Below are 144,179 nucleotides of genomic sequence, written 5' to 3' on the forward strand. Positions count from 1 at the left end.
TTCTATCCAGCCATCGCTAGGAGGATGGGTTGTTATAGGATTAGGTAAAATAAACTGTAATGATATTTAGTGTGGATACTAGACGTGCATTTAGTTTAGTGCGGAATACTTTTTTAACAAATTTCGACAAATTCATTAGTTTGTAAATATCCAAATTAACAAAAACCGATTTGTCAAATTTTTCCGAATATTCTTAAATTCGAAAATTCATAAATTCGAAAATTCGTAAATTCGTAAATTCGAAATTCTAAAATCCAAAAACCCAAATATCTGAACTAATAACTAACTAATCATAACTTAACTATTACTAACTATTAAATTATAGGTATTGGAATTTCCTTTCGAATGTGGTTATTAGTGAACGCAACGAATACGAATTTATGCAAAGTTACGAGTTATCCAAAATAACAAATGTCGCATCTAAACAAATGAAACATAACAAATTTAAAATAATAAATAACAATATTAATAATAAAAACGTTTTATTATTACCGTATTTATCGGCGTATAACACGCACTTTTTTCCCCTTAAAATCAAGGGAAAATCGTGGGTGCGTGTTATACGCCGATCCCCGCTAATTGTGAGCTATCGGCAGCGATCGCCGCCGACATTCACATAGCGAGTAGTTTTAAATATGGCGCCGCGGAGTTCGGAGGGACTCGGCGGAGCTGAACGAGCGCCATATTTAAAACATGCAGCTATGTGTATGTCGGCGGCAATCAAGCATGGACACTGGGGGCAAGGCTGCACTGGGACAAAGCTGCACTGACAAGTCTGCACTGGAGCAAAGCTGCACTGGGGCAAAGCTGCACTGACAAGGCTGCACTGACACTGAAAAGGCTGCAATGACACTAACAAGGCTGCAGATGGACACTGATAATGCTGCATTGATGGGCATTTAAACGTAAGTTTTTTTTCCTTAAACTTCCCTCCTAAAAGTTTTTTTCCTTAAAATTCTCTCCTAAACTTGGGGTGCGTGTTATACGCCGGTGCGTGTTATACGCCGATAAATATGGTATTTATTAATAATTTGTTACATTCCACTTGTTTAGATGCGGCATTCATTATTTCGGATAATTCGTAACTTCAGATAAATTCATATGTTACGTTCACTAAGTAACAGCCAAATTTAAAAGGAAATTCCAATACCTATAATTTAATAGTTAGTTATTATTAGTTAGTTAGTTATATTTTCAAGTTTTCATATTTTCTTTCTTATTTTCGGATTTTCAAAATTTTGACTTTCCGAATTAACAAATTGACGAATTTAAGGATTTACGATTTTTCAAATTTACGCATTGCGATCATAACGAATGACCCGAAAAACTAAAAAAAAAATGAATGAAACAAAAGCGAACATTTTTAGCCAGTGCACATGGCTGGTGGATACCTCTTCACATATCAGTTATTAAAGCTTTAGTTTAATCTGCCTATATAATGCCTTCCCTGGTTCCTCCATTCCCCTCTAACATTCTAATAACATTTTTATATAAAACCTTTCCATTTTCATTACATATCGTCTTTTAGCACCACTAATGTCATCAACATGTCTCTATGATTCTCTATGCAATGCAAGTAGGTCATGGCTGGTGGGAGGGGCTGTCCATAGCTGAAAACATCACAGCCCCCTGTCTCAGTACTTCTCTTAAGAGCTCTCAGACCTGGTGCAAGCAGTGGGCGGGTTCTTGGGGGGAGTTATGCACATATCAAAATACCTCGATGGGTGGGTGACGGTCTTGGGGAGTGAGCATTTCTAGGCAGACTGTATTTTCATGTATATACAAGTTTTTGTTTTTTTTTGGTTACCGAATCTGAACACAGGTGCATTATTTCCAATGGAGCCATTCACACAGGTGTGTATTAAAAAAATGTGTTTGAGGCTGTGTGGACTTTAATGCCATAGATTTCAACACATTCAAAAACATTATTTTATTACATCAAGTGAAAAAAAATACACTATTTTGCCATCACACCGGCACTAAAAAGCTTTCTATTAATGGTATAAATACACACTAATACCAGAGACATCACAACAGATGTATCCATTTCTTTTCAACATGTTTCAAGGTTCAGTCCGCTTCTTCAGGAGTATTTTTTAGAGCACAGGCAACTATAGAAAAATGTTGATATTCATGACACATGTGTATAGTAACAAGACATACATATAATTAGTAATGTTAAACAAATAAATCCGAATGAAGAGAGCATGTAAAGGCTTACCCACAAATCAGGGAGGAAACCCACAGCTGATGGAGCACCAAATTCGGAAAATTTGAATTTCAGTAGACTGTTATATTCTTTCTATTTTATTTTATTCTATTCTTTTCTATTCTAATCTATTCTATTTGCATATATTGTATTCAAAATTTGAATTTTGGGAGAGGTTTTCTAGTCTATTTTTTCTACTTTATTCTATTCTATTCTAATTCAAATGTATTCTAATTGAAATTCAGATTTCAGTAGACTGTTATATTCTTTCTATTTTATTCTATTCTATTCTAGTCTTTTTTATTCTACTCTATTCTATTCTCTTATTTTTCTATTTTATTCTTTTCTGTTCTAAACTATTCTATTCAAATTCAAATTTATTCTATTTGAAATTTGAATTTCAGAAGATGGTTATATTCTTTCTATTTTTATTCTATTCCATTCTATTTTATTATATTCCATTCTATTGTTTTTCTATTCTGCTCTATTCTATTCTTTTATGTTTTATTTGCTTTATTTTATTTCAAAATATTTTATTCTATTATTTTACTTTCTATTCTATTATGTTCCTTTTTATTCTATTCTATTCTTTTCTATTATATGATTTTCTATTTTACTCTATTCTCTTATTTTCTATTCTATTCTATTCAAATTATTCTATTTAAAATTCAAATTTCAGAAGATGTTTTTTTCTATTCTGTTATGTTCTATTTATTTTATATTTTATTACTTTATTTTATATTATATTTTAATCTATTTGTTTACTTTCTATTCTATTTTGCTCTGTTTTATTCTACTCTTTATTTTCTTTCTATTCTATTATTTTCCGTTCTATTCTTTTCTAGTCTACTCTATTTATTTTCAATTTTTTTTGTCTTCTTTTCTTGTTTTCTAATTCGAAATTCTACTGAATTTTATTTTGTTATTTCGGATTCATTTAAATTCTCTACTATTGTAATTCAATAACAAAAAATATGAACAAAATGAACCACATTTGCCTAGACCAGAAGACAGGCTCTGTGAAATGTGTGACACAGCAGTGCCTACTCACAGGGCATAGTGACTACATGTCACAGAATTCAAGGAAGGAAATGTGTGAGGATCTTCACAAAGTTAGTTTACAAACTTTAACCACTTAAGGAGCGGAAGATTTTCCCCCTTAATGACCAGGCCATTTTTTGCGAAACGGCACTGCGTCGCTTTAATTGACATCTGCGCATTGGTGCAATGCTGTACCCAAACAAAATTGACGTCCCTCTTTCCCCACAAATAGAGCTGTCTTTGGTGGTATTTGATCACCTCTGCGGTTTTTATTTTTTGCGCTATAAACAAAAAAAGACCGACAATTTTGAAAAAAAAAAAAAGTTTACTTTTTGCTATAATAAATATCCACAAAAAAAATGTCTTCATCAGTTTGGGCCAATATGTATTCTACATATTTTTGGTAAACAAAATTGCAATAAGCGTATGTCGATTGGTTTGCGCAAAAGTTATAGCGTCTACAAAATAAGGGATAGATTAGTGGCGTTTGTATTATACATTTTTTTTTACTAGTAATGGTGGTGATAGCGGGACTGCGACATTGCGGCAGACAGATACTTTTGACACTTTTTTGGGACCAATGACAATTATACAGCGATCAGTGCTATAAAAAAGCACTGATTACTGTATAAATGACACTGGCAGGGAAGGGGTTAACACTAGTGGCGATCAAGGGGTTAAATGTGTTCCCTGGGAGGTGTTTCTAACTGTGGGGGGAGGGGACTGACTGGCTGGCGATCAAGCGGTTAAATGTGTTCCCTAGGAGGTGTTTCTAACTGTGGGGGGAGGGGACTGACTGGGAGTACAGAGAGAGATAGCTGTTCCTGATCACTAGGAACAGAAGATCTCTCTCTACTCCCCTGTCAGAATGGAGATCTGTTTGTTTACATTGACAGATCCCGTTCAGGCTCTCTGTGGAGTGATCAGGGGTGGCTGGTGGACATCGCGGCCGCTGGCCATCAGTTCCCCCGCCGTGCAGCGGGTGCGTGTGTGCGACTACTATAGCTGTAAAACCATAGCTCCCAACTGTCCCTGATTCGGAGGGACTGTCCTGATTTGGAACAATGTCCCTCTTTCCTCCTCATTTGTCCCTCATTTTGGTCTGATCTATATAGATGTATATAAAATGCACTTTTTATCTATCAAAAAGTGTTTTCCAGCACTAAACCTTTCATCTGATTTCTAAATTGCTGAAACTTGTAAATTCCAAAAGCCAATATAAAGGAATAGTAGTGGTAAAAAAAAAGCACATGTGGGTTTAACCAATCTTGTTTTTTTTATTACAATTCTCATTTAAGGGGGCGTGGTAAGGGGCGTGTCCTATGCCTGCCTACTTTTGCCGATAGGTGTCCCTCAAAAAGTTGGGAGGTATGGTAAAACTGACCGACGTACACCTACGGCGATTTGCGGGAAGGAGCCAACCTGCTGCAGTATAATGACAGCGGCTTGTCGGCAAGCGGTTAAGATCATTTAGATAGGAGTAATAGGAGTAGGCTAGAAATAATTGTGGAAATGAATATAGGATTTTCTATTTTCACCATAGATACACTATTATGCCCCGTACACACGGTCGAATATTCCGAAGGAAAATGTGTGATAGGACCTTGTTGTCGGAAATTCCGACCGTGTGTAGGCTCCATCACACATTTTCCATCGGATTTTCCGACACACAAAGTTTGAGAGCAGGATATAAAATTTTCCGACAACAAAATCCGTTGTCGGAAATTCCGATCGTGTGTACACAACTCCGACGGACAAAGTGCCACGCATGCTCAGAATAAATAAAGAGATGAAAGCTATTGGCCACTGCCCCGTTTATAGTCCCGATGTACGTGTTTTACGTCACCACGTTCAGAACGATCAGATTTTCCGACAACTTTGTGTGACCGTGTGTATGCAAGACAAGTTTGAGCCAACATCCGTCAGAAAAAATCCTAGGATTTTGTTGTCGGAATGTCCGAACAAAGTCCGACCGTGTGTACGGGGCATAAGGATGTGTTCATGAATACAGAGCTACATTCATTTGTGATTGCCTGGAATTCAATTTTAAGAGATGTTAATGAAACACTAACAATAAAACATGCCTTCCATCGGCCTTAATAAATTAATTTAGCATGTTTGTCTTCAATATTTCAGTTGCAAAGTTAAAATAAATAAATGTGAATTATATTTGCCATGTCACGTGGGTCCCTAATGAATAAAATATCCGACGTTCCCTTTCGCTATAATGAAACATTTTGCCCGATAGGTGTAACAAATAGTTTTGCCTGTGTCAATATTTACGCTTGCGGCCCAATGCTGAGATTCCGCATTACCGAATTGGCTGCAGTTTTTGTTTAAAATGAATTTCAGCTTTGGGATGACAGTTTAATATACTTCAAATTAGAACGATCGAGTCTTACGCTGATCCAACAAATGAAGCTGTCACGGACTTGCAGCTCGAATGTACAGTAGCAAAGTGCATCACAAAGTATATGTTACAGTTATTTACTGACAACTCATTATTAAGGGATAGAGGAACTGGAGTGCGAACACTGAGATTTGCTTTTTTTTTTTTTTACATTTTTTTTTTCTTTTTATTTGCGTGAGTTTTGTTCACTTAAATTTGCTTCAAGTATAACTGCAATACCGGCCAGGGAGCAGAGACAGGGAGTGTCTGAATCTGAGGCCTTATTGTCTATTGTAGAAAATGGTGATGTTCTGTTTCAACCATCCACAGGCAGCTTAAAGTGGAAGGCAAGTCAAAACCTTTTTTTTTTTTGTTTTGGATAGAGGGGAGATGGATTAGAACACCTGTCAGTTTTTATTGCTCTCTGTGTCCCCGTTAGGGAGATTCACCCTCTCGATTTGCCTTGTCTACCATTATCATTTAATCACTTGCCTACTGGGCACTTTCACCCCCTTCCTGCCCAGGCCAATTTTCAGCTTTCAGCGCTGTCACACTTTGAATGAGAAGTGCGCGGTCACACAACGCTGTACCCAAACAGAATTTTTTCGGATACAGATAGAGTTTCTTTTGGTGGTATTTCATCAACACTGGGTTTATTATTTTTTGCTAAAAAAAAAAAAAATGAAAAAAGTGAAAATTAAAAAAAAATAAATGAAGTTTTTCTTAGTTTCTGTTATAAAATTTTATAAATAAGTAATTTTTCTCCTTCACTGATGGGCACTGATAGCACTGATATGCAGCACCGATGAGCACTAATAGGCGGCACTGATGGGCACTGATAGGTGGCACTAATGAGGACTGATAGGCGGCACTGATAGGTGGCACTGATGGACACTGATAGGCAGCACTGATTGGCGGCACTGATGGGCGGCACAGATGGGCACTGAAAGGCAGCACTGACTGGCATCACGGATGGGCACTGATTGGCATCACTGCTGGGCACTGATTGGTATCCAGGGCTTTTTTTTCAGAGAATAGGTGCAGGAACTTAACCATGCCTGCCACACACACATACCTGCATGAAATAGTAGCTCTTCCCTCTGCATACAACCTCTCCCTCCACTGCCCTCATCTTCTCCCCCTCCTTGAAAGCTCCACCATCTGTCATATATCTTATCTTTGTTGCAATATTAAGCTAGAGCACCTATCCGGCTGTAGTACCTCCCAGCATACTATACTATACTACAATCACTTGCAAGGGAGTACATGCAGTAGAAGCATCAACAATTGGTCACCAGGGAAAAAATGAAGACCACAGAGGGTGCAGCCTACAGTACCACACACCCTCTGCTGCTCATGACTGCACTGAACCCTGGTCACCTGTTCTGTATCTCCCTTGTCCCTGTCCGGCACTCAATGAGATCTGCACAGGGGATCTGACCTGTGGGAGCTACTGGGAGATAAGATCACTTGTAATTGCAGAAGCTGGACTTCAGTGTTACCAAGTGATAGTGGTGAGCAGGGAGCAGAAGACCTGAGCCAGAGGTGGTGGAACTGAGTTCCCCCTAGTTCCTGCTGAAAAAAAGCCCTGTTGGTATCACTGCTGAGCACTGACTGGCATCACAGCTGGGCACTGACTGCCATCACTGCTGGGCAGTGCTGAGGCTGCACCGATGATCAGAGCCCTGATTATCTGTACAGGTCTCCCCTGTGAGTGAGGAAGTGCAGCTAATCGACTCTCCACTCCTCACACTCTGTCAGTGTGAAGAGAGGAATTCCGATAACTGTCATTTCCTTGTTTACATGGGATCAGATGTGATTGGACACAGCTGATCACATGGGTAAAGACCCTCGTCATTGCCTCTTTACCAAGATCGTTGGTGTGCCGTGTCCCAGGGACAGAGCACAACACCGCAATGCTCCGTGCCCCGTGGGCATGGCGAGAGTGGGACGACGTCATATGATACGTAGTCTCAGAACAAGAGAGCCGCCTTGCGCCAGTCATTTCACAATATGGCAGGCCGGAGGTAGTTAACCACTTGCCGACCGCCTAACGTAGATATACGTCGGCAGAATGGCACGGGCAGGCAGAATCACGTATATATACGTGATCTGCCTCCCGCGGGCGGGGGGTCCGATCGGACCCCCCCCCGGTGCCACCGGCGGTCGGCATCTGACTAGGAGCGTCGGGAGGCGAGGGGGAGACCATCCGATCGTGGCCCCCCCCTCGCGATCGCTCCCAGCCAATAGGAATCCTCCCCTGCCTGTGTGTAGTTTCACACAGGCAGAGGATGTGATGTCATCTCTCCTCGGCTCGGCAGTTTCCGTCCAGCGCCGAGGAGAGAAGACATGTAAGTGCACACAACACACACACACACACAGTAGAACATGCCAGGCATACCTTACACCCCCGATCCCCCCCCGATCGCCCCCCGATCCCCCCCCAATCACCCCCCCCCCCTGTCACAAACTGACATTAGCAGTATTTTTTTTTTTTTTTTCTGATTACTGCATAGTGTCAGTTTGTGACAGTTACAGTGTTAGGGCAGGTAGTATTACCCCCCTTTAGGTCTAGGATACCCCCCTAACCCCCCCTAATAAAGTTTTAACCCCTTGATCACCCCCTGTCACCAGTGTCACTAAGCGATCATTTTTCTGATCGCTGTATTAGTGTCGCTGGTGACGCTAGTTAGGAACGTAAATATTTAGGTTCGCCGTCAGCGTTTTATAGCGACAGGGACCCCCATATACTACCTAATAAATGTTTTAACCCCTTGATTGCCCCCTAGTTAACCCTTTCACCACTGATCACCGTATAACTGTTACGGTGACGCTGGTTAGTTTGTTTATTTTTTATAGTGTCAGGGCACCCGCCGTTTATTACCGAATAAAGGTTTAGCCCCCCGGTCGCCCGGCGGTGATATGCGTCGCCCCAGGCAGCGTCAGATTAGCGCCAGTACCGCTAACACCCACGCACGCAGCATACGCCTCCCTTAGTGGTATAGTATCTGTACGGATCAATATCTGATCCAATCAGATCTATACTAGCGTCCCCAGCAGTTTAGGGTTCCCGAAAACGCAGTGTTAGCGGGATCAGCCCAGATACCCGCTAGCACCTGCGTTTTGCCCCTCTGCCCGGCCCACCCAAGTGCAGTATCGATCGATCACTGTCACTTACAAAACACTAAACGCATAACTGCAGCGTTCGCATAGTCAGGCCTGATCCCTGCGATCGCTAACAGTTTTTTTGGTAGCGTTTTGGTGAACTGGCAAGCACCAGCCCCAGGCAGCGTCAGATTAGCGCCAGTACCGCTAACACCCACGCACGCAGCATACGCCTCCCTTAGTGGTATAGTATCTGATCGGATCAATATCTGATCTGATCAGATTTATACTAGCGTCCCCAGCAGTTTAGGGTTCCCACAAACGCAGTGTTAGCGGGATCAGCCCAGATACCTGCTAGCACCTGCGTTTTGCCCCTCCACCCGGCCCAGCCCAGCCCACCCAAGTGCAGTATCGATCGATCACTGACACTTACAAAACACTAAACGCATAACTGCAGCGTTCGCAGAGTCAGGCCTGATCCTTGCGATCGCTAACAGTTTTTTTGGTAGCGTTTTGGTGAACTGGCAAGCACCAGCGGCCTAGTACACCCCGGTTGTAGTCAAACCAGCACTGCAGTAACACTTGGTGACGTGGCGAGTCCCATAAGTGCAGTTCAAGCTGGTGAGGTGACAAGCACAAGTAGTGTCCCGCTGCCACCAAGAAGACAAACACAGGCCCGTCATGCCCATAGTGCCCTTCCTGCTGCATTCGCCAATCCTAATTGGGAACCCACCACTTCTGCAGCGCCCGTACTTCCCCCATTCACATCCCCAACCAAATGCAGTCGGCTGCATGAGAGGCATTTTCTTTATGTCCTCCCGAGTACCCCTACCCAACGAACCCCCCCAAAAAAGATGTCGTGTCTGCAGCAAGCGCAGATATAGGCGTGACACCCGCTATTATTGTCCCTCCTGTCCTGACAATCCTGGTCTTTGCATTGGTGAATGTTTTGAACACTACCATTCACTAGTTGAGTATTAGCGTAGGGTACAGCATTGCACAGACTAGGCACACTTTCACAGGGTCTCCCAAGATGCCATCGCATTTTGAGAGACCCGAACCTGGAACCGGTTACAGTTATAAAAGTTAGTTACAAAAAAAAGTGTAAAAAAAAAAAAAAAACACATACAAAAATATAAAATAAAAAAAAAAATAGTTGTCGTTTTATTGTTCTTTCTCTCTCTCTATTGTTCTGTTCTTTTTTACTGTATTCTATTCTGCAATGTTTTATTGTTGTTATGTTTTATCATGTTTGCTTTTCAGGTATGCAATTTTTTATACCTTACCGTTTACTGTGCTTTATTGTTAACCATTTTTTTGTCTTCAGGTACGCCATTCACGACTTTGAGTGGTTATACCAGAATGATGCCTGCAGGTTTAGGTATCATCTTGGTATCATTCTTTTCAGCCAGCGGTCGGCTTTCATGTAAAAGCAATCCTAGCGGCTAATTAGCCTCTAGACTGCTTTTACAAGCAGTGGGAGGGAATGCCCCTCCCCCCCCAACGTCTTCCGTGTTTTTCTCTGGCTCTCCTGTCTCAACAGGGAACCTGAAAATGCAGCCGGTGATTCAGCCAGCTGACCATAGAGCTGATCAGAGACCAGAGTGGCTCCAAACATCTCTATGGCCTAAGAAACCGGAAGCTACGAGCATTTTATGACTTAGATTTCGCCGGATGTAAACAGCGCCATTGGGAAATTGGGAAAGCATTTTATCACACCGATCTTGGTGTGGTCAGATGCTTTGAGGGCAGAGGAGAAATCTAGGGTCTAATAGACCCCAATTTTTGCAAAAAAGAGTACCTGTCACTACCTATTGCTATGATAGGGGATATTTACATTCCCTGAGATAACAATAAAAATGATTAAAAAAAAAAAAATGAAAGGAACAGTTTAAAAATAAGATAAAAAAATAATAATAATAAAGGAAAAAAAAAAAAAAAAAAAAAAAGCACCCCTGTCCCCCCTGCTCTCGCGCTAAGGCGAACGCAAGCGTCGGTCTGGCGTCAAATGTAAACAGCAATTGCACCATGCATGTGAGGTATCGCCGCGAAGGTCAGATCGAGGGCAGTATTTTTAGCAGTAGACCTCCTCTGTAAATCTAAAGTGGTAACCTGTAAAGGCTTTTAAAGGCTTTTAAAAATGTATTTAGTTTGTCGCCACTGCACGTTTGTGCGCAATTTTAAAGCATGTCATGTTTGGTATCCATGTACTCGGCCTAAGATCATCTTTTTTATTCCATCAAACATTTGGGCAATATAGTGTGTTTTAGTGCATTAAAATGTAAAAAAGTGTGTTTTTTCCCCAAAAAATGCGTTTGAAAAATCGCTGCGCAAATACTGTGTGAAAAAAAAAAATGAAACACCCACCATTTTAATCTGTAGGGCATTTGCTTTAAAAAAAATATATAATGTTTGGGGGTTCAAAGTAATTTTCTTGCAAAAAAAAATTATTTTTTTATGTAAACAATAAGTGTCAGAAAGGGCTTTGTCTTCAAGTGGTTAGAAGTGTGGGTGATGTGTGACATAAGCTTCTAGATGTTGTGCATAAAATGCCAGGACAGTTCAAAACCCCCCCAAATGACCCCATTTTGGAAAGTAGACACCCCAAGCTATTTGCTGAGAGTCATGTTGAGTCCATGGAATAATTTATATTGTGACACAAGTTGCGGGAAAGAGACAATTTTTTATTTTTTTAATTTTTTTTTGCGCAAAGTTGTCACTAAATGATATATTGCTCAAACATGCCATGGGAATATGTGAAATTACACCCCAAAATACATTCTGCTGCTTCTCCTGAGTACGGGGATACCACATGTGTGAGACTTTTTGGGAGCCTAGCCGCGTACGGGACCCCGAAAACCAAGCACCGCCTTCAGGCTTTCTAAGGCCGTAAATTTTTGATTTCACTCTTCACTGCCTATCACAGTTTCGGAGGCCATGGAATGCCCAGGTGGCAAAAAAAACCCCCAAATGACCCCATTTTGGAAAGTAGACACCCCAAGCTATTTGATGAGAGGTATAGTGAGTATTTTGCAGACCTCACTTTTTGTCACAAAGTTTTGAAAATTGAAAAAAGAAAAAAAAAAAATGTTTTTTCTCGTCTTTCTTTATTTTCAAAAACAAATGAGAGCTGCAAAATACTCACCATGCCTCTCAGCAAATAGCTTGGGGTGTCTACTTTCCAAAATGGGGTCATTTGGGGGGGGTTTGTGCCACCTGGGCATTCCATGGCCTCCGAAACTGTGATAGGCAGTGAGGAGTAAAATTAAAAATGTACGCCCTTAGAAATCCTGAAGGCAGTGATTGGTTTTCGGGGCCCCGTACGCGGCTAGGCTCCCAAAAAGTCCCACACATGTGGTATCCCCGTACTCAGGAGAAGCAGCTAAATGTATTTTGGGGTGCAATTCCACATATGCCCATGGCCTGTGTGAGCAATATATCATTTAGTGACAACTTTGTGCAAAAAAAAAAAAAAAAAAAAAAAATTTGTCACTTTCCCGCAACTTGTGTCAAAATATAAAATATTCCATGGACTCAACATGCCTCAAAGCAAATAGCTTGGGGTGTCTACTTTCCAAAATGGGGTCATTTGGGGGGGTTTTATGTCATCTGGGCATTTTATGGCCTTCAAAACTGTGATAGGTAGTGAGGAGTAAAATCAAAAATGTACGCCCTTAGAAATCCTGAAGGCAGTGATTGGTTTTCGGGGCCCCGTACGCGGCTAGGCTCCCAAAAAGTCCCACACATGTGGTATCCCCATACTCAGGAGAAGCAGCTAAATGTATTTTGGGGTGCAATTCCACATATGCCCATGGCCTGTGTGAGCAATATATCATTTAGTGACAACTTTTTGTAATTTTTTTTTTTTTTTTTTGTCATTGTTCAATCACTTGGGACAAAAAAAATGAATATTCAATGGGCTCAACATGCCTCTCAGCAAATTCCTTGGGGTGTCTACTTTCCAAAATGGGGTCATTTGTGGGGGTTTTGTACTGCCCTGCCATTTTAGCACCTCAAGAAACGACATAGGCAGTCATAAATTAAAGGCTGTGTAAATTCCAGAAAATGTACCCTAGTTTGTAGACGCTATAACTTTTGCGCAAACCAATAAATATACACTTATTGACATTTTTTTTACCAAAGACATGTGGCCGAATACATTTTGGCCTAAATGTATGACTAAAATTGAGTTTATTGGATTTTTTTTAGAACAAAAAGTAGAAAATATCATTTTTTTTCAAAATTTTCGGTCTTTTTCCGTGTATAGCGCAAAAAATAAAAACGGCAGAGGTGATCAAATACTATCAAAAGAAAGCTCTATTTGTGGGAAGAAAAGGACGCAAATTTAGTTTGGGTACAGCATTGCATGACCGCGCAATTAGCAGTTAAAGCGACGCAGTGCCGAATTGTAAAAAGTGCTCTGGTCAGGAAGGGGGTAAATCCTTCCGGGGCTGAAGTGGTTAAAAGTGAAAGTAAAAGAAAAACCCACATTTTTGGATGTCCTCAGAAAAGTAATAGAGGGGAAATCTCCCAGTGGGGACACCAACACTGGTGACCTGGGGATCCCCAAGAAATTCCCTTAGTTTGCAGGGCTTTTCTCTCACTTCATGGGACAGGAAGTATAGGTAAATCTCCCCAATGGGGCAAAGATGGCAAAAATAAACCTAGCAGGGGTTATACCCTCCCTTAATCTATCCAAAATGAAAAAAAAAAGTTTTGCCTATAGTTCTACCTTAAACCTTCTCCCATCACCATTCTAAGCCTATTCTATCTACCCTGTAAAAGAAAAGATGCCTATACCTACCTATACCTACCTATTCAGTGTAGAGGAGGGACAGATGACAACAAATGCCCTACAGTAAGCCTATGGGTGACACCATTGCACAGGCTCTGCAATATATATATATATATATATATATATATATATATATATATAAAAAGCGTGGAATGCTCAGACCATCAAATTACCAACATTCTTGATTCTGATACAAAAAGTACATACCATACTTCCTTTAGAAAAGGGAGTATGGTATGTACTTTATAATCAACAGCACAGGTCTATGTTACAAAAAAAATAAATGTAACTTATAGGTTAAATTGTGTTGTAGATACGGCATACCCTACTTAACCCTGAGGAAGGACTTCTCCAAAACGCGTTGGGTTGGTCCTGGTCTGGTAATGGCGCAGACAAGTTGGGCACTATGGAGAATGCATATTAATATCAGACCATGGACTATGGAGTATCCTGTACTGTGTAATGTTACATATGTAAATGTTCCAGCCAAAATACTATTTTATGACTGTTTTTATATGTGATGTAAATAGAGTTGGTACTATATTGTTATTGAAAAATATTTTCAGCGAAATAATTAACACTATTTTAGCCTACTATTATACGACTAAAACTAAAACATTTCAATTGACTAAAATACAACTATAACTAAAATGCCAGCCCTCCTCATTGGCTGAGACAACAACGCAGCACCATTGGCTCGCACTATTGTCAATCAAAGTCAGTGAACCAAAGAGGAAAGAAAGGGGGTAGAGCCGGGCCGCTGCTCCGTGTCTGAATGGACACTCAGCTCGGGTGCCCCCATAGCAAGCTGCTTGCTTTGGTGGCACTCAACAGGAGGGAGGGGCCAGGAGCACAGAAGAGGGACCCTAAGAAGAGGAGGATCTGGGCTGCTCTGTGCAAAACTGCTGCAGAGAACAGGTAAGTATAACATGTTTGTTATTTTTAAAGAAAAAAAAATTGACTTTAGTATCACTTTAAGGCTTTCCATTAGCTATGAGCCACGTCTACCTGGCTTTGCTTCAAGGCAGGTTCAGCAAACTGTACTTTGGGAGCCAAATCTGAACCCCATTAATGTCAATAGGAGTTGGATGTTAATAGTAATTTCAATTTTGTATTTTATAGGCTAATAGGCAAGAACTGTCAAACAAATGGCTAGGCACTACCCTGGGTGACATGTACCAAAGCAAAAAAAAAAAAATACATTAAACAAAATGGAATATGGCAGAGTGCAGCAATTTAATAATGCTTAAAATGAAGCATTAAAAATGCAAAATGTATTTAAATACCACGCTTGAGGGAGGCCCTTAACCTGCCCGTGAAGTGTCGCATCTGTACAATATACACAACCTAATCCAGCAAAATTGACATTTACAAACAAAAAATGGCATTTAATTTTCAGGTAAGTGACTGCTCCCTGCTGCTTATTTCTGTTGGCATACAAAGCACACAGGGATTTCCTTCATCTATACAAGATCCTTATCCTAGATGAAAGTCTAATACAGATGTTAATGGGGACCCCCACAAAAAAAAGATGTGGGTTACTCCGAGTCCCTAAAAATGCATAAACAAATACAAGAGCCTTATTCTTCATAAGGGTCATTTATGAATGTCAAGGGGGACACCCCAGAAAAAAAAAAGGCATGGAATTCCATACTACACCCTTATTTGAGCATGCAGCCTGGCAAGCCAAGAAAGAGGAGTTACGCATGAACTCCCATACCAGGCCTCATGCCCTCAATATAAGGGGGGGGTACCCTGCCACAACCCTGGCTTAATGGTTTTGGGGCACTTATTGGAATCTGGAATCCCCCTTTAATGAATAAGAGGTTCATAGCACCTCTACTGATTCACAAAAACATGAAAAGTGCAAATAAATATGCTTTTTTTAAAAGAAAAAAAAGTTCCACTATGTAAATGCATCATCAATCAATCAATCAAGTTGTGCAGCAATGCAGACCCCTGCCAATCATTAAGAATGATGCCTGCCAGACGCCCCAAAAAAGCATCAACTGATGGACACGTCCAAGCCTGTCACCACGATTTCAAGAATGACATTTGCCAGTCCTTGCCATTATATATGTGTGCTGAGTGATGGGTGAGGTCACATGGGCATATTTGGTCAATGACATCACCCATCACCCGGCAGACATATATAATGGCAGGGACTGGCAAATGTCATTCTTGAAATTGTGGTGTCAGCGCAATTCCTGCCCCTTTGATTACATGGCCAGAGATTCCCTGCCAGTAAATGAATAAGGCTGGTTGACATTGCTGGTTGCTAGGGATTCACTTCTTCCTTAACAACCATTGACAAGAAGCCTGCACCTGCTGTTTCCTTTACAACCATTGACAAGAAGCTGTCATTGTTTTTCTTTGTCCTTTAAAGGGTTTGTAAACCCCCCTAGTTTTTTGTTTTTTTAAATAACAAACATATCATACTTACCTCTAGACTTGTGCACAATGGAAAATGTTGTTTAGTTTTGGTTCGTTGTCATTTGTAAAATACATAATTTCGTTCTGTTATATTCGTTATGTTACGTTAATAAGTTTTCAGATAATTCGTTATTTCTGTAGAGTGTCGATATTCGTTATACTGAATATCAAATCATGTCAAATTCATTTGTTATATGCGCTATAATTTCGTTCGTATTCATTGAAATTCAATATTTATGTATGAATATATATTCGTGATAATGATTCGTAGTTTTGAAAGTCGTTTGTTTATTGAATCTATTAACACACACAATGACTATATCTCTTCTCCTCTGCTCAAATACAGTACAACACCCTTCTCACTCACTTCTCAGGAATGCACTTTGCCAGTAATCCAACCGTCAGCACAAAATTAATCAGCTGATTGGACTGTAAGATTTACTTTGAGTTGACCTTTTGTTTCATTATATCTTTAACGTATTACCGAATCATGTTGAATTAATTGATTATATCCACTATAATTTCTTGCGTATTAGTTGAAAATCGTTATTTTATTATTCGGACATTCAGATGCATCCGAATGTCCGAAAGATGCAAAATTCGGCCGAATTTCGATTAGTTACGAAACCTATTGCACTACTTGCCTACTTACCTCCACTGAGCAGTTCATTTTGCACAGTGTGGCCCCGATCCTCATCTTCTGGTGTCCCCCAACGTTGCTCGCAGCTCCTCCCCGCATCGGTAAACCCCCTAGGAGAAGTGATCTCCTAGGGGGTTACCTTGCGGGCGCGTTACCGAGTCCAGCATTTGCAGATATATACAAAACAATTCTGGACTGCCCTAAAAAGAGACAAGCAGCTAACACGACCAACAAAGTATAACAGAAGAAAAAACACAATAACTGTAGCGCTATTGAAATGAAAAAGCGTCCAATATGAAGAACATTAAACCAACAGTTCCAAATGTAAATGGTAGGGAAGAATCATCCATATATACATGGGTAGGGAGTCTTCAGAAACTAAACACTTCAAGCAGAGATATATGGCATCTGAGATGAAGACAGACACACCACCACCGAAAATGAAGAGGCTTACCAGATGGGGTGGACCCAAAGGGGCATACGCCGGGTTGGGTCGGATAAGGCTTAGGTGGTGAGTGGCTAAAGATGGCCCAAAAAGGCGATGATTGTGGATTGACCCACACGTTGCTGTATCCCTCAAAGCGATGCCAGAACCCAGAGGGGCGAAGTATATGGAACGAACCACGCGTTGTTATATCCCTCGGGACGATGTTTAGGAGCCTCCCCGCTCTGCTCTCTTTGTCCCATTTTGAGGGGACCAATGGCTGCACTGCTATCAATCTATCCAATCAAGAGCCGAGAACCCCCAGCAGAGAGGTACAGCACATCTCCGCCGAGGGAACGAACGGGCTCAGGTGAGTAAAACGGGGGGGGGGGGGGGGGCGAGGGGGCTGGTCAGTGTCAGAAGTTTTTTCACCTTAATGCAAAGGATGCATTAAGGTAAAAAAAACATGAGGGTTTACAACCCCTTTAAGGTTACTTTGCTGTTTATGCAAGAAAGCATAAAAACCTCTGTAGTGTATATGAATTTGCTTTACTAAACAAAGATGCTGCACATACAAACTGCTTATAATTTTAGGAAAAACTCTTCTTATTGGCCTCATTGGCTGAGACAGCAGTGGGGTGCCATTGGCTCCTGCTGCTGTCAATCAAAGTCAGTAAGCCAATGAGAAGAGAGAGGGGCAGTGCTGAGCTCCATATCTAAATGGACACATAGAGCAGTGACTGCTTGCGGTGGGGGCATTCGGCAGGAGGGAAGGGCCAGGTGCACCTGGAGAGGGACCCAAAAAAAGGAGGCTCACGGCTTCTCTGTGCAAAATCAAATGCACGGAGCAGGTAAGCAGGGCCGCTGATAGGGCAGTACAACCAACCTTGTTGTACTGGGCCCGGTCCGTAGGGGAGGCCCGAGCAGCTTTGTAGTTAATTTCTAGCTAAAAAAACGAATTAGCTAAATAACTTTAGTAACCTGCACCTACATGATTAGCAAGTTATACCTTCCTGGGCCCCATCAGGTTAACATAGGGGCCCAGTGTCAGGGCTGGGCTCAGCCCTTCCTTCTCTGAGCTGGCCGCTCAGCTGTCGGCTAATTGCCAGCTCCTTTCTCTCCACAGTGACTCACCTGTTGATGATATCCTGCTTGTCAGTCCCACCTACTTAAGCCGTCCAGCCCAGATGATTTCTGCCTTCGCCTTGGTCACATCTCTAGAGATGTTCATCTGTGTTCCTGTTAAAGACTTGCTTGGCTGACATTACTTCTGGCTCCAGATCCTGTTTGCTGTTCTACTACGCTCATCTCATCTGGCTCCCTGACGTTTTGGCTTGTCTGACTATCCGTTCCAGTTCATAAACTCTGACTATGTTTTGACTACGTTTACTCTGTTTACCTTTTTTTATTATTATTAAACAAGTGAGATTTAACTGTACTTCTGTCTCAGTCTGATTCATGGTTTCTGAAGGTGAGAGCAGAAGAGGGATTTTTTCTCCATTTTCGGGTGCAGGCAGACAATCCCTGCTCTGCACCAGTGTGCCTTGTAACAAACTAAAGTTCCGGCCGCTCACTGTATGCCTTCCCCGGTGGATTGATTCAATTGTAATGCGGCTCCCTTCCCTCAGTTAGTTGCTGCAGCCTGAGGGAGAAAGACTGATCACTGAGGAGGCTGAGACAGTGCTGAAAGAGTAATCCCGACGCCGATCCACAGGCAAGCACTCCCCCTGCACACACACTGACACATCACACAGGCTGAGGCTAAGGTGCAGTCCCCAGACTCCCCATTGTGTGCTCATGGTCGTCATCATTATGATGATCACAGCACAGCAGGTGCTGTATGGCTCTGTCAGTGTAACATGCTGTTGAGTGCTGACTTTGTTAATGTATGGCTGTACTATGTGTTACAGACTATAACACAGTACAGTTGTAACAAAGTCAGCACCCAACAGCATGTTACACTGACAGAGCCATACAGCACCTGCTGTGCTGTGATCATCATAATGATGATGACCATGAGCACACAATGATATGCTACTTTACACGTGTGTTGGGGGGACGGGATAGTAAAAACACACAACCAAGCTGAATTTTTACCACCCTAAAACCACTCCCCTTTGAGAATTTTTCAGGTCCACCTGTCAGTTTTTCATGCAGACCTGATTGAAAGCTCCATGTAGGTCTACAGGAGTCCATATATAAATCGACTTGTGTGCATTTAGATCCGTGTCCATTCAGGTCGGGGGGAAAAAAATGGAAAAGAACATCCTTTTCTATTTTTCCAGACCTAAATGTGACAGATCAGAGGTAGCCTGATGTAAACGGACACAAGTCCATCGTGTATGTGGACACAAACTGAACGGGCACGGATGTAAAAAAACTGACATCTCTCCCATTCAGATCCAGTTATGATTGGTGGGGTGCTGTAAAGCTTCCTGGTGGTATAGCTAAGGTGGGTTCAGACTACGGTCCGAACACGCCTGAGCTCATCCCAGCTAATTAGTTGTTGTCAAAGTTTTAAAATAAGACATCTCTACTGCTTTATAATAGTGTGAAAAGTTTAGAATAATAATGGTTATTAAAGGTTTACCTTTCGTAACATGTTTCAGCTCCTGCCACCAGTCCCCCAGATGACAGTGTGGGGTCAGGGGCGGAGCCAGGGGCGGGGTTGTGGGCGGGGCCAAATGGGGCCCCGTCAGGTAGGCTGTGTGGGGCCCCATGATTTCTAACAGCGGCCCTGCAGGTAAGTATTCAGAGTCAGGGTCAGATTCAGAATACTAGATAACAGAAAGTCAAACTACTAAAATGCGATTAATACACCACTTTTTCTAGCATTACCCCAACTAATGTTTAACAGAATACCAACATACTATAAAAACTACATAAAAATCCTGATCATAAATCATATTTTGATCTTTACCTCCAGCCCTCACAGAGAAGAATTATAAAATTTAATGGCCACAGGTAGACATGTGCAATTTGTTTAGTTCCAAATGAGTTTTTTAAATAAATTCTACAAATTTGTTAATTCGGAAATATTCAAATTAACAAAAACCTGTTTAATACATTTTTCCGAAATTCGAAAATCTGTAAATTTGTAAACTCGGAAATTAGAAAATTTGAAATTTCAAAAATCCGAAAGTCCAAAAATCCGAAATAAGTACGAAAATTCAAAAGAACGAAAATAAGAATGAAAATCTGAAAATTAGAAAACCCAAACATTTTAAAATCTGAAATAAAAACTAACTAACTAATAATAACTATTACTAACTATTAAATTATAGGTATTGGAACTTCCTTTCAAATTTGGTTGTTAGCGAACATAATAAATATGAATCCAACAAAAATAAGTATAACAGGTTTGTTATTTTTAAATTAAAAAAAAACAAGATTTTAGTATCACTTTAATGTGGTTCTTCCTGCTGATAGAGCCAGGATCTTCCAGACTGTTCTTTCTCTGAAGTTCTGCAGAACTACTAGTGCCTTTGTTCCTCTGCACATGGCTTGTCCAAGTCCTTTTCCCCTCCCCCTACTTCCTGTAGCCTTATTTGCTGTCCTGAGCTCCATGAACCAGTCAAACAGGTTTGTGAGCATATAGAGGAATCTTAGCTTCTAAACAATAAATGGTCTTAAAATATTATTCCATATTTATGCTATAAAAATCATTTAAATAGCCAAAGCAACACAGTCATATATAGTAGTCGATAGAAATACAGCTACTATACATGACGTTCAGCTCTTGCTGAATGAACAAAAAGTCTAGTCTTTAGACGAACACCCACACAGGCAAAGCTCAGCCCGAACCTGTGTTCAGACCAAACCTTGAGCTCATCGCTATTCTCCATCATAGTGGGGGACCAACAATGAGGCACAGAAATTGAAAAGAGGGATCAAGCATGATTTCAACTACGGCAGCCTGTATGTGCATATTAGGGCCTTGGGACTCCTGGAATTTTCTTGTATTATGCAACTGGGAGTTCAAGAAAAATCCTGTGATATATCAAATTTAAAATGGAAGCCAAGGCAAACAGATAATAATTATAAGGGTCCATGGAACATGTGGGGTATGTGACCAAAAATCTTATGGCTTTAAGTGTCACACCTTTATGCCTATTTCATTTTAATTTATAGCCTAGTTTTATTTCATTGACCTTGCAAACAGTTTGTCCTCACTTTGATACGTTTTCCTACTTTGGTCATTTGTTTATTGTTTTCATCCAGTTCTTTAGCAACAGCAGAAAAAAAGGGAATGGGAGGAGGGTCTCGATAGAGGGCCCTCTAATAGTGGACAACAATTATCCGGTACTTCATGTAGCACCCTACCCTAGCACCCTAGGTAGGTGCTAGAGGTGAGATTTTTTAAGTGAGCAGGTACATTTAGGCAGGCCTAGCTGCAAGCTAGGCCCATTTGTTTTGATCTCTGTGGGCTGGGAGTGGCTCAGAGTAGGCTGGTGTCTCACAGATATCATCACTTCTCGGTTACCTCCCTTTAGAGGATTCTAGAAGAGAGGAGAGGAAGAGAGGTGGAGCTGCCTGGGGTGTTCTTAGGAGCCCTGACCAATCCCCAGCTTGGATTGGCAGAGGGCAGGCCTCCTTAAATACCTAGAGTCATCCCAGCTGGGGGGGGGGGTTGTTGGGTGGAAGAACTGAGGATGGAGTACTAGGCTGTCAGGGGCCTTTGAGGGCACTCCCCATTTTGGGGGGTGACCTTGGGCCTGGGACTCAGGTGCAGGAAGGATCCCTTCAAGACCACATGAAGGATCTCGAGAGGAGGCGCAGAGAGGAGTCAGAGAGGACAGCAGAAGCTAGTGCTGCCGGGCAAGGCTTCAGGAGGGAACCACCAGGGTGTGTACGCAGCCAGGAGGGCTGGTTAGTGGCATGTGCTATCGGAAGTACTGGAGAGGCATGCTAGAGAGGACTGAGAGGCAACAGTCAGAGCTGGGTGTGGAGCCAGTGAGGATTGCAATGTAACGGGCAGCTGCAACCAGGAGGGCAAGACCTGAAGAGGGATTGCTGGGAGCTGTAGTCCCCCCCCCCATAGGACAGCTAGCACTAAAGACTTTCTCTTCTATTTTTGATACATAAAAAGGAGCCCCGCGGTCCCTGCCTACGAATGGCAATTTCTACGGTCTGACTGAGTCAGTGTTGGGCCTAACCATGTGTTAGCTGCATCTGAAGTTAAGTGTTGAGCAGGAGAGAGAGAGAGAGAGAGTGATAGTCTGCAAGCAAGTGTTGTGCAGGAGGAGTTTGAAGAAGTGTCATATAGGGGGGACATATAGTTCAAATGTTGACAGTTCTAAGATGTAAACTATAACTCCTTTTTGATGGCTATACTACTATGTGAGTAAAAGAAGTGCTGACTATGGTGCATATACAAATGTAATGTATGTTTTTTCTTATAAGCAATAAAACCTTTTATGATTTAAAAAAGAAGAAGTGTCATATACAAGAAGTGTACATAGTTCTGTCCCAAATTGACTGTTCTAAAATTCTACCGGGCCTCTCATAAATTCCCATCCCTATCCAAGTTTAAATCCCTCAATAAAAGCACAAAAACAAGCATGGGCTGTTCATTGACTCAAGGTGATTGGGAAGTGAATGCCGGGCTGGGCAGGGTGACAGGTGGACCACAACTTCCAGCAGCCCCTATGGGGGTATTGCTACACTCATCCTATGATATAATTGCACAAAAAAAAAAACCTAGCACACTAGAAAAGGACTTTAATGGTACCAAGTTGGGTAAAATATCAAAAAGATTTTATTATACAAAGTTTAAAATGTATACATATAACATAAACATATACAATAATACCACAGACATTGACATAAAAATTATACTATAATAATCTCTGTATTATCCTCATTAACCTCACTGCAGTCGGGGAATGAGTGGCTCCCTGCAACATCGACGCATATGCATTTCACAGGTGATAACCCGCTTCTTCAGGAAGATACATTACAGTCAAGCTCTAAAATAGAAGAGATGTAAACATCAATTTCAGCCAAATATTCATCAACGTGTATGTTAACCCACTAAGTGTTTGAACATACCTCAAAATACATAATCAAAAAACAGAATCACAAAAAAAACAAAGTGGTCATCCTATAATTAACTGTTGCCAACTCTTTGGCCAAAATAGGGTAGTCCACATGGATTTCTTTAGAGGTGTCAAGGTCCCTAAGGAGGTTTCAAGTAGGCAATTATCTACAAAAGATATCACATACAAATACTCATAAGAAGTGTGTAGCTTGCTTCACTAGCTTCATTAGCAACAGTTCTGTTACATTTTTATCTATTACTATCAGTTCTGTCTCTGGTGTATACAGTTTCTGCTCCAATCCCAAAGCATGCGCATTACAGTTGGAATGCCAACCAGCCAGAAAATGGACAGGTCATGGGAATGCACATCAACTATATATCTGTCACGCCAGCAGCCCATCTGCCCACATAGACTCTCGCCGCTGATTGCCCACATGCACTAGCATATGAGTCCCAACTCCCAATGTCTCTTCACTAACTTCTGCTTATCTTAGGAATGCCAATTACTCATGTTACCCTTTTAGGTATCAAGACTGCAGAAACTTTCACTTATCTTCTAGACTTGTTAAGCAAGATTACAAACTTTCTTTATATTTTCTCTACAAGGTTATATGGAGAACCAATTAGAGATTTCAACTATCTAGAGTAGTTAAATAATTTCTCTAACTCAGGAACTATTTTGTAGGAAGATTTTAATGATGTCTATGAAACTTTTTTTTAACCCTTGATAATAAAAAGCACTCACTTTTCGCAAAAGTCATGATGCAACCATTTTTCCTATACAATTTTACTATATGCAAAAGATACATCCGATATTATAAACACAAGCTGGCACTCTAGTAAAAATCCCTGGTATGCTTTATTACTTTAAATGGCCCAATAGGTACACTGACAAATGTAGATATTTGGTACTGTGCAAAGGTTTTAGGAAGGTGTGTAATAATGCTGTAAATAAGAATGCTTTAAAAAAAATTATATATATATATATATATATATATATATATATATATATATATATATATATATAAATTTTTTTTTTTTTTTCTTACAATTTCACTCATTGTCATTGTAATGAAATTACAGGCGTATGTAGAAAGACTGAAAAATAGCCTTCTTTTGCTGCTTTAATTTTCTCAAAATTTCTAGTTATTGTAGCACAGAAGGATTTGCTTCTTCCTCCTCCTAGGCTTTTCTTCATCTTGTGGCAGCAAAAATTATCACCTCCGTCCTGCTGCAATACAGTGATGTCAGCCAAGGACCCCCAGCTATTTTTCCCAGTCTATGCAAGGCAAACTCTCGTCTTCATCCTCCGATTCAGGTGAAGCCTCTTTAATTTGTCTAAGTGCCTCATGAATGCTGCGTGTCAGTGGGTATGCATCACTCAAAAGTGTGAAAGATTCTCTTAAAACATCTTTCTGAACCCTTTTCAGTTTCACCCACTTCCTGATTTGTGCCAATATATTATTGCTGTCGTCTTCATCAAGGAAAGGTGCCAGAGTCCTTTGCTCCACCTTTCTCAGATGAAAACTTCCATCCATTGGTGAGCTCACTCTTCCTTGCTGCAGGCCTTCAAGAGCTCCAGTTTTCTTCAACTTTTTTCTGGCACTGACAAGTTGACTGCTGTGAAATATTTGGGTTAAGGGGACGCCTGCAAGTGTTGGAGGTGCAGTGTCCTCCGACTCCTTCTTGACATGTATAACTCTGACATCTAAAGGTTCAGTCTCCTCTCTTAAAGAAGGTGGAGATGGAGGTGGTGGCGGTGGAGGAGGAGGTGGATCATAGAACACAGGCAGAGACTGGGGTTGTACAGTATCTAGTTCAAGTTTTTCACTGCTGAAAGTGGGAAGAGAAGCTGTTTCAGGAAGTTGAGAGCTAACTGTGTCAAGAGGTAAGGAATTCTCTTCAAGCTGTGATTGTATGAACATCCAATGGCTGTAACACTTCTAGCATTTCCAAATCAGGTATTCCTTAAGTCTGAATACTGACAGCGAGGGATTGTGGTTCATCAAGGCTTGGGGTAGTTCTTTCTGTGGGTTTCCTTCTGCCTGGAGTCGAAATCTTGTTGATTGTATTACTTGCCCGGGATGACGCTGTTTAAATGTGTGGAGTCTATCCAAGGTCTTTTGTCGCTCCTGACTAACCAAAGTGTTCTTTTGTTCTTCCTCATCTTGCTGTTTGTCACGCTTTAGCTGTGCAGCATGGTGTGCTTCATATTCCTCGTCACTATAAAATTGTTGCTGTATCTTCTCTGTATGCTTGGCATTACAGATCTTCTTTTTGTTTCTGAGGTAGGCTTTCTTGGCTGAAATTCGGCCACATTTTGCCCCAAACTGCTGAACTTTCTGCTGAAGTTTAAGCAGTTCTTCTCTTTGTAAATGGATAGAAGCTGTCATGTCTTCAGTTGCAACAACTTCATCTCTTTTCTCTGACCTCTGATGTTTGATGCTCTCTAGCTGAGCTGTAAGTAGTAGCTCCTCACATTTGAGAATCTCAAACTGGACTTCATGTAGCTGAAGCTAATGAGTATAAGAATATGCTTTTAACACGTCTAATACAGCTATCGCTTCTTCTCCGCCATGTAAACTCTGCATCCCTTCTTTCAGTGCATGTTTCTTTTGTTCTAGACACATTTCTTTTCTCGCATCAGTTGTAAAGTCTCCTTGGAAACCCCATACTGAAGCTTTTCCAGGCGCTCCACAGCAGCTGTCCAGGCTGTCTTCCCAAACTTCTTTTGGTCAGCTGTCATGCGATCATACACAGCCTTTTGGGCCTTTGCTGTGATTTCAAAATATTTAACAGTTAGGTCCTGAATAGAAAGTAAGGCCATGTGAGCCTTCTTTTGCCAATCCGCATCATCTTTCTTCAGGCTCTCAATTCTTCTAGGGCCCAAATAGTAATTCTCTAGGGAAATCTTTATGTGTTAAAATGTGGAAATAAGTGCAGCGCTGCACCAAATAGTATATAGACTTAAATAGTGTACAATAAGCAGCTAACACACCTCTAGACACAGGCAAAGACAACAAATAATATAAATATAGTGTAGCGCTATGTGCACATATAAATAATGTGTCAACTTTAACTTAACACACAAACAATAATATAACGATAAGTGGTACAAATACCATAAAAATTGCAGTGAATAAATAACGTGAATCAAAAAGTATATATATATATATGGATAAAGCTCAAAAGCAGGTTAATGTTTTTTAGAAAAACATAATGTGCGATAAATCAAATAAATTAGTTCATAAGAAATGGGCAACGATAATGATGATGAAATAGTGGGATAGAAAACCACCACCAAACAGTTTATAAGTATAAAAAGTACAAAAAATCCAAAAAAAAAAAAAAAAAAAAAGAATTTTTAACTCCTGGGGTTTCTGAATAAACGGAATAGTTCACTTCTGGTGGATGGATATGAAGAAAATCGCAAGTGGATAGAAGATCAAAGCAAGTGGCAGGACCATCACCGGAGCAACAAAAGAGGCTTACCAGAGTCTGATGACCTGAAAAGACTTACGTCTTACAAGTCTCAGAAGGCGTGGTGACCAACAGGTCTGGCGAGAAGAATCGTCATATAATCCTCAGCTTCCAAAAGAAGGGGGGGAGGGAGGCTCTCACCAAGATATTGATCGTCCCCAAGATGGTCCAAACAGGCCCAGTAGATGTTTTTATAGAACATGCGAGAAGAAAAACTCACATGGCATAATATCGTTTTAAAAAAAATTTATTAAAATAGTAAAAATAAGGCACTCACATGGTAGAAGATCAGACACAGCTTATATACAATCAGTTGCGGTAATCATAAGGGGTCCACCCAACATGTTTCGGCATACAAAGCCTTCATCTGGGGTGTGGAGCCCCCCCATGTCACCGCTATTTATACAAGAAATGACCCCCATTGGGGGTGTCACAATACAGGAAGTGATGCGAATGATGTCACTTCCTGATAAAATAGGGCAGTAATATTAAACTGTCTGTATGTGCAGAATAAACCAATCAATATTATATTTACTGATGACATTAGCATAGGGAAGTATGAGTAATAAGATAAAGGCAGGACGCTAAGTAAAAAGGTTCGGAAACGAACCGAGTGCATTCCAAGCCTCAATTTCAATGTAACCAGATCTTATTGGCCGAAGCGCCGTCCCGCGCCGACCAATAGATCCAGCGTATGCGCAATGACGTCATCCGCAACGTATGCGCAATGACGTCATCCGCTATGTGAAGGCGGCGCCGGTGCGCTCACCTCATGAAACCAAACCTCTGTTTCATGTCAACCAACACAGCGCTTCCTGGAATGTAAAGCCAGGGCGCTGATAGGTTGAAGAGACCTGGAAAGAAGTCATGAAGACAAAACAGTGTCAGCAGAGGGGAAAATAAATATCAGAATATTTAAACAGTAATAAACAACATAAGTAAAATGACTTAGCTGATTACAATAATAAAGAACAGCAAACCGTAATTAGAAAAAATGGATGGATAAAAATTAATGAATAAAAATTAATGAATAAAAATTAGGAGTGACACCACCAATGAGGGGCACCCCATACATAATTTATAAACCAAGGACCAAAACAAGAAATAATAAATAAATACACATTAGTATATAGAGTGTCAATCTAAAAAATACTTGTAGGTGAGTACAAAATATCAATAATAATGAAAAAGAAAAAGAATAAAAGTAAATGGTATTAAAAAAGAGAGATAACTACGCTCGATTAATAAAAGAATTAATGTCCCACTCCACGTTAATTCCTTGTGGGAAGTGGGACCCCAATTCGTATATCCAATAAGTTTCAAGGCGGGAGACCCCCCTAAGAGTAGAACCCCCACGCCAGGGGGCAACATATTTATCAATGATGAGAAATTGCGTACCCTCAGGATTTCTATCATGAAATTCCCTGTAGTGTCGGGGTACGGTGTGCTTAGTACTACCTGCTATGATGAGGTTAATATGTTCAGATACCCGTGTGGTAAAAGATCTAATAGTACGTCCCACATACCGTTTGCCACACGGGCAAGTCAAGAGATAAACAACCCCAGTGGTAGCACAGGTACAAAATCGCTTGATCTCATAGGAACGGCCAGTCACAGTAGAAGAAAAACTGTGACTCGCCCTCCTACCGCTAATGTTAAATTGACAAACCAAACATTTTTTGCAAGGAAAAAAACCGATCAGATTATGGAAAAAGGAAGGTTTACTTGGGGGGTTGATAACGTTAGGTGCAAGCTTATTTCTAAGAGATGGAACACCTCTAAAAACAACCTTGGGGGTTTCGGGCAACAATGGGCCCAAAACCTTGTCAGTTTTGAGGACATCCCAATGGTGTCTGAAAATTTTTTTGACGTGCTTATGTTGGAGAGAGAAAGACGTCAAAAAGGACCATTTAAAGTCCTCATTTATATATCGAGGTTTATCCTCAAGTAGTACCTGACGGTCCATCAAACTAGCATTATTAATCTCATTATCCAAATCGGAGGGGTTGTACCCCTTCTCTAGGAACCTATCCTTAAGAAACGCAGCTTGGATCATAAAGGTGTTAAGATCAGTACAATTCCTACGTAATCGCAGGAATTGACTTTTCGGAATTGATCTGATCCAAGGTGCGTGATGACAACTATCTGTAGGTAAATATCCATTCCGATCGGTGGATTTGAAGTAAGTGCTAAATACAAATTGGTTTTCTTTTCTTTCAATAACCAAGTCCAAAAAATGGACTGAGGTAGTACTTGACTCGAATGACAGAACAATGTTCCTGTTATTATTATTAAGGGTCGCAATGAAGTCAGTCAGATCATCCAGACTACCAGTCCATAGGAGGAGGATGTCGTCTATGTACCGAGCCCACATCAAGAGGTGTGGATTACTCATAGCATAGACGACATCCTCCTCCCACTTAGCCATAAATAAATTGGCAAGACTGGGAGCAAACTTGGCTCCCATCGCGACCCCCTTGTGTTGCCGGTAGAATCGACCATCGAACCAAAAGTAATTGTGTTGAGTTGCGAACTCAATCAGTTCGATGATATAATCCACCTGGGGTGAAGCGAGAGAGACATCCCTATCGAGAAAATATTTGACAGCGTCTATACCCTGACGGTGTGGGATACAGGTGTACAGGGATGTAACGTCTGCAGTTGCCATGATGAGGCCACCAGAGTACGAAACATCAGAAAGCATTCTGATGACATCTCTGGTATCTTTTAAGTAAGACGGCATCTTTGACACGGATGGCTGGAGGAAAAAATCAATGTATCTCCCGATTTTCGAAGTGACTGAGTCGATGCCACTAATTATTGGCCGACCTGGAGGGTGTAGGGGGTCCTTATGGACTTTAGGCAGATAATACATGACAGGTATGCATGGAGCGAGGGGGACTAAGAACGATCTCTCTTTTTTATTTAAAATACAAGAATTAAAACCCTTGGAAACTAGACATTGTAAATCTTTTTTATATTGCTGTGTGGGATTAGTGAATAATTCAATATATGTCTCTTGATCTCCTAAAATACGATACATCTCATTAATATAATCAGATTTAATTAATAAAACGATGCCACCGCCTTTGTCGATGGTCGATTCTACCGGCAACACAAGGGGGTCGCGATGGGAGCCAAGTTTGCTCCCAGTCTTGCCAATTTATTTATGGCAAAGTGGGAGGAGGATGTCGTCTATGCTATGAGTAATCCACACCTCTTGATGTGGGCTCGGTACATAGACGACATCCTCCTCCTATGGACTGGTAGTCTGGATGATCTGACTGACTTCATTGCGACCCTTAATAATAATAACAGGAACATTGTTCTGTCATTCGAGTCAAGTACTACCTCAGTCCATTTTTTGGACTTGGTTATTGAAAGAAAAGAAAACCAATTTGTATTTAGCACTTACTTCAAATCCACCGATCGGAATGGATATTTACCTACAGATAGTTGTCATCACGCACCTTGGATCAGATCAATTCCGAAAAGTCAATTCCTGCGATTACGTAGGAATTGTACTGATCTTAACACCTTTATGATCCAAGCTGCGTTTCTTAAGGATAGGTTCCTAGAGAAGGGGTACAACCCCTCCGATTTGGATAATGAGATTAATAATGCTAGTTTGATGGACCGTCAGGTACTACTTGAGGATAAACCTCGATATATAAATGAGGACTTTAAATGGTCCTTTTTGACGTCTTTCTCTCTCCAACATAAGCACGTCAAAAAAATTTTCAGACACCATTGGGATGTCCTCAAAACTGACAAGGTTTTGGGCCCATTGTTGCCCGAAACCCCCAAGGTTGTTTTTAGAGGTGTTCCATCTCTTAGAAATAAGCTTGCACCTAACGTTATCAACCCCCCAAGTAAACCTTCCTTTTTCCATAATCTGATCGGTTTTTTTCCTTGCAAAAAATGTTTGGTTTGTCAATTTAACATTAGCGGTAGGAGGGCGAGTCACAGTTTTTCTTCTACTGTGACTGGCCGTTCCTATGAGATCAAGCGATTTTGTACCTGTGCTACCACTGGGGTTGTTTATCTCTTGACTTGCCCGTGTGGCAAACAGTATGTGGGACGTACTATTAGATCTTTTACCACACGGGTATCTGAACATATTAACCTCATCATAGCAGGTAGTACTAAGCACACCGTACTCCGACACTACAGGGAATTTCATGATAGAAATCCTGAGGGTACGCAATTTCTCATCATTGATAAATATGTTGCCCCCTGGCGTGGGGGTTCTACTCTTAGGGGGGTCTCCCGCCTTGAAACTTATTGGATATACGAATTGGGGTCCCACTTCCCACAAGGAATTAACGTGGAGTGGGACATTAATTCTTTTATTAATCGAGCGTAGTTATCTCTCTTTTTTAATACCATTTACTTTTATTCTTTTTCTTTTTCATTATTATTGATATTTTGTACTCACCTACAAGTATTTTTTAGATTGACACTCTATATACTAATGTGTATTTATTTATTATTTCTTGTTTTGGTCCTTGGTTTATAAATTATGTATGGGGTGCCCCTCATTGGTGGTGTCACTCCTAATTTTTATTCATTAATTTTTATTCATTAATTTTTATCCATCCATTTTTTCTAATTACGGTTTGCTGTTCTTTATTATTGTAATCAGCTAAGTCATTTTACTTATGTTGTTTATTACTGTTTAAATATTCTGATATTTATTTTCCCCTCTGCTGACACTGTTTTGTCTTCATGACTTCTTTCCAGGTCTCTTCAACCTATCAGCGCCCTGGCTTTACATTCCAGGAAGCGCTGTGTTGGTTGACATGAAACAGAGGTTTGGTTTCATGAGGTGAGCGCACCGGCGCCGCCTTCACATAGCGGATGACGTCATTGCGCATACGTTGCGGATGACGTCATTGCGCATACGCTGGATCTATTGGTCGGCGCGGGACGGCGCTTCGGCCAATAAGATCTGGTTACATTGAAATTGAGGCTTGGAACGCACTCGGTTCGTTTCCGAACCTTTTTACTTAGCGTCCTGCCTTTATCTTATTACTCATACTTCCCTATGCTAATGTCATCAGTAAATATAATATTGATTGGTTTATTCTGCACATACAGACAGTTTAATATTACTGCCCTATTTTATCAGGAAGTGACATCATTCGCATCACTTCCTGTATTGTGACACCCCCAATGGGGGTCATTTCTTGTATAAATAGCGGTGACATGGGGGGGCTCCACACCCCAGATGAAGGCTTTGTATGCCGAAACATGTCGGGTGGATCCCTTATGATTACCGCAACTGATTGTATATAAGCTGTGTCTGATCTTCTACCATGTGAGTGCCTTATTTTTACTATTTTAATAAATTTTTTTTAAAACGATATTATGCCATGTGAGTTTTTCTTCTCGCATGTTCTATAAAAACATCTACTGGGCCTGTTTGGACCATCTTGGGGACGATCAATATCTTGGTGAGAGCCTCCCTCCCCCCCTTCTTTTGGAAGCTGAGGATTATATGACGATTCTTCTCGCCAGACCTGTTGGTCACCACGCCTTCTGAGACTTGTAAGACGTAAGTCTTTTCAGGTCATCAGACTCTGGTAAGCCTCTTTTGTTGCTCCGGTGATGGTCCTGCCACTTGCTTTGATCTTCTATCCACTTGCGATTTTCTTCATATCCATCCACCAGAAGTGAACTATTCCGTTTATTCAGAAACCCCAGGAGTTAAAAATTCTTTTTTTTTTTTTTTTTTTTTTTTTTTTTTTTTGGATTTTTTGTACTTTTTATACTTATAAACTGTTTGGTGGTGGTTTTCTATCCCACTATTTCATCATCATTATCGTTGCCCATTTCTTATGAACTAATTTATTTGATTTATCGCACATTATGTTTTTCTAAAAAACATTAACCTGCTTTTGAGCTTTATCCATATATATATATATATACTTTTTGATTCACGTTATTTATTCACTGCAATTTTTATGGTATTTGTACCACTTATCGTTATATTATTGTTTGTGTGTTAAGTTAAAGTTGACACATTATTTATATGTGCACATAGCGCTACACTATATTTAAATCTTTATTTGTTGCCTTCGTAACATTGCCAGTGAGTGAAACACAGCCATTAACTGAAACAGAAACAGCTGTGTAGGAAGCATGAAACGGGGTGAGGAACAACCAAAATCTGCTACTAAGTTGAGGTTGTGGAATACAGTTTTATGTCACAAGTCATACAATAAGGCAAGACTGAGCACAGCAACAAGACACAAGGTAGTTATACTGCATCAGCAAGGTCTCTCCCAGGGAAAGATTTCAAAGCAGACTGGGGTTTCAAGATGTGCTGTTCAAGCACTTTTGAAGAAGAACAAACAAATGGGCAATGTTGAGGGCTGTAGATGCAGTGGTTAGCCAAGAAAACTTAATGCAGCAGAAGAAAGACACGTCATGCTTATTTCACTTAGACAATGGAAGATGTCCAGCAGTGCCATCAGCACAGAACTGTCAGAAACCAGTGGGACCCAGGTATACGAATCTACAGTCCGGTGAAGTCTAGCCAGAAGTGGTCTTCATGGAAGAATTGCAGCCAAAAAGCCATACCTTGGACATGGAAACAAGGCTAAGCGACTCAACTATGCACAAAAACATTTAAACTGGGGTGCAGAAAAATGGCAGCAGGTGCTCGGGACTGATGAGTCGAAATGTAAAAATGTTTGGTTGTAGTAGGAAATCGTTTGTTCACCAAAGAGCTGGAGAGTGGTACAATAATCCACAATGTCCACCCAAGAATCTTTCACAAGCATTCTCTTTGTCGCTATGAGGGACTGAAACTAGGTCCATCTACACTGCCTCTCCATTGTGCGTTAGATCCTTTGAAGAAGAACACACACCACTATATATCCATCAGTACCATACCTCGCTTTAATCACCCTATGGGGCATCCTTCACCTTTTGGGCCTTCTGTGTAGTAGCAAAGACAAATAAACCCTTGATTCGAGTGAAAAATATTCAGCTGCACTAGATAACTCAGAATCTATCCATATCTTTTTCAATAGAAAAAGTCTATGAAAACTTTTTATGGCACAGATAACAATAAAAAAATATTGCCGCTCTGTTTGCTTTTTATGTCTAATGTCTCCTTTTCCAACCTCCTGTCTCTATATGCTATCCATTGCATTGCTTTACCTCCTCATAAGTGTGACACATATTTATTGAATGTGAAAATAGATGAGCGGAACAACTGATGTCATTAATATTTAAGTATGTCATCGGGATCCTGTCAGTTCATTATTTTTCAGCCTCTCTCTTTCATTCTTCTTTCCCGTTTTAATCATTATCTTGCCAGCTTGGTGGTGACCTATGGTGTCATCATGTGATTAAGTATGTTTCTTTGCCTTTGATTTAGAGCAAAAAAAATTCAAAATACAATGATATTTACTGAAATAAAGGCTGTGTATGTGTGAGATTCACATTGACACGAGAGAACAATAAAACAGGAAAGTTTTGGATAACTTAGGGCATTGTGTAGTAAGAGAAAAGTATGACATACAGTCCTCCCCTTCTGTTTGTAGATCACAATCTGCTGTATCATATGGGCTTATCTATTAGCCTGGCACAGTAATTGCTGGGCATTTGGAGCTGGTCAAAACAAGCCACAGCTTGTAATTATTCTGCAGAACAAACAAATTAAAAATAATAACAAAGAGCAAGATCATCCATCTGCACTTATAAAGTCAGCATTGCTTTGTAGGTTTGACTAGTGGTAACTTTATGAAGTACATTTATCTAGTACCTACTGTATATTGGAGTGCACATGGTTATCAGCAGTACTCAGGAAGGATGTGATATTCAAGTTAGGCCCAGTCGGCGTTTTTTGTCCATTCAGGTTAAAGTGACGAGCCTCCCCGCAATTCCCTCCCACTTTCTTCTTTTAGGATAGAAATCCAAAGTCAACTACCTTACCTACTCATCCTTACCACATTCCTCCCATCACTTTGTTCTTCTTTTTGAGATAGGAATCCAAGTTCATCACCCTAGCCACTAATTTTCCCCACAATCCCCCCAATACTTTGTTCTTTCACAGATAAGCGTTCAAGTTCACCAACCCACCCACTCTTCCTTCCCACTTTGTTCTTCTTTTAGGATAGAATTCCAAAGTTCACTACTCTTCCCACTCATCCTTACCACATTATCCCCCCTCCCCAACTTCCAAACTAGTTTGTTCTTCTTTTGGAGATAGGAGTCCAAGTTCACCACCCTACTCACTCCTCCTCCCCACAATCCCCCAATACCTTTCTCTTTCACAGATAGGAGTACACATTCACCATGCTACCCACTCATCCATCCTGCAATATTATAATATTTCTCCCACCACGTTGTTCATCTTTTGGAGATAGGAGTCCGTGTTCACCACCCTACTCACTCATCTTCCCCGCGATCCCCCAATACTTTGTTCTTTCACAGATAGGAGTCTAAGTTCACCATACTACCTACTCATCCTCCCCCCAACACCCTGCCACTCTGTTCTTCTTTTAGGATAGAATTCCAAAGTTCACTACTCTACCCACTCCTTGACACATCCCCCCTCCTCCACCAATTTGTTCATTTCTTTGGAGATAAGAGTCAAAGTTCACCACCCTACCCACTCATGCTCTGCACAATCCCCTGACACTTTGCTCTTCTTTCCAAGATAGGGGTCCAAAGTTCACCACCCTCCCTTGTACCTCCATAGGCAGGTTAAGGGCAACAAACTGGTGAAACTTCTGAGGGATAAAACAAATCAGTAGACTTAAGGAATTTAAAGTGGTTGTAAAGGCAGTAGGTTTTTTACCTTATTGCATTCTATGTATTCTACAGGGTGAGGCGGCAAACTGCCTGAGGACTGGCGGAATGCTTGACTGAGGTATACAGCCAAAGACTTGTCTGAGAAGGCCGGTGGAACATTGCATTCATATTGAATTTCATTCTAAATCAAATTTTGAAATATGGTTATATTCTTTCTATCCAATTTTATTCTATTGTTTTTGCTATTCTGTTCTATTCTATTATTATATTTTCTATTCCATTCTTTTCTTTGCCTATTATATATATTTTTTTCTATTCTATTCTTTGCAAGTTCAAATTTATTCAATTTGAAATTTGAATTTCAGAAAATAAATTGTTATATTCTATTCTATTGTATTATTTTCTATTCTATTTTATTATATTCTAATATTTTATTTTCTATTCTATTAGTTTCTATTCTATTCCATTCTTTTCTATTCAATTCAAATGTATTCTATTCAAAATTCAAATTTCGGAAGATGGTTATATGCTTTCTATTCTATTGTTTTTTTTTCTATTCTATTCCATTCTGTTTTGAATTCTATTCTATTCTATTCTTTTCTATTCTAATTTCAATGTATTCTTTTCGGAATAAGAGGGTTATGTTCTATTTTATTCAATTTTCTTTCTATTATATTCTTTTCTGTTCTATTCTATTATATTTTCCCTATTCTACTCTTTTCTATTGTATACAATTCAAATTTTTTCTATTTGAAATTAGAATTTCAGAAGATGGTTATATTCTTTCTATTTTGATCTATTCTATTTTTTTATTCTATTCTATTCTATTCTATTCTATTCCTTTATGTTCTATTCTATTTTGTTCTGTTCTTTTATTTTCTATTCTATTTTGCTCTGTTTTACTCTATTCTTTTCTATTCTTTTGTTTTCTATTCTATTTTTTCTGTTCTTTTATTTTCTATTCTGTTCTGTTTTATTCTATTATATTCTATTCTTTTATTCTAATATTTTCCAATCTATTATATTCTTTCTATTCCTTTATTTTCTATACTAATTTATTCTCTTCGGAAATTCAAATTCAAATTTGAATTAGAAAACCATTCGAATTTAATTAGAAAACTATTCAAATTCGAATTTTGTCTGAAATTTTGTTTAGTTATTTTGGATTAGTGTAAATTCATTACGATTGTAATTCAGAAATTAGGATACATCCGAATTTCCAAATAACAAAAATTGTGTTCAGATTTCAGTTGGGAACAAAATGAACTGCACATGTGTAGACAGTTGTTGAGGGAGGAGGTTGGTGGGGAGGGGAACTCTGCACTTTAAAGGGGAAGTAAACCCATCGATTTAATAGTTTCAAAAAACAGTTACTTTCCCGGCATGCCGGAAATACTAACTGTCATATTGGTTGTGCTCTCAACCAAACTGTCAAACCATCCAATGGTTGGTGTCATAACTGATTACATGTGCAGCACCATGGCAGTTGAAGATTAAACGGAGGCCAAGATGGCAGCTTCCTTGGCTGAAAATGATAGCAGGGTTTACTTCCACTTTAACTGTCACTTAGTTTTACATTATTAAAGCGGAGGCCCGCCCACCCCTACAAAACATTCAAGCCAGCAGATACGCATACTGTAGCTGCTGACTTTTATTAATAGGACACTTACTTGTCCTGGAGTCCAGTGATGTCGGCTGATGTTTCTATCAGCTGTCAGGTTCTGCCATTGCCGGCAAGGCAACCCATCAGTGAAGCATTACGGCTTCACGCCAGTTTCCTACTTCTACTGGCCTGGCAGCGGGGGAAGGAGGAGAAGGGAGTCGAGCTGCTGACGTAATTTGCTACAGCACTGGAGGTGGGGAGGAGACAAATGAGAGGAAGTTCCACTTTTGGGTGGAACTCCACTTTAAAATTGCTGTTCCCAGGCCAATGGAATTTGTAAAGAAAATGTCTGCTGCCTTGGTATATGTTCCCGAAGGGAGTGCCCAGCCCTCCATGCCATTTCTTTGACAATCTATTGCCTATCAGCCTAAAAAATGGTCATGGCTGTTTTTTCAACATTTGGATCCAATCGATTTCAGTGAGGTTCGGATTTGGCACCCAAACTTCGGTACGGTTTGGGGAGCCCACTCTGAACCAAACCCAGGTGCATCCAGCTCATCACTAATCATTAACAAGTTATTTTCATCTGCTGCCTAATGGATGGATTTTGTATTCTTACACAATTTTCTGCAAACTCCATCTCCATGAGATCGCATGTCAAAATCCTGGAAGCTCAACATTTTTTATTTTCTACAATATCCATGTTTGACACTAGCAATCATTTTGCAGTCAGTGTTACTTAGATCATGTTTTTTTCCTACTTCTAATATTAGCCATATATAGTTTAAGTAGCTGTACAAGTGATCACTAATTATAAGGATGGGAACATTTTAATAAAGGCAAAGGGGTCATTGATCCCATAAAGACGAGGGGCCATTACCAAGCAAGCAAGCAATTAAACCTCATTAGCAGAAACATTAAAGTATAAACAATATATGAGGCTTATGGATCTTCCTCCCAATAGGCATGCTGGTGTCTATTGTGAATGGGCGGTGCAATGCATAGCACTGTTTACTTCTTTACTTTTTTTTTATTTTTAAAGTCACAAATTGATGTTACATTTAAGCCTAAAGCAAGCTTATTCTGACACTTTTGTTTACAAGTAAAAATCAGCATTTTTTTTTTTTAGCTAGAAAAATACTTAGAACCCCCAAAACATATTTTATATATATATATATATATATATATATTACACACATACACACACAATATATTAATAAATCACCAAAAGTATTTGGACGCCTGCCTTTACACACACATGAACTTTAATAGCATCATCCCAGTCTAATGCCTTGTACACACGATAGGATTTTCCGATGGAAAATGTGTGGTAGGACCTCGTTGTCGGAAATTCCGACCGTGTGTAGGCTCCATCACACATTTTCCTTTGGAATTTCCGACACACAAAGTTTGAGAGCAGGCTATAAAATTTTCCGACAACAAAATCCGTTGTCGGAAATTACGATCGTGTGGACACAAATCCGACACACAAAGTGCCACGCACGCTCAGAATAAATAGAGATGAAAGCTATTGGCTACTGCCCTGTTTATAGTCCCGACATACGCGTTTTACGTCACTGTGCTCAGAACGATCGGTTTTCCGACAACTTTATGTGACTGTGTGTATGCAAGACAAGTTTGAACCAACATCCGTCGAAAAAAATCCATGGATTTTGTTGTCGGAATGTCCGATCAATGTCCGATCGTGTGTACAGGGCATTAGTCCATAGGGTTCAATGTTGAGTTGGCCCACCCTTTGCAGTTTCAACTCTTCTGGGAAGGCTGTCCACAAGGTTTGGGAGTGTGTCTATGGGAATGTTTGGCCATTCTTCCAGAAGTGCATTTGTGAGGTCAGGCACTGATGTGGACGAGAAGGCCTGGCTCACAGTCCCTGCTTTAATTCATCCCAAAGCTGTAGTATCAGGTTAAGGTCACGACTCTGTGCAGGCCAGTCAAGTTCCTCCACCCCAAACTTGCTCATCTATGTCTTTATGGACCTTGCTTTGTGCACTGGTCCAAATCATTTGGTGGAGGGGGATTATGGTGTGGGGTTGTTTTTCAGGGGTTGGGCTTTGCCCCTTAGTTCCAGTGAAGGGAACTCTTAAGGCATCAGCATACCAAGACATTTTGGACAATTTCATGATCCCAACTTTGTGGGAACAGTTTGGGGATGGCCCCTTACTGTTCCGACATGACTGCGCACCAGTGCACAAAGCAAGGTCCATAAAGACATGGATGACAGACCACTGTACTGGCCCTCTGCCGGTACCATGTGATCGCTGTGATCGATCACAGCAGATCACATAACAATTGTACACAATGAAAGGCTTTGATTCATGCCATTCATTGTGTGCTATTATAATGAGCTCTGTGATTGGTCACAGTGATCACATAATACAGACAGGGTCAACCACAGCCCATCTGTACCATGTGATTGGCTGTGGGCAATCACAATAGTAAACACTGAATGAATTCTGAAAAAATGGTTGCTTATAACTGTAAACTTAAAAAAAAAAAAAAAAATCCTGATCACTCTCAAGAGTAGTACAGAGTTACTATGGTAACACTGTATGGTCTGGTGACTGTATGTAAAAAAATGTGAAATAAGAAAAATAAGTAACAAAAAAACAAAAGAAAAAAAAAAAAAAAAAAAATATATATATATATATATATATATATATATATATATTATTATTTACATACCGTTGCCAGTCATCACCGCCACACCAGTTATATGATGATGTTTTAGGGCACTGGTGACATATGTAAAAACATTTTTAACTGCTTGCTTACTGGGCACTAAAACCCTCTTCCTGCCCAGGCCAATGCAACACTGTACCCAAATTACATTTTTATCATTTTTTTTTCACACAAATAGAGCTTTCTTTTGGTGGTATTTGATCACTGCTTGTTTTTTTTATTTTTTGCTAAAAATTTGGAAAAAGAAAAAAAAAACAGTTTCATAGTTTGTAAACAGGTAATTTTTCTCATTCATTGATGTGCGCTGATGAGGCTGTTTTGAGGGGCACTGGTAGGTGGCACCGATAGGCACTAATAAAGCTGCACAGATGGGCACTGATAGGCTGGACAGATGGGCACTGATAAGTTGCACTGATGGAAACTGATAAAGCAGCACAGATGGGCACTGATGGGCAATGATGAGACTGCACTGGTGGGCACTGATAGGTGGCAGTGAGAGGTGGCACTGATGGGTGGCACTGATGGGCACCGATGGGCGGCACTGTTATGTGGCACTAATAAGTGGCACTGATGGGCACTGATAGGCACTGGTAGGTGACACTGATAGGCACCACTGACAGGTGGTACTGATGATGAGGCACTGATTGGCAGCACTGATGGGCACTGATATGTGGTACTGGTGGGCATTGATAGGTGGCACTGGTGGGCACTGGCGGGTGGCAGTGGTGGGCACTGCTTAGCAGCAGTGGGTGTCCATGTGCGGGACCGATGTCCCTCTGACAGAAGCCGGTAATCGGCTTTTTTTTTCCTCCTCAAGCTGTCAGCTTGAGGGGTTAAAAAAAGCTGATTACGATCTTCTGTTTATAACACCTGATCAACTGTCATTGGCTGACAGCTAATCGCTTGGTAAGAAGCTGGGAATTTCTTTCGACTATAGTGCGAGCGTGAGGTTAAATATGTGAAAAAAAACTTTTTTTTTTAAATTTTCTTAATTTTTCCAAATATTGTGACAAAAAAATGACAACTTCAAAAAACTTGCCATGCCTCTTACTAAATACTTTGGACTGTCTACTTTCCAAAAAGGGATCCTTTGGGGGATATTTGTACTGTCCTGGCATTTTCGGGCCCAAAGAAATGAGATGTCAGTACATCAGGATTGATCAGTTTTCAGATATACAGTATATATCATATAGTTTGTGGACTCTATAACTTTCCTACAGAGTCAGACTAAATAATGTACACTAATTTGATTTGATGTTCACCAAAAAAATGTAGCAGAATACATTTTGGCCTAAATTGATGAAGAAAGATTATTTATTTGCAAAATGTTATAACAGAAACAAAGAAAAACAATGTTTTTTCAAAATGTTTGGTTTTTTTCATTTACTTAGCAAAAAAACAACAGTGATTAAATACCACTAACAGAAAGCTCTATTTGTATGAATAAAATGATAAACATTTTACATGGGTACAGTGTTGCCTGACCGCGCAATAGTCGTTGAAAGTGCGACAGCGCTGGAGGGCTGAAAATTAGCCTGGGCAGGAAGAGGGTGAAAGTGTCCGGTATTGAAGTGGTTAAACTATCACATCATTGCATAACGTAGCAACATTTCTGGCCATGTAAGACCCCTTTAGATATGATCTTTAAGACTTTGCACACCTTTGTTTTGATACAACTGGAAATTATTTAGCTGAATGTAAAAAGTTAAATTGAACATTTCTACACTACTCCGAAACTATAAAGAGTTTTGCCTGTAGATACACTTTTAACGACAAACTTCCATACGTCAAAGCCACTTGGGCTTGCATAGCTGTAGGGTGCAGTCTTACCTCTATGTGGTCTTTTATGACAAATGACTGCGGATCAGGACAACCTGTCCAGGAACAGCGAGTATTGTTATGCTGAAAAGGAAACATTGATTCTGGAATGCTTAACATTTTTTTACCGCGTGGGAAGAAATGGTTTGATCAGAACAAGGAAGAATGAAAGAATAATGTAAAAATAATTATAATCTATGGGTGAGTTCTTAGATCTACTATGCAATCCCTGCTAAAAACTGGTTGAAGATGGGAAGTTGGGGGGGGGGGGGAGGTGGTTCTAAAACAGATCTTAAGACATGATGACTGATCTGTAACAATGTTATTGCTGTGCAGTGTATATTGTGATTAATGTTTATTCTTTTACAAGAATCACAAAGGCAGCTTTTAATTATTTGTAGTAAGCAATATTGCTCAATGTCATTTTTAGTATAGAGTTTTTCCAACCAAAACTTTACCGAAAGAGCAAACTCCACTTTTGTTGAGAAAAACATTCCTCTCTGAGTGATCTATGTACATTGCAGGCATTTTAACAAACGTTGTTGCAGAGTCCTAACTTTTCTTATTCTGAAGAAAGAGGTGTTTGTTTCTCATTGTCCATGTGGAAAGTGACTCTGATGGGAGTGATTTTATAATTATCAATCAGCTGCTGCACTTCAAAAAAACAACAAAGATCCCCAGCTCACTTGCTAGCCTGCTTGCAACCAAATTGACTTTGTCTGTTACATAGTTAGTAAGGTTGAATAAAGACACCGGTCCATCCAGTTCAACCTGAGTGAGTGGGGGTGAGTGTCTACAATTGTCCCTATCCCTGTACATTGTGTCTCCTTAAGATGCTCATCTATTATTATTATTTCTATTTAAGGTACCCTTATAGCGCCGGCAATTTACGCAGCGCTCCATACATACATCGCACACACACATCAGTCCCTACCCTCAAGGAGCCCACAATCCAAGGTCCCTAGCTCACATTCATATACTAAGGCCAATTTTTTGGACAGAAGCCAATTAACCTACCAATTAACCTGACAGTTCACGTTAAAAACCAAGGGATTTATTTTGCACACATTTGCAAATACATGCACAACCTGCAGAGTACATCCCCTCACCAATTCACCAACTATACAAACGAATGGCAAAATTTTGTTTGTTGCTATTTTTCTTTTTACAAACTTTTAAACTGTTTCCACCAAGGAATTGATATCCAGTTGCTATGCAATGTTGCTAAATGATTTTCTGACTTTGCTTCCCTTGAAGGTAAATGAGCGATGGGTGAGGGATATTGGCCCTTTTGTTGAAGGTCAATGGGTGGAGGCTTTGCAGGCAGTACCCCCCACACTCCCTTAACGTATCACAGAAACTTATGCAATTGTATATACTCCTGAGAGGGCCCACTATACCCCAGCTAGGTTGCATAAAATGGGAATCTTAAGCCTCGTACACACGATCGGATTTTCCGACGGGAAATGTGCGATGACAGGCTGTTGGCGGGAAAATCTGACCGTTTGTACACTCCATCGGACAATTGTTGACGGATTTTCCGCGGACAGATGTTGGCTAGCAGGTTTTAAAATTTTCCGCAGACAAATGTTTGTTGTCGGATTTTCCGATCGTGTGTACACAAGTCCATCGGACAAAAGTTTAAAGTACAAACACGCATGCTCGGAAGCAAGGACGAGCTGGAAGCGGTCGGTCTTGTAAACTAGCGTTTGTAATGGAGAATTAACATTTATGATGCGGCAAATTATGAAATCTCGAAATGCAGAGCACAATTCTCTTCTTCTTTAATGGGATAATAATGAAGCTGCTTTGCTGGTGATACTGATGAAGTTATTGCAAACAAAGTTTCAAAGGCTTTTCTTTTCTAGTGATATCCAGAATAATATTATTATTTTTAAATTTTTTTATTTTTTTGGGCAAGTTACCACAACACTATTATCCCGTAGTTTTTAAGATCAAAGATGCAACTATGTTGGTGTCCCTTGTGAATTTTACATTGTATTTTTTTAAATGTAACTGCCTACTCCCAAAATGTCATTTGAAGTAAAACACATAGCCAAGTATTATTCTCAAATAAAATTAGACATGCTATCTGCCAATAGAACTTAACCAAAAAGTGCATTCTATGCATCCAAAAATATAGAAAATATACCAAATCAAATCATTATTCAACCAAAAAAATAATGTCAAAGCAATAACTCCAAGGCTAATAATAAATAACACGTTATCTCCTCCGATTCCGCAACATGTCTGGTTGACGAACGGCTGTTCAGAAACGAACTGAAAAGCAGGAACTAAAAAGTGCGAAATGAAAAGTGAGAATCAACACTCACCAAACTTCTACTAACACGAAATTAGCAGAAGGAGCCCAAAGGGTGGCGCTGAAGAGCTGAAAAACCATGTAGTATGTCATTACATTCATGATTGTTGGCCAACAATTGTGTACCGTGTGTATGCAATACAAGTTTGGGCCAATGCCCTTCGGACAAAAGTCCACGGTTTTGTTGGCCAACAATCCGATCGTGTGTACGAGGCTTAAGACTCCCCTACATGTGGCAAGTGCTTAAGGGTTCTAATTCATTTAACCTGGAGGTGTCCTAAACTGCATCTAAATTAGGTTGTGTTTGAGACCTTCATGCCACTTGACCCTAAACCTTGCCTTCTGGGCATTTTTAATGACTTTCAATTACAAGCTTTCACAAGAGAGGCGATTGCTAGAGCACTTTTTCAAACCCGAAGGGTCAGGCTGGGTTCACACTGCAGCACGCTCCAGCTCACAGTAGGAGTCCGGTGCGTCTCCATTCACCGTTTCAGGTCCGATTTCAGCCCGTATTTTTGGCTGAATTGGGAGCTGAAACTGACCAAAAGATGCATAGGAATCCTGTGCAATTCACACCGGAGCCACAGCGGAGATGTGTGAACCGGCTCCATTGAGAGCCAGTCACAATATCCTGACATGCAAATTGGATGTGGAGAAAGCCGCATCTAATTCACAACAGTGTGAACCCAGCCTAATACTTAGAAATTGGAAGTGTACTGACCCCCTTCTCACAAAGAATGGATACAATGTATGGGAGAAACCCTTAGATTAGAGAAATACATCTATCAGCATAGGGGACAACCCCATAAATTTGACAACTTATGGGGTCCATGGATGGACACTACAGGCCTGAGCCTGATGGAATTAGTAATGGATAGACTACTAATTGACTAGGTTAGGCCCATCTGATTACTGTTTGTTGCTGTATGATTGACAGCTACTGCCTAAGTCAGGGAGTGTGTCCCTGAATATATCTAATGAGGTGGTTATTGAAATGTTCCTTTTTGATTTTCCAAGTTTGCATTACTGTTTCATTTAATGACAAATGTAACACTATATGGTATTTGAAAACTTCATATGTGTACTGCTTTTTTGTTTCCTGTTTTATTTCTTAATAAAACTTATCTGCTTTACCCACATACCACCCGGCCTATAGCAAAATGATGGCCGGGCGGTGGCTCTCCTGTTCCGATTGGATGTCATATGACGTCCAGCAGAACAAGCCGCTCGTGCGCACCGCCGGGGGGGGGGTGTAGCGAGGCGATCGGTAGTGCAGTGTGACGCTTCGACACTCCGCATCTCTGATCATGGTAAAGAGCCTATGATGGAGGCGCTTTACCATGTGATCAGCTGTGTCCAGTCACAGCTGATCACAGCGTTACCAGGAAGTGCTGGTTATCAGCATTTGTGAGTAGTGAGTGAGTAGGGGAGAGCAAATAAGTGTCTTTCCTGATGAGGGGGCTGCACTAATAATTCGTGCAGTGATTATCAGTGTAGCCCCATCAACAATACCCACTCGTGACCACCTGTGATGCCAATCAGTTCCCACCTGGCTGCCAATCAGTGCCCATCAGTAATGCCTGTCAGTGCCCATCAGTAATGCCTGCCAGTGCATCCTCATCAGTGCTGCCTATAAGTGCCATCTATCAGTGCCCATCAGTGCCGCCCATCAGTGCCCATTATTGTCGCCTATCAGTGCCACCTCATCAGTGCTGTCTCATCAGTGCCCATCAGTGAAGGAGCAAACTTACTTATTTACAAAATTTTACAGCAGAAACTAAACTGTATTTTTTCATTTGTTTAGCAAAAAATAAAATAAATAAATAAAAATTTAATTTGGGTACAGTGTTGCATGACCGCGCAATTGTCATTCAAAGTGTGACAGCTCTGAAAGCTAAAAATTGGCCTGACAGGAAGGGGGTGAATGTGCCCAGTATTGAAATGGTTAAAAAAAAAAAAAAAGATAGTACAAAGAAAATATACAAAGGACTAAGTACAATAGGTACAGTCGAAAGGATTTTTTATAAAAAACAATATCAACAAACTATTATAGCCCAAGAATACAGAGCAAAATGAAAAGAATAATATAGAAGATGGGGTGCATCTATCCAATAGAATAATATATACTGAGATTTTCCTTGGCATATATTAAATCCAGTGACAGAAAGGGCAACTAGCAGATCTGCCATAGGATCAGTTAGATGAAGGAAGACGATACACGAACCAAGGATCCCACTTATTATTATAATAATATATGGTGTGGTTTTGTTTCGTGAATCGTATCATATCGTATGAAAGATTTTCTCTATTAGCATTTTAGCATCCATCCTGGAAACAATCTGTGGGAATGGTACCGACTGTGATTTCCAATGAAAAGCTATTACCCAAAGCATAGCAACACATAAAGTGTGTATTAACTTCTCTAGAAGGTGAGGGAGATCAGGAATGGCTGAAAACAACAGACACTGGGATTGAGTGAATTAGATGGGGTTAGTGCGTGCATAATGAGTCCATGTCTTTATGGACCTTGCTTTGTGCACTGGTGCACAGTCATGTTGGAACAGGAAGGGGCCATCCCCAAACTGTTCCCACAAAGTTGGGAGCATGAAGCTGTCCAAAATGTCTAGGTATGCTGACGCCTTAAGAGTTCCCTTCACTGGAACTAAGGGGCCAAGCCCAAACCCTGGAAAAACAACCCCACACTATAATCCCCCCTCCACCAAATGATTTGGATCAGTGCACAAAACAAAGTCCATAAAGATATGGATGAGCGAGTTTGGGGTGGAGGAACTTGACTGGCCTGCACAGAGTCCTGACCTCAAGACTGGGAATGCTCTTAAAGTTCATGTGGGTGTAAAGGCAAGTGCCCAAATACTTTTGGTAATGTAGTGTATATGCAGAAATTCAGTGTCAAAACTGGGCATTTGTGGGGAACAGGGGGGGGGGGGGGGCACACAGTCCACACACAGTGTGTGGCTGTGTTTGGTCATTGAGCTCACATTAAGCTCATTACTTCCAGCTCTGGCCATAATCTGCCACCTTGGGCCACAAGCCACTTGTGCACTCCGCTTGTTCCCTGGAATGTGCTCACCTCTAGCTTAGCTCTATGTCTCAGCTACAGCATTAAGCTTCAAGGGATAGGGCAGAGAAGATGGTCTAGCAGGTTCCCCAGATAAAGTATGGATGGATGTTCTGAAATGTGGAGGAAGTATTGTGGAGCAGAAGATTGGCTAAAAGAGCAGTGTAGCATTGGAAGGAACAAACAACCAGAAATAGCATAAGTTTGACCAGATCAACCGAGAAGACAAGAACCAGGAATTGGAGATCAGCCCCACATCCAATTACTGTCTAAATCTTGCCACCTCAACCTCAACCTCTGTGACAGCTCCAAAATTTGCCCCTTCTTAACTAGCGACACCAAAAAGCTTCTAATTCACACTCTGATTATCTCTCATCTTGAATATTGCAACTCCCTTTTCATTGGCTTACCTTTACATAGGCTATACTCCATTCAGTCCATAATGAATGCTGCTGCCAGATCAAGGGTTGGAGGTTGTACAAATGGGGCATCTTCGTTTTGGTGTGCCTAGGAAAGCATGATGTCTAAATACAGCCTTGAGTAATTTTATATGTGGAAAATACCTGACGAGGACAACTAGGTTACAGTTATATTCGGTCTACAGAAAAACACTAAGCAAATCTAAAATCTAAATACCATTTAAATATATTTTTGCGTGGGATATGATTCATAAGTGAGCCTTTTAAGTCCTTTTTTTTCCAGGCCAAGTACTTTGGAGGGGAAAAATTTCAGCTATTTTCATTGAAACTAATTATACGCTTCAAGTGCGGCAAACTGCATCTTAGATTAGCTCAGGTGACTGGGGAAAAAGCCTCAAATTTTCAAAAGAGTCTCAGCTTTCCTGTTTATTTGGAAGCAGAAAATGCACACATAGAATAATAACTATCCTACCATTATATATTCACAATGACTATTCAGCATATTACAACGAGGGCTACAAAAATACAAAAAAAAAAGGGTTGTTCATGTTTCTTTTCCTTTCCATATTTTTATTTCTTTTCCTTTTCTCCACACTGATTGAAATTTATTTATCTTGTAACTGGGACAGAAAGCAAAGAGGAATTTCTCCAATGGGACCTGATGGAGGTTCCAATCTTTGTAAGCCTGCAAGGTTTTCCATTAGCATCCTTTGAGAAAAAGCCAAGCATGACTCAACAGCTGTCTAGCCTGGCATATACTGTGGCCATTGGAGGAGAGCGCCTGCTGAACTAATGTTAGTAGCAGAAGTTAGAAATGGTATTTGGAAGGTAAGTGGTGTAACTGCCCCTACATATTGTAAAGTTATCATGTTAAAGCATAACTCCACTTTTGTTGAGAAAAAAACATTCCCCTCTGGGTGATCTATGTACATTGCAAGGATTTTAATAAACTTTGTTGCAGACTTCTACCTTTTGTTACTCTAAAGAAATCACGGCTTGTTCCTCTGTGCCCATGGGCTGAGTGAGTCTAATAGGAGTGGTTTCATGTAAATAAAGAAGGAAAAGTGGAACTTTAAATGAGGTTGGTGACATTGTGGAGGTAAACTAGAAAAAGTACAAATTTATTGATCAAGAAAGATATATAAAACATGGCGATATTAAAGACCACACTTGGTTCCTTTTAACCCCTTCTGGTTCTTTCCGTTCCTGGTATTTCATACACTTATTGCCACCCCCTTTCCGTTCATGGTGCTTTACACATTGATTGCCATCCCCTTGCCCATAGATACACAACATATTTGCATTATTCATGTATACTCTCTCATCATCCATTTAGATTCTTGCTCCTTCGCGGCCGTATCTGTGTCTTCCCCAGTCGCCGCGGGAGACCTTACCGGGACTGGCCTTAACTCTGTTTGCACATCAGCATGGGTAAGCATCCCCTCACATTCGCTTATCCTTATTCATATCCCCCTTTTTTCCTTCCCATTATATCCTGGTATTACTTCCCACATTTTTCTATTGAAAAAATATATGTATATTTGATTGTATTATATTTTATTCACAGATACATTTCCTGATGAAGTGGGTTTCCCGCGAAACTAGTCGATATTCCATGTTATCTGTGCACATCTTTATATAGTTTGTATCTTTATATGTTTTTTATACTTATTTCTGTATAAATAAAATTTGGTTTTATATACATATTTTGTATCTCTACTGTTTATCCCTCTGTATCTGTACCGTGATAGTCCGCTTGCACCTTGGAGAGCCTGGAGTTGGGGTCCTTGCTCCCAAAACATTTTATTCCCCTCTGGGTGATCTATGTACATTGCAAGGATTTTATTAAACTTTGTTGCAGATCTCTACCTTTTGTTATTCTAAAGAAATCACGGCTTGTTCCTCTGTGCCCATGGGCTGAGTGAGTCTAATAGGAGTGGTTTCATGTAAATAAAGAAGGAAAAGTGGGACTTTAAATGAGGTTGGTGACATTGTGGAGGTAAACTAGAAAAAGTACAAATTTATTGATCAAGAAAGATATATAAAACATGGCGATATTAAAGACCACATAAACAATGGGTATATAAATTCATATATGGTCCACCCACACATCTACATACACATGTGGCACGGACAAGGGGATGCATAAATATAACAATTCTAAAACAATTGATTATTACATTAGATGAATTCATGTGTGTACATATATCATATGAGCAGCTTTTGCAACAAAGATAATGCCCCGTACACACAATCGGAAATTCCACCAGTAAAAGTCCGATGTGAGCCTTTGGTCGGAAATTCCGACCGTGTGTATGCTCCATCGGACTTTTGCTGGCGGAATTTCCAGCAAAAGATTGAGAGCAGGTTCTCTATGCTTTCAACGGAAAAAGTTCCAACTGGAAATTATGAACGTCTGTAGCAATTCCGACTCGCAAAATTCCTACGCCTGCTCGGAAACAATTTGAAGGATTGAACTTAATTTTCTCGGCTCATTGTAGTGTTGTACGTGACCGCATTCTTGATGGTTGAAAGTTCAGAGAACTTTTGTGTGACCGTGTGTATGCAAGCCAAGCTTGAGCGGAATTCCGTCGGAAAAACCATTCAAGATGTTTCAGACGGAAATTCCGCTCGTGTGTACGGGGCATAAGAGTATTATAAAACAGTAGGACCGTAACTGATGGACAGATAGGAGTCTAAATTAATAGTCTATTACAGACATGGATCAGCATCATAAATGCCCATTAAATACAGGAGTCGGCATCATAAATTACCAACACGTTTCGTGTAGGAACACTCTTCAGGGGCGGATGCTCAAATATATCTATAAGGTATAAAAAAATAAATGAAATTAGTCTGGTTATAACTGATAATATCAAGGAGAGTTTGATTAGCCCATCCTGAGTACTTACAAGGGGTCCAATGCGATGGAATGCTGCGACCATAGGACCAAGGTTCCAGGGGTGGTCTCTCCTGGGAGCTGAGGTAATATAGAGCCGCGTGGTTTCATAATTATCAATCAGTTACTGCAGCTGCAGAGCTCTAATGAGGAAAATTGCAGGGTCTGCATAACTTTAGATTTCCTATTAGGAGTATCTTACCAAAAATTTAATTTCTGCTGCAGGGGATGCCTGAAATCTGACCTGTATCTTAGTGCAGACTTCTGGGAAAATCAGTGAGCCAATCACACAAGCAGGAAATGATGTTTCTGGGGGATGTTCAGTACACGTTCTGTGTACAGAACTCCTCCAGGTAGCCATATTGCATTGCATTTTACAGAAAATTACAGAGCTGCAGATTGAAGAGGAAAGGTCATTTTTAATAACATTTAAATACAATATGACTTGTGTCGCAATTGTATATGCTATATTATTATTTTTTTTATTTGCTATTTTTCCCACCATAAAAGTGGAGTTACCCTTTAAGGGAATGTACAGTCTTTTCTGTGTTCATTTAAGACATACAAATAAAATACCGTATTTATCGGCGTATAACACGCACTTTTTTCCCCTTAAAATCAGGGGAAAGTCGCAGGTGCTATACGCCGATCCCGAACTGCACAACTCAAAAATCGCCGACCGCGATTTGAAAATGGCGCCGCCGGCGCCGAAATACACAGAGCCGGTCCTCGGCTCTTTCCGGCGGCTCTCGTTCATTTTCGGCTCCACTCGTAGTCCCGAGCGGCGCTATCCGAACCTACACGGCTAGGTTCGGATAGCTCCGCTCGGGACTACGAGTGGAGCCGAAAGTGAAAGAGAGCCGCCGGAAAGAGCCGAGGACCGGCTCTGTGTATTTCGGCGCCGGCGGCGCCATTTTCAAATCGTGGTCGGCGATTTTGAAGACAGGGGATCGAAGGCTGCACTGGGCAAGGCTGCACTGGGGGAGGCTGCACTGGGGGAGGCTGCACTGGGGGAGGCTGCACTGGGGAAGGCTGCACTGACATGGCTGCACTGACGAGGCTGCATGACTGCACTGACAAGGCTGCACTGACATGGCTGCACTGACAAGGCTGCACTGACATGGCTGCACTGACAAGGCTGCACTGACATGGCTGCACTGACATGGCTGCACTGACATGGCTGCACTGACAATGCTGCACTGACAAGGCTGCACTGACATGGCTGCACTGACATGGCTGCACTGACAAGGCTGCACTGAGAAGGCTGCAATGATTTGCATTTAAATGTAAGTTTTTTTCCCTTCAACTTCCCTCCTAAAAGTTTTTTTTCCTTAAAATTCCCTCCTAAATTGGGGTGCGTGTTATACGCCGGTGCGTGTTATACGCCGATAAATACGGTACATAAGCTTGCTGTAAAAAACCTTACCAATGTGCTCATGTTTAAAAATTATTGTTTTTTGTGTGCATAATTTGTAATTATACAGCCTATGCACGAGTGCACTGTTATGGTTTAAGCTTACCTTTCCTCCATGTATTCACCTTTAGAGACCAGCCACCCTCACCTGACTGCTTATATAATCTTCCCTCAGCATAGCTCCACCTCAGCCTCTAATTAGGAACACTATAATAACCTGTGCATTGCAAGCCAACCTTGCTGATCAACCATTGTGTGTTTAGCTTTTGTGTGCAACTTGCTGTGTCTCCTACGTCTGATTCCAGTTACCAATCTTGGCCTTTTCTCGACTATCCCTGTCTGCTTGTGACCCTGACCTTTGGCGTGTTCTATGATTATGCTTGTCTGCTAGTCGGCCCAGCCCTTGTTTATCCCTTTACTATCTTTGTTGTTCCAGCCTGCTGCCTCCTTCCTCTTCTCCTGTAGTCTGAGCGTGAGCTGTGAGATCCTGGGGGCTGCGACCTGGAGCCAGACTGCAGCGCAGTCCATCCTCACCTCTAGAGGCTCTGGCGAAGACCTTAGACTCCGCGCCCTGGGGAATCTATGCTCTAGCTCCCAGTGGGATCTGTGTTGGTGCTCCAGTAGACCTGCTTCATGAACCTCCCAGAGTTCAATCCGCAGCAGTCAGTCCTAGGGTCCACTACCTTAGAGATGCACTCCTGACTCCTATGGAGTGCATCTGTCACCTGGACTCAGGTGACCTGACATGCACCTATATTTGTCCATGACATATGCAGTGTGTGTATCCAACTTTTCAGTGTTTTACTTTATTGTACCTTCACACAATGTAAGTTGATCATTCTACATGCACGGGGACTTCTGAATGGCTGTGTGGTGGCACCAAACTGTACCAGTCCCCAACTCTCTTCTTCTTGGATAGGACAATGACTCACATGCTGGTAGGTTAATCCCGCTGCTGTATCGTGCCAAACTCCTGGCTATAGGACACATATGTCTTAAAGCAGATCTTCACCCCCCAATACCAATACATCCCTCCACGCCACTCCCCCCCCCCCCTCCTCCTGTCTTCTGCATGATCAGGGCTGTTTTTTTCCTTTACCTTTTTTTTTTTTTACATAAATTGTTGGGCCCCACCTCCATTTGCACGTCATTTGCTTACACATATGATATGCACTGTCCTCCCTTTGCCTCCTGGAATATGCACATCACATAGCCTTTTATTGAGGAAATGAGGAGGAGGAGAGGGCCTAGTGTCGCATAATTGGGATGTGTGCCGGTGCAACCTGGAACAGCCGGCCATGGCCACCTATCGATGATGTCACAGTAAAACATGATGACGTGAGACTGAGTGCTGCAAGAAGAGAAGATGGTCTTAGCTGCACAGTGCTGGATTCGCTGGGTGGATGAGTATCTAGCAGAACTCACCATCAGGTAGGCAGCAGTTTAAAAAAAGTTAAGGAGTGGGAGGGTGAACATCCTCTTTAATATTTGGATAAAAAAATGTCCGCACAACAAATATTTTCTGAACTTCACTGTAACTGTCAAAGAAGGCCACAACATCTTACATCATTTTGACGTACTGACAGAATTCTCTGGCATGGAAACTTGAGCGCAGAATGGCAACACATAAACTTGTAAGCCATCTTCCCTTTGAATCTCCTCTCTCCTTGGGAGCACCACAGTGTTGGGTCTCATCTTCCTGTATACTAGATCCACAGCATTCAGCTGCTGTCACCAAGATTAACAAGGTGCTTTTCTGTAGTTCACTTGTCTTCCTCTCTCTCTATGTCCTCTACTATAGCTCTGCCCAGCCGGCACACTCCCAGATGTCACTCTTGCTCCCAGGTATACTAGTACACACTTTAGAGAACACTTAGCCGCTCACAGTCCACATCAGACCATAATAAGAGTCTGGGAGACTACAGCTCATCCTTCTGGTTGTTCATCTACCTTATCCAGGGCTTCAGCCCTCTTGGCAGTAACTGACTACATTGGCATGGCTGTGGGGTGATTGGCTCCCACTCCCCAACCGTCTGGGCCCCTCCCATCCTGGCATGTATATGGGCTCTATCTCCACCCACTACATCACTACAGGAAGTAGTGATGTTTCCTGAAGACCCAATTACATAATTCCACTATACCACACTACTTTGGGAAAGAGCCACCTAATAGCAGTGTAGCAATAACTCTCGGTGGAGCTGCTGGTTTAAGCGGGCCTGTCCTCTATGCTCTTCACCCTTCTTAAATTGTTCAATCCCCTTGACACAAATGTAGTGCAGTGTTGTAATATTATGAGTATCAACTTTAACCCACAATACACTCTTATAGTTATAGTTACCTCTATCTGGGTGCTGGTAGCTCCACCTGCAGGAGAAATGACAACACTGCACACAAACTTCAGTAATAACCAAAAATTACTTCTTTCTTTGGGTAAATAATATATTTATATAAAGAATTATTGCGATGACTATACTATCACCACAACGTAGTGTAACAGTATAAGAAATGGTTGTGACAATCAGTAACAGACACAAGTATATCTAATTATATATAAATATACCCGGGAGCTCCCCCTGCTCTAGACCTGAAAGTCACTATCCTTTGTAACTAAATGCAGGGCCCTGCAATGAAAAGGTAGTCCAGACTTCTTCAGTCTTCGCTAGCTTTTATAATTGTAATCCGTAAGGGGTTCCTCCTGGGTGTTGCGCAGTGTAATATAACACACTAAAACAACTGTAATCCAGCAGATTGACTAAGTGTTCTTATATGAAGAAAACAAACATCTAGAATCCATTCTTGAATACTGGAGTCTATTCAGATGTAAAGTTCTCCAACTTAACTTGTTCCGTGGGACTATCAGTCCCAGCAACACTCTGTAACAGTTCTAACTGTGTATGTAGTAGTTAAACAAACTTCTGGGTGTTAACCCTCTCACCACACGGGATCCGGACAGATGGATGTCTCCGTTTTAACAGTTCTCAGTCCGTATGGAGGCACCACCACGCTGTCACACTGTTCGGTTACAAACAACCAGTAGTCCTCGGTTATCTCCCCACGGGTCTCCGGAATGATCACTTATGCTGCTCCAGCATGCTGTGATGTGATGGCAGAATCCTTGCAAATGCTCCGCTCCTTCACAAAGTAGGCCGCAACCCTGTAGGACACACACACCCACAGGGTTCTGCTAGCAGGCCACACGTCCCAGGCACAAGAGACCTAAAATGGCCGCTCCTTACCCTTTTATATCCTCCCACAAGGCAGTTCAGTTCTCACCTTGTCCAGGAGCATTGTGGGTGGGTCAGAGTTAAAGTTCCGAAGTAAACAATAAATCACTTCCATGTCACTTCACCTAATCATGAAACGTAAACGTATTGTACTTTTTAAATTGTCCACAAGATGGCACTAACACAACTTATGTACTATATAACAGAAACAGAAGTTGTCAGCGCTACAGCAGACTAGCTAACTGCACTTGCTAACATACAGACCTGCCAATATGACCCTGTGATTTGCAACATCATCAGCAGGTGTGTTAAAAAATCACCAGAAGATCTGCTCTAAATTCACTAGTTGGTGTGATTTAAGATTACAAGAAGGTGTGTTCCAGGTTTTCCAGTAGACGGGTTCCAGAATCACCAGCAGGTGTTTTCAATCATCATTAACAATTCTGTTCCATCATCACTAGCAGATGTGGTTGTGGGTGGGATCATCCGTGCCCATGCACGTGGGGGGTAGCTTTTGTGTGGAGCAAAGATGGAAAGGTACCCCCCGGTACTTGGGACTTTAAGGGCAGACTCAGAAATGTTAGATTGATTTACTATAAAAATATTAACTTTATTAGTACATAGTAAAAAACGGTGCCAACATCACCATAGATTGCATAAAACACCAAAAAAATTACGGAGGCTCAAATAGAGTTAGTTAGTGACATAGTCATCTCTTCTCATTGTGCCAAACGCGTTTTGAGAACAGAAGTGTATCCCTTCTTCAGGCGCATTTAAAAGAGAAGATCATATATGTAGAATATCCAAGACCACAGTTCACACTGCATGGTTAAAAACAATCAAGAATCAGTCTGCATCAAGTAAGGGCAATCCCCTCAAGATGGATCCTCCAAGGGATGGGGGGACCACCAAGGCCTCAAATGCCCCTCACAAGGATCTAAGGGGAGCAGCTGATCCAACCCAGCAAGAGAAGGACATAGCCATGGGAAGAGGGGAAAAAAATTCCAAGTGGTGGGAAGTTGGGTAGTTGGTGTCACTGATGATGTTTACCCGCACCTTCCAGCATTCCCAGAATCAGGAGATCCCCGTACAGTGGTCCACCTGAATAGCCCTTTCGTGTGGAGCATGCTCATTAATGACCGGAAACTAGGCGGGGTACTGCAGTCATGTAAACAAATCTAACCTTAAGGCAGCTCCCCGACTTACAGATGAGACTTCACTGTGTACAGCAACAAACTTACAGAGTTTCTCTGAAAACAACTTGTCCCATATCACTACACACTGTAACTTGAATGTTTGCATTAGAAGGGACGTGCTGAGCCTGCACCCACTCCACCAGTCCACTATCACCTTACTCCCAGTAACAGAATTGGGTCTCTCCGAGCACCTAGCGTGGACCACACGTGTGATCTTTCACTCTCTCCTTCCCATACCCCATGACCAGGCCATAGATCCCTGTAATGCAGGTTCAGATCCGGTTGCTATTGGATACTGGCCACCTGTCTACTGGAGGACCTGGTTATCAGGTGCCACACTTAATGACTGGTTGCTTGTAGCACGTTCCTTCACTTGGTTACCCATAGCAACTACACTCATCTCTGTATCTTGCCGAGGTAACTCTTTTGTAGTGGTGTTGCTTCATACCCCATAGTGCTTTACAGACATAAGGCTCAAAATATTTAATAAACCTTTAGTGAACATGATTCAGCATACTGTTCAATATGAACATTGTCCTTTCCAGGCATACTGTACCTCCATGAGGTGAGAGTCCAACATGGCATTGTCAAAGGCTTGGATGTCCACCACAATTCTCAGTTCCTCCAGCAGCTCTACTTGCACACACTTATGCCCGCTTCTACTACCGCTTCAGCTCCAGCTCCCATTCCCTGGACCTTAGCTGTCCCCTTTTTTATAGCACAGGTGGGCTGGCTAGGACCAAAATCCAAGGAACTAAGCTGTAATGATTAATCCATTCCCAAGCCTGAGCCAGCTGCTGGCTAACTAAATAGTACATATTTCCAACCTGCCTTCATGTTCCCAGTTTACTATCAGGTGTGTTCCAGGATTACAAGCAGCTGTGATCCAGGATTACCAGTTAATTTGTTCCAGGATCACTAGTAGGCATGATCCAACATGATGAATCATTACATGCATTTTTGTTAATACAAAAACTTAAACATAGGCATGCACACAGTGGGTGACATGTGTGCATGGGCACACCCTAATCACCCTGTGTGATGCCGATTACCCCTGCTTCCTGGCATCCCCTGTCTCCCCCCTGCAGTGCTGCTAGCTTCTCTCCTCTCCCACCAGATGCTGCGGATGATGATTGAGGATTTAGGGTCTAAACAGAGAGAAAGGGACTGAGGACAGAGCATCCACAGTCCCTTTCTCTGCAACCTCAGCTGAACTGGACAGTAACTTTGTTGTCCTTCTCTGGACTCCCTCCAGTTCCAGCACATCCTTCCTGAGGACCGGTGTCCAGAACTGTATGGCATATTCCAGGTGCGGCCGGACCAGAGTCTTGTAGAGTGGGAGAATTATTGTTTTATCACTGGAGTTAATCCCCTTTTTAATGCATGCCACTATTCTATTGGCTTTGCTTGCAGCAGCTTGGCATTGCATGCCATTGCTAAGCCTGTCATCTACCAGGACCCCCAGGTCCTTTTCCATCCTAGATTCCCCCAGAGGTTCTCCCCCCAGTGAGTAGATTGCATTCATTGCCACCCAAATGCATTATTTTACATCTTTCTACAATAAACCTCATTTGTCATGTAGTTGCCCACCCCATTAATTTGTTTAGATCCTCTTGCAAGGTTTCCACATCCTGCGGAGAAGTTATTGCCCTGCTTAGCATCATCCGCAAATACTGAGATTGAGCTGTTTATCCCATCCTCCAGATCATTTATGAATACATTAAATAGGATTGGTCCCAGCACAGAACCCTGATGCACCCTATTTTCCACACTGGACCATTCCGAGTACTCCCCATTTATCACTACCCTCTGAACTCGCCCCTGTAGCCAGTTTTTCAGTCCAAGTGCTCCCCCCTTGGTCTATGCCAACAGACGTTAGTTTGTACAGTTAATGTTTATGGGGAACTGCATTGAATGCCTTTGCAAAATCCAGATACACCACGTCTATGGGCCTTCCTTTATCTAGATGGCAGCTCACCTCCTCATAGAAGGTTAGTAGATTGGTTTGGCAAGAACGATTCTTCATGAATCCATGCTGATTACTGCTAATGATACTGTTTTCATTGTTAAAATCTTGTATATAGTCCCTTGTGCTTTAGGTATCTGAATATGGCCTGGTATCTGCTTCTTGAAGTTCCTGTATAGCAGAGCTCAGACTGGCAGAGCTTGAAAGAGAACAAGGAGACAAGGAGTTCTTTGGCAATGCTTATATGCTAACAAGGGAAATTCTGATACAAAGAGAGAGTAGAGCAACTGTCCAGCCACAGAATGGGCAAGGTACAAAACTGTAAGTGTTACGTAATACCAGTAGAGAAGGATACAACCTCCTCCTTTGCCAGACAGGACTGTGCAGTGTGGCAGAGCCATGTAAATCTCAGAACAGGATAGACAGAAACACAAATCCTTTGACAGGTAAAACATTTCTCATATACATATTCCATCTGTGTTTTTAGCTGTTTGCCTGGAGTAAAGCTTTAAGAAATATTCAGCAAACTTGTATAAGGCATTGGCACTCTTTTATTGCAGATATGCATTCCAGATGGGGTAATACGATTAATGTCCAAACTGCTAGTGATGCTGGAGGTAAAACTTCTAAACATGGGTAGAACAATTTAGCATTTTATAACCCACTAAGTGCTGAGCTCACTCAGTGGTGCCAGAATATTACTAGCCATAAATCAACAGGAAGGAATATAAATATACAAATATATTAGCCCTTCGATTCAATTTATGTTACCAAATCGTGTCAGCAGCAAGACTAGTTTATTGTTAAATTAGCCCAATTTTCTGTTTTATTTCACATATTTTTGCTTGGAGAGCTGCAAGAAAAACCTGTAGCAGGTGCTGGGCGAGGAGACACTTAACATTTATCGTACCACCTGTGTCCGTTTAATTCCAGCCAGATGCAGCATGGGTAGCAAGCGCAGAAGTCAAAGCCAAGGGGAATGAAGGAAAATTCTCTTTGGCTTGAATGTGGAGGTTGATATTTTGGAAGAATCATTAGTGGCATGTTGTTGCATACTTTCACAAACAACTTTGGAAGACCTTCATGGAGATGCCCTTGAACTTCTCTTTCCCTATCTCTCTCTCTCTCTTGCTGTCGCCCACATATGTTCTAATTTATGCAGCAGTAAGCTTAAGTGGGTGGCTTTATACATTCATCGTTGCCTGAGCACCTGCCTGCTTTTCAGATTTTTAAGGGAATGTCATTTCGGGTTGTATTTTTCAATATTTATGCAAATGTACACAGCTTGTATTATTTCTGCATTTTGGCTAGCGTGACATTTGGAAGATTGTGTGTTCGTGTCACAGTTAGTTATTTCACTTCTTGTAGATTGTTGCAAATGTTAATATGATGTACATTTTATGATTTTAACTGTTAAAGTGTGTGTCCAGGTATAACCCAAATGTACCTCAAGACCTCCTTTTTTCTACTCTAGATCATATCTCAGCATTATTTTTTTCTTTTACTTTGTTCCTGTAGAAAAAAGAAGCTTTTAGTATTTCCTGTGACATCATCACCAGACTTTTAAACTTCACGCAGGGATAGCTATTGGGAGCTTAGTTCCTATTGATGTAGGCATGCTTCCAGAACTTAGAGCCACATCTCCCAAGACCCGTTTCCCTATGGCTGTGACAAACCTACCCGGGACAAGGACTTTTTTTTAATGGGACTGCAGGCTAGCCTCTTGCCTACTGACTATGGGCCCTGGCATTTGAGGGGGCTCTATTCTTTGGGAGGGGTGTGCCTGGGGGGGCCTTTGGAGTAATTTTACTTTGGATTCAAGTCCATGTCTCCCCGAAACATACAGACTCTGGGAACTGGAGAACCCAGATACAGATTTGGGGCCTCTCTGCCCAAACCAACATTGACTGCTTCAACCTTTCCTTGACTTAGAGCAGATGCTAAAATAATAAGCTCAAAAGAACCTGATGCTGGGGTCTCCTGCTATAATGTGTTTATTAAGATGCTATGTGTTTACTATTAAGTGTGTCTTTTCCATTGTGTGCCTCCTAGGTGTGAATTCCTATTGTTAATTGAGTTAATTAGGTCACCTATAGTTTCTGTCTGTTGGATAATCTTGATGAAGGTTCCTACATGATGAGGTTAGTCTTGTGTCAACTTTACCTCCTCATCTAACTATTTTGTGTTTTGGGTAATGTATGGTTTTATTGTTCATGTGGTGACTGCCCTTTTGAAGTGTATAAAAACCTTTATTTCTGTTCAATAAACAGTCATTCCTTTGGTTTTACCTCAACATCTTGTCTGTGTACGATGCTTGGAATAAAGGGCTGGTATTAGCTCTCGGTCTGCTGGAAGGGTCTGGATGGCAGAAGGCACTGTTTGGCAGAGGCACCAAAGCGGGGTGACAAGCGGTCTGTCACATTGGTTCTTTTGAGTCAAGACATGAGAATTATCTCAGATGGTTCTTATTTATCTAGATCATGGTACATTTAATAGTAGTCACATTCTAGTAAACTTGTTGTGTAATTTTGAAGTTGTTTTATAGCTTATCCAAACCACTTCTTCAGTCTTGCAGTCTTGATCTATAGAAGGGCCTCTTTTTAAGGATAGCAAGGTGCACATTTTGCACAGAGAAGGCAAATCTTTTACAAGAGGCATTAATGAAGCCATCTACATAAAACTGGAACAGCCATCGCTGAATAGGGGTGGGGGCCTTTATCATCATCTGTCTTCCACATATAATACATTTTTACAATTCTCCCTGGCAACCTGACAAGTCACAGCTTCAGCCATGTAAATTGAATGTTGAACCAAGTTAACCAAGTGTGGCGAATAGGGAACGTTTAGGTTTCTAGTAGCCAAAGGTGAACAAGCAGGTCACAGGGAAATCTATATGCCAGGGCAGGCTTTTCTTAAAAGACACCTCACTAATATAACCAACACAGTAGACAGGGTAGATTGAGATTACCATTCCAAACAAGGCTGCAAAAGGTCAGGTTAGTGCAGAGGGCGCCATTTTCAAAACGCCTATCACAAATGATGTGACAAGCCTCTGGATGTTAATAGTAAGCCAAGGTTGCTACAGTCTTCTGGAAACCTCGACCGGAGGTATCTTTTTTTTTCAATTGCATTTTTAGTAATTTAGCTTGAATTTTTATTTTTTTATCTAAATATTTTCTTAAAAAACACACCACTAATGCAAAGCAGATAAAGGATGTTGGGACTTTCATTCCAATCAAGGCTGCAAGATGCCATTGAGACAAAGGGTACTATGCTTAAAACACCAATAACAGGGACCCTTCCAGTGAAATAAGCGTGGCGAATAATCAAAGGGAAAGTGACAAGGCAAGACTGAGGAGGTCGATGGTGAGCAAAGGTTTCTTTTTCCTCCAGGAACATATTTGACGGAGAAGGGTGCTGCTTCCAGGGCCGGTGCTACCACTAGGGCGCCCAGCCACTGGTGTTCCTACTCTCTGCAGCAAGCAACAAAAGTCTCAGCATCAGCAGACAGCCACCGCTCTGTTCGCACATAGTGTCAGAGGCGCAACGCTGGTGGAGGACTTTGTCCCGACTCCTGAATGGATGGAAGCAAGCAAACATTCATTGATGGGCACTGGTGGGCTGCATTGATGGGCACTGGTAGGCTGCATCGATGGGTGCTGGTAGGCTGCATTGATGGGCGATGGTGAGGCTGCATTTTATGGGCGCTGGTGAGGCTGTATTTGATGGGCGCTTCATTAAAAAGGTGTGGTATACATGGGCACGGCAAAGGAGGTAGAGTCAAGGGGGGCGGCAAAGTGAGGTTTCGCCTAAGGTGTCAAATATCCTTGCACCAGCCCTGGCTACTTCTCTTTGATTGTCCAATTATGAGTTGGGAAGAGGAGAGTGTTCATGCCGTGTTGCTTAAACACAGATGCAAGTGAGTTCAGAGCTGTAAAATCTCATGGCTGGATGGATAACATGTAGATATTCTTTGCCAGGTAAAAAAGCTCATCTATATTTATTTAAATTGTGTTTTGAGCAGTTTAATTTTTATATTTTTTTAACTGAATATTTTCTTACCACTTTTTGGGAGGTAAAAATGGGCAGCAGAGAGGTTTAGTGGAAAGCAAGTCTACCTTGCAGCACTGGTGTCCTCAGATCAAAACCCGTTTAGGATTTGCATGGAATATGTTGGTTCTCCCTGCGCTTGTGTGGGTATCCAAACATATGTTGATAGGTTAATTGTCTTCTGTCTAAAACTGGCCATAGAATGTGTAAGCATGCATGTGAAATAGGGGCCTTAGACTGTAAGCTCCTTAAAAGCTGATATAAAAGTCAGGTATGTAAAGTGCTTTGTAAATCATCAACACTATACAAAGCCTGTAAATACAGAAATACGAGTGGAAGATGTAACATGTTCCAAACGGTGAACTTATCCTTTAACCTACTCCTTTGGCTATATCCCACTTGAACCCTGAGGACCATCACCTCATGTCCTCCATAGATATAGTATGATTAGTGACTGTCATCACCCTAGAACAGGCAGCGTATTACTGGCAGGACTACAAGGTGAAAATAAAGGAAAAGCCTACAAAAAGAAAGCTATTGCAGCCATCATATCTAAGAACTGGAAATCTGCATTGTATTGCATTTTTGTTTTTGGTTTGAGATACACTTTAAAAATAACATTTAGTGTAAATAAAACAATTTGGGGGAGATTTACTAAAACTTGAGCACTCAAAATCTGGCGCAGTTGTTCATGGTAGCCAATCAGCTTCTACTATAACATCGTGCGATGCTGTACCCAAACAAAATTGATGTTGTTTTTTTTCCCACAAATAGAGCTTTCTTTTGGTGGTAATTGATCACCTCTGCGTTTTTTATTTTTTGCTCTATAAACAAACAAAGAGTGACAATTTTGAAAGAAAAAAACTTTTTTTTTTTTTACTTTTTGCTATAATACAAATCCAAAAAAATTAAATATAAAAAAAATGTATTCATCAGTTTAGGCCGATATGTATTCTTCTGCATACTTTTGGTAAAAAAAAATTGCAATAGGCGTATATTGATTGGTTTGCACAAAAGTTATAGCATCTACAAAATAGGGGATAGATTAATGGCATTTTTATTATTTATTTATTTATTTACTAGTAATGGCGGCAATCTGAGATTTTTAGTGGGACTGCGACATTGCGACGGGACAGATTGGACACTTTTGACACTTTTTTGGGACCATTGACACTTATACAGTGATCAGTGCTATAAATAGCCACTGATTACTGTGTAAATGTCACTGGTAGGGAAGGGGTTAACACTAGGGGGTGATCAAGGGGTTAAATGTGTTCCCTAGGTGTGTTCTAACCGTAGGGGGATGGGCTGCCAGGGACATGACAGAGATCACTGATCCCGATCACTGGGAACAGTAGATCCCTGTCATGTCACCTGTCAGAACAGGGAATCGCCTTGTTTACAAAGGCAGTTCCCCATTCTGCCTCTGTAATAGGTGATTGTGGGTCGCGGGGAACATTGAGTCCGCCCGACCCGCGGGAGCCGCTGTACAGCTCCGGCGATTTGCGCAGGAGAACTGACCTGCCGCCGTATAACGACGGTAGCTGGTCTGCAAGTGGTTAATTCAGCGTTGATAATAAGCCCTGGAAGCCGATTGGTTTCTATGCAGAGCCGTCCCAGGTTTTGCAAGCACCAGTTTTAGTAAATCTCCTCCTTTGAGCCAACTTTATTTTCAAATCTATTTTTCACAGTCTATAAGATTTTAAATGGATGTATAATATCTGTTGTTTTTTAAGAATCTTTATAGGCAGCCATGATAGAGGGGAATGAGGGAATGAGTGAACCCCGTTGATTGAAAAGCTGCCACACTGAACAGTTCTTGTGTCCTTTTCCAATTCGTTTTTCCTCTTTTTGCTCTCTCTCCCGTTTTTCCTTCTAATAGAGTCCCTATTACCTTGAGAATTGCTTTGCCTTAGGTAGAGAGGCAATCTCTCAGCCTGAAGTTTTGCCCTACAGTACCAAAGAATTCTAATATTAGGATACTCATTTTGAGTAAAGCACGCTGTGTTTGTTACACAATGAGACATGTTCTCCCATTGCAGGTACTCTCCCAGGTACTGTCTCTAGCAGATAATAGATTCTGGTCTAAGACCTAGGCCACTTGGCTAAAGTCCTTGGACCTGTGCCTTGGGTGCCATGGCCTAGTAACACTCATCTGGATTTTACTCATTCTCTTGAGTGCGAGTCATATTTTTGAGCTATAAAGTTCTCTAAAAAAACAAGGTTTTTTTAACAGTTGCCAAAAAGTGCCTTGAAACTATGTGAACACAAACCAAGAGCATATATATATATATATATATATATATATATATATATATATATATATATATATATATAAATATATACATATATATACACATATATATATATATATATATATATATATATATATATATATATATATATATATATATATATATATATATATATTATATATATATATATATATATATATATATATATATATATATATATATATATTACAAACGGGTTGCAGCACAGTGAGTATACACGTATAACCAGTAAATTAGCAACTTTAGGCATCCCTGCCCTTTATAGTTACCAACCTGCACCATGCAGTGAAAATAGGAAAATTAATGCTTGGGTCCAAATAGCTTCATATATACAATACATGAGAAGGTGAATGGGTGTTACCACTTGTTAACTCTTTCCTATAGAAAACTCTTGCTTATAAAAATAGGCATTCTTAGTTAACATGTATTGCAACATCTTGTAAAAGCTGGCCAACTGCGTCAAATATATATAGATTTGGATGGTCATTTTGGGACCCATCTGGTTATTTGCATAGATACTGTAACTGAATTTACTTGCTGATGCCCTCCACCCTCTTAAACTTTATATATATATTATATATATATATATATATATATATATATAACAATTTTTTAAAATTTAGATTCATTTATTTTTCTTTATTATATTTTCAAGTCTGTAATGAATAAAGATAATATAAACCGGTATGCATTGCCTTTGATTTTCTTTGAATAATAACAACGTAAGGCACATTTAATTACAAAGAAACAAGAGAAAAACAAGTACTCTACAGTTTATTATATGCAAGGATAGATTTACATGCATAAACTCTGCAGTGTCCTTGTGGCCTACAATAAGTCACAAAAACCACTAGGATGCTAAAAAACAGTATACTGTATTTATGAAGCAGTGAATGTAAGATTTACAAAACATTCACTGCAGGTGTTAATGAAAAGTTAATGATTCACTGAATCTTTGGTGAATGTCACTTTCACTGCTTTGTGAATAAAAGGGTTAGAAACTTGCAGCAGCTTGGCTTTGATATGTACAGTATAATCCTAGTATTGCTGAAATTCTTTCATTTGTTGCTCTTTAAAAAACACATTATTATTATATTAGTATTTATAAAGGTTTAAAGTAAAAATTTGATGGACATGATTAAATTATTTTGCATCTTTTTGCAGTGCCAATTTTTGACTGATGCTGCCCATAGTATAAAAATACAAGTTTATAAGTACCAACCCTTTCTTTTTACACATGATCAGCACTATGGACAGCACACAACACCAATATTAGATTATTTTTATACAGAAATTGTAAATGGCAGCACACACCCACATGGTATAGTAAGTAGTGCAGTTTAATTAAGAATTAAAAGAGTGATAATGCACAAATTGTTGTAGGGGTAAAAGAAGTGAATGGCTCTCGGTAATACAGTCATCATGAATTCATACCTGCTGGTTGTGATCTTCTTTGGTCTGAGCAGCATATAGTGAGAACCAAGTCCAGTGCTGATAATTCTAACGCCACCTCTCTTAATCATTAAGAGGACCGTTGTGTTGTGGTCTAGCCATGTGCTTGGGAGCATGATCTCCACGTGCACAGTTATCTTGTTGGGGTGCACCTGTACTGCTTAACCCATTTTTGTCTGACATGGGTTAATTCCCCCTTAGGCTGATGAAGGCACTATGTGCATGGAATCCTCCACTGAACACCATTACAGAGGCACCCCTGGGAGGCTCCTGGCCAAACCAGCACCACCAGTAGCCTGTTCCTTTTCTTCCTAAGACTTTAATGTAATGGATCCTAATAGCCTCATCCAACACAAGTTTTTTTTTTTTCCACAAGACATTCCTATCATGAGCTTAGAACAAAACAAAAGCCTTTAAACTCTATTGAAGCATGGTTAATTTACATATTTACATTCTTTTGGTCATCCCAATAGAGACAGCACATAACAGTAGAAATGAGAGTGCGCAGAGATGAGTCAAGGAGCAGTCTATAACTTTAGGCATCCTATGCCAGAGAAATGTTAGTAGTGCTAGATGTCCTGCACCTCGTCTTCTTTGCTTCCCTCCTAAAAGACAGCTTCTATAAACTAGAGGTTCAAAGAATACATCTTTGCATTCTTTGGTCTTTGCATTGACTTCCATGACCAGCTCTCCAGGTGGACTCCTGCGCCAGACTATTTAAACAGAGCCCCCTTACTCAAGATACTCCAAAATGGTAATGGCAGGGCTGGAACTTCCTAGCTATCTATGGTACATCCCCCATGAAAAGCATTAAGGCCTTCTCGCCACTGTATTTGTCTTTTTGGATAAACCTCCATTTTCTTCTTTGCATTCATGGACTCCGTTTTCTGGTGCATGGTACTTTCAAATGTGGATGAACATGCTGCTCACTTCATGTGACGGTCCTGGGCCAAGCAATACTTTGACACTGGAAGTGCATATCTTGCATAACCTATAACTCTAGAAACTCAGACTTTGCCTTCAATGGCTGGACAGAATAGCAGGGGAACAAATGGAGGGTAAGTATATGCTGCCAGGGAGAACTAAGTTAAAGTGATCCTGTTGCCTTACCCAGCATGGGCCAAGCAAGACTCATTTAAGCCAGGTGCTCAGCATACACTAATCAGCTCTTTTTAAAATCTTCTAAAGATCAGTATCTTGGCGGGTGGCCAGGTTGTATCAAGTGGATATGGTTGGCGATTGACTTGGTCTAGATTTGAGGATGTATCAGCGCTCCTCCTTTGGGCATATTAAACAGCTACAGCCAACTCTAATCGCATTTCCTTTTATCCCCATATTATCTAGTATCATAGTTATATGTGGGGTCTATTGATCCTGTTAAATTCTAAACCCTATATAATGTTCTTGTGGGCAGGAAGAATTTCTCGCCTTGTTTTATACACCTGTCTGCTGTAATAGAATCACAATTTGTCCTGGCTGCCTGCTGTCTGCATGTGTCCTTCCATCGGGGGCTCTGGTCCAGTAGTGCCCTTATGCTCACCCAAGACATTGGTGGGCGGACGCCCTGCTATGTGGCGTGACCACACTCACCCTCTCTAGTTGTCTAGGCCCTGAGGAAGCCAATCTTTGGCGAAATGCGTTGACTTTACAAGCACTAGCAAAGCCTTCTCATCTATACTGGACTGTTACAATCTGCGTCTGTTATTCTGAGTATTTATCCAGTTGTCATTCACTTGGAGAGGGTGTTACATCCCTAAAACATATGGGATATGCAACTATTGTTGTGTTTGTTCCTTTTTTAACAATGTACACATAAAAACTATATTTATTCTTATTAGTTTTTGTCTCCTTTGCTGTGCTGCTATAGTTCTCATTCATAGGCAACAGGAATACTTTCCAGTTGTTATCTATTTTTTTCTCCAGTATATTTGAAAATAAACAGTTTTCAATAGAAAATGAAAAAAAATTTAAAGCTTGTTTCCAAGTAATTCATGAAAAAAAAAATATTTCAAAGGTGACATCTCATGTTGAATGAATGCTGATTTAATACAGCATTTAATACGGTGTCCAATTCTTAAATTGGCCTTCTTTAACCCCCATTATTCTGGCCTACGGACTTCCCACAAAGATCTAATTACCTGAAAAATCTTAAGGAACTGCAAGTTGCTTATAAGGTTATAGAGATGGTCCCCCCGTGCTGTTCTAAATAACCTGAAAGAGATAACACATTAGAATATGGCTCTTGAAGTGATTTTGTAAATCAGCACATTCCTTGACCTCATGGTACCTGCCTCTGAGGGTGCCTCTTGTGTTCAGGTAAACCATTAACCTGCCTGTGCCCACAAGTGCTCCTTTTGTGGGTTTCATGTTAAGGAAGAAAATTGCTTTGTTAATTGCTCATTGTTGCATCTCCTACACAGAGACAAAATCTAGGCTTTGGCGAGGCGACATTATCTTTATTATTTCTGATAATTCTGTTGACCTTTAGAGTTTAGCTTCAGGCCAAGGAGTTTTTCGATTTTGCTACAAGTGCTTGAAATGTTATCTCTCCGTTTTAACTCTGCCTGTGGAATTTATCAAAGCACCTGGAAAAATTGTTTAAGAACTTGTGAAAGTGCAACTGTGTTTTTGCGGATAAAAATGTTGAATGAAGGATTAAGGCAAGGGGGTCAAGGTCAATGGGGTTGATTTACTAAAGGCAAAAAGGCTGTTCACTTTGCAAGGGCATTTTTCCCAGAACTTAGTGAAATGGGGCGACATTTCACTTTGCAAAGAATACCCAATCACATGCAAGGGAAATTTAAAAAAACTGAAATATTTGCTTATGTCTGATTGCATGATGGTCATCAACAGAGCTCCCTCGTATTCACTTGCAAGGTACAACTTACTTTGAAAGTCGAACAGTCTATTTATCTTTAGTAAATTAATCCCCATGATTCAACTTATTTAACCTCCCTGGCGGTATGATTATGTCAGATTTTTGCATCTCAAAGCGGTACAATTAATTTGCATAGAAATTTAGCGTTTTATATTGTAGGTCTGTAATTCTTAGCAATAACACACTTAGATCTGTCCACCAAGAGTCTAGTAGATATCCCAGGTATGATGAAGTTTGAAACACAAAATCATAAATTATAATATAATAAATAAATATAAATAATTAGAAAAAATAATAATATAATAATAATAAAATCAATTTCCCCACGATTGACTATCGCTCAATTCTGCAAGTTTTCTAATTTACTATCGCTGTTTTTTAGCTGGTCTAAAAGCACTTTTGATGTAAAAGGACGCTTTTTAGTTGCTATGGACAATCTCCATTTCCAGGCAGAAAGAACATTATATATAATATAAAACTGCATGCAGGGCACTGGACAAAGCACTGGGGACAAAAAGGATGTGAAATAATTCCATACAGTAATGTAATCTGTAAGATTACAGTGTACTGTATGTATTATGATTTTTCATTTTTTTGAATTTGCCGCCGGGCTCCGCCCCCGTGTGTTGCGACTCTCACAAGGAACGGAGCCTGGCACAAAGAGGGATCGGGCGGAGGACAGAGCCCATGGACACAGCGGGGGGGACATCGCAGGATCCTGGGGACAAGGTATACCGCACCAGGATTCTGCAATGCAATCCCGATTGTGGCTCGGGGTTACCGCTAATGGTGTTGAAATTTAACCCCCGAGCCACACTCGGGAAAACTGCCAGGGAGGTTAAAGCACCCAAAGAAAAAAAGCCTACCCTTTCCCACACTCTACAGATTATTTTAAAGATAAACTAAAACACCTTCCTTTCAGAAACTCAGGTCAAATGACAGGTTGGGTCCCAATTTTCCTTTGTTCTGGTCTATAGTGTGGGAATGTCGTAAAGTGTGGGAGCACGCCTCACCAATTTCTGGATTGCTAAGGATGCTTCCCATTGTCCTTTGAAGGTGTTCATCAGAGGGGTTCTCAATGGTCCATCATCCTAAAGGCTCTGTTCACATATATATGAAAATTGGATGAATTTTGAATCACATCCGATTAGAATAACATGTGCACCAGATTGGCTTTCAAGGGAGCCGGTTCGCATATATGCGGGCCAGTTGCGGTGCTAATTAAAAAAGGGTCCTGTGTGTTTTTCTCTCCGATTCAGGTGTGATTTAAGTGTCAAATTCGCACCCTGAACCGGTGAATGGAAACCGCATCGGACTCTGCACAGACACCGGACCCACATATATGTGAACCCAGCCTAAGGAGAAGGGCTCGTCATCTCATTATATTGCATGGAGATCAGCAGCTCGTGCTGTGGTAACGGTAATTATTAATTATTTGCTTTGCACAACATCTTTATTTCCTGTATTAAAAATAGTGTCACTTTAAAAAATACATAATAGAAAAACTTAAATGTGGTTTAATTTACCTGTCATATAATTTGAAATTCATTTTGCTTTGCCAGATACCCTCACTTTTGACTGTTATGCCCTGTACACATGGTCGGATTTTCCGACGGAAAAAGTGCGATCGGATTGTGTTGTCGGAAATTCCGACCGTGTGTGGGCTCCATCGGACTTTTTCCGTCAGAATTTCCGACACACAAAGTTTGAGAGCAGGCTATAAAATTTTCCGACAACAAAATCTGATTGTTTAAATTCCGATCGTGTGTACACAAATCTGACGCACAAAGTGCCACGCATGCTCAGAATAAATTAAGAGATGAAAACTATTGGCCACTGCCCCGTTTATAGTCCCGACGTACGTGTTTTATGTCACCGCGTTCAGAACGATCAGATTTTCCAATAACTTTGTGCGACCGTGTGTATGCAAGACAAGTTTGAGCCAACATCTGTCTTAAAAAATCCATGGATTTTGTTGTTGGAATGTCCGATCAATGTCCGACCGTGTGTACGGGGCACTAGACTTTAGAACTTGAGTTTAAAGTGGGACTATGGACAAAAAAAAGGCATTATTGATGCAGTCTTTTACTATAGGGGGACTGGAGGACCTCAGTTACGAGGCATTAAATGTATTCTCCCTGGAGAAGAGACGCTTGAGAGGAGATATGATAGCGATATACAAATACCTCAGTGATGACTGTATTCAGATGCAGAGAGTTTAAAAAGACACGCAGCCATTTATTAAAAAATAGAGGAGAAGCACTTTAACCTTAAAATGGGTAGAGGGTTCTTTACTGTTAGAGCGGTAAAGAAGGAGAAATCCGCCTCAGCCTCCCGGACACCGAAAGAGCCGATAACCCAGCTCAGCCGCAATATCCCGGAGATTTTCCGTACACTCCGGTCCGGCGACCACGAGGCCTTACAGACACCACAGGCCTCAGGCTCTATTTCGCCCAACCACGACTCGGACTCGCAGCTGACCGACGGGGACACGCGAACCCACCGACACAGCCAAGCAATCAATCTCTCGGACCTACAACATGTTGCAGTGGACATCACCAATAACATTACAGGCACCCTTAAAGCAGCCATATTAGACCTCAAGATGGATATCCAAGCAGTAGCAGCCCGGATCACAGACGTGGAGCAAACCACGCAGCTCCACACAGCAGCTATCAGGCAAGTGCAACATACCTATGATGCCCAACTATCATATCTATATGATTTACACCGCCAAGTCGAAAGACCTCGACAACCGAGGACGGAGGCATAACATTCGTGTCAGAGGGGTCCCGGAGAGCTTAGAAGCGGGCTCATTGCCCCAAGTAGTCTGTGCCATCTTTAACGATCTAGTGGATCGTCCTCCGGACTCCCCGATCGATATGGAGAGACTGCATCGAGCCCTCAGACCTCCCCCCCGAGATAATGAGCCCCCGAGGGATGTTATATGTTGTGTGGTGAACTTTCCGCTGAAAGAAGAAATCTTGAGAAAAGCTAGAGAGAGGGGCCAAATACACCACAATGGCACTGAGATTAAGCTTTTTCAAGATCTCTCTCCAACCACTCTGCAGAATAGACGGGCACTGCGCCCTCTGTTGGACCAACTCAGAGCACGGAACATACCATACCGCTGGAAGTTTCCTTTCTGTTTGTCCGCTACCGCTAGGGGCCGCACTGCTCTCCTGAGATCACCAGACGATCTAGCAGCCTTCTGTGAACAGCTCGATCTACCGCTGACGGAGCTTCCGGACTGGTGTTCGTTCCACTTCCCGTCGGAACCATGGAGACCACTTTCACACAACCCCTCGCCTAAAGCACAGAGGCATCGCTCCAGACGAAGAAGATCGGGGCCCCCCTCTCCCGGTGCGCACACATCCCGTCGGGATTCGACATACCGTGAGGTGGGACAACCTGTAACCCCCCGGAGGAACAACCATGAAGCCTGAAACACACAGTACTTGACCCTACCTGAGTAGGCCAAGTTTTTCCAGAGAGACTCACACCACTGTTACTGACTTTTAATTTGCCAGATTCGTGCTCTGCTTCCCAGCCCTTCCCACGCATCGTCATCAGCATACTTGCAAGGAAGTCTAGCCACTGGTCCTATAAGCAGCAGAAAACAATCTGCTAACCAGCCACATAATAAAAGTGAAAATTATAGAACCATACCATTCTATATCTCTATGTGAAAGGTTTAGATTACATCCGTTTGTGATGAGGCAGCTGGCATACAACCACAAAACGATAAGGCTAGCGCATGGAAGCAAGAGTTACGACAATTAGGCTTGCACCTATATTAATGTTTACTTTATTGTTTACCACAAGGTTTGAATTTTTTTAGTTATCTCTGGATGTTTATGGTATTAAATGTACTTACTCACTAATGGCAGATGTTCAGGATGTTTAACCTCAGGTATCCGACAGCACAAACCAAATGTATTGCCATTAATAATGCTTCTTTCCCCGCTGCTCTATTCCCCGTCACACTGCTATCTACACTAAATCCTCACCGTGGACACGGAATAGGATTCCAGACACTCTTGCCAACCCCCAGCAGTAGCACTAGATTCTAGTCTGCTGACCATCCGGCCTCATTCTAATAGGTGATTTGGTATCTCCATTTTCACCTCTGGTACCCCTATCTTCTTTATACTTCTCTTGCTCTCTCTGATCTTTTTTCTGTGCTGGCCTGCCGTTCTTGGTGCGGGACTCCCCCCCCCCACTGATTAATATTTACTCCCCAAATTCTACATAAGAACCACCCCATCACTACCTCTCTATTGCAGCTGTCCGGTACGCCCCGTCGTGAGCTGGTCTTTATAAAAGAAGACAGACAAACACCTGGGCTTTGAACTTCATACCAGAAACTACTTACCCGATTAAGTAGCGAAATGCCTTCTCAAGCTCCTCTATCATTAAAATGTGTTTCCTTAAACGCAAAAGGCCTCAACGTGCCTGAGAAGCGTTCGCAGGTCCTATCCACTCTCACTAAACAAAAGGCTCACTTCATTTTTCTTCAGGAAACTCACTTTAGATCTGATTCTATACCAAAAATGACCAACAACGTATTCCAAACTGTTTTCCACGCCACAAACCCTACTGCAAAAACTAAAGGAGTGTCTATACTCGTTTCTAAACATGCTCCATTTAAGCACACAGACTCCTTGATAGACCCAGAAAGGAGATTTGCATTCATTAAGGGAATGTACACCTCTAGACCGCTTACCTTAGCTAACATATATGCTCCAAACGAACAACAGATGTCATTTTTTAGGAAAGTGAGTGATCTTTTGCTATCCTTCAAGGAAGGAATAGTTATTGCGGGAGGCGACCTCAATGTTCCCCTCAACCCAGACCTAGATACTTCCTCAGGCACCATTACCCTTCCGAGCCCTGAAACAAATTAAATTACAACTCCAAGCCCTGGAGCTGCACGACACATGGCGCACATTATACCCATCCGTCAAAGACTACACATTTTATTCTACCCCCTTTCAAAAATACTCAAGACTAGACTATTTCTTCCTCTCTCAACCTGACCTGACTTACCTTACGCAAGCTACAATTGAACCCATGTTCCTATCCGACCACCATCCCATATCAGTCACATTGACTTTCCCAGACTTGACCTCAAAGACAAAAACTTGGAGACTTAATTCCTCCCTATTAAAAGATGAAATATTCACTACTCATCTGACAGCTACCATTAACACCTATTTTAAGGAGAACTCCACTCCCGACATATCCCCCACCACCCTGTGGGAAGCTCACAAATGCGTGATCAGAGGGGAGTTGATAGCCCAAGCAGCGAAAGTTAAAAGAGCTCACCAGACTATCATAGACGACCTGATCACCAACATTAAAAGATTGGAAGCCACACACAAAAAGTCCCAATCACAACAGACTTTACAGGACTTGACACATATGCGTACAACGCTCCTGGAAGAACTAGGTAAACAAGTCAGACGTAGATATGTCCTCCATCAACGAGTCTTTTATGAACAAGGCAACAAATGCGGTAAGTTGCTAGCCAGAGCGGTACGAGCCTCTAAACCATCCAACACGATTCACCATATTAGAACCCGACAAGGCACTCTGTTGTCTAAAAACGAAGATATAGCCCGTGCTTTTGAACAATATTACAAGAAATTATATAACCTAACTCCCCCAAATACGAACTCGGCCCAAGCTCTGAGCAGAGAGGATGATATACAAAACTTTCTGTCTCAATACAGCCCACAACCACTCACACAAACACAAGCAGAAGACCTAGAAAAGCCCCTCTCCACAGAGGAATTACAATTGGCTCTGAAACAGATGAAAACAGGCAAAAGCCTGGGCCCAGACGGGTTTACCTTACAATACTATAAGTGCTTTACCCAGATCCTAGCCCCTAAAATGTTGACTGCCTTTAATTCGCTAGCAGATCCTACAATGAATATGGGACGCATGCTGGAGGCACATGTCACTGTAATCCCTAAGGAAGGAAAGGATACCACACAGATACAAAATTACAGGCCAATTTCACTATTAAATGTGGATATTAAGATCTACGCCAAAATATTAGCTAACAGATTGTCTACCCTACTGCCAGGACTTATTTCATTAAACCAGGTGGGTTTTGTCCCCGGCCGAGAAGCTAGGGACAACACTATCAGAGCGTTAAACCTACACCACTGGCTCACGACCACAAACACGCAGGGCTTCTTCCTGTCTCTAGATGCTGAGAAGGCGTTCGACAGAGTGGCCTGGGACTATATGCGTGAGGTTCTAAAGAGAATCGGCCTCCTTCCACGCATGCTGACCCACATCTCGGCGCTGTACTCCAATCCGAGCGCAGCTGTCAGAGTCAATGGCCACCTGTCAAACGCCTTCCCCATCAGTAATGGCACACGCCAAGGTTGCCCCCTATCACCTTTAATTTTTGTGCTATCTCTGGAACCCTTCCTTAACAGATTAAGGACCAATTCTGACATTGCAGGCATTACAGTCAAAGGACGAAATTACAAAGTCTCAGCATTTGCGGATGACATTTTGCTCTCCCTGTCTTCCCCAACTACCTCTATACCCAACCTGCTCAAGGACATTGAACACTTTGGGACTTTATCACACTTTAAAATTAATTACGTAAAATCGCAAGCCCTAAACATCACGCTTACATCGCAGGAACTTGAACGGTGTCAATCCTCCTTCCCTTTTCAGTGGAGTCAAAGTTCAATAACCTATCTAGGCATTCAAATCCCCACCAAATTAGATGATCTATACAAGATCAATTTCCTCCAGGCCTTGAAAAAAGCTCAACATGACTTAACAGAGTGGGGGCCCCTTAACATTTCATGGTTCGGCCGCTCAGCCCTCTTAAAAATGATAATTTTACCAAGATTCCTATATTTCATCCAATGCATACCTATCATTCTACCGGCCGTTTTCTTTGCTACATACAGGAAGATGTGCAATCAATTTTTGTGGCGAGGCTCACCTCCACGTATAAAATTCACTCGACTTCGCGACCAAAACTTGAGGGAGGCATAGGACTACCGGACCTCCATAAATATTTCCTAGCAAGCCACCTGACTCGGGTGGTGGACTGGAATGTCCATGAACCGGGTAAATCATGGGTCACTCTGGAGAAATCATTTTCTCATCTCCCACTGGAATTCGTTTAGAAGAGCAACCAAACTCTTTCATATATCTTCTATACCAGGCCCCTTAACTCCCCTGCGGGGGAACCCTGATTTCGCTCCTGGGCTATCACACTCCTTCCTTAAACAAACTTGGCCATACGATAAAATACTAGCGTTTCAGTTTTTTGCTGACAAAACACCTAGATCGTACGAGAACCTAGTCGACCTTTCTCTGCTCAAATCCTTCCCTTTTTGGACGTACAGACAGATTCGACATTTCATTTCTACTCAAGGAACAATTCCAACCTGGACCAGACAACTAACTTTATTCGAGGACATATGCACCCGCACCTCCCCACAAAGACATCTCATCTCCCACATACACAGCACTCTCTCAGAAGGCGCCACATGCTCTCTTGACTCAGCACATAAAGCTTGGGAAACAGACCTCCAGATGACCTTGACAGAAGAGGACTGGACACGGATCAATGAATACATACACAAGGGCTCCCCTAATGTAGCCATCCAGGAGAACGGATATAAAATCCAAACACGCTGGTATAGGACTCCATCACTTCTACATAAGTTTTGCCCTACTGTGCCAGACACCTGCTGGAGGTGCGGGAAAGCCAAAGGGACTATGTTACACATATGGTGGGACTGTGACCTACTACAACCCTTTTGGAAGGAAGTACACGACCTTATCTCACATATCACAACATACACTTTGACCTACTCGCCTGCTCAATATCTTCTCCACCACACTCACCTGACTAAGAGTGAATATTTCAAATCTTTGGCCATGCATTTGGTGAATGCGGCTAGGCTCTGTATACCAACACATTGGCGATCCACCTCCATCCCCACAATAGGGGAATGGTTCCGGAGGGTCTCCAGGATAGAGGAGATGGAGGAGTTAGTACACATCTCTCAGGAACGGATTCAAAAGTTCACAACCACGTGGTCTTGCTGGACTTACTTCAAAACAACCCAGCGATACAGAACACTTCAACATCGACAATTACGATGGCCTAACAAAGAGGTCAAATAATTATATAAATGCATAACCCAGAATCATTACATTTTGGAAGATGTGGGGGGGGAGTCCCGCATCGGGAGATCGGACGGACCAATTTCTTTGCTTCCTTTCTCTCTGTATCTTTTTTCTATGCTTTACCTTTCCCACAAAATACATTCCCTGCCACCACAGGGGGCTTCCTACAACCCCCGTTTGAGCAGTTTAGGCGTGGTTACGCCCAGTACCATACGATTGCAACAACCAAAGAGTGTAAATTTGTATATGTCTGCACCAATCTATATTAATGTAATACATATGTAACCTAGACCAATATGTACAAAAGGAATGTTAAATACCATTATTTCAATGCAAGATGCTGTATAATTACTTCTGTTAATAAACATTATTATGGAAAAAGAAAAAAAAAAAAAGAAAGAGAACTCCCTTCCACAAGCGGTGGTGTCAGCGCGAAGTGTCAATCGTTCCAAAGAACTATTAACAAGTGTAATATACAGGGATATGAGAATTATTATTGATATAAACTCACACATATACCCACACCACACAGGTCAAACTGGGTGGACTGGTGTCTTTAATTCAACCTTAACAACCATGTAACTATGTAACTAGCATTAACACAGCAGTTTTTGTTTTTCTGAGCCTGTCCAAGTCAGTTGTGTTATCTGGTGATCCTGCCAGTATGTCTGTTGTTTTTCCACTTCCTTTAAGAGACCAAACTGCCCAGCAAACATGCCATTTAGTGGGCTGGGGCAAACCATTAACAGGGATGTGCACAATGGCCAAGTTTTATTAATTAGTTAAATTAATTTAGTTAAATGTATTTAATTTTGTTATTTTGTAACTAACCTAAATAATAATGAATTAATTAATTTAATAAATTAGCTATTATTAATTGAATTATTAACTTAATTAATCTATTAATTGAATTAACTAAAATAATACTTTAATAAACATAATTATTTATTTTGGTTTAATTTAATAATTGAATGAACACAATTATTTAGTTTAGTTAAATTCAATTAATTAAATTGTTTCATTTGAAATATTTAGCTATATATTTTGTTTGTGACCCAAACTGAATTTACAGGTATCGCTCAAGGCTCCACCAGGTCCTCATATATTCTATTTAGGTAAAACTGCTTAAAAAGTATTAGCTGGAGCTAGGCTTTCATTTTTTTAGACCCTTATATAAAGCCCTTAATAATGTACTACTCCTTCTAACACTATCCTCCCAACAGGATGGCAATGCTGCTGTCCAAGGATGACTATATGGCTCCTCCATAGATATAGTGGAGGAGGGAGTGCAGCTACCCTATGATAGGAAGTATGATATAGTTTGAATCCCCACGTTAAAGGGAAGCATAACGCATGCAGCCACCATAGCTAATGATTGGAAAGCTGTACTATATAATACAACATCTTTTTGGTCTTGGGTTTAGATACACTTCAATGAACTCATTTCCTCCTGCGTGTTGAATAGACAATGAGGAAGAAACAGCACACTCATCAGAACATCTTGTTTTGCTCCAGTGCCAGAAAACATAGTGGGTAGTCCACAATGAAACAGAATGGGGTTGATCTACTAAAACCTTACGTACAGCCAAAGCTTGATTGGCTGTACTTCTCCTGTGGATGACAGGAGTGCAGTTTGTTCTGCCCGCTGTCGACTGACGTCACAGAACCGGTCCAGCTTCGGCCAAGATCGCGACAATGAACTCGGGATCCGCCGACATGCCTGGACCAGCACCTGGCTCGAACTCTCAGCAAGTCACTGAGTGGCGCTCCAGTGAGCGAGGGGGGGGGGGGGCAGAGCAGAGAGTTGTGAGAGCCAAGCATGTTAGATTGCTCTGTTCTCAGTGTCAGAGCTGGTGTTCTATTGAATGGTGCATCTCCGTCGGATAATACCTCCAACGATCTGCACATGCACAGTGTTAACGTCATGCCAGCTGATCAACATATCAGCTGGAGTGACGTTGGGTACTGCACATGTGCAGATCGTCAGAGGCATTAATCAACGGAGATGCATTATTTGATAGAACACTGGCAGGGGACAGATGCAGCATCGGACTGATACTACATCCACCTAGGTAAATATAAATGTGCAAAAAAAAGTCCATACTTCTCTTTAAAGTGGTTGTAAACCCTTTACAACCACTTTACACTACAGGCAAGCCTATAATTAGGCTTACCTGTAGCTACACTGGATATCTCCTAAACCTGCACAGTTTAGGAGATATCCCCTATATTTGCATGTGCCGACGACATCAGAACATGCGCACTTAGGCAAACTGAAGCCATGGCATGTTTGTGCCATTGCTTCATTTGTACTGTGCCGTTACTGGCGGCTCCCGCACGTATGCGTGGGAGTGACGTAATTGCGGCTCCGGCCAATCACAGCGTCGGAGCCGCGATACTCGGAAGTAACCCCCTGGAGAGATGTGGTCCGCCGGAGCGGTGAATGGGGACCGATGCGGGGGCTTCGATTTCAGGTAAGTAATTCATAATGAGCTAGTATGCTATGCATACTAGCTCATTATGCCTTTGTCTTGCAGGTTTTATTTATTTTTTTATTTTTTAAAAGGGTTTACAACCACTTTAAAGGCAAATAGACTGTGCATTTTGTAAATTGCAGTTGCACTCTGCAAGTGCAGTTGCTCCAAAGCTTAGTAAATGAGATAAAGCTTCACTTCATAAAGAATACCCAATCACGTGCAAGGAAAAAAAAAACAAAAAACTGCATTTTTGCTTGCACATGATTGGATGATGGAAGTCAGAGCTCCCCCTCATTTACTAAACTATGGAGTAACTGCATTTTGAAAAGTGTACAGTCCATGGGGTTGATTTACTAAAGGCACAAAAGCTGTGCACATTGAAAGTGAAGTTGTACGTTGCATGTGCAACTGATCCAGAGCTTAGTAAATGAGCAGAAGCACTTGCAGATGCAATTGCACGTTGAAAAATGCACAGTCTATTTGCCTTTAGTAAATAAACCCCACTGTGTCTAAATAACCCACAGGGGTTAATAGACTGTGCACCTTGCAAAGTGCAGTTGCTCCAGAGCTTAGTAAGTGAGCAGAAGCTCTGCTGACCTCCATTCTCCAATCATGTGCAAGCAAAAATATATATTTTTTTATTTTCCTTGCACGTGATTGAGTACTCTTTGCAAAGTAAAGCTTTACATCGTTTACTAAGCTCTGGGCCAACTGCACTTGCAGAGTGCAATTGCACATTGCAAAGTGCACATCTATTTGTCTTTAGTAAATCAACCACACAGTGTTACTCCTCCTATTGTAAGTTGTGGTGTGTAGGTGTAGGTGAGTTTATAGGAAGATATTGTAAAGACAGATTTTAAGTATCCATGTTTGCAGAATTTGAAAATACAGTCATAGATTATTTGATGAATACTTACCTGGAGTAATGTATGTCTTTACACTGGAGCTTCAATTTAAGCACAGCCATTTGTATTATTAAGCTGAACTCCTTTCACTCAGGGATATTGCCATGGAAATTCTCTAAATTTAGGCTGTGCGGAGAGTTAGGTGACACTTACAGTGATATTCTGAGATGTTGAAAAACAGCTGAATCTTTGAAACTTACCTCTCCCACACAGAAACTTCAGGAGCTTCCATGGTAACATACTAACAGCACAGAGGCAAAACAAAACTGATATAAAAACTTTTACGAGAAAAGTCAAGATTGTCATACAACATCAGCTGTCTACACCATTGGGGCTCAACCTGTGGCCTAAAGCTGTTGCTACAAGTTCCATCATGCCTCTGCCTTTGGGAGCCATGCTTCTAAATTTTAGTGGAACTACAAATCCCATGCATCATGGGATTTAAAGTTCCGCAACATTTGGAGGGCCACCAGTTGAGCACCCATGGTCTACATTCACCAAGCTTGTATGCATAAGGAACACTACAACATACTAATCTGTGGCCAAAAAAGGGATGCACCTGGTCAACAGTAGGCTATGGTTGTGTAGTGCCCTTCCCTAGTCAGGAAACATTTTAGTTTTTGGCTTCACTGCACTCAGTGGAGTGGTGATCTTTTTTATGGTCTGGTCAGATTTTTCTTCTTCTTTTTTTTTTTTTATTTCTCTTTATTTAGTTTCAAAGAAACAAGTACAACACATTGCTTTGAGGCATCCCCCGGCTTAGAGGAAGCAACAAACAACTTGGTGAACAAGTAATAGTTACTACCTGCTATTTAAATGTTAGCTTACTATCTGTCTATTGCTCAGGTCTACACCAATAATAAGTAGGAGAAATAACAGGAAAAATAGTTATCATAAACATTTGTCCCCATCATGAATATGCGTCAAACAGACTATAAGGCCTATTCAGTGTCCCACATTGTATAATGGTATACAGTATATACTTCTCAAAAGGAGCCCCCACCGGAGGGCCAGTGCCAGGCCAGTGCCAAGAGTTAATCAGCCACTGTTAACAGTAGGTAAGTCTCCCATCATCCTGTGTATCATTAGTAGACTCAGATTCTACCCACACCTGCTCAAATTTTTTGCGGCATCCTCGTGACATTTAGGTCGCTATATAAAGAGGGGCTACTGAATTGACTAGATGTTTCCAGAAAGGTAGGGTAGGGGCCATATCCAATTTTCATTTGAGCACTATTGCCTTTCTGTCAAAAAATATCAGTATGCCCAAGAGAGTCCACATTGGTCACATTTTTTCAAGATCAGTGGTTGTGTAAGAGAATCCCTACCAGATGTTTGGCTCGCAGAAATGCGCATGCACGTGGAATTATAAGCAGAATAGTGACCAAGCGCACACATGCGCACAGAAATGCGCATTGCATGTTGGCGCCAGATGGGCTATTTAACCTCCCTGGCGGTAAGATTATTTTGGATTTTAGGTGCTGAAAGCGGTACAATTATTTTGCATGGAAATTTGGCGTTTTATATTGTAGGTCTGTAATTCTTAGTAATAACACACTTAAATCTGTCCAAACAAGAGTCTAGTAGATATCCTGGGTATGATAACGTTTGAAACACAAAAACATAAATTATAATATAGTAAATAAAAATAAACAATTAAAAAAAATAAAATAAAATAAAATAAATTTCCCCACGATTCACTATCGCTCAATTCTGCAAGTGTTCTAATTTACTATCGTGGTTTTCTAGCTGGTCTAATGCCACTTTTGATGTAAAGGGACACTTTTTGGTTGCTATGGACAATCTCCAGTTTCCAGGCAGAAAGAACAGTATATATAACATATAACTGCATGCAGGGCATAGGACAAAGCACTGGGGACAAAAGGGATGTGAAATAATTTCATACAGTACTGTAATCTGTAAGATTACAGTACTGTATGTGTTATGATTTTACAATTATTTGAATTTGCCGCCAGGCTCCGCCCCCGTGCGTCGCGACGCTCGCAGGGAACGGAGCCTGGCACGGAGAGGCTTCGGAGGAGGACAGAGTCCGCAGACACAGCGGGGGACATCGCAGGATCCCGGGGACAAGGTAAGTAAAGCCACACCAGGATCCTGCGATGTAATCCTGAGTGTGGCTCGGGGTTACCGCTGATGGTCCTAAATTTTAACCCAGAGCCACACTCGGGAAAACCGCCAGGGAGGCTACGGATGCTTCTGCTCAAGCTTAAGTGCTGACTGGTCTTTCAGCTGTTCCCTGCATCCTGCATTCTTTGACCTAGCTTGCCCCTGACCTGATCTTGGATCCTACTTCTAATTTTTCGCTTTATTTATTAGCCCGGCTCTGTTCCTGAATTTGGCTCTGCTTATGACTTGGTACCTTGTTGCCAGCCTGTTGATGATCCTGGTTATTACTGTGAGCACGCTTCTACCTCTGATCCTGGCTGTCCTTCCTGCTCAAGTGCTTGCCTGGCTGTCCACTGTACCTGCTCTGCACTTCCTGGCTGGTTTCCTGAGGTCAGGTATGGTTCCTGTCCTGATGGTCCATCTGCTTCACAGGATATCCTACTCCAGCTGCAAGTTTTCCTATCAACACCTGCTGGCACTCGTGTTCCTCCTGTCACTCTGTACCCTCTTTTCCACTCTCAGTGGGGCCAGAGCTGGAGATATAAGAGAGGCCAACCTTGTCTCCTATCAGGTATGTGACAGGTTGATTGTTCCTGTCTGCCTCTAGAAGGAGCTTTCAGAGCATAGAATGGGAGGGCAAACCACAGATGTATAAATATTTATCAGATTCTAGCCAATCCCTGGAAAGGGGGTAGCCAGAAGGTGTCTGGAGAGGAGATAAATGTTTTGGGAAGACTGTTTAGTGTGTTTTTGCCCCAGAGCTGCTGCCCCTGTGATGCAGCCTATGTACTGGAGTTGCTTTTTGGATCTCAGCAGGTGCTGGGCTAAGGGCATGGAGAAGATATGTTAATTTTGGCTGGAGGGCATCATCTTGGAGTATGTTCTGGAGAAGGTTATTTTCTCTCCCTCACTGAAGAGTGATGCGTGGAAGCTGGGTGGCAGCCACTTGTCCTAGAACATTGTGAATAAGACCCAGTGTTGGATTTTCAAGTGTGTATATGCTAGAAGGAACTAAATGCCAGAGGTTACTGGATGGACTGGGACTGCTCCTACAGAGACCCTGAATTACTGGCCATTCCCTATAACCTCAAGGCTGTTTCAAGAGGATTTTGTAGGAAGTTTGTCCTTCTGTTGATTTCTGCAATTGTCTTGGAGTATCCTGAACCTCTAAATCCCCTTCTGTTGAAGTTCCAGCAAATACAATCCACAATAGACGTTCCTTAGGCTGAGCCTGTGTTGTCAGTATGCTTGGGACTGTGTATGTGGTATATGTGGTAGGCAGGCTCTGTACAAGGAAAGGAGACCTGGTCATAGTCTCAGTGGCCCCCTTGATTAGTATTATTGGCTCCAAAGTATGCCAAGAAAGCATTCCCCACACAATTACACCACCACTCAGGTTGAGTCTATGTATTCATGCTGTTGATAAGTGATTGGAGAATATGCCCAGGTTTGGCTCCCCAAGGGTTGAGTGACTCTTATTTTGCTCATTAATAATTTATACAATTCTACAAAAATACAATGCAAAATAATGATATAATATGGTAGAATTCTCAGATTGGTAGCTACAAAACCAGTGGTATAAGTGTACGAATTGATCAATCTTTCCTATCAGCAGAACACACACACACAATAGGAGGTTCAGGTCTACTCTGTGCAAAAACATTGCACAGAGCATGTAAATATCTCATATTCATTATTAAAGAAAAATAACCTTTACAATCCCTTAAAAAATTGCTGCTTACTTTTTTTGTTCATTTCTGAAAACTCCAAAATGGAAGCTATTCTTTCTAAGTAATGTTCAGGAGAGTGCTTGGGAATTAAGTTTGCATTGTACAGGCAGATCTTATCTCCGTTACACACTAAAGAGGTACAGGGGATGGGTGTGAGATAATTATGACCCTACGAAGGTTCCACCCATTTAGAACAAATATCATATTAGAGCAAAATGGAATTAAATTTAAATAATATTACTGGCTAATAATTTTTTGTACTACTTGGTATCGCTTTGGAAAAAAGTCATTTCTCAATTCTCATGTGTATTTTTTTTGCTAGCAATGTGTTTGTATATTTTTACAGTATATGTACAATTTGTGCTTTGATCCAAATCCCTGATGAGGTGGGTTTCACGCAAAACGCGTAGGCAACTTCGTTTGGATACCCCAGCCAGGTCCAGCACATCTGGACAATTGAACTGTAACCGTAATTTTAACTAGTTGTACTTTCAACTTTTAATCCAATGTTCTTGTATATGTAGAATAAAGGACTTGTTTATTTTTTAATTCCCATGGTTTAAGTATTCATTAGACCCTACAGGGTAGATGCAAAGTCTCACTCAATTTTGCTCTAATATTATATCAGTTATTACACTAGATGTGCACACTGTCTAACCTAACAAAGAATAAAGATCTCAAGGCTTGAGTCATGCATTAGGGTTGATGTACTAAAGGCAAATAGACTGCACTTTGCAAAGTGAATACCCAATCACATGCAAGGAAAAAAAAATGAATTTTGGTTGCACATGATTGGATGATGGAAGTCAGCAGAGCTTCTGCTCACTTATCAAGCTCTGGGCAACTGCACTTGCAAAGAGCACAGTTTATTTGCCTTTAGTAAATCAACCCCATTGCATATTCATGCACTTTCTTCCATTCTTTCGCTAAACCTTTCCCTTGCAAGTTATTCTAAACAATAAAATCTGCCTATAGATCCCTAGGCATCATCCTGCAAAAAAAAAAAAAAACTAGAAAAGTATGAAATGTATTTGTAGTAATAAACCTTAAAGGGGCTGCTGGAAATATACGGTGTTCCATTTACCTGTTCAGAGGCTGCACACCTTTATCCAGTCCCAGTAGCTCACCAACAAATTCAATGTCTAGTCTAGGTTTTTTTGTTTTTTTTGCAGGTCTTGAACAAAAGACAGGGGGGAGGGTTTTGGGGTACAGAATACCCTAGGAACATACATCCTAAAGGATTGATTCCTGAAAAATCTCAGCGGTATTAATCCAACAAATCATCAAGTCTAGAATTGCCTCTGATGCAGTCGGTTAGGCCGGTGAAACTGGTCAGGCCTAAATGGGAATCATGGACCCAGATAAGTATATTTTTAGCAAAGGGACTAGCCTTACGTGGACACCTTTTGCGACAGTATTGCACTGATTTAGCTCTGGGAACTTCCATACTCTTCACTTGTTGCTAAAAGTTGGGGCCACGCTAGAATTAGATTTGCCTTGTATGCATGGGAGGTCCATAATGCTGAGTTCTTGTCACGTGTGCAGACATTGCCTACTACTCCCATAGGCCCCCGGATAGGAGCCCTGCAAATCACTCAACTTCTACTTCATTGACCAGCAGGGGGTCTCCTACACATCAGTTTGCAACAAGCGTGTGGATTGCATCATACCAGCTTGTAACTGCCCATTATTCTGGATAACATATCTGAGTACAATAGGCTTTTTCTCTGTCCTGGACAGTGCTTTTAATATCAGAGCTTCCCATGGGAGAAGGTGGTCATACACATATGGATTGGCAACCCATGTCCAGAATAATCAATCCAGTCTTTCACATATTGATTGACATTTTGGACTGTCTTGAGTGTGCAAGTACACTTGTACTGAAATAAATCATACTAATATTACATGAAGATACTCCTGTCCAGAGTAACAGTAAAATAACTGCGTATATGTTTACAAAGGAGCAGTTCATGGGGAAAGAGGAGTGGTGTCTGTGGTTGTGTTTTTACCCTCTTGGCCAAGTGTATTTAATACCTGTGATTTTTCTTTGATCAGATATTTTTGTAATTAACATGATGAAAAACCCAGAAGAAAAGATCCTCAAGGCCCCCTTCACAATTATGTTCAACTCCGCAAGGACACAAAAAATAATCAGCAGCGGGGAAGTCGCTGATATGTATTAATTGCAACACTTACCAATTAATACCACTTGTTTGGTAAGTGTTGTAATTAACATGATACATTGGCATGTGTGTAGTCGTCATATTTATAATTATGTATTCCCATACAGGCTTGGGTTCCTTTGTTGAGTCCTAGCCAGGTTTTTTTTTCCCACATAAAAAATATTGCTGAATAAAGAGGGGACAGACAATAAATCTGAGACCCTATGAGAGCAGTCACAGTCCTTAGAAAGCAGCTTCTGGCATCTCACCCTCAAAGAACACTTGAACCAGGAGCTATAGGTAAAATGTCCTATTCATAATATTCAGGCAGCAGCTCCTATCCAGCTCCCCTTCAAAACTGGTTTCCATCTCCATCTTCTACAGGTATCATCTTTCAGGTTCCCAGCACATGGCATTTGCTAAAGCCTAGTAGTGGTAGTTTCTCTGGAACACACATATGCCCCCTCCCAAGAGAGAAGCTCCAGGGGAAGAGAGCTCTGCTCAGATCCAACCAAATATTTATCTTTTCTTAGTTACACCTTTTGGCCAGCCTACCAGAGATTGACTAGGGTCCAATAAACATTGATAACCCAGTGATTGATTCTCCCACTCTATTTGCTGGAGACTCTTCCAACAGCAGACATAATCAATTCACCACCAAGCTTAGGAAACTACCTGAGCAGAACAAAAAGGCCAAATGCAGCTCAACTGGTGGTTACAGTAAATTCATATATTAAATTTACCCAACTCAGGACAGGAGCGCTACAAAGAAAAAACACTTTTCCTCCTGTGAAACTTTATATACATATGTTCTGTGCAAATGGGGGCAAACATGAATGTTATTAGGTTTTTCTCTCCAGGTAAAATGACTTTCATTCATACAGAATAGTGTTAATCAGGAAAATACTGGCCACAGGATGGAGCTAACAATTGTAATAAATTTGTTCCCTATAATTAGGGATGAGCTCGATGTTCAGGTCGAACATAAGTTCAACTCGAACATGGGGTGTTCGCCCGTTCACTGAAGAATGAACATTATGGGGCATTCGCTGGAAATTTGAGCGCCCACGGAATGCCCCATAATGCACTGCTGTATGATGATTGGCCAAAGCATGCACCTGACCTGCATGCTTTGGCCAATCACAGCGCCCTCTGCTAAGACAGCCATAATTGGCCAAAGGCAGGGTGCCTTTGGCCAATCATGGCTCAGGGGGACTAAGTCCACACCCCACACTTTATAAGGCTGCCTACACAGTGGCTCTGTGTAGTGTTGTTGGCGTGGACGGAGAGATAGTGTGATTTAGATTAAGCAGGCAGGTTATTCAGTTAGTGGCAGTTTATTTGATATATATATATATACAGTCAGTCTAATATATATATATATATATATATATATATATATAATATATAGCATTCCGTGGTGTACTATTTCTAATCTACTTCAAGCAGTGTATTTGATATATATATATATATATATATATATATATATATATATATATATACACACAGACAGTCTAGTATATATATCTATATATAGATATATATTCTCTGCAGCATCCAGCGTAGCCTATATCTACAGTGCATTCCGTGGTGTACGGTTTCTACTACTTTTCTGGTGGTGTACGGAGTACACAATACAGTGCAGCCTTAGTACAGTTGCTACTTTTCTGGTGGTGTACACAGTACACAATACAGTGCAGCCATAGTGCAGTAGCTACTACTTTTTTGGTGGTGTACACAGTACACAATACAGTGCGGCAGTAGTTCAGTTGCTACTACACTTCTGGTGGTGTACACAGTACACAATACAGTGCAGCCGTAGTACAGTTGCTACTACTACTATACCACGAATCCTAGGATCCTTTCGCAGGCTTTGCAGAATCAGGGAGGCCAGCAGCATGAGTTTGCAGAGGCATTTGATTCTGAGTCCTCTGGGTCACTAAGGATCACATGATCTGTAACAACCTCCTCCCAGCCACGTACAACTCCTTGGGTTTCTGGGAACTAAAAACCATCCCTTGAAGACTGCTGCTGAGTGTTATCTTCCACGTCCATGCTCACACAATCCTCTTCCTCCTCCTCTTCTTCCTGTGTGTTTGGCAGGCCCACAGGAATACTATCTGGATAAAGGGGGCCTTGAGAGGAAAGGAAGTCCTCCTCTTCCTCTTGCTGTTCTGTCTCAAGTGCCCTTTCTATTATCCCATGAAGCGTGTGCTCCAGCACATAAAACCATTCCTGGCTGAAGCTGGCGTGGCAACAACCACCTCTGGGCCTGCCCCTACAGAGCTGACAGAATCTTTGCCCCAGTGTGGCTCCTGTCCCCTAAGTAGGCCAACTCAAGCACCGCATGGCATCTTTTTGCCTGAGTGCTTGCGTAGCCCCTTGAACGCTTAAAGAGAACCACTGGTTCAGAAGACAAATCTGCAGAAGAGGCCATAGAGAAAGAAGAAGAGAAGGGGGTGGAGGAGAGAGCTGTGGAAGAATCACCACTAGCATTTTGGAGGCGTGGTGGCGGAACAACAATACTGAACCCTGTCCTGCATCCTTCCCAGCTGCCACCAGAGTTACCCAGTGCGCTGTGAATGAAAGGTAATGTCCCTGCCCATGCCTGCTAGACCATCAGTCAGCGGTAATATACAGTAGGTGACCGCGATATTGTGTCAATCTCGCCCCTGTTATCGGTGAGATTTGACACCTGCGAGCCCCGTCGTGCTGGCTCGCTCATCGGGAAAGGAAAACGGTGTTTTTTTCCTTTCGTGATGAGCGGCAAACATTGCTGAGGTGTCTGGTATGAATCATGAGGATAACATCGCGCCAAATTTTAAATAAAAAAACAGCATGGGTTCCCCTCCAGGGGCATACCAGGCCCTTAGGTCTGGATTTTAAGGGGAACCCCCTAGGCCAAAAAAACGGCGTGGGGTCCCCCCCAAAATCTATACCAGACCCTTATCCGAGCACGCAGCCTGGCCAGTCAGGAAAGGACGAGCGAGTGCCCCCCTCCTTAACCGTACCAGGCCACATGCCCTCAACATGGGGGGGTGGGCGCTTTGGGGCAGGGGGGAGCCCTGCGGGCCCCCCACCTCAAAGCACCTTGTCCCCATGTTGATGAGGACAAGGGCCTCTTCCCGACAACCCTGGCCGTTGGTTGTCGGGGTCTGCGTGCGGAGGGCTTATCGGAATTCGGGAACCCCCTTTAATAAGGGGGCCCCCAGATCCCGACCCCCCACCCTATGTGAATGAGTATGGGGTACATCGTACCCCTACCTATTCATCTGGGGGGAAAAGTGTCAATAAAAAACACACTAGACAGGTTATTAAAGTAATTTATTAGTCAGCTCCAGGGGTCTTCTTCCGACTTTGGGGGTCTTCTTCCTACTTCTCCGCTCTCTCCGGCCTCTTCTCCCGGTGTCCGGTACTTCTCCTGCTCTCCGGCTTCTTCTCCGATCTCTGGTTCTTCTGTCGGGCTCCTCCGCTATCTTCTGCTCTTTTGCCTCTCTTTTTCTAGTGGTGGCCCGGTCTTCTCCACCGTCTTGTTCTCTCTTCTCTTCTTCTGATGTTGACACAATGCTCTCTCCCGCTGTAATGCTGTGTGAGCGATGCGCAATGACTTATATAGGCATGGGGTGTGGTCACCGGGTGATGTCACCCGGTGACCCCACCCCTTATGACGCCACAGTCCCATCATGCCCCGGGACTGTGACGTCATAAGGGGCGGGGTCACCGGGTGACCATGCCCCATGCCTATATAAGTCATCGCACACCGAAAAAGAGCAGCAAAAGAGCAGAAGATAGCGGAGGAGCCCTGCAGAAGAACTGGAGAGCGGAGAAGAGGCCGGAGAGCAGGAGAAGAACCGGACACCGGGAGAAGAGGCTGGAGAGAGAGAAGTCAGAAGAAGACCCCCGAAGTCGGAAGAAGACCCCCGGAGCTGACTAATAAGTTACTTTAAAAACCTGTGTAGTGTGTTTTTTTATTGACAATTTTCCCCCAGGTGAATGGGTAGGGGTACGATGTACCCCATACTCATTCACATAGGGTGGGGGGCTGGGATCTGGGGACCCCCTTATTAAAGGGGGCTCCCGGATTCCGATAAGCCCTCCGCCCACAGATCCCGACAACCAACGGCCAGGGTTGCCGGGAAGAGGCCCTTGTCCTCATCAACATGAGGACAAGGTGCTTTGGGGTGGGGGGGTCCGCAGGGCGCCAAAGCGCCCACCCCCCATGTTGAGGGCATGCGGCCTGGTACAGTTAAGTAGGGGGCGCTCGCTCATCCTTTCCTGACTGGCCGGGCTGCGTGCTCGGATAAGGGTCTGGTATGGATTTTTCAGCCATTTTTCGGCCTAGGGGGTTCCCCTTAAAATCCATACCAGACCTAAGGGCCTGGTATGCCCCTGGAGGGGAACCCATGACAGTTTTTTATTTAAAATTTGGCTCGACGTTCCCCCTCATGATTCATACCAGACACCTCAGCAATGCTTGCCGCTCATCACGAAAGGAAAAAAACACAGTTTTCCTTTCCTGATGAGCGAGCCAGCGCGAGATGTACAGTACCCTGTCGCCAAGAACCAGTGTGATGGGATTGCGCTGGAAACACATTTTTGTGGTCAGGTACTGTACACCTTACAGCTGACTGCCCTGTCCAACGAGGCAAAAACATTGCCTTCCACATGCTGGTAGAGAGCCGGAATGGCCTTCCATGAAAAAATATGGCGTTTTGGAACCTGCAACTGAGGTACAGCACATTCCACAAATTCACTAAAGGGGGCAGAGTCAACCAGCTGAAAAGGCAGCAGTTGCAGTGCTAGCAATTTGGCCAAGCTAGCATTCAGATGCTGAGCATGTGGATGGCTGGGACTGAATTTATTTTTACAGTTTAGCAACTGGGTTAGGGACATTTGCCTGCTAAAATCAGATGGTGGTGTTCTGCTTCCAGATTGGCTGCAAGTACTTGGGACACCTATTGCTATAACTTCATTCCTCTCAGTGCAGGTTTTTGAGAAGACTGGAAGTATAGTAGGGTTGGGGATCCCAGATGAGGAGCAAGGAGAAGTCCATCTTTTTCTATGATGTGGGTCCTTCAAGTGCTGTTGCCAACGGACTTGTTGCCTTATGAGTTTATGTGAAATCTCCATTAATAGTTGTAAAATATTGTAATTATGAATGTATTTCATTTAGTTTGTATCTATGTAGGGATGTAGGGCGGAACATATTATCTTCACAGAAATCTCTTGTAGACCAGAGAGATAGCGTGCCTCTGATTACTGAGCCTATTCCTCGTTAAAGACTGGCTACATCTCCAATCCCTATACTTTGCATAAGTCAGCCCCTTTAATGCCATTCCTTGTGACTATTCTAAGCAGGAGATTAACTTGAATTTTCCCGGGAAGTTAAGTATTGATTACTGGTTGGCCTCCCTTCATTGCATATCCCAGCCTGGGATCCTTTGAAGTCAGTATGTGTAAAACAATGAGGTTTGGAACCCATTGTTTGTATACACAGTATACACAAGCCTATACAAATAATAGGATCCAAACCTCACTGTTTTACACATACTCACTTCAAAGGATCCCAGGCTGGGATATGCAATGAAGGGAGGCCAACCAATAATCAATACTTAACTTCCTGGGAAAATTCAAGTTAATCTCCTGCTTAAAATAGTTACAAGGATTTGCATTAAATGGGGCTGACTTAGGCAAAGTATAGGGATTGGAGATGTAGCCAGTCCTTAACCAGGAATAGGGAAGCTCACCAATCAGAGCCACACTATGCCAACCAATGAGGCATCAGCTTGTAATGATATACACAGACTAGATGGGAGGGAAACACACACTTTTATGGGAGAGCAGCCATCAGAATGGTACTTTAGTGCAAAGGGTAATTATGGGAAAGGTCTGCATTTTACTTGTAACTAAATATGTTTGTAGATTAATGTTTTAAGGAATACACTCTGTATTCCTTCATGTAATTCTCTTATTTTAACCTAATATTTTCTTCCTTGGTGTAGACTATAGATAGATGGTTGTGTATTAGATAGACTTTTGACTACTCACCAATAAATGTTGTTATTGTGTTAAAGCTTTCACTCATGGTCAAAGAACTCTCATTTAACCCAAATCACATCTGAGAGATATTAAATCTCAAATATAGTATACGGGAAACAGACTGCATGGGAGGTCGTCATATGTCTGGTCAAGCATGTGGTGGCCAAGCTGCTGCTGTTCTGGCTATGCTTGATCCGCTGCAGACATAGGTTGCAAACAGTGATCTGCTGCACACATGTCAAAAAAGGCCCATACCAAGGAACTTTTCAAAATCAGTGGGGAGTCAGCAGCGCCCTGCACCTGCGGAGCTCTGCGGTGTGATGCAGTAGGGTGGCTGCCCTTAAGCTGCCCCCTAGAGGACATGCAGTTTCTTGTCCTTCTTGGGCACCCCCTCTCTCTAGTCTCACATTACTCCCTTCCTCAACCTGGGAACCAACATCGGAGCCTTCAAATCGCTGTGCATCCTCCAGCAGCATGTACCCGACACTGTGGTTGAATAGTTTGAGGGACTCTTTCATGCTTGATGGTGGGGCAATGGAAGTTGTGACTTTGGACAAGGAGCAGGTGGAATAGGCTGCTTTGGCAGCTGCATAGGAAGGCAAACTACTCTGAGCCTGGGTGACAGAGGATGAGGAGGATGAGGACGGCTTTGTTATCCACTCCACCAACTCTTCTGCATGTTCTTTCTCAAAAACACGGCCAGCAGCAGAGAAATAGGACAAGCGTTCCCCACGGCCACCTGCAGAGTGTGCACCATGTCCACAACCAGCACTGTTGACTGTAGACACAGAACCTGCTTGCCCTCTTTTAGTGGCCTGTGAGTGTCTGCCTCACCTTGGTGGCCTTCCGGACATGATGTATATTTCGTTTTGCAACACCACACTACACTGTATTGTGTACTGTGTACACCACCAGAAAAGTAGTAGCAACTGCACTACAGCTGCACTGTATTGTAATTACAATTTTTGATCTAATATTTCACAGCAGGGCCTATTCCTGCGCCCACCAAGAGTATCTGTAAGGGGTTACAGTGTTCTGGTACCACCAATACCTAATGCCCAATTTTCTGCAGATTATATAGGGCAGGCTGTATAATATAAATACTTCTGTTCAGAGAATATAGTGCCTGGGGCCCCCCCACGCCATTTTTAACCACTTGCCGCCCGCCCTATTACAAAATGATGGCGACAAAGTGGTTTGATATTCCTGACCGGACGTCATATGACGTGATCAGGAATATCGAGCCACTGCACGCCCCCGGGGGCGCGCATCGCGGCGATCGTTGTTTCGGGGTGTCAGTCTGACACCCCTCTACACCGATCTAGGTAAAGTGTCTCTGACGGAGACTCTTTACCACGTGATCAGCCGTGTCCAATCACGGCTGATCACGATGTAAATAGGAAGAGCTGGTAATCGGCTTTTCCTCACTCGCGTCTGACAGACGCGAGTAGAGGAGAGCCGATCGGCTGCTCTCCTGACACGGGGGGTCTGTGCTGATTGTTTATCAGCACAGCCCCCCCTCGGATCCCGCCCAGGACCACCAGGGAAGCCATCCACACTGGACCACCAGGTATGCCCCTAGACCCCCAGGCAAATATCACTATGTGCCCAGGCAGCTGCCAATCTGTGCCCAGGCAGCTGCCAATCAGTGCCCACTCCAATGCCTACCACTACCAGTGCCACCAGGGATGCCTATCAGTGCCTCATATCAGTGCCGCGTATCAGTGCCCATCAGTGCCACGTATCAGTGCCCATCAGTGCCCAGCAGTGCCGCCTATCAGTGCCCATTAGTGCCCAGCAGTGCCGCCTATCAGTGCCGCCTATCAGTGCCACCCTATCAGTGCCCATCAGTGCCCAGCAGTGCCGCCTTTCAGTGCCCATCAGTGTTGCCTATCAGTGCCCATCAGTGCCAACCAGTGCCACCCATGAGTGCCTATCAGTGCCGCCTATCAATGCCCATCAGTGCTGCATATCAGTGCCACCCATCATTGCCGCCTACCAGTGCCCATCAGTGCCGCATATCAGTGCCCATCGTCAGTGCCCGCTCATTGGTGCCACCTCATCGGTGCCGCCGTATCAGTGTCTGTCAGTGCCGCCTTATCAGTGCCCTTCAGTGAAAGAGAAAACTTACTTATTTACAAATTTTTTTAACAGAAACAAAAGCAAAACTTTTATTTTTTTCAAAATTTTCGGTCTTTTTTTATTTGTTTAGCAAAAAATAAAAACCGCAGTGGTGATCAAATACCACCAAAAGAAAGCTCTATTTGTGGAAACAAAATGATAAAAATTTAGTTTGGGTACAGTGTAGCATGACCGCGCAATTGTCATTCAAAATTGGTCTGGGCAGGAAGATGTCTAAGTGCCCTGTATTGAAGTGGTTAAAAAACAATTTGGGTGCAAGGTTCCCCTTAATATCCATACCAGACCCAAAGGGAGGGGGGGTACCCGACCCAAAGGGAGGGGGGGTACCCATGCCGTTTTTTCAATGATTTTTATCTATCTTGCCAAGACCCGACAATTCATTGCAGCCGCAAGCAGTTTTAAATGACTTTTTTTCTTTTAGAAATGTCATTTTGCTGTGGTATTGTTCTAAACACGGGAAAACTGCGCCACTTTACAGGCATACTATAGACACCACCCAGACATGATATTTAAAGGAATATTTCATTTTTAGTGTTTCACTGTAAGCATTCTTAAAATCACTGCTTCCGAAAAAACTGCGTTTTTTAAAACTTTTTTTTGCATTGATCCATGTCCCCTGGGGCAGGACCTGGGTCCCCAAACATTTTTTATGGCAATAACTTGCATATAAGCCTTTAAAATTAGCACTTTTGATTTTTCATGTTCATGTCCCATAGACTTTAACTGTGTTCACGTGTTCAAGCTAATTTTTTGCATGTTCACATGTTCTGCTGCGAACCGAACCGGGGGAGTGTGTTCGACTCATCCCTACCTATAATCATCTCAATCCAGTGGCCATAATGCATTCCATATGAGTGAATAACATTGAACTTGGAGAGAAAGTTAAATCTTAAAAAATCTGCACCACTCAAAGAAAATATGTATTTATCCCAAGGTAAATAAAGTAAAATAAAGTAGTTGTTCCAATCTGTAGCTATCTCATACTTCAGTGTTATAAAATATGAAACATATTTTTATGCATCTAGCTATGCCTTTACCCCTACCTCTCCTAAAACCTTTTATGAGCAGATTTGTAGTTCCACCCCTAGAGGAATTGGCGTCATTTCTGACATTTATAGTTTCATGGTTGGCACCATAACTCTTGAGCCCCTTCCTTATAGATGCAAATGGGAAGAGAATTGTACTTTACAATGTACTCCACAAGATTGGAATACAATGCTAGACGATCCCTCACTGTTAGGGGGATGGCATTCAAGCTCCTAACCAGATGGTATTATACCCCAGCTCGTATCCATGCCATCTTCTCTAACTCCTCACCTTTATTTTTTGGGGTTGCCCAGCCCGAGGTACATTGTATCATATGTTTTGGTCTTGTCAAGTGTTGCAACCTGTGTTGCACAGGGTTTCTGAGATAGCTACCAAGATTGTGGTTGACCTGCTCTAATTTGCATCCTCTATGTGTTTGCTTTCAACTCTAATCTTGGTGCCTCAAGCCAAGAAGAACGTTTTATCCACACAGTCTATGTCACAACGATTTGGGCAATAGCCCTTCAATGGAAATCCACTTTTGTTCCATTTTCTCTTATTATTAATAGAGAGGATTCTGTAATGCTCATGGAATGTATACACCGCATTGTTTGATACAATGCACCTTTTTTGATGCCAAATGGAATGTTGTTCTACTTTTCTGTCATTTGCTATTTGAGGATATAGCTAAATATTGAGCTACTCTTTTTTTTCTCTGTTTTTTGCTTTATATTTTATACTGTATGTCAAGCTTTATTTGTATTTTTACATTATTCCATACTGCTGTTTAATGTATACTGAATTGATTGTTTCCCTTGGAAGCTTTTTATTTGAATTTTTTGTATTTTTTTGTAAGATACTAACCCTTTATATATAACCCTATATATACACAATGGGGACGGAAAGTATTCAGAGCTCCCTAAATTTTTCACTCTTTGTTATATTGCAGCCATTTGCTTAAATCAGTTAAGTTAATTTTTTCCTCATTAATGTACACACAGCACCCCATATTGACAGAAAAACACAGAATTCTTGACATTTTTGCAGATTTATTAAAAAAGAAAAACTGAAATATCACATGGTCCTAAGTATTCAGACCCTTTGCTCAATATTTAGTAGAAGCTGCCTTTTGACCTAATACAGCCATGAGTCTTTTTGGGAAAGATGCAACAAGTTTTTCACACCTGGATTTGGGGATCCTCTGCAATTCCTCTTTGCAGATCCTCTCCAGTTCTGTCAGGTTGGATGGTAAACGTTGGTGGACAGCCCTTTTTAGGTCTCTCCAGAGATGCTCAATTGGGTTTAAGTCAGGGCTCTGGCTGGGCCATTCAAGAACAGTCACGGATCTGTTGTGAAGCCACTCCTTCGTTATTTTAGCTGTCTGCTTAGGGTCATTGTCTTGTTGGAAGGTAAACCTTGGGCCCAGTGAAAGATCCTGAGCACTCTGGAGAAGGTTTTCGTCCAGAATATCCCTGTACTTGGCCGCATTCATCTTTCCCTCAATTGCAACCAGTCATCCTGTCCCTGCAGCTGAAAAACACCCCCATGCTGCCACCACCATTCCTCACTGTTACGACTGTATTGGACAGGTGATGAGCAATGCCTGTTTTTCTCCACACATACCGCTTAGAATTAAGGCCAAAAAGTTCTATCTTGGTCTCATCAGACCAGAGAATCTTATTTCTCACCATCTTGGAGTCCTTCAGGTGTTTTTAGCAAACTCCATGCGGGCTTTCATGTGTCTTGCACTGAGGAGAGGCTTCCGTTGGGCTACTCTGCCATAAAGCCCCGACGGGTGGAGAGCTGCAGTGATGGTTGACTTTCTACAACTTTCTCCCATCACCCGACTGTATCTCTGGAGCTCAGCCACAGTGATCTTTGGGTTCTTCTTTACCTCTCTCACCAAGGCTATTCTCCCCCGATAACTCAGTTTGGCTGGACGGCCAGCTCTAGGAAGGGTTCTGGTCGTCCCAAATGTCTTCCATTTAAGGATTATGGAGGCCACTGTGCTCTTAGTAACCTTAAGTGCAGCAGAAATTTTATAGTAACCTTGGCCAACTCTGTGCCTTGCCACAATTCTGTCTCTGAGCTCTTCCTTTGACCTCATGATTCTCATTTGCTCTGACATGCACTGTGAGCTGTAAGGTCTTATATAGACAGGTGTGTGGCTTTCCTAATCAAGTCCAATCAGTATAATCAAACACAGCTGGACTCAAATGAAGGTGTAGAACCATCTCAAGGATGATCATAAGAAATGGACAGCACCTGAGTTAAATATATAAGTGTCACAGCAAAAGAGCCTGAATACTTAGGACCATGTGATATTTTAGTTTTTCTTTTTTAATAAATCTGCAAAAATGTCAACAATTCTGTGTTTTTCGGTCAATATGGGGTGATGTGTGTACATTAATGAGGAAAAAAATGAGCTTAAATGATTTTAGCAAATGGCTGCAATATAACAAAGAGTGAAAAATTTAAGGGGGTCTGAATACTTTCTGTCCCCACTGTATGTATATATATATATATATATATATATATATATATATATATATATCTTGTGTGCTAGGGAAATAGTGTAGGGGTTTTTTCCTAGTACACGTAAATCTCCAGGCTTGGCTGGTGGAGCTCCTACTTCTTTCTAGAATCTTCTAGTGTTTTCTAGAGAGAGAAAGGCTGGAGGGGAGGTGGAGCAACCTGGGGTATTCTGGGGAGCCCTGACCAACCCCAACTCGTATTGGCAGGGGGCTGGCCTCCTCAAATACCCAAAGTCAGCCCAGCTGGGGAGGAGTTAATCGGGTGGAAGAATGGAGATGGAGTGTTAGGCTGTCGGGGCCTTTAAAGGAGCTACCCAGTCTGGGGGGGGGGTGACCTTGGGCCTGGGCTAGGGTGCAGACCTAAATAGGTGGTACTGGGAGCAGTAGCCACAGGGACAGCTAGCACTAGGACATTTCTGTTTGCTACACCATAGGGGCCCACGGTCCTTGCCTGTAAAGGACACTGGCTGAGCCAGTGTCGGACCTACTAAATCAGTGCTAGTTAGTCTGGAGAAGGAAAGAGAGAAAGTGATGTTCAGGAGGAGTAAGGAGTAATACTCTGAAGAAAGGAAGCGATGTGCAGGAGGAGAGAAGGAGTGATGTATATACAGAATGTATATAAAGTCCCAATTTCCAATGTTCTGATCATTTGCTCATCTCATAGGTTCCCATCCCTATCCAAGTTAAATCGCCCTCAATAAAAACAAACAAAACCAAATGCAAGGACTGCTTTTATATCTCTGGATGAGTGACAAGAGTGAGCCTGGCTGGGGCAGGGTGACAGACGTACCACAATACTCAACAGCTCCTACGGGTGTACCGCTACACACACACACATATATATATATCTGCTTTAGGTAAAAACAGTGATTATATACCAAATATTCAACACTCAAGTCATTAGTGGATCTATTTGACACAACTAAGCTCTCAATGTATGTAAAAATAAACGGGAAAAAGTAAAGCAAACAAAAAGTATCCATAGAGTGTTCAACACATTATGTGACATTTCATGCTTCATAAGGTCTTTCTTATATTCTTCTGTGCAAACAAACACTCAAGTTCCAGCACCTTTGACACAGAACACTCACCAGCTGACCATGACCCTATTCAAATAGGGTCATGGTCAGCTGGTGAATAGAAGAATATAAGAAAGACTTTATGAAGCATGAAATATCTCATAATGTGTTGAACACTTTATGGAAACTATAAGTTTGCTTTATTTTTTCACTTTTATTTTTACATGCATTGAGTACTGAGAACACAGTTGTGTCAAACAGACTTATTAATGACTGTTTAATAATTGGTATATATAATCACAGTTTTTTGCCTAGTAGAGCTATATACACTGTATATATGATTATCTGGAGAGAAAATTGCCTATTAACATTCAGTTTTGCTCCTATTTGTACAGAACAAATGTACATGCAGCTTCACAGAATGCATAGCTCTGCACTTTTTTTTTTATATAAATACACCCCTAGGTGTATGAAGGCCAAAAATAAGGAAGCTGCAGGAGTCAAAGTAGCTTTAGTTGGACCGTGAAATAGCTACTGTTTATGAGTTGTGAATGAAAGTGATAGTGAACTTTGGTTTAAAAAAAAAATTATATTTAAGTATGTATTCCTGTCTCAAAAACAACTTATTTTGCTCTCAGCCTCCTCCAAATCTCCACATTCCCTTTTTTTTGCTGCTGTGATCAGACTTTCTGTTAGAAGTTGGCTATTTTTGTTCTTGATGATCCCACTGTATATAGCAACATGGCCACCCAGTCTTGCTTGCTCCTGAGATGCACTATAGACTATGGGATGTGTAGTGTGCCTAAAGCAGTGCACATGACCACAACCCATGTTCGGGAGCTCACAGACACAGTATACATGAAATGTTGTGAAAAAAAGTTTACAGGGTCAGCAAGTAATATGGATTTTTTTGGGAGAGTAAGGATGTGTCACTTTAACTGGAAAATGGAGAGACAGAGAAGAATACCAGTGCAAGACAAAATAAAGAGGGGAAAAAAGAAGAGATATGTAAAAGAAAAAAAAAAAGGAAAAGCAAGGAAATAATGTTTGGGACTATTAAATGATCAGCCTTTTGTCACATTTTCTACTTATTGATCATAGAGACAGGAAAGTGTTTCTCAACCCAAGCACAATTACCAGGGATGCGGTTCAGAGGCAGATATTGGAAACTCTGCTGATCTCTAATAATGTTGATGATACAAAGAAAAAAATCACAGGGATCCTTGGAAGAGATGAACCTATTTTTCCTGCTATTTTTATACAGATCTATCTATCTACAGTGGAGAAAATACATATTTGATCCCCTTCAGATTTTGTAATTTTGCCCACTTACAAAGAAATGAAGGAACACTGAAGATGGGACATGGATGAGTCTTTCAGCATGACAATGACCCATAATATATTGCTAATTAATAATTAATAATTATTTCCCCCACTCTATCTATCTATCTATCTATCTATCTATCTATCTATCTATCTATCTATCTATCTATCTATCTATCTATCTATCTATCTATCTATTTCTAAATATTGATATGAGATTTTTCTTTTTTCTTATATTAAAGTAACACTGTCACAAAAAACTATGAATGAAATAACTTTATTACACATGCCTTTATTTATGTTCTGGTCATCATACAGTATATATTTACTTTTATGTTACTGTTGCTTTAAGCTGGCATCTATTGCTGGCAGGAAACTGTAGTGTATTACTCCCACTTCCTGTCCAGCAGACATTTTGATTAAACCTCATGGGAAAGAAGCATGGCATTGAAGCTCCAGGATTTCTTAAAATTGGCCTTGGAAGCATAAGTCTCTAAGTAGGTTGTCATCAGCATTTAATTAAGTAGTATGTGCTCTACTGATTCAACTGCATTTATGTGTGTGTTTGATTGTACTTTTCTACTAGGGAGTTCCTTTCACTGGATACAGTGAACAAGTAGGTTTGTGTTTAGAGACTAGGCTAGTGATGTAGCTGGGGGCTAAACTGTGGATGGCTTTGTAAGTAGTTGTTAGTATTTTAAATTGAAATCATTGGGTGAGCGGAAGCCAGTGGAGGGATTGACAGAGAGGAGTAGCAGACACAGAGCGATTGGTAAGGTGGATGAGTCTGGCAGCAGCATTCAGAATGTTTAGAAGGGGTGATAGACTATGTAGAGGTAAGCCAATGAGAAGGGAGTTGCAGTAGTAGAGGCAAGAGATGACCAGCGAGTAAATTAAGAGCTTTGTTGTGTCATTGTTTAGAAAGGGGCATATTTTGGAGATGTTGCGGAGGATGAGGCGGCAAGATTTGGACAGTGATTGGACGTGGTGCTTAAAGGAGAGTTCAGAGTCCAGGATTAAACCTTACATAGTTACATAGTTACATAGTAGGTGAGGTTGAAAAAAGACACAAGTCCATCAAGTCCAACCTATGTGTGTGATTATGTGTCAGTATTACATTATATATCCCTGTATGTTGCGATCATTCAGGTGATTATCTAATAGTTTCTTGAAGCTATCAATGCTCCCCGCTGAGACCACCGCCTGTGGAAGGGAATTCCACATCCTTACCGCTCTTACAGTAAAGAACCCTCTACGTAGTTTAAGGTTAAACCTCTTTTCTTCTAATTGTAATGAGTGTCCCCGAGTCTTATTAAACTCTCTTCTGCGAAAAAGTTTTATCCCTATTGTGGGGTCACCAGTACAGTATTTGTAAATTAAAATCATATCCCCTCTCAAGCGTCTCTTCTCCAGAGAGAATAAGTTCAACGCTCGCAACCTTTCCTCATAACTAAGATCCTCCAGACCCCTTATTAGCTTTGTTGCCCTTCTTTGTACTCGCTCCATTTCCAGTACATCCTTCCTGAGGACTGGTGCCCAGAACTGGACAGCATACTCCAGGTGCGGCCGGACCAGAGTCTTGTAGAGCGGGAGAATTATCGTTTTATCTCTGGAGTTGATCCCCCTTTTAATACATGCCAATATTCTGTTTGCCTTATTAGCAGCAGCTTGGCATTGCATGCCATTGCTGAGCCTATCATCTACTAGGACCCCCAGGTCCTTTTCCATCCTAGATTCCCCCAGAGGTTCTCCCCCCAGTGTATAGATTGCATTCATATTTTTGCCACCCAAATGCATTATTTTACATTTTTCTACATTGAACCTCATTTGCCATGTAGTCGCCCACCCCATTAATTTGTTCAGGTCTTTTTGCAAGGTTTCCAAATCCTGCGGAGAAGTTATTGCCCTGCTTAGCTTAGTATCGTCCGCAAATACAGAGATTGAACTGTTTATCCCATCCTCCAGATCATTTATAAACAAATTAAATAGGATTGGTCCCAGCACAGAACCCTGGGGAACCCCACTACCACCCCTGACCATTCTGAGTACTCCCCATTTATCACCACCCTCTGAACACGCCTTTGTAGCCAGTTTTCAATCCATGTACTCACCCTATGGTCCATGCCAACGGACCCTATTTTGTACAGTAAACGTTTATGGGGAACTGTGTCAAATGCTTTTGCAAAATCCAGATACACCACGTCTACGGGCCTTCCTTTATCTAGATGGCAACTCACCTCCTCATAGAAGGTTAATAGATTGGTTTGGCAAGAACAATTCTTCATGAATCCATGCTGATTACTGCTAATGATATCATTCTTATTACTAAAATCTTGTATATAGTCCCTTATCATCCCCTCCAAGATTTTACATACTATTGATGTTAGGCTAACTGGTCTGTAATTCCCAGGGATGTTTTTTGGGCCCTTTTTAAATATTGGTGCTACATTGGCTTTTTTCCAATCAGCTGGTACCATTCCAGTCAATAGACTGTCTGTAAAAATTAGGAACAACGGTCTGGCAATCACCTGACTGAGTTCCCTAAGTACCCTCGGATGCAAGCCATCTGGTCCCGGTGATTTATTAATGTTAAGTTTCTCAAGTCTAATTTTAATTCCGTCCTCTGTTAACCATGGAGGTGCTTCCTGTGTTGTGTCATGAGGATAAACACTGCAGTTTTGGTTACTGAAGCCCCCCGATTCACTCGTGAAGACTGAGGAGAAGAATAAATTCAATACCTTTGCCATCTCCCCATCCTTTGTAACCAGATGTCCTTCCTCATTCTTTATGGGGCCAATATGGTCTGTCCTCCCTTTTTTACTGTTTACATACTTAAAGAATTTCTTGGGATTTTTTTTGCTCTCCTCCGCTATGTGTCTTTCATGTTCTATCTTAGCCGTCCTAATTGCACCCTTACATTTCTTATTGCATTCTTTATAAAGTCTGAATGCTGAGGATGATCCCTCAACCTTGTATTTTTTGAAGGCCTTCTCCTTTGCTTTTATATGCATTTTTACATTGGAGTTAAGCCATCCAGGATTTTTGTTCGCTCTTTTAAATTTATTACCCAATGGGATACATTGGCTAATGCCCTTATTTAATATGCTCTTAAAGCAAACCCATCTCTCCTCCGTATTCTTTGTTCCTAATACTTTATCCCAATTTATGCCTTTTAGCAAGGTTTGTAGTTTAGGGAAGTTGGCTCTTTTGAAATTCAGTGTCTTTGTATTCCCTTTATGTTTCCTATTTGTGTGATTTATACTGAAACTAATTGACCTGTGATCGCTGTTACCTAAATTGCCCTGTATTTCCACATCTGTGATCAGGTCTGTATTGTTGGTAATCAGTAGATCCAGTAATGTTTTATTTCTAGTTGGTGCGTCTACCATCTGACCCATAAAATTGTCCTGCAAGACATTAAGGAACCGGCGAGCCTTAAATGAATGCGCGGTTCCCTCCGCCCAGTCTATGTCTGGATAATTAAAATCCCCCATTATGATAACACTTCCCATCCTTGCTGCTAATCCAATTTGTGATAGGAGATCTGTCTCCACTTCCTCCTTCAGGTTAGGGGGCCTATAGCATACTCCCAGTATTATTTTCCCCTTAGCTTCATCCCTTTGGAGCTCTACCCATAAGGATTCCACCTCCTCTCTAGCTCCCTCAGTGATGTCATCTCTCACATTCGCTTGTACATTATTCTTGATATATAGGCATACCCCTCCCCCTTTTTTACCCTCTCTATGCTTGCGGTATAGGGTATACCCTTGAATGTTTGCCAGCCAATCATGAGAGCTGTTGAACCAGGTCTCTGAAATTCCCACAAAATCCAAATCCTCCTTGTACAACAGTATCTCTAGTTCACCCATCTTGTCTGCCATGCTCCTGGCATTGGTGAACATGCCACATAGTTTAGACCGGTCGCATATTGTCCTCGTATTGGGTGTTTCAAAATTGCAACTAGGACTTGCTACTATACTCACCTTGTGTTTTTGTGCTTTGGTTAACCTACCACTAATGCCCCCAACACTACCCTCTGGAATATCATCCGCGCTGGCTATCACTGTCTCTGGACCCTCCCCCCCATCGCCTAGTTTAAAAACCCCTCTAACTTTTTGGCCATCTTCATTCCCAGCAGATCTGCACCCTCCTCATTTAGGTGCAGTCCGTCCCTTCTATAGTATCGGTTACCGACTGAGAAGTCGGCCCAGTCCTCCAGGAACCCAAACCCCTGTTTACTACACCAGCTCTTCAGCCACTTGTTTACTTCCCTAATCTCCCTCTGCTTTTCTGGTGTGGCTCGATGTACCGGTAGTATTCCTGAGAATACTACCTTGGAGGTCCTTTTCCTCAATTTAGCACCTAAGTCCCTAAAATCGTTCTTTAGGACACTCCATCTGCCTCTGACTTTGTCACTGGTGCTAACGTGCACCATGACAGCCGGGTCTTCCCCAGCCCCTCCCAGTAATCTGTCCACAAGATCCGTGATGTGCCGAACCCGAGCGCCCGGTAGACAACATACTGTTCGGCGCTTCAGGTCTTGGTTACAGATTGCCCTCTCTGTCCTTCTAAGAATTGAGTCCCCTACCACCAGAATCTGTCTTTCCTTTCCCTTTGCTGCCCCCCCACTCTCACTGGAGGAGTTCTTCCCCTGGCAGCTAGGAGAGTCCCTCATCTCCAGCAGTGCTGGTCCCTGACTGGTTTCACCAATGGCACTCAATGGAGCATACTTATTGGGATACTCCAGTCCTGGATCGGCCTCTCTGGCACTTCCCCCTCTACCCCTCCTGACTGTCACCCATCTACTCTTTGCTAGTGCCTGCGCCTCTTTGTCTCCACCCGCCTCTGTGCTGGCCCCTGCCGGCACCTGCCGTGTACATTCCTGGCTCACCTTTAGTATGGAGGGACTTCTCAGTGCTGACAGTTGCTTCCCTAGATTCAGAACCTGGGCTTCCAGGGAAACAATGTGCTTACATTTTGCACAGCAGTATTCACCCTCGATCGGATGATCAAGGAACGCATACATGCGGCAAGATGTACAAAGAGTCGCCTCTCCACACCCGCCGGGCATCGTACCTATTAAATTTAGTGAGGATTTAGGGATTTTACCCTGTCCAAATTACCTAACAGCTAGCTTCCTGGCACTAATACTCAAGACAATACACAGGTACACAACAAGACAATACACAGGTACTCACAGACCTACGTGCAATCGCAGAACAGTCGCAGACCTACGTGCACTCGCAATACTCAAGTATACAGTACACAATACACAAGTACTAACGATCCACACACACTACTCAGACAACACTCAGATACTCACACTACACAGATACTATGACCCCGTTATAACCTCCTGTTTTAAACTCTAGTTTTTAACTCCCACTTCTACCAAGTTCCACTTACACAAAGTTGCACAGCCAAAGACTGAGCACGCTCAGACTGAGTTCTACGCCCAGTTAAATAGGCACCTGTGAGCAATTAACCACCCCCCTTAATTGATAGGCTGAAGGAACCAGAGGAAAAAAAAAAAAAAAAAAGCTATTTAAAAAGTGACAGAAAAAGGCAAATGAAAAACTAAAAGGAAAAGCCCCAAAAATGCACCCCAGCAAACCCAGCAATCAACAAGCAAGACTTATTCACTCTATAACTCTAGTTTTTAACTCCCACTTCTACCAAGTTCCACTTACACAAAGTTCCACAGCCAAAGACTGAGCACGCTCAGACTGAGTTCTACACCCAGTTAAATAGGCACCTGTGAGCAATTAACCACCCCCCTTAATTGATAGGCTGAAGGAACCAGAGGAAAAAAAAAAGCTATTTTAAAAAGTGACAGAAAAAGGCAAATGAAAAACTAAAACCTAGAACCATGGCATGCGGGGATGTGCATATAGTTGTGCCATCGATTTTGACAGAGAGATTAGAGGAAGGGACACATGGGGGAGGAAGAATTATAACTTTGGTTTTGGATAGATTGAGTTTGAGGAAGTGATGTGACATCCAGACTGATAGATATCTGATAGTAAATTAGTGATATGTGAGGAGACAGAGGGAGTGAGCTGAGGGGTAGAGAAATACATTTGGGTGTCATCAACATAGAGGTAGTATTGGAAGCCATGGGAGGCTATCAGCCGACCCAGGGAGGAGGTGTAAATTGAAAATAGGAGAAGTCTAAAAACAGAACCTTGGGGGACCCCAATAGAGAAAGGAAGAGGAGAGGAGGAAGTAGAGTTGTAAGAAACGCTAAAGGTGTGGTTGGATAAGTAGGAAGAGAACCAGAGAAGAGTACAGTCACGGAGACCAAAGGCGTGGAGTTTTTTGAGGAGGAGGGGGTGCTCAACCGTATCAAAGGCAGCAGAGAGGTCCAGGAGTACAGAATAGTGTCCATTGGTTTTGGCCATTATTAGATCTTTGTTAGTTTTAGGAGAGCAGTTTCTGTGAAGTGTTGAGGACATAATCCAGACTGAAGGGATTCAAGAAGGCTATTATCAGCAAGGTGGACGCTCAGTCGATTGTAGACCAGACATTCAAGGAGTTTGGATTAGAAGGGGAGCAAGGAGATGGGGCGTAGGTTGTTAAGATTGGATGGGTCCAGTGAGGGCTTTTTAAGTATGGGGCTAACAAGTGCATGTTTTAGAGAGTTGGGGAAAATGCCAGAAGAGAGGGAGAGATTGAAGATGTGGGTTACAGAGTGTAGAATAGAGCCAGAGGGTGAACGTAGCATTTGCGAGGGAACAGGATGCAGAGGGCAGGTGGTAAGGTGGACGTTAGCAAGTAGTTTAGCAACCTCGTCTATAGTGGTGGGGTAGAAAGAGGGAAGTAATGATTGTACCTGTGGGCATGAAGTGTAAAGCGTGGAGGGTATCTGAACAGTAGAGATCTCCTCGTGAATTGTATCAATCTTCTGTTTGAAGTGATTGGCGATCTCCTGGGCAGTGAGTGAGTTGGCGGGTGGAGGCAGTGGAGGACAAAGTAGAGTTGAAGGTAAAGAAGAGTTGATGGGGTCAGGATGATAAGTTGCTATTGAGAGCGATAAAATAGGTCTGCTTGGTAGTGAGGAGGCTGGAATTGTATTTTTGAAGGGCAGATTTATATTGGTTGAAATCTTTCTGAGACTTATGCCCTGTACACACGGTCGGACATTGATCAGACATTCCGACAACAAAATCCATGGATTTTTTCCGACGGATGTTGGCTCAAACTTGTCTTGCATACACATGGTCACACAAAGTTGTCGGAAAATCCGATCGTTCTGAACGCGGTGACGTAAAACACGTACGTCGGGACTATAAACGGGGCAGTAGCCAATAGCTTTTGTCTCTTAATTCATTCTGAGCATGCGTAGAACTTTGTGCGTCGGATTTGTGTACATATGATCGGAATTTACGACAACGGATTTTGTTGTCGGAAAATTTTATAGCAAGCTCTCAAACTTTGTGTGTCGGAAATTCCGATGGAAAATGTGTGATGGAGCCCACACATGGTCAGAATTTCCGACAATGAGGTCCTATCACACATTTTCCGTCGGAAAATCCGACCGTGTGTACAGGGCATTAGTCTTACGCCACAGGCGCTCTTTAGCACGACTATGTTTTTTCAGACTTCTAGTATCATCTGCTTGCCAAGGTTGAAGGGGTCCAGTGAGGCTAGAAGTGAAGCGCTGTAGACTAGGTCGGTGCAGGATAGGGGTGAGATTTTGTCATAGAGGTCGTCGATAGCAGAGTAGAGAATAGAAGGGTTGAGTTGACGTAGGTTTCTGTGGGTAACTTTTAGGCGTTTGGAGGGAAAGGAGATGGAGGGGAGGGAGAGAGTGAAACTAATAAGGTAGTGATCAGAGAGAGGGAATTGGTAGTTAGAGAGGTTGCATGGAGTGCAAAGGTGAGAGAAAACAAGGTCAAGGGTATTGCCTTCAGAGTGAGTAGGAGCGTGTATCCACTGCTTCAGGTCAAAGGAGGAGGTTAAGCTGAGGAGTTTGGAAGTGGCAGGAGTGTTAGTATTAATAGGGATGTTGAAGACACACACAATGATTGTGGGTATTTCAGAAAAAAGAAAGTAGGGTAGCCAGGCAGAGAAGTCATCAAGAAACGTTGATACTGATCCAGGGGGGCTATAGATCACAACTATCCTTAGAGAAACTGGAGTGAAAAGATGAATACAGTGTGCTTCGAAAGAGGAGAGTGACAGAGAGGGAGATGGTTGAAGTACCTGAAAGGTGCTATGTGGGGCTAGAAGGATTCCGACACCTCCTTCCTTATGTCCACTGAATCTGGGGGAGTGAGTCCAGAGAAGACCACCATGGGATAGGGCAGCAGAAGTAGCAGTGTTGGATTCACGAAGCCAGATTTCAGTAATGGCGAGTAGATTAAATGAGTTAGCGATAAAGAGGTCATGGAGAGAGGTGAGTTTGTTACAGACAGAGCGGGAATTCCAGAGGGCACAAGAGAAAGGGAGTCTGGACTTGGGAAGGAGAGAGATGGGAACTAAATTGTGTTTATTGTGGCCGCTACCAGAGGGTGATGGAGGCCCGGGGTTTGGGGATATATCTCCAGAGGTTAGAAGAAGCAGGAGGGTGAGGGAGGTAATATGGGAGTGGGATTTATATGAAAGAACATCCCCCAGGGTCCTGGAGATTTTTGTGTGTGTAGATTTATAATTAACAGGAGTTGGTGGGTGCAGTAATAAGGAGAGGACAGAAGTGAGGGGTGAGATATATATATATATATATATGCTGTGGGGGGGGAGGGGTGAAGGAGAGATAGTTTAAGGATAGAGGACAAAGCTGTCAAAAGGAGTGTTAGAGAGTGCATGTTACGAGAAAGAGCTAAAGGGGTAAACAAGATCACCTGATGTCTGTGTGGTGTTTTTCAGAGTATTTTCTTGCATTCATTTGCTTTGTGCATTCGCTGAAGTGCAGAGTCAGAAGTGCTCCCACTTATAGAAATAGCCCCAGTTTGAGAAAGAGCTCCAGTTGGAAATGTGCCCCCTGCAAATTCTTCCCCCAAAAGATGCTTATATTTATACTGATAAGGATGGGGGATGGGTGCATTTCAATTATCAATCAGGAGGTAATAAAGGTTTTCTGGTTAACAGGGCAAAATTCTCACTTCAGAAACATACTAGAGGGAACTAGAGGGAACTAAAGTTAATGGGCCATAATTATGGGTAAGACGAGGGAGATAATAAAGCATTGTAATGTGGACAGGTCTACAGATGGCTAAGCAAAAATAACATACCAGTATTATTAAATAGACATAAGCAAAAGCAGATAGCAGTGTTTCAGTTTTTGGGTGGAGATGTTTCAGCAACACATACCTGTGGAATGAAATAAGAAATTTTCAGATGAGACTTTCAGCTGATGAGTGCAGAGTCAGAAGTGCTCCCACTTATAGAAATAGCCCCACTTTGAGAAAGAGCCCCAGTTGTAAATGTGCCCCCTGCAGAATCTAACGTAAAGTTGCACAAGATAGCTTCCAACAGCAGCAAAGTCATGGAAGCGTTTCCTTCAGAGGACTGTGCATAAGACCTCAAAGACTTGGATCTAGGAACAGATTCACTACCGCTTCAAAGAAGTTTAGGACTCAGTTGGGATCTGAAAACCAACAGCCTCAAATTTAGAGTATCCAGAGAAGAGAAGCCGTTCACAAGAAGAGGTGTCTTGTCTACAGTCATCCTTTATGACCCCCTGGGTTTGTAGCCCCCATCACCATGCAAGGTAAGGCTCTTATGAGAGAAATTGCCATTGAACATGAACAAAGTGAATGGGACACACCTCTACCTAAAGAGAAAGAAATGCAGTGGTGGAAGGACTCATTGATAGAGCTTGAACAACTCATCATCCAAAGGTCATATGTCCCTGTTTCTTTGTCTCCCACGAAGCAAAGAGAATTGTGCATATTTTCAGATGCATTCAGTGTGTCTATAGCAGCTGTAGCCTACCTTAGAGTAGTGGAATTTGAAGGACAAAATTATGTTAGTTTTATCATGAAAGTCCAAACTAGCCCCACGTCCAGCTCACACTGTTCCATGCTTAGAGCTTTGTGCTGCTATCTTAGCAGTGGAAAAGGCAGACTTGATCATTGCTGAACTAGACATTCAGATCCATGCAGTGAAGTTTTACATAGGCAGCAAGATTGTGTTAGGCTATATTCATAATGCTTCGAGAAGATTCTACATGTACGCGTCAAAGTGAAACGCATCAGAAAGTCCACACACCCAGAACAGTGGCACTACATCGGTACAGATAAAAATCCAGCTGATCGAGGGACTAGACCTATACCAGCTGCTGTCCTCAAGCACACTAACTGGTTCTCAGGTCCATCTTTTCTGACTAGATCAGAACCTGAAGAGACCACTCAGTTAGAGACATTTGAACTTATAGAACCAGACAATGACAAAGAGGTACTGGCATAAGTTACAGCATTCAGTACCATAACTACTAAAAGCAATCTTGGCACACACAGGTTTGAAAGATTCTCCAGCTGGAAGTCACTCATACGAGCAATAAGAAAGCTTATTCACCTAGCCAAATCCTTCTGCAGAGCTACTAACACTGACAAGTATAATAGCAATCATCTTACGCAAGCCAAAATCATCATCATCAGATGTGTTCAACATGACGTTCTCACCACATTTATGGCTGAAGTCATGGACATCATGAACACTCGACCTTTAGTTCCAGTGTCAACAGATGCAGAAATGCCATCAGTCTTGACGCCTGCAATGCTTTTGACACAAAAGATTGAAACAGTGTCAACTCCCACAGGAGACTTTAAAGTGGTGTTCCGGCCGAAATTATACTTTTTAAATAAAAATACCCCTATAATACACAAGCTTAATGTATTCTAGTAAAGTTAGTCTGTAAACTAAGGTCTGTTTTGTTAGTTTATAGCAGTAGTTTGTTATTTTATAAACTTACAGCAGGCTGTGGCCATCTTAAGTGTGGGCATCTGAAGCCAGACTGTATTTCTTCCTGGACCTCATCCTTGCAGATCTCCCACATGCTCAGTGCAGCACAAGCAGTGTAATAGGTTTCAGGTCAGGTTTCCATAGCAACGGCAGTTTCAGAGGAACTTGCAGCCCCTTCCCAGAAGGCATTGCAAACAGGAAATGATGCGATGGGCCGCGGCCAGGGAGGAGGAAGTGAAAAATGAATACAGCAAATATACAGTAGGTGCTGAGAAAAAAATAAAAAAATATCCAATTTGTGTACAGTACACAGTTTAGTGAGAGATGCTGAAGAGTTGTAAAAGTGGGTGGAACTCCACTTTAAGCTCAAAGACCTATACACCAAGCAATGGAAGCAAGTTCAGAGTCTTGCAAACATCTTATGGAAAAGATGGAAACAAGAATACCTGGTGACGCTCCAGTCACGCAAAAAAATGGCAAGTTGACAAGGCTAACTTGTCAGAGTCGGAGATGTCGTTCTACTAAAAGACGCCTAAGTCCACAGAAATGAATGGCCAGTTGGACTCATTGTTCAGACTGTACCTAGTAATGACAGTAAGGTTAGAAAGGTCCAAGTTAAAGTCATGAGACAGGGTACTCCTAAGGTGTAGACCTGTCTCTGAAGTTGTTTTACTCCTTAAAAATGAAATATAGTGGAATAATGTTTAATATGCCAGGTGGGGAGTTTTCTGGTCATCATACAATATATATACACATATGTTACTGTTGCTTTAAACTGGCATCCATTGGTGGCAGGAAACTGTAGTGTATTACTCCCACTTCCTGTCCAGCAGACATTTTGATTAAACCTCATGGGAAAGAAGCATGGCATTGGAGCTCCAGGATTTCTTAAAACTGGCCTTGAAAGCATAAGTCTCTAAGTAGGTTGTCAACAACATTTAATTAAGTAGTATGTGCTCTACTGATTCAACTGCATTTATGTGTGTGTTTGATTGTACTTTTCTACTAGGGAGTTCCTTTTACTGGATACAGTGAACAAGTAGGTTGGTGTTTAGAGACTAGGCTAGTGATGTAGCTGGCGGCTAAACTGTGGATGGCTTTGTAAGTAGTTGTTAGTATTTTTAATTGAATTCATTGGGTGAGCAGAAGCCAGTGGAGGGATTGACAGAGAGGAGTAGCAGTGCATTTTTGTGTGTGTTTGATGGTAATTTTCTGCTAGGGAGTTCCTCTTAGCTAGGCCACATTTATGTTAACTAGGGCCTTACACTAGAGAAGCATGCCTGACTGTACTTGCATTTTGTAATGTAATATTCAGTGCTAATGTATACTTTATAAATTGTGTTTTGCAGTTTTACAAAAAATATCTCTCAGCTGTTTACCCTTCGGCCTTGGTCTTTATTGGGAAATTGTTAACTGTCTGTCAAGCCTTGTACTTCAGACACATTGTGAGGGCAGAACAAATTATATATTTCTTCACATTTACAGCAAATGTCCAGCAAATGTGACAGGGCAAACTATACTATAGAGGGTGCTTACAAAAATCTCTTAGCCACAAGGGTTAAACATGTTTTAAAAGAAAAATTGTTGCTGCAACTGCTTACAGCTTACAGAACAGAGCAGGTGAAAATGCAATTTAATTAATTTTTAATATTCTCAGCAAAATCACTGATACATCTATGTCTCCATGCTTTACTTTGTTGAGGAATCACTTAAAAAATCCCCCCCCCCCTAGCATTTTCTAGCTGCGGCCATCTTGAGTAAGGGCAGATGATTCGTGTAGCATTTACTTCCTGGAATCCATTTGCCCTGAGCTCAGGCATGCAGTCAGGAGGGTGTGTTTAGCTGAGAAAACCAATCCTCCCTTCCTCCAAATAAAAGAAAAAAATGCAGATGAAGATTCCTTGGATGACATTTTGACCTAGGCCAGATACCAGGAGGCAACTGAAGAAATATAAAAAAATATAAAAAAATATAAATATAAAAAAAAGTTTAAAACAAGTAAATATATTATGACTTCCTATCTATTTACTAAGATTAAATATGTTTTAAGTTGACCCCTGGTGTTATAAGTTGTCTCAGAATACATGGAATACATAGCATGCAGTGGAGAGGTTACATAGTTACATAGTTACTTAGTTAATAAGAAAAAAAGACACAAGTCCATCTAGACCAATCAATGAAATGGGGAAAAAACACATACAATCCCATATACATGTAGTAATATGGACTACCAGCAGAAAGCACCATACCTTTCAGTGTTTTTGACATCGCTTGTGCTTTTATAATAGTGAATTATGGGACGTATAGTTCTCCTTCAGATAAGTGCATTGCACCCATGTACCCTAAGACTACACATCACAGGGATCTTAGCTGTAACATGAAGATTGCTGGGATTAGCTATAAAAGAATCGAAAAGCCAGCACAGAACTCTCTTCATCCTGGGCTTGCTGCAAGACGGACCTCTCTGTGCAACAGGGAGAGAGGTCGTGGCCTACCATGCGGAGTCTTACTTCCAACCCGAGGCATAAGGGGTCTAGCTCTGTTATTTGCTGTCGGACATCCTGTTGCCAACATCACTCAGATTGCCTGCCCGTCAGTGTGGGTGCATGTGGCAAGTGTTGCTTCGTAAGACCAAGACAGCGGATCCGCTGCTCGAGTGCCACTACACGAGACCTTTATCTATTCATGGCTACTATTACAGAGGCACTTTTTCACAGACATCTTTACCCCAAGACCACTTTACTGCAATGCTTAAACACTGTGCTCAGACGCCTTTAGATCTTCACCACTAGGAATCTATTGCTTTCATTATACCCAAACAGATCACAGTTAATGAGCTCCAACCAGCTGGTGAAGAACATCAGATCTGCAACGTGGAACTCTTTTGCCATTACTTATAGGAAGGCCCCTATATTACTATATTACTATTAGATGTTGTTATTTCTATTGTATTGATACTCTGCAGCAAGGTTTAACAGTGCTGTAAGTCTCCACATTTCTTTCCATGATAATATACTCAACTTATTTATCACTACCAGGTGTATCTGTCTTTTTCTGGTAACAATCCACAGCCAGGATATGGGTATTTTCTACTTGTATTCTTGAAAGTGTTTGTAGTTATTTTATATCTAACCACGTGTGCCAGAGGGGCTGAGACCATTCTTGAAGTTGAGGCGCAGAACAGAGGAGCCAAAAATCACTAAGTGGCTCCTTCGGGGGTGGTGCTATACTGAGGAGTCCTTAACTTATCCTGTACTATAGTTTTCCGGGGCATCCCATGCTCCCTATCCCAGTTCATCATTCTCAAGCAAACAACAAAAACCTTAAAAAGAACCCCTAGACTGTTTTCTGAGCCAGCAGAACAATGAAGAAATGCTGTGTGCCTGTCTGTGTGCACTCCAAGGGGGGAAATAGGATTGTATTCACTGGGATGCACTACATTTATATTTATATTATTTTCCACTTATTTTGTGAACTTAGACTTTGTACATCATTAAGGTTTGCTCTGCTTTCCTGAAATGCCTAATAATGGTATTCAGGTTTAAAAATCACTGCACCAAGAATCATTCAGTGTTGTTCCATCATTCAATGCAGCAAGTTTTTATGTTTTCTTAGGGTTGAGTGGAGTTAAGGTCAGAGCTCTGTGTTCAGTAGGGATGTGGTCAGAGCTCTGTGTTCAGTAAGGTTGAGGCTGTGTTCAGTAGGGTTGAGGTCAGAGCTCTGTGTTCAGTATGGTTGAGGTCAAGGCTCTGTGTTCAGTAAGGTTGAGGCTGTGTTCAGTAGGAGTGAGGTCAGGGCTCTATGTTCAGTAGGGTTGAGGTCAAGGCTTTGTGTTTGGTAGGGTTGAGGTCAGGCTCTATGTTCAGTAGGGTTGAGGTCAAGGCTTTGTGTTTGGTAGGGTTGAGGTCAGGGCTCTATTTTCAGTAGGATTGAGGTCAAGGCTCTGTGTTTGGTAGGGTTGAGGTCAGAGCTCTGAATTCAGTAGGGATGAGGTCAGGACTCTATGTTCAGTAGGGTAGAGGTCAAGGCTTTGTGTTTGGTAGGGTTGAGGTAAGGGCTCTATGTTCAGTAGGGTTGAGGTCAAGGCTCTGTGTTTGGCAGGGTTGAGGTCAGAGCTCTGTGTTCAGTAAGGTTGAAGCTGTGTTCAGTAGGGATGAGGTCAGAGCTCTGTGTTTAGTAGGGTTGAGGTCAAGGCTCTGTGTTTGGTAGGGTTGAGGTCAGGGTTTATGTTCAGTAAGGTTGAGGTCAAGGCTCTGTGTTTGGTAGGGTTGAGGTCAGGGTTTTATGTTCAGTAGGGTTGAGGTCAAGGTTCTGTGTTTGGTAGGGTTGAGATCAGATAGGGTGGAGGCCAAGGCCTCATGTTTGGTAGGGTTGGGATAAGGGCTCTGTGTTCATTGTGTGCTGTGTGCCTGACTGTGTGCGTTCCAAGGGGGGGAAATAGGATTGTATTCACCAGAGGCTCCTACAGGGATGCACTAAATTTATATTAATTTTCAATGATTTTGTGAACTTAGACTTGTACATTATTAACGTTTGCCCTGCCTTCCTGAAAATGCCTAATAATGGTATTCAACTTTGAAAGTCACCGAACTACTGTAAAACCGTTTAATCAAGAAGCATCCCTCGGTGTTCCATTATTCAATACAGCATGTTTTTATGTTTTCGCCTACAATGCCACCTGCATCATGACTTACTCAATATTTTTTATCAAGTACCATACTCGACAATCTGATCTCTCGATGAACAGTGAATAAAAAATTACTAAACCCCCCGAGGTTAAAAAATAAATAACTAAATAAATACTGTTGGTGTTACTTAATGCAAACAGCAGGAATATATTCTTTAAAACTCATCAGTAATATTGCATGATTTATGTATGCCATTTGCTTCTTACTAATAAAGTCCCAAAACAGGAATCAGCTTTAGTGCATTCTCTTACCAGCTCTCTGGGGTAAAACCATCTTTTCTCCGTTCATGCATCCAACTGTAAACAGAGGAAAAGTTACAGCTAAGAAATGGCTTTGATTACTGTACCTGAAAGGAGCAAATTGTTTGGCATATATTAGGGAATATGATTGAGTGCACCAGTTGGAATATGTAGAAGTGCAGAACATTCTGTACCGAAAATGGTAATTCCAGCACAGTATTTTTTCCTAATGCTGTCTTTTTTTTTTTTGCGCATAGATTTTTGAGTGAAAACAAAACGCACCAAACTAAAGTAGTTGTAAAGGATACAGGGGACAGTTCACAGAATGTTTATTATGCTCATTTAAAAAAAAAATGTTTCATCACAAAATTAATCAAAAAATGAATATGACATTGGGGGTTAATCCATAGACATCAGGTTGCTAGCTTTAGTCTCCAGCCAGGCAATACTCAAAGGAAGCCACCAAAATAGATGACTCATGCAAATATAAAAATTCCTGCTGCTCACGGCATAAAGCAGGGGTGTCAAACTCAATTTTATCACAGTCTGCATCAGCAGCATGGTTGCCCTCAAAGGGCCGGATGTACGTGGGGTGCGTTACATACAAAGTGCAGGGTTCCAGAGTGCGTTATGTATAGAGTGCAGAGTTCAGGATTACACTGTGTACAGAGTGAAGAATATAGGCGTGTGCTACATACAGATTGCAGGGTTCAGGGGGCCTTATGCACAATTTCATTCCAGGCTGCATCAGCAGTATGGTTGCCCTCAAAGGGGCCAGGTGTATCTGGGGTGCACTACGTGCAGAGTTCATGGTTGCGCTATGTACAAAGTTCAGACTTCAGGAGTGTGTTCTTTTGTAAGCCTCCTGTAAGCTGTACCCTTGACAAAAGTCTACTGGGGCAAAACACTTTGGGGTGCAGCTTTGTAATCTCAGTGGTGGGTGTAGCATCTGTCGGCCATCTGTCGGGGACTGGTTGCAGGGGAGAGAGGTATACAAAGAGCGGTATTATTGTTGCCCATTTTATATTAACCTCTTCGCCGGCGCCTCCCGGCCCTTTAAGAGGTTTATGATGCCGGGAGGGGGAGCAGGGCTTAGGATCACGTGACTGCCATCATTGGCTGTTACGACAGTCATGTAATCTGAAAACTCCCGATCGCAGTTTTCTGTTAGGTGTCGGTAACTGTGCCGGGAGCTTGCAGCCTGCGCACTCTTGGCACAGCTGTATTGACAGCAATTTATATAGAAAGAAAATTCCCCTAGTGGTGGATTTTAAAGGCACATGTGAAAGGACGTAAAAGGAGTATGTACAGTATAAACAATAATTTATTGATTGAAAAAATAGTAAAAACACAAAGCAATAATATAACAGTAATTATAAGGAATGTGAATCAGGTACTTGTACACAGATACAGTGTTAAACTGATACTCTTGCACCCTACGCATTTCGGAGTTACTTAGCCTCCTTCCTCAGGGGTGGGTATAGGTTTACAGAGAATTGTTAACACTGTGTAGGCTGACTTGGCATTCCATAACAGTTAAAAACAAAGGCACTGACATTGTCTGTCTATCCAGCATATTCCTGATTACGGTAGATGGAAGTTCATTATCATATTGCCAATGCTGTTACTTCATGTGTAACAGAAAGTTTTTTTACATATAGATGTGAAAAGGTGGTATTCTCTTCGAAAAAAGGGGGAGAGAAAAAAAGCCCAAAGAAAGGGCGTATGAAAGGTATAACCTGAAGCTCTACTGGGGCCGAGGGCGGGTCCTCATAGTGGTTCAGTAGATGGCTTAAAAGGGGACGTAATGGATAGCTGGTAGTGGTTCAATGGATGGTCGTTCTAGAAAATATGTCTTGGATAGGTTTTAGACACAGAAGAATGAACGGACCGTTGCAGATTGCAGGATGATTCTGGCCTGAACAGACATCCATTCTTCCAGAGATGCAGGATCTCCCAATCTATGGATCGTGTAGGACCCACTAATCATGGGGTACTTTGTCACAGTAATATGCTGCTGACCTGGTGATACGTGACAACTGTATCTATTTCTGATGGAGTGTGCCAACTGGATGCACTGATTGAGCCTTTGTTCTACACGTTTACATCGCTTGTTTTTTACATCTCTCTGGTAAGCACCTGGGTGTGGTGTGCTTTTCTCCTGCATACTGAAGTTTTGGTGGAGGTTTCATCTCAGCTCTGCCCTTCATTAATTTATATGGACTATCTTATTTTATTTAGCGCTGCATTTGTGACTTTTTGTACTTATGTTTGATGAATCAACAAACCATGCTGGCTGCTTATTTTACTTATTAATATTTTAAGTTAGCGCTGATATTTGGTTACAGCCATACGGATGCCCAGAGCATCTCATCTGGGGAATACCCTCCCCCCAGAGAGTGCCCGCTCCTGTCAGGCCGCTGTGCGCTCCGATGTCCATGACCTGTTACCATTCTAGGTTTTCAAAATGTTTTACAAATAAATATGTGAAAAGTGTGGCATGCATTTGTATTCAGCCCCTTTTACTCTGATACCCCTTTACATCAGGAGTCCCCATCACAGTGCCACCTTACATCAGGCATTCCCCTCAGAGTGTCCCCTTACATAAGATACTGTATCCCCATCAGTGCGCCCATTAAGATAAATTGTGCCCATCAGCATGCCCCTTAACATAAATTGTGCTCATCAGCGTGCCCCTAACATAAAATGTGCTCATCAGCATGACCCTTAACATAAAATAAGGGGTATGCTGATGGGCACAATTTATGTTAAGAGGCATAACAAAATGTGCCCATCAGTGTACCTCTTAACATAAAATGTGTCCATTAGCGTACCCCTTAACATAAAATGTGCCCATTAACGTGCCCCTTAACATAAAATAAGGGGCATGCTGATGGGCAAATTTCATGTTGGGGCACACTGATGGGGAAATTGTATGTTGGGGCACTCTTTTTGTTGTGCCCATCACTGTGCCCCTTAACAAAATATACCCATCAGAGATCCCCTTAAGAAAAAATGTGCCCCAAAAACCTTGAGGGCAGAAGTCAGCACAGGTGGAAAGCTGCAGAGGGCGGAAGCTGCGAGGTATCATACCTCACAAGGAGCGAGAATCGGGAGCCACGATCGGCAAAGGGAGCGGGGTGCGCATGTGATGTCACGCCTCAACTCGCGGCCTGGCCGGGAGTGAGAGCGCGGAGCGAGAGCCGTGGCCAGCAGCAGGGAGCGGGGCACACACGGGACATCACTGGTTGCTGGAACACCCGCTGTCCCAGTAACCAATGACTGCTAAAATGTGGCAATACACTGGCGGCCTGGTGGTCCAGACAGGAGCAATGCTTGGTCCGTGTTCGGACCATGGGCCGCCATTTAATAATGCTATTGTAGAGGATACAATATGCTACACATAAACAAATACAACTTATGTAGGAGGATTTGTCATCATCTCTGTGTTTCAGCTGAGGCCAGTCACTTCACTGGATAAATGTAAGGGTTTACAACCACTTTTAGAACATTCAAACCAAAGAATTAAGGAACACTTCACCAATGGAGAAAATAGACTGACATTATAGGTTAAGAGGATTTGGCAAATACAGATGTACAAAAAAACGAAATGATTGGTTAAACCCACAAGTGTTTTTTTTTTACCACTAGAGATGAGCCGAACACCCCCGGTTCGGTTTGCAGCAGAACATGCGAACAGGCAAAAAATTTGTTTGAACACGCGAACACTGTTAAAGTCTATGGGACACGAACATGAATAATCAAAAGTGCTAATTTTAAAGGCTTATATGCATGGTATTGTCATAAAAAGTGTTTGGGGACCTGGGACTTGCCCCAGGGGACATGGATCAATGCAAAAAAAAAGTTTTATAAAACTTGAGCAGTGAGCAGTGATTTTAATAATGCTTAAAGTGAAACAATAAAAGTGAAATATTCCTTTAAATTTCGTACCTGGGGGGTGTCTTTAGTATGCCTGTAAAGTGGCGCACGTTTCCCGTGTTTACAACAGTCCCTGAACAAAATGACATTTTTAAAGGAAAAAAGTAATTTAAAAGTACTCGCGGCTTTAATGAATTGTTGGTCCCAGCAATACACATAAAAGTCATTGAAAAAAATGTCATGGGATTCCCCCACAGTCCATTTCCAGGTCCTTTGGGTCTGCTATGAATATTAACCACTTCAGCCGAAGGATTTACCCCTTCCTGACCAGTGTCCTGCGTCGTTTTAACTGACAAGTGCGTGGTCGTGCGACGTGGCTCCCAAACAAAATTGATGTCCTTTTTTTCCCCACAAATAGAGCTTTCATTTGGTGGTATTTGATCACCTCTGCGATTTTTATTTTTTGCGCTATAAACAAAATAAGAGCGACAATTTTGAAAAAAAAGCATTATTTTTTACATTTCGCTATAATAAATATCCCCCAAAAATATATAAAAAAACCCATTTTTTTTCCTCAGTTTAGGTCGATACGTATTCTTCTACATATTTTTGGTAAAAAAAAATCGCAATAAGCGTTTATTGATTGGTTTGCGCAAAATTTTTAGCGTTTACAAAATAGGGGATAGTTTTATGGCATTTTTATTAATAATTTTTTTTTTACTAGTAATGGCGGCGATCAGCGATTTTTATTGTGACTGCGACATTATGGCGGACATGTCGGGCATTTTTGACACATTTTCGGGACCATTGTCATTTATACAGCAATCAGTGCTATAAAAATGCACAGATTCCTGTGTAAATGACACTGGCAGTGAAGGGGTTAACCACTAGGGGGCGGGGAGGGGTTAAGTCAGTACTAGGGATGTGTTCTAACTGTAGGGGGGATGGGCTTTGTGTGACATGTCACTGATCTCTGCTCCCGATGACAGGGAGCAGAGATCAGTGACACTATCACTAGGCAGAACGGGGAGATGCTGTTTACATCAGCATCTCCGCGTTCGTCCTCACCGTGAGGCGATCATGGGTATCCCCATGGCGATCGAGTCCGTGGGACCCACGACCCGAATCACGGAGCTCGCAGCAGGCGTGCATGTGCACGGCGGCAAATTCAAAGTAACGTACAAGTATGTTATTTTGCGCAGCTGTGCCATTCTGCCGACGTATATCTACAGGAGGCGGTCGGTAAATGGTTAAGGGATAACCCCGATCGAGCCCTTCAGGTCATCTGGTATGGATATTAAGGGGAACCCTGCGCCAAAATTAAAAAAAAATGGCGTGGGGTCCCCCCAAAAATCCATAACAGACCCTTATTCGAGCACGCAACCTGGCAGGCCTCAGGAAAAGAGGGGGATGAGAGAGCGCCCCCCCAACTGTACCAGGCCACATGCCCTCAACATGGGGAGGGTGCTTTGGTGTAGCCCCTCAAAGCACCTTGTCCCCATGTTGATGGGGACAAGGGCCTCATCCCCACAACCCTTGCCCGGTGGTTGTGGGGGTCTGCAGGCGAGGAGCTTATCAGAATCTGGAAGCCCCCTTTAATAAGGGGACCCCCAGATCCCGGCCTCCCCCCTGTGTGAAATGGTAACGGGTTACAAATGTACCCCTACCATTTCACAAAAAAAGTGTCAAAATGGTAAAAAATGACAAGACACAGCTTGGGACAAGTCCTTTATTAAAAAATAAAAATGTCCCACAAAGTCCATTCATCTTCTTCTCTCGCTCCAGATAGATAGATAGATAGATAGATAGATAGATAGATAGATAGATAGATAGATAGATAGATAAATAGATAGATAGTTTATACAATATAATGGAAAAATGTCAAAGCCAAAAATAATTTTAGGTAAATTTAATCAATAAGAATATGTTTATATACAAAAAAAATATACTTGCTTCCCATTAATGAAAATAAATAGGCTTTCAGTTACTCCTTCACTCTCTCTCTCTCTCTCTCTCTCTCTCTCTCTATGTTCCCTTTATTTATTAAAGTCATTTATTGAAATCATTTTATAGCATAACAATATTATCTGCTGATATCTATGACGCACAGAACCTAATACCCTGTGGCCACAATGTACAGCTAGATTTATGGAGAAAAGGGATCTTATATCTCCTTGAGTCTTGGCCATAGCAGCTGAATCTGCTTGCTGCCTTCTGTCACATGGAAGAAATAGACTTTTTATGATGACCTGTGAAGAAGGTAGGGTAAAGAAAAGGTTGAATTAAAATTTTTGTTGGACATGTTATGTCCTAAATGTTTTCAGGGCTTATTGTTTTGACGTCTGTAAAAGTAATTTGGCCTAAATCATTTCTGCATTAGTGCAAACTGTAATGCCCTGTACACACGGTCGGACTTTCCGACAGAAAATGTGTGATTGGAGCTTGTTGTCGGAAATTCCGAATGTGTGTGGGCCCCATCTGACTTTTTCCATCGGAATTTCCGACACACAAAGTTTGAGAGCAGAATATAAAATTTTCCGACAACAAAACCCGATTGTTTAAATTCCGATAGTGTGTACACAAATCCGAAGCACAAAGTGCCACGCATGCTCAGAATAAATTAAGACATGAAAGCTATTGGCTACTGCCCCGTTTATAGTCCCGACGTACATGTTTTATGTCACCGCGTTCAGAACGATCGGATTTTCCGTCCACTTTGTGCGACCGTGTGTATGCAAGACAAGTTTGGCCCAAAATCCGTTGGAAAAAATCTGACGGATTTTGTGGTTGGAATGTCGGATCAATGTCCGATCGCGTGTACAGGGCATTAGACTGTCGGTGGCAACATAACTAAGACACTACCACGTTTTATTTGCTTTACAATGAATGTTATCTGTTCATTATTTTCCTCTATGTGTTCAGTGTCATTGCATTCACTGTTGCTCTCACTGATTCTTAACCACTTGCCAACCAACCCACGTACATGTACTGCAGAGCGGCGGTACCTACAGGCGAAATCACGTACCTGTAAGTTTTTCCTACTTCCTGATTTGTGGCACACATGAGCGCCACTGACGACCAATCACAGCGGGAGCCAATCAGCGGGTCTAGTGGACCCGATGTCCGCCAGGACCCACAGATCGTTCCCGACAGAGGCAGAATGGCGGTCTGCCAAAGTAAACAAGGCAGATCGCCGTTCTGTGACAAGGGAAGACAGAGATCTTGTGTCTCTGCTCAGCAGGAACATGGGTCTCTGACTTCTTACAGTACAAGCACTTCCCACACAGAAAGCACTCCCTAGGGACACATTTAACCCTTTGATTTCCCCTGATGTTAACCCCTTCCCTGCCAGTGTCATTAGTACAGTAACAGTTCATATTTTTAGCACTGAATTGGTGTCACTGGTCCCCCAAAAAGTGTCACTTTGTGTCTGATTTGCCAACCGCAATGTCACAGTCCTGCTAAAAGACGCTGATCGCCGCCATTACTAGCAACACAAATAAATAAATAAAAATTCCATAAAAATATCCTAGAGTTTGTAGATGAAAACTAATCAATATACGCTTATTGGGATTTTTTTTTTTACCAAAAACACGTAGCAGAATATATTTTGGCCTAAACTGATGAAGAAATTATATATTTTTTCATTTTTATATTGGATATGTTTTATAGCAAAAAGTTAAAAATATTGTTTTGAAACATCAGCACTCTCGCAGGACCCTACTCTACTGCTACCAGCAATCTGGCAATCTTATCGTCCACCACGGTCCTTTCTACCACCTATCAATGCCACCATCACAGCTTGGAAAGCCATACCACAAGCCTCCTCAGGGCTTCATGCACATGCCCTACAACAACTACCACATCTCTGTTTACAACTTCTATCACCAGATCTCCCACTGAAACGATGGACTACAACGGGCATTAGTAAAATTGGAGACCTCTTTTTCTCTCACCCTCTCAAATCCTTCCAACAATTATCTAACGCCTTCCACCTACTTAATAAGAACTTCTACATTTATCTACGCGTTCACCACGCCCTATCTTCAATAACCACAATGGCCAATACAACAACAAAGATATGCTTATGTTCTACACCTCGCCCACTAATAGTATTAGAGGAATCTCTTAAATTTATAATCTGTTGTCTCGTCCTAACCCAGATATGAAACCCCAGCCTGTGATCTTCTGGCAAACAACCCTTCATATCGACTCTCCTCTCAAATCTTGGTATCAAGCACTGCGTACCCCTACCCGGTTCTCCAGAAATGTTTCACACTGGGATACGGGGGTGAAAATATACTACCAGTGGTACTATATGCCTACCAGATTAGTCTGAATATTTCCATCCCACTCACCAAAATGCTGGAGGAACTGTGACACTGATGGCACCTCACTCCATATATGGTGGGAGTGCCCCATATAACCCCATTCTGGAGACACATCTCTGACCTCCTACATGAACTCACTAATATCTCTTGTGTACTAAATCCCCAGACGGCCCTCTTTGGTCTAGGACTATTTTCCTGGCCATGTAAATTTCACGCTATTGTCACACACGTTCGGATTGCAGCCCGCTTGACCATTGCGCGCTACTGGAAAAAACTATTCCTCCTCCTGTTTCAGCTATTATCACATCACTCAATGACCACTGCCACATGGAATTTCTTTTTGCTAAATCCCACCTAACAATGGACAAATTTGTCCAAATTTTGGCTTCCTTGGCTTTCTAATACTAGGAGTACAACACTCCCCAAGTGAAATCCCCCTAGAGTTTCGCCTCCTGGAGATAACTGCTCTTCTCACATTTTTATTTTAAATTTTTTGCCTACGGTATCCTTAGCCCAGATAGAGCCGTCAATTCCAAGGTCCTCACTTGGACTCACAAGTCATAATATTGTGAGTTATCTCAGGCTTGTACACATTCTATACTCACTACGCTCTTTTGTACAACTTAGTAACTTGGTAACTGGGTTTTACACCTTTTATAATAGCATTGAATAGGTTGTTAAACTTTCTTTGTTGTTTGATATACTTCTCCTGACTCAAGGGTCTGTTACTCCTTGTTGAGTCATGCTCCTTTGTATACTGTGGAATAACTGTATTTTCATAATAATAATAAAAATATTGAAAAAAGAAATGTTTTTTTTTCAAAATTGTTGACTTTTTATTTGTTTATAGCGCAAAAATAAAAACTGCAGAGGTGATCAAATACCACCAAAAGAAAGCTGTATCTGTGGGAAAAAAAGGACATCAATTTTATTTGGATACAGCGTTGCACGAGCGTGCAATTGTCAGGTAAAGTAATGCAGGGGGTAAACATATCAAGACCCTCACTTTTTAAAAACGTCCATTCACCCCCCCCCACCAGCTTAGTTACAAAAAGATCCTAACCTAAAGCCTAAGCCTCGTGGACATGTGACCCGCTTGTAGGCAGGTACGGTCTGTACGCTGCACTGCAGTTGACGCCCAACAGAAGAGGCGATACAGAAGGGGAAGGATGTTGTGAAGAACTTGGTTCCTTTATGACTTCCTGCGGTCACTAGGAGACAGCTGTCCGATTGGACGTTGGCACCCCACATGACTTGGGTGAGGCAGAGTCTATTTGAGGCTAGGTTCACACCTGTGAAGGTGATGCTGCTGCGGGACCATCACAAATTCCCGCAGCCGCAACACCCGTACAGTGAAAAGTGGGACAAGTGGGCAGGTGCCATTACTCTTAATGGCACGCTGCCCGCACTGGAAATGGCACCTGCACTGAGAACCCCAGTTCCCGTGCAGGCTGTGATTTAAAAAATAGTGCAGGGACTTCTTTGCTGCGCGTTACGTAGCATGGCAACCCATTCAAATGAATAGGCTCCTGTGTCCATACAAATCACAGCCCGCACGGCTGCACAGGTGTGAACCTAGCCTAAGACTCCAGCTCCCGAGTTTGGTTGTGCTTTATGTGAGTGGCTAGTATAAGGATAGGCTCCCAGTTTTGTCAGGGACCATGCTTGGAGGTCAGGAAAGGTTCCGGAGGTGTAGGGACAGTCCAGGGACTACATCTACCTCACTTCAGGAAGCCTCCCCTTTGGGTATGGACCAGCCAGGCCACATTCTGCTCCTCATTACAGATGTTGTTGGCATCTTTCAAGACTTCAGACCGCTGTTACAGTTCGTAAGTGACTCCGGACGGTTTGTATGGACTGGCCAGGCCACATTCTGCTCCTCGTTACAGATGTTGTTGGAATCTTTCAAGTCTTCAGACCGCTGTTACAGTTTGTAAGTGACTCCGGACGGTCGTGCCTATCCACCGGGCCTAGTTGTACTGTGTGGGACCTTTCTACTATACAGTATGTTGGCATTGCCTAACCTGGACTCTGTGTGTTTACTGCCTGCCACACCATGCTGCAACTTGCTCACAACACTGGATCCTATGTCTTCTATCTTCCTCACTCTAGGGTAAGTGGTTTCTTTGGGTTTTTACATCGCTGTCTGGGTGATGTGAACATTTCCTATTGACTGTCATGTATACTTACTAACATCGCAGCTTGGAAAGTAATCTTGCAATGTCTTTTAAGTCTATCATGTAGTTTCAGGCACATGGCTAGAAAGGAAAGCAGATATTCATAGTTTCATAGTTGGTAAGGTTGACTGGAGACATCAGTCTATCCAGTTCAACCTGTTTAGATGTAGGTATATGAGTGTTTTTGTAATAATGTCTTTACCATTTCCTAAATCCCTGTATATTGCATTCACTAAGATGACCATCTGGGGGCTTTTTGAAATTATCAACACTCCCCGCTGACATCACCAAATGTGGAAGGGAGTTCCACATCTTTACTGCTCTAACAGTAAAGAAACCCCTACACAGTTTGTGATTAAACCGCTTCTCGTCCAGCTTCATTAAATGGCCAAGTGTCTTAAGTTACCTGAGACTGAATAATTTTTCTCTGCTAGGATCACCAGTTAGATATTTGTATAATCAGATCTCCTCCTAAAATATTGAAGGACAATACTACCCAAAACTGTCATGTTTGTAGTGGCAGTGCCGAAACAAGGTCATCTAGAGCCCAGGGTGAACGTGCAAAAATTGCATCCCCCCCAAGATGTATGAGCATTATGTGTCAGCAAATCCCCCTCTCCCCCCAAAAAATCAAGCACTAATCTGCATGCTTACCCCTAAGCATAAATTCCCCCTCCTCCCAGTAAAAAGCACAGCCCTGCTGAAATAAAGGTCAGTAAAATAATCTTTACATAAAGCACCTCTCCCACTGCCCACAATGTTTAACTACTTCCTGCAAATCGTCGTCATTGTACGTCGGTAATTTGATGTAGAATACCGGGGTTATGGCAGCAGATAGCTCTCAGATAAAAGTGGTCTCCGGATTCACCGCAAGATCACTTTTATCGGCGGAGGGAGAGGTGCCCCCCCCTCCCGCTGCTCTCCAGTAGTCTCCGCTGCTTACTGGACCCACCGGTAGCGGCGGAGACGATCCGATCCTTTCCCCTCAGTAGCATCAAGCAGAGTGAGGGAATGATGGCCCCCACTCGGCATCATAACATTGTATGACGGAATCAACATTAAACGTCACTTCCACCTAATGGTCTTAAAGGAGATTTTTTTTTAAAGACATTTATTTATTTATTTATTTATTTTTTATTGCATTTTAGTGTAAACGTGAGATCTGAGGTCTTTTTGATCCCAGATCTCATGTTAACCACTTCAATACCAGGCACTTTCGCCCCTTCCTGCCCAGGACAATTTTCAGCTTTCAGCGCTGTTGCAGTTTGAATGACAATTGCGCGGTAATGCTCACCTCTGGGGTTTTTATTATTTGCTAAACAAACTAAAAAAGACCAAAATATTTGAAAAAAAAAAAGTTTTTCTTAGCTTCTGTAATAAAATTTAGTTTTCTCCTTCACTGACGGGCGCTGATAAGGCGGCACTGATGGGCACTGATGAGTTGGCACTAATAAGGTGGCACTGATTAGGAGGCACTTCATATATAGAATTGCTGGGCATGTGAGGTATTGTCACGATCATTAGAGTGAGAGCAATAATTCTAGAAAAAGACCTCCTGTGTAACTCAAAACTGGTAACCTATACAAATTTTTAAATGTCGCCTATGGAGATTTTTAAGGGTCAAACTTTGTCATCATTCCACAAGCGGGTGCAATTTTGAAGCATGACATACTGGGTATCAATTTACTTGGCGTAACATTATCTTTCACAATATAAAAAAAAATTGGGCTAACTTTACTGTTGCCTTATTTTTTAATTCAAAAGAGTGTATTTAAAAAAAAAAAATGTGCTTGTAAGACCGCTGTGCAAATACGGTGTGACATAAAGTATTGCAACAGCTGCCATTTTATTCTCTAGGGTGTCTGAAAAATATATATTTATAATGTTTGGGGGTTCTAAGTAATTTTCTAGCAGATAAAAATTATTTTAACTTGTAAACATTAAGTGTAAAAAATAGGCTTGGTCCTTTAGTGATTAATAGGACAGGTAAAAGTGCTGTATCCCCTTTTATATTAGCATTCCCAATATAGTATAGAAAAAAAGAAAAAAAGGGGGTCTGCTTTATATACTATACATAAGAACCCAACCAAGAGAAAACAAAGGACTTCTCCATGGTGCACACGGTATGTAGTCGTTTAAATCGATCAAAGAATTTACAAAGTTATTTTTATTTAAAACTTTTACGTATTTATTTGTTCACATATTAAAATGATTTGTTAAAACCAAACAAGTCACATTGCATTTTTTTTCCATATGTCTCTGTTCTAATATAACGCCATTGACTATGTATTCATAAAGATCTCAGTTGATTACATCAGATTCCCCTGTAGGGTATAACCGTGAAATCTACGGTAGGAGGCAGACTGTAGCTGGACGCATTTTGCAGATGGACCCTGCTTCTTCAGACAGCAAAAAGAATACACAAAATATTGCTTTATGACTGTCAGTGTGGACTTAAAAGACATCCCACATGAGACTGCAGGGAAAGCAAGGGCCTATGAGCAGGCTTGTGGTAATAGAGAGTTCCTTGCATGCATATAGAGGTACTTAGTTCAATAGAATATGCATCACACTATTCAAATTTCGCCATAAGTTGTAAAGCTGTGATGCTCAAGCAAGGAAGGTGCATGGCGTGCCCGCTCCTCTCTGAAGTCCACTGAGAAACCAACACTGATGTGAGTGTCAATCTCCTTGGTCTAATCATAAGGAATTATGCTTATGATTAAGCCAACTCTGGTGAAACGCATGCAGGATAAAAATGGCTGGAAGAGCAGATATTGGAGTGCAGCTTTCATTCATCTATACTTTCTAAAGGTAACCAGAGACGGCTCTTTGAGCTGGAACCCTGGTTGTCCACAGATGAGAAGTGCAGGTCTAGAGTGGCACTGTGGATTTGGGATGTTTTAACGACATATAATGTAAAAAAAGTCCGTCCGATATACAAGTAGCCTGCTGAGGAAGCTCTGGTACAGGAGCGTAACGCGTACAGAATTTGGAGCCACGCTGTGGGTATGAGAACACTGGCTGTACTAATCAATATGACCCAATGTGTGGTATGGGAGCGAGATTAGGTGGAGAGGGAAGGAGGGTGGGAGATTATATAAAATTAATAATGTTTTTGTACTATGTGAAATAATAAGTTCATTTAAGACGGTATATGCTTTGAACTTTTGTATGGAAAAAAAATAATAATAAGCATTAAATTAAAAAAAAAATCAATATGACCCATGTTTATTCATGCTGAGATACATAGCACTGTGGGTGCTTTTTAAATGTAAGTGTTGTATTTGGGAGCTTTTAATAAATTGTTACTATTTAGAGAGCACTATTGTGGTCCCATTCTATTTTTGCATGTGATGTATCTGTGGTGAGGAATACTGAGGCGGTAGGAACAAGAGGAATAGCTGAAGCCACATATACCCAAGGTGGGGCAACAAGTGAGTTATGACCTTGATCTGTATTGAGGTCCATTGCACAAGGTAAGCGAATATTAGCACTGGGTGTTTGCATGTGACTCAGAGGAGTTGATTTACTAATAACAAATAGACTGTGCACTTTGCAAAGTGCAGTTGCTCCAGAGCTTAGTAAACAAGCAGAAGCTCTGCTGACTTCCATCATCCAATCATGTGCAAGCAAAAAAATGTGTTTCATTTACTAAGCTCTGGAGCCTATTTTACTTTAGTAAACCAACCCCAGAGTTTGAGAAAAGAGGAAGGAAGATAATAAATCACATTACAGTGGTGGAGAAAATACAGCTTTATTGGACATTGAAGAACCATTATATTGTTTTGAGTTAAAAATCGTCACATTATTTTATGGGATTGCTCTGTATCGTGGAGGAGTTTATATATTATGTTGAAGTGTGGTGAAAAGCACTATTTGATGCGTTAGCAGCAATCACTTGTGATTTCCTAGTTTTATTTTATTTTCCATGCATTTATTCTATTTTACTTTTCATGCGTTTATGGACTTTTATTATTAACTAGAGTAGATTGTTTTGAATATTGTGATTCCCCTGGGAAAGATGTGACGTATGATCAGTCTATTTTTTTTTTCCAGAAGCAGTCACAACTAAAAAAGGGGCTATGAAGCAAGAGAGAGTGCAGAGGTGGGAGGAAACTTAGGGCCAAAAAGAAGAAAGCGTTCAAAGGAAGAACAGGAAGTTTTAAATCGAGGTTTGAAGTTTGCACCCCTAAAAAACGTAACAAGTTTGATACCTTCATTGATATACAGAAATATATTAGAAAAACTTATATTAAGTGTTACAAAAGAAAAAGAAGAAGGTGGTTGGTATGACCTTAGTAGATAAGGCACCTCATCCCCATGTTTAAATACAATAGAGAGTGAGGAAAGAGGGATTATTCTGGTGCCACAAAGTAAATTGATACAATATTGATAAAAAAATATATAAACTTTATTACAGTTCGTTAAAAAGATTTTATGAAAAACATACATATAGGGGGAGCATAATACAATAATGTATATCAAAATGTGAGGTGGTGGTATATAACAACAGCAAGTCATTGAGTCCCTACTATTTTCGCCAAAACATTGGCTTCATCAGGAGAGTAGAACATGACAATGCAGCTGTTGCTCTGAAAAGGAAAAGGGAAAATCAATGACAGCAGAAAAAAATGGTGAAAACAGTGCCGTGAGCATCACTGGATAATTAAGCATCAGGATAAAACATGTCCGGTGCCCTCCCATTCAACCCATCCCCAAGACAAGGCACCATATGATGGAAATGATCCTTATATTAAGTGTTATTTGATTACCAATCCTGTCCGTAACAATAGAAGATCTGTAGAGGCAAGCTAATTTTGAAAACTTTGTTCACACAAAGTTATCTAAGGCTTCTTTTTTCAACCCACCTCACACGTTGGCTCCTTCTCTTTCAGTGTTTAAAGAACTGGTCTTAGGAGATTTAGAGACCTTGAGCGTTAGACCCCTACATTCAGAAAATGTTTTTGAAAATGGAGACATTATCATACGTCCCGCTGATAAAGGGGCAGTGTGGTAGTGTTGGATAAGGAGGATTATGTAAATGAAATGGAGCGCTTTAATATCAGATCATGGCACCTATGTTCCTTTGGGGGGGTAATCCAACTATCAAACATAAGCGTTCTTTACAGAAATTAGTTAATAAGAGCTTTGACCAGCATATATTAATTAAAAAAGAAAATAACCTTTTGGTCTCAGTTGCACCAAGGGTACCTATCATATATTATTTGCCAAAGGTCCATAAAAGTGTAGGCACCCCTCCTGGACACCCTATAAGTAGCAGCATTAATTCAATAACATCATATATAGGCAAATATATAGACTCATTTTTACAACCTTTAGTGGTTCATTCTGCTTCTTATTTGAAAGATACAGCTCATATATTAAATTGACTTGGGGAGGTCTCATGGAAAGATGGGTACATTATGGTCAAAGTAGATGTATATCCTTATTGTATATCCTTATTTCGCATTAACATGGATATGCTACAGTCAAACATTTTTTAGGGTCTAATGAAGTTGTGCCTGCTAATCAGAAACAGATTATTTTGGACCTCATTTTTGTGGTGACACATATTTATTTTTGGTTTGGTGGACGCTATTATCTACAACAATGTGGCGTGGCCATGGGGGCAAAGTTTGCTCCAAGTATGGCTAACCCTTTCATGGCCAAGTGGGCAGAGGACATCATCTATGCAAACCCAATGCCCCAGTTGGTGTTTTGGAGGAGGTACATTGATGACTTCCTTCTCCTCTGGGATGGCGACATGCATTCTCTCCAATTGTTTATAGCAGACTTAAATGTTAATGGTAGGGATATATATCCTTGGACTTTCAAGCCAGTGCTGAGGAAAACCATTTTTTAGACCCTAATATCAAAGTGGTAGATGGACAACTCATTACCACCATATTTGTTAAGGAGACAGATACGAATTCTTTCATCACGCTTTCCAGCTGCCATTAACCTTCATGGCTAAAATCCGTGCACAGAAGTCAGTTTTAGACTTTTCGCAGAAACTGCACAAACTTTATTTTTCACAAGCACAAGTTCTGAGAACTAGATTTTTAAAAAAGGGGTTATGACACTGATAAGGTGGATGCGGTTATTGACTATATGGGGAATATGGACCGTAATCTAATGTTAGGTACTAGACCTAAAAGGGACAGTGGTGATAGATTTAATTGGTCTTTCAATACAACATTAGCTGTTAAAAATATTAACAGACATTGGTATGTATTTAAAAATGATCCAGTCCTAGGTACACTACTCCCTGAACATCCTATTGTTATCTATAGGGGGTTACCTGCTCTATAAGACAAGATTGCATGGAATGTGTCATATCCTCTATTGAGACCCACTTTTTTTGAGTCTCTTGTGGGTTTTTACCCTTGCCAAGAATGTGCCACATGTCAGGTGAATCGCTTTACAGGCAGGAAAATAACATCCTTCCAATCACATGTAACTAAAAAAACATTATGATATTTTGAACTTGTTCCACAAGAAATGTTGTCTACCTTATATGGTGCCCGGCAGCATGCAATATGTGGGACACATCATATGTTCATATGTTACAGGTGCGCCTCAAAGAGCATGTCGCAAATATAAAACGTAGCTTTCCAGGTCATTATCTGTTGAGACATTATGCTAGATGCCATAATAAGAGTCCAAAGGGTACCTTGCTTATGCAAAGTGCATGTCGCAAATATAAAACGTAGCTTTCAAGGTCATTATCTGTTGAGACATTATGCTAGATGCCATAATAAGAGTCCAAAGGGTACCTTACTTATGGTCATTGACAGATATTTGCATCACTGAAGAGGGAGTTACACCAGGAGAGAAATTTCAAAACTTGAGACACCCTGGATATGCAAACTCAAAACTTATAGACCACGTGGCTTAAACATTGACTGGGAACTGTCAACTATTTTATTATTAACTGACAAGTTTTCAGTTTGTGTTTTTTATTTATTTATTTTATTTTTTATTTTATTTTTTATTTGTGTTTTTATTTATTTTTTACTAAATTTGTTTGTATTTCTCATATATTTTTAACAGATATATTTTATATGTAATTTTTCCTTTTTTGTATATTTTGTATCGATTGTTTCTTGAGCATCCCCTTAGCGGCATAGTGTAGCACAATTTATTAAGTAAAATACCATATAAAACAAACAGAACTCACAAGCGGGTGAGGGGGAGAGAGAGGATTACAGTACGCAGTGGATTGTAATGAGCTGGGAGCTGTGTGGTAGTCCTTGGTGGAGAAAAAAGCTGGCTGTGGTGGAGAGCAAGAAGAGCCTGGAGTCCATGCAGGGAGACCGGTGTCAGGCTGCCCTGTGTGGCTGTGATGGTATATCCAAAAATCAGATGTCTGCCCAAAGACAATGTATCCAGCTGGAGTAGTGAGAGAAACTGTCAGTCCAACCTCTGTGTGAGCCAATAAGGACGCATTTCGGAAGCTTAACCACGCCTCCTTCATCAGCTGCTCGTCAATATGAGCTTGCGTGCTTTCGCCCTCCTCATTCTCGGTTGCTATTTAAGGTCTGTTACGTGATGCTGCCTCCTGGTCACTCTCCCTGATGACTTCTGATGTGACGAAATGTGTCAGTTGGGGAAAGCAGAGGTGACACGATCACGCAAGCCGGGACTCGGAAGTGGGCTTTTGCGCAGCACGAGGAGAGAACTGGATTCTTTTATTACAGTGGATTATAATCATGCTGGCTGTGTACTTTTACTTTTTTAATTTTAAATAAATTGGAAGACGCTATTGACTACACTACAGAGTTTTCTCTATCCATCTGTGATTTGTGTAAATGTCTTCCGAACAAGGTGTATGGGAGAGTTTCTTTGAATACCCTAGGATGTCTTGGCACTGACGATATTAGGAGCATGTTTGACCATTCTTTATTGGTGGTCTTATTATCTGGTAAGGTGGATCTACATGTACTGTGGTGTTCTAGTCAATTGTTTCCTGTTTTCTAGGCTAACGGAGGGACTTTTTGAAATGATTTATCATGCTTAATTTCAGAACAACTACAGATATATGCACTCATTGTGGTGGACTGTTTCGATAAATTTTTAGGGGAATTTTGTATATTGGACAGACTTTTTCATATTATATGTTTTGGTTGTGATTTGATTTGCACCTTTTATTTGATTTTATGTCTGTACTCATTAACCTCTTAGCGCCAGTGCCGCCTGGCCCTTGAGCTGGGAGGCGGGGTGGGGCTTAAGACCACATGACCGCTATGATTGGCTGTCTGGCTCCAAAATGCAAGGAACTTTTGTTTAGGTGGCGGTAACTGTGCAGGAGCGCGCAATGTGTGCGCTTTCGGCACAGGTGTATTGGCAGCAATTCACACAAATATGCGGCCCCTTGGTGCTTTGGACAAAGTAACGAGAGGCCGCATATTTATGTACAGCCCGTATCAAGGGGTTTATGTTTATATATTTATTTGCAACTGTTTATAAGCGGTGAACCAAATGGTATCATTATTTATATTCTGGGTTAGTATCAATACCCTTCGGTGTTAGCTGCTGTATTTTCACATACATTTACACCTTAGCGCAGAGTTTCCCTTACATATGTTTTAATGACAACTCAAGTGAGTATTGCAGCCCAAGCTGTTTGCCCATCCCAGAGTTGGTCTTTGCATTTAAATGGAATATGCTTCACAGATGTAGGTTATAGTATGTGACCAAAATGCAAAGTCCTGCTTAAGTAACCACCATTTCAACATAAGCACATCTTTTATATCTAAGAAAATATGGCAAATCATTTGGAATTATTTTAAAGCTGATTGCTATACATTTTTACCACTTTTTCTTTTAGAATCCATTTACCGATCAACCTGATTCTTGTATCAGCTCCTCCAGACGCAATCCGTCTGCCACTCAGAATGTTCTCTGTCTTACAGATTGTCCTTCAAAAAAAAAAAAAAAGATAAAAAAAAAAAGAAAAACCTTCGCATTCCAATGGCAATCATACAGCTTGCATTAACAGCATAATCACTCACACTATTTGATGAGATATAGCAAACACTGATTGCTGCTTTTTCAATGAATGTAATAAGTTTTCTTCTTTCAACTTTTCTGTTCATTTATCATATTTATAATCCTGGTTTGCTTCACAGATTCCTCTAATGTCTTTTTTTTCTCTCAAGTACAGCCACCTGCTGCTTACAAATGAAGTGCGTGTGAATATATCACAAGGCCCGGGAATGAGACACAGCCTGCAAAGAAGGAAGAGCCGTGTGTGAAAACTTCCTGTGCTCATTAAGATACGGGCACTTCGGGACGCAGAGCTTGGGTCACTGAGGTCCCAGAGTTTAAATTGGTTACTAGACTCATCCAGAGCTCAATATTGTTCCTAATTTGCAGGGACTACATCTCTTTTAGAACCAACTCCTTATGTCCTCTTTCCCCTTTAGCTACCCCTCTTTTTGGTCTGATAACCTTCCATAAAAAATATATTATTATTATACAGGATTTAAAGGCAAATAGATTTTTACTGAGTTTTAAAATTTACAGATGGACAAAAGCATAAAACAGGGACATAAGTCTGTATATAAAGGAAAAAAAAAACAAAAAAAACAAGTAATCAAGTAAGCATACTTGCATAAACAAACATGTATGAGGCCTCAGGAGTACACAAGGATGGTATGAACAGTTTCTCATAAACTAATATTATATACAGTGCATTCGAAAAGAATTCACAGCGCTTAACTTTTTCCACATTTTGTTATGTTACAGCCTTATTCCAAAATGGATTAAATTCATTATTTTCCTCAAAATTCTACAAACAATACCCCATAATGACAATGTGAAAGAAGTTTGTTTGAAATCTTTGCAAATTTATTAAAAATAAAAAACAAAAAAATCACACGTACATAAGTTTTCACAGCCTTTTTCATGACACTCAAAATTGAGCTCAGGTGCATCCTGTTTCCAGTGATCATCCTTGAGATGTTTCTACAACTTGATTGGAGTCCACCTGTGGTAAATTCAGTTGATTGGACATGATTTGGAAAGGCACATACCTGTCTATATAAGGTCCCACCGTTAAAAATGCATGTCGGAGCACAAACCAAGCTGTGAAGTCCAAGGAATTGTCTGTAGACCTCTGAGGCAGGATTGTATTGAGGCACAGATCTGGGGAAAGGTACAGAAACAATGCAGCATTGAAGGCCCTAATGAACACAGTGGCCTCCATCATCTGTAAATGGAAGAAGTTTGGAACCACCGGGACTCTTCCTAGAGCGGGCCACCTGGCCAAACTGAACGATCGGGGGGAAAAGGTCTAACTCATGGAGGTGACCAAGAACCAAATGGTCACTCTGACAGAGCTCCAGCGTTTCCCTGTGGAGACCAGGAGAACCTTCTAGAAGAACAACCATCTCTGCAACACTCCACCAATCAGGCCTGTATGGTAAAGTGGCGAGACAGAAGACACTCCTCAGTTAAAGGCACATGACAGTCCGTCTGCAGTTTGCCAAAAGGCACCTGAAAGACTCTCAGACCATGAGAAACAAAGTTCTCTAGTCTGATGAAACAAAGATTTAATTCTTTAGCATGAATGGCAAGCGTCATGTCTGGAGGAAACCAGGCACCGCTCATTACCTGGCCCATACCATTCCTACTGTCAAGCATGGTGGTGGCAGCATCATGCTGTGGGGATGTTTTTCAGTGACAGGAACAGGGAGGCTAGTCAGGATCGAGGGAAAGATTAATGCAGCAATGTACATCCTCGATGAGACATCCTTCATGAAAACCTGTTACAAAGCACTCTGGACCTCAGACTAGAGCAAAGGTTCATCTTCCACCAGGACAACAACCCTAAGCACACAGCCAAGATAACAAAGGTGTGGCTACAGGACAACTCTGTGAATGTCCTTGAATGGCCCAGCCAGAGCCCAGACTTGAACCTGATTGAGCATCTCTGGAGAGATCTGAAAATGTGCACCAGCGCTCCCCATCCAACCTGATGGAGCTTGAGAGTTCCTGCAAAAAAAAAATGAGAGAAACTGCCCAAAAATAGGTGTGCCAAGCTTGTAGCATCATACTCAGAAAGAACTGAGGCTGTAATTGGTGCCAAAGGTGCTTCAACAAAGTATTGAGCAAAGGCTGTGAATACTTATGTACATATGATTTTTTTCATTTTTATTTTTAATAAATTTGCAAAGATTTCAGACTTCTTTCACATTGTCATTATTATTGTTTGTAGAATTTTGAGGAAAATAATGTTAATCCATTTTGGAATAAGGCTGTAACATAACAATATGTGTAAAGTGAGAAGCGCTGTGAATACTTTCCCGATGCACTGGATCTGTAAGAAAAAAAGAACAGTAAAGAGTTATGCTGGCCATACACTATATGAAAAATCGACCGAACCCATTTTCGAAAAACAAACATTCGGCCATGAGCGCAAACGATAGTGCCATTATCTAATGACCGATAAATCGTTCAGTGGACATAAATGATTGCATTTTTTGTTAGTTTTTTTACATATACCTAGTGCAAAGAATCTGGTAGCAACATAGCGGGCATTCTTTACATGAGGAACACTTTTTACACTGGATTTCAACCTGCTCATCTTCACTCTCATTCTCCAATGTTTTTACCTTGTATTCGTCCAGTGGAGACATTTTTAATCTTTCCCACTGAAGAGCAAAACTGCTTAATTCACACTGTAGATTCTCAGGACTTGCTTCACTGTCAAACTTCAACAGACATTTGCTAAGTTCTTGGAACATCAGTGGTGAAAGAGACGAAGACCTTAACTGAGCGAAGTTTCTTGGGTCCAGAAATGCAAGGTCAGCATAGAGTGTGCCATGACTTAGGGACCTTCTGTGCAATGTCTCTGTAGCTGTGTCCATTATTTTATTATGAACTGTGACTTCATAAGCCTTTTCTGGACTTGTGATCGTTTCAGCATGAGCAATCTCTCCAGGCATGGTTTTCTTCTTCCTATTTCTTTGTGATGGCAATGTAGACTGAACTTCCAGTTCTATCTCTTTGTCCTGCTCCTGCAATTTTTTATTTGCCCACAGAACAAATTTCTCTGCAGCTGCGCTAACTGAGGCAAAATCTCTTGACATATTTTTAAGACTTTCATATGTTGCCAAAACCATTCTATGAGCAGACAGTATATCCATCCCCTGTGTTTGAAGATATTTGGACAGTGGTGAAGTCTTCTCAAATATTCTAAGGAAGGTTTGTGCCGTCAGTATCATCTCATACTTCAGCAGAGCTTCAACAAATCCTCGTGCTTGAATGCGAGCAGTCGTTTTTAAGGTAATATCTTCTTGGATTGCTGTCAATGCAAGAATGACATCCACATAGAGACAATTGTCTGGATTTGCAAATGATCCAAACACTTTCCTGAGAGCGTTATCCTTGGCCCACCACCGTGTCTCTCCAATTAGTGAGAGTCGTCTCTGGTGCTTGTCTTTGCGCTCACTTTCCCACACATTCATCCTTTTATATGACTCGCGAAAGAACACTGCGATGTCATTAAGCACTGCAAAAAGTGATCCACATTGAATTACTGTTTGGGTTGTGTCAGCCAAAACTAAGTTAAGAACATGGGCATAGCACCAAACATGCACTTGATTTGGTGAAAATTTGGACATGTGAGTAGAAAAGCCTTTGTAGCGGCCTTGCATGTTAGAGGCACCATCTGTAGCATGTCCAATGCACTTGCTCAAGTCCAAATTGATCTTCTCCGCAAGCTCAGAAACAATATCCACAAAATATTGTCCAGTAGATTCTTTACACTTGACAATGCTAATAAGCCTTTCATGAATGGTGTCTGTAACATATCGCAAAACAATAGAACACTGGTCTTGTGAGGTGATGTCTTGTGTGGTGTCAATCTGCACAGAGAACATTACGGCATTCTTTATGTCTCTCACAATGGTCTCCTGTATAAGGTGCTGAATGATGTCAATGACAGAATTGATGGTTCTTGGAGACAGAAACGTAACCAGGGAACCTCTGCCTTTTGCCCCAGTCTGATGTAACTTCGTAGATTTTTCAATGCATTCTTTTAAATGCTCTTTCAGACAGACATCATACTTGCTTAACAGGAGTATAATTTCTAAGAAGTTACCATGATCAATATTCCTGTCATCAAGCATGTATGCAGCCTCATTCTCTGACCTATAGCTAAGTCCTCTTTTGCCAATCAATTTTACAACATCAACTACACGCTCCAGTATTTGTCGCCTCTTTCTGATTTGTTCTCTGTGTGAGGACAGCTGACTTCCACTAAGTAAATGTTGAACATCTAATTTAGAGGCATTTAAGAAGTATGCTTCTGCAAAGGTTTTATGTGCCATGCTCTTTTCATGTTCCTCTATGCGCTGATGAACATGTTTCCAGTCTGTCATACCACTTATGAATGGAGATCTGTCAGCTAACTTGGCAAATGCTATGCAGACAGAGCAATGTAATGCATGGCGTTCTTGGCAGTAAGTAAGCCACCGTCTATTAGTGCCATCCTTGCACCAGAACACTCTCTGTACCAATGGATTTCTTGATGTTTGTTGCGGATGATAATTAAAAAATATCTTCAAGTTTTCCTGGTGGGGACGAATGTAATAATCAATGTTTTCCTCTGTGACTTCACTTTCCTCTGTGTATGCTGCCATTTCTACACTCTCTCCTTGGTTTACATCTCCTCTGTCATCTACTCTCTCATGCGTTATATCTTCTCCTCTCTCTAATCCTCTGTCTTTTTTCAAGCCTTCTCTCTCTTGTCTACACTCATGTTCTTGCTCATCTCCTCTATCGTCTTCACATTCATCGCCTGCCTCATGCTCTCTCTCCTCTCCACTCTCCTCTATTGTGGACCCAGCCTAAGAATGGACATATAGTAAGTCACAACTGTAGGCATAATATTATCCAAAAAGTCCACAAATCTTTATGTTTAAAAAGGAATAAAAAATTTATGTCTGACTTACCACAGCAGTCAGGCCAGTGCTGCTCTCAGCTATTGCTGATGTTCCAGCAAATAATACGTCTAGTTTTACACATTTAGTGGCATCTGCCTCAAGTGCTTGCTTTTTTTTTTCTCTTAACTTCTCAGCTCCTCCTTTACGTTTAGTCTTGTGTTTTAACATGTTTGTTGTTGCACGTCACACCTAATGGGTTTAGTTAAAGTGTAATACATTATTTAAACATTTCTCTAGAATTTCAAAACTGCTTATATACTTCTGAAGTAAACTTCTATTAATCTTACGTTATTATCTATGGTATTAAGGTTTGAACAAGCAATACAGACACATAAATACCTGTCATGAATTGGCAAAAGAATTGCAAAATCTAGGACAGGGCAACTGATCTGGAAAAGATTGTTGCATTGCAGATTTTTGCATCTGCATTTTCCAAATACACCAATATGCCATTTGTAAAGTTTTCTTGGAAAAGTTTAATAGCGATTTTAATAGTCCAGCCTGAGCTTGTTTGGCTGGGCTTCTCCTGTGGATCACAGGAGTGTAATTCGTTTTACACTCCTGTGACCCATTTTCAGCAGAGAGTGGGCTGAAGTCTTCTCTCTACTGATGTCACCAAAATCAGTCCAGGCACCGCATCATCATGACAATAAAGTCTGGACCTGCCAGGTGCTTGGCTTGATAGCCGCCTCAGCCTCTCAGAGAGCCACTGAGAGTCTGAGACAGCCACTCCTCCTCGCTCTTCCACAGCTCAGCACTCCAGTGAGCAAGGGGGGGGGCAGAGCAGAGAGCTGCTGATTGACAGGCAGCAGCTCTCTGCTCGGGGAGCTAACAGAACCGAGCCATCAGCGGTGTTTGATGGCTTGGTTCTCAGTGCATAGGCGCCGGGGGACAGATGCAGCATCCATCTAGGTGTGTATAAAACAGCAAAAATAAAAAAATAAAACATACTTCTCTTTTAATTAATAAAAACTTGGCTGATGGTTGTTGTCAGTTTATATTATACAGAAACTAGCCTTTTACTCCATGATGCAGGAAGCTCCAAAGAGTGGCAGCAACAGCAATGGTAGCAGTGCCAGCTCCTTCTCCAGCCATACCCCAGCCAATATTAAAGAAGAGGACTGCAGCCCAGAGAAGGAGAGGCCTCCAGAAGTGTCCTGTTCACATATTTCTAGGAAGATATCGGCTCATTGGTGGATGAGCACTTCAGCAGAGCTCTCAGCCAACCCAGCAATGATTCCCCAAGCAGTGCTGCTGCCAAGAATGCCAGTACTGCCACTGGTCACTGATGAACTCATGTACTGCCACTGGTCACTGATTAATTGAATGTACTGCCACTGGTCACTGATGAATGAATGTACTGCCACTGGTCACTGATGAATGAATGTACTGCCACTGGTCACTGATGAATTAATGTACTGCCACTGGTCACTGATGAATTGATGTACTGCCACTGGTCACTGATGAATTAATGGCTGACCAGTGGTCAGTCATTATTTCATCAGTGACCAGTGGCAGTACATCCATTCATCATCAGTGATCATGACCAGCAGTGACAGTACATTAATTCATCAGTGACCATGACTACCAGTGGCAGTACATTAATTCATCAGTGACCATGACCAGTGGCCGCAAATTCATTCATCAGTGACCATGACCAGCAGTGGCAATAGTAAATTCATTCATCAGTGACCATGATCAGCAGTGGCACTAGTAAATTCATTCATCGGTTACCGTGACCAGTGGCAGTAAATTAATTCACCAGTGGCATTAAATTATTAATCATTTACCGAGACCAGTGGCATTAAATTAATCATTTACCGTGACCAGTGACATTAAATTATTAATCAGTTACCGTGACCAGTGACATTAAATTATTAATCAGTTACCATGACTAGTGATATTAAATTATTAATCAGTTACCATCACCAGTGACATAACATTACTAATCAGTTACCGCAGTTACCGTGACCAGTGGCATTAAATGATTCATCAATTACCATGACCAGTGACATTAAATTACTAATCAGTTATCGTGACCAGTGGCATTAAATTATTCATCAATTACCGTGACCAGTGACATTACATTATTCATCAATTACCGTGACCAGTGACATTAAATTATTCATCAATTACCATGACCAGTGACATTAAATTACTAATCAGTTATCGTGACCAGTGGCATTAAATTTTTCATCAATTACTGTGACCAGTGACATTAAATTATTCATCAATTACCGTGACCAGTGACATTAAATTACTAATCAGTTATCGTGACCAGTGGCATTAAATTATTCAGCAATTACCGTGACCAGTGACATTAAATTATCCATCAATTACCATGACCAGTGACATTAAATTACTAATCAGTTATCGTGACCAGTGGCATTAAATTATTCATCAATTACCATGACCAGTGACATTAAATTACTAATCAGTTATCGTGACCAGTGGCATTAAATTATTCATCAATTACCGTGACCAGTGACATTAAATTATTCATCAATTACCATGACCAGTGACATTAAATTAATAATTGACCAGTGGCATTAAATTAATAATTGACCAGTGGCATTAAATTAATAATTGACCAGTGGCAATAAATTAATCATCAGTTACCGTGGTCAGCGGCATTAAATTAATAATTGACCAGTGGCATTAAATTAATATTAATGCCACTGTAGCATTAACCACTTGAACACTGGGCACTTAAACCCCCTTCCTAACCAGACCAATTTTCAGCTTTTGGTGCTCTCACATTTTGAATGACAATTACTCAGTCATGCTACACTGTATCTATATGAAATTTTTGTCCTTTTTTACATCACAAATAGAGTTTTCTTTTGGTGGTATTTAATCACTGCTGGGTTCTTTATTTTTTGCGCCGTAAAAGAAAAAAGACCGAAAAATCTGTAAAAAAATACATTTTTCTTCATTTCTGTTATAATATTTTGCAAATTAGTAATTTTTCTTCATATATTTTGGCCAAAATTTATACCGCTACATATCTTTGGTAAAAATAACCCAAATCGGTGGATATTATTTGGTCTTTTTGAAAGTTATAGAGTCCAAAAGCTATGGTGCGAATATCTGAAAATTGATCACACCTGAATTACTGACGGCCTATCTAATTTCTTGAGACCCTAACATGCCAGAAAAGTACAAATACCCCCCAAATGACCCCTTTTTGGAAAGAAGACATTCCAAGGTATTTAGAAAGATGCATGGTGAGTTTTTTGAAGTTGTCATTTTTTCCCACAATTCTTTTCAAAATCAAGGTTTTTCTTTTACTTTTTTTTTTCCACAAAATTGTCATATTAGCAGGGTATTTCTCACAGACCGCATATGCATACCACACAAATGACACCCCAAAACACATTCTGCTATTACTCCCGAGTATAGTGATACCACATGTGTGAGACTTTTACACAGCGTGGCCACATACAGAGGCCCAACATGCAGGGGAGCACCTTCAGGCGTTCTGGAGCACCCAGGCCAATTCTGACATTTCTCTCCTACATGTAAAAATCATCATTTATTAGCTAGAAAATTACTTAGAACCCCAAAACATTATATATGTTTTTTTAGCAAAGACCCTAGAGAATACAATGGCAGTCGTTGCAACTTTTTATCTCGCACGGTATTTGCACAGCAATTTTTTTAACGCGTTTTTTTGGGAAAAAAAACTGTTTTGTGCTTTACAAAA

At 41.6% G+C, this 144,179-nt stretch overlaps 1 pseudogene; it reads right to left on the reverse strand.

Annotated features, from left to right (window-relative positions):
- Positions 1-24,266: 24,266 nt before the first annotated feature.
- On the reverse strand, positions 24,267-73,712 carry LOC141128043 (junction-mediating and -regulatory protein-like; annotated as a pseudogene).
- Between the last annotated feature and the right edge of the window lie 70,467 nt (positions 73,713-144,179).

The sequence above is a fragment of the Aquarana catesbeiana genome, linkage group LG01 (assembly GCF_042186555.1).
Source record: "Aquarana catesbeiana isolate 2022-GZ linkage group LG01, ASM4218655v1, whole genome shotgun sequence".
NCBI classification, from domain to species: Eukaryota; Metazoa; Chordata; class Amphibia; order Anura; family Ranidae; genus Aquarana; species Aquarana catesbeiana.